This window comes from Solanum lycopersicum, chromosome 6, assembly GCF_036512215.1.
Source record: "Solanum lycopersicum chromosome 6, SLM_r2.1".
In the NCBI taxonomy this organism is placed as follows: domain Eukaryota; kingdom Viridiplantae; phylum Streptophyta; class Magnoliopsida; order Solanales; family Solanaceae; genus Solanum; species Solanum lycopersicum.
This window is the reverse complement of record NC_090805.1, coordinates 2,988,731-3,112,944: the sequence shown is the minus strand read 5'-3', so window position 1 is coordinate 3,112,944 and position 124,214 is coordinate 2,988,731. Positions and strand designations below refer to the sequence as shown.

The following is a 124,214-nucleotide window of genomic DNA, read 5'->3' as shown; positions in this document are numbered from 1 at the left end:
GATACACGTGCAACGCACGTGTGCTGAAACTAGTAAATAAAAATATAAGCAATGCATTTTGTCTTTTTTCTATTAGAACCAATAATGTAAATTTTAATATAATTTACTGGACAAGATAGCAGCTAGCTGTCACTATTTATCTTCAATACATCTTAAGTTATCAATTAGTTAATTATGTCTCAATTCTAATTAATTATAAATAGTTGTGCGTATCCTATTATAACTTTTTTCTTTTATTCAGACTTGCTATTTGATGTGTCTTGATTTAAAGCTAAAATACGATGTTTGGTTCTAACTAATAGTGTCTAGTATTATAATACATCAAAATGTTCGAGTTAATTTTTGCGTATCTTAATTAATTTTATGTAATACTTGCTACCTTTTATAACTGATATTGGATAACTTTGTTTATCAGACTTAGACAAGTGAAGAAAAAATCACTATTAATTATTGTTAGCTTTTGTTAAAATTTAAATTTGAAACTTCATAATTTTTAACTTACTTTACTGATTTTTCTTATTACGCGCTGAATATAAATATAATTTAATTATAGAGTATCAGAAACAACAAATAATATAATTGTCGAATATTTTAGATATTATAATTTAGATTATTTTGGACAAGTTGCGCACGTCATGGTTCAACTATCTATTTTTTTTATTCATATGTTAAATGTTTTTCCAAGTTGTGTTCGATGTATACTTGTGTTCAACGAATCTGTTTTCATCATTAATTCCACTTGTCACTCTCTTATTTACACAAAAAAAACTCACGCCACCAAAGAAAATGAAAGATATACTATCCTCTCAAATCCATTTTAATTTTCGTGCTTATTAGAAATAACTGGTTCAAAATAATTATCATTTTAGAAAGTTAAAATATATTAATTATTAGTTTTCATTTTTATCCTTAATTAATATGGAGAGAAACTAATATGGTAGAAAAGATTTAGATAAAAGTTAATACAATACCTTTTTGGTGAAAAAAATATGATAAATAAATTAAATAGAGAAAATAGTTATGTGATGACACGTCAATTTAGGTCTCCTCTTATTTAACACTTCTCCATAGAAAAGTTATATGAAAATTCTTATCAATATCACAGAGGAAAACAAGTGGTGTTTTCCTGTTTTGACGTAATATCGAAAATTGTAATGAAGTAATAAATATTTATTTTATTTTTTTAATAAAAGTCACAGATTTAAATTTGCTAATAAAGTCGTCTTTGATCAAGAGTGTTCTACTTCACTTAGCGTGACTAACCCAAACTAATTGGATCTGAAGCAGCTTGTAATCATGTTTAATTAGAAATTTCGAGTTTTTGGTTATTTCCGCTGTAAGCTAATATTAAAGTAATTGAATACAGATCCATTGTTTCAACTAATTTAATTTATACACAAGAAGATGATTAGGCAAAAGATTAATTAATTAATAGCCAAGAGTAATCATTATTGAGTGCTATTGATTTCTGGCCGTTCATTCTGACATTGGATTAGTTTATAAGGATTTATAATATAGGCATTAACGACGTAAAATTTTGTTTTACACTATCAATATAATTTAAACTTTATAGAAAGTTACGTGTCTTTGCGTATTGCTAATTTAACATATACTTTTTTAATTATAAGGGAATATAATGGAATAAAAGTGGACTACTTCATATTGTTAACATATAAAAGCTAAACTCATTTAATATAGTGATCTATTCGATTCATCATGTTTAACAAAATATGGATATTTTTTTTTTGTTTATTATCAGACAATCACTTATTCACACATTAAAAAAGTCTTTTTTCTCCCGATTATTTTTAAGGTGTTTTAGTATTAGATTCAATAGAATCTGAACGATCATTTTTATCAAATAATGAAGGGATTTATGTATTATTTTTTATAACACGTCTGTCCAAATTCAAGAAAGTGATAGGTGCATCCATAATTTATGTAATTGGACTATTTCAACTAATTTATGCATAAGAATAATTCAATGTTGTGACATGTCCTTGTTACCATCTGTTATAATCTAGATGTGACATAATTTTCAATAAAAATGAATTGGAAAATCGAGGTAGATGCACGTAGGACGAAACAATGTTACGTGACATACTATTCATCTTAACTTTTTTTTTTAAAAAAAAATTAATCGAAAAGTGAAAACCTAATATGTAATAGATGTCCAACGTATTCAACTAAATTCAATATTTTCCTTATGCGGAAAACAAACATAATATATGAGAAATTACAGTATTTTCACTATAAACTTCAACATTCAATTCCTGAATTCGTCTCTACTCATCGAAATGTGATTCTTGATCCTCTAATTATTTTTTTTAGAATTAATCGAAAAGTGAAAATCTAATATGTAATGCATGTTCAACGTATTCAGTTGAATTCAAACATTTTTCTTATGCAGAAAACAAACATAATATGTGAAAAATTACAATATTTTCACTATTGAACTCCAATATTTCAATCCTGAATTCATCTACTCATCAAAATGTAATTCTTGATCTTCTAATTGTTTTTTTTTAGAATTAATCAAAAAGTGAAAATCTAATATGTAATACATGTCCAACGTATTCAACTGAATTCAACATTTTCCTTATGCGAAAAACAAACATAATATGTGAGAAATTACAATATTTCTACTATTGAACTTCAATATCCAAATCCTAATTCGTCTCTACTCATCGAAACGTGATTCTTGATCCTCTAATTTGTTCTTTTTTTTTTTTCAATTTTGTCTAGGTTTGTACTTCAACAACATGTTTCTAAGTTCAGCAGCATCAATTTCCTTAGCATGAGTTTCTGGTCTGTAATAACCAGTAACAGGATCTGGTACCCATGAAGTCTTGTTTGATTCCATCACATTGCTTCTAACACTCCCACTACCTCTTACACTACCAGAAACACCACCCTGTGCTGCCGTGGCCGCGTATCCACGCCTATATTATTAGAGACAAATTCAAAATTTAAATAAAATAACGTAAACACTAACGACAATGATATAAATTATCCCAAAAGTATATAATAAAAGGTAAAATTAACATATTTTGAAAAGAAAAAGGAAAAACAGAACCAACAATCATACAACTCTGTTTTTTATTTCTTTACTCGCTAACAATTTAACTTTAAAATATTAATTTTATTTTAAATTAAAAGATTTACAGCTACACAAATTTCTATTGTTCATTTTATTTTAACTCAGATAAACCCGTTTTTAAACTCGGAAATTGGGAAAAAAAGAATGATATTTTTGTTTACCTCTGGATAGCTACAGAAACAGAGTCTACAACAAAAGCAGAGATATTTTTGCAGTTGGATAAATAACGAGCCATTGTAATTGATATTGCTGAGAATAGAAGAAGATCAATCAATCAAAATTGAATTGAAGTTGCAGCGGAAGAAATCGAAATTTTAATTACTTCCGCAGCAACAAATTTGAAATTTTTTTTAAAATCTGAAGGAAAATGTTAGATATGTAAAAAATAGTGTGAGGAAGAGAGGTATTTATAGAGAAAATTTGGAAGAAGAAGAAGTCAAATTTAGCAGTTATTATTGGACTTTGTGGAATGGAGACGCGTTAATGACGGCTTCTAAGAAGGTGAAAAGGTCTTTCGTTGCCACTAAGGGCCATCTTAATCGGAATCGGATACAGAATTTAAATTTTATGATTCGTTTTGTATATTGATATGGATAATAATGTCAAACTAAAAATCAGGATTTACTTTATAATTTGAGGTGAGATATTAGGTAATGTTAAAGATTATTTTATCTCATAATTTATATTAAAATTAGTGTCTCGCGTAGAAAATGAGATAAAATAAAGAAAAATAGTCAGAATTATCTCTCAACCTTGTTTTATTGGTTGATTTTATTCTGTCCGTTAAAAGCAAGTTATTTTTATTACTACCGTCAATAAACTTAACAAATATACCCCTCCTTAGATGGAAAATTTCAAATCAATTCAAACTATCCTATTTTACTTGAATTGAAACGGGTAAGTATCGGTTTCTAAGAAGGATGAAAGGTCTTTCTTCCAAATATTTTAAGAAAAATGATAAATATACTCTAAACTATCGTGTATTGTGTTATGTAGGACTCACGTGTTTATTTATTTAAAAGTGGGATAATTAAAGTGTCTCTTTGAGCATTATGAAAGTTGGAGGTCAAAGTTAAAATTTGAAGCCAAATTTAGAGTCCAATATACGTATTATGCCTTTTATTAAATATTGAATCGATGAATAAAATTGTATCATGTATCCTACTTAGTCTTACATATTCTAATTTTTAAATAACAGAGAAATTAATATTTTAAAAATGCGACAAAAAATATTTACATATTATTTATAATAATTCGAATGTATATTTATTTTTTCGGAGTATTTTATAGTTATGTAAATATACATCTAACATAGTGCCGGCGTTTGCTTACTTTTCAAAATTCTCGAAGCAAATTGCAACTTGTCTACTTCTTAGTCAATACTTTTCTCATTTCTTTTGACTAATAATCTAATATATTTTTCGTATCGAAAAGGTAAATTACTCTCTAAAGGTGATTCAATAAAGAGATTTAAATTTAAAAAATTTGATTATTTCACGATAAAATCTTTGAGATGCATCATTATAAAAAAAAATAACAGTTAATTAATATTTTCTTAATCAAACACATCATGTACGTATAATTAGTTTCAATACTATTAGCTAAATAATAACTGTTTATTTATATAATTTTTACACTTCATAACTTACTATCAGCTATCCACAACCAATTAATGAACCAGGATTCTACATTTTATTTTAATTAAGGGAAAAAAAGGGTTGCAATTAATTAAATTATTTGACCCTTTGCTGTGCAAACAGCCAACACATTAAGTTAAATGTTCCTTTCTTGTTTCAAAAGTTTAATTAATCTCAAATTAAGATTAGTCAAATTAGACATTATCATTTTTTCCTTATAATATAATTTTTTGATACATGGTGGGTAGTTGACCCAAAAAAGTAAACTGAATTCCTAAACTTATTACAAGTTTTTATCCGGCATCTATCTGATATGTATATTAGGATTTGATTAAATTTAAATTGCATTAAAAATTGTCTCGCATTGGAAGACAAAACACTTTCCAACAAACATTTTGATTAAGAATAAATGAGTACTTATCACTTGATCACAAATAGTAATTCTGTCTCAGTTTATGTGTTCGCTTTCGAAACTGTCTTTTTTGTCCTTGAGCGAATCAGCTCTTAGTAGGGCTGAGCATAAACACCGGAAAACCAAAACACCGTACCGAACCGAATTTTTTTGGTATTTCGGTTTTGGTTTTTCGTTTTCGATTCGGTGTAGGTTTTTGTATTTTTCGGTATTTCGATTCGATTTTTGGTATGTAATTTTGTGTTAATCGGTATTTCGGTTTACCGAAATATATTATATTATAATATATATTTATATTATATTAATTATTAATGTTAAATAATAAATATTATAATTTAAATAAAAAATTAAAAAGTAAAAGACACTTTTTGATGTAACTATTTTTAGCCCATTAAGCTGGAAAATCAAACAAAAAAATTTGTAAATTTTTAAAAGCCCAACTAAGCAGGTCCATTAAAAAAATCGAAATAAAAAAATTGAACCGAAATAATAAAAATCGAATCGAACCGAAAGGGATTGAAATTCATTGGACTGGACATGTCTTCTCCACGATCTCAGGGAAATGAAAATAAATTCTCAAAGATCCATAAACAAATCCGTTTTGTCGAGCCCTGCTTTGGTCTCTGGTTTGATGGTTGTACGTGCTAAAAATCCGGTACATTCCGTTTTGTTTCTCATCCCAGTCTTTCGCAACACTTCAGGTTTACTTCTTTTGTTAGGTCTCGACTTCTTCGCTATGATCTTCCCAGTAGTTTATATAGACGGCTGGACGCCCGGTTCTAGACAAAGGGGGGTTACCACCACATCCTTTCCCGATAGACTTGAGGTTCTTCATAGGCAGGCGGGGTAGAAAATCTTCTCTCACTCTCAAAAAGAGAGAGACCTGAGATTACAGAGGAAGGTATTCGGTTCAAAAATTTTTTGGTTCGGTGTTCGGTACACATTGTACAAGAACCAAAAATCAAAAAAACCGAAAAAAACTGAAACCGAACCGAATTACCGAATGCCCACCCCTAGCTCTTAGGACAAAGTTCGGAATCGTAGAAGGAAGACAAGGCTCTATCCCTTGCATGGCCAGTGAAGAAGGCATCTCGGAAGAGGAAAGTAAATTGAACTGAAACGAATAGTGGCGTTGCAATTCCTAATTAATATATTATAACGAGCTATTACATAAACTATCAAATATTTTAAATTATAAAAAACAGCTGGAGAACTTAACAAAGAGGTATAAGCCTTCTGGCCATATATAATGTTCATAGACATTATAGTTGATGATATTAATAAAACTTTTTTATAATGGTAAGGTCAGATGACTTAATTTTCACAATTTAATTAGAAGTATAGAGTACATTAGTGGCAAGATACCAATGATTAAAGTTAATTACTAAAGAAGTTTTTTAAGAAAAAATATATTCCTAAACTAATAATGCAAAGGTTATATATAATAATACAAGAATTGTTTATGCAGAAATTAATCATCAAAGAATTTGTATTTTTATTTTGATCTTAAATTCGATGTTCGATATTTATTTTAAAGTTTGACTAAATCCAAATTTATGCTAAAAAAATAAATATTCGATTATTTAATAAAGGCAATTTTTATTTACATCCATCATTACAATATAACACTAACAAGTACTATGGATCCCAAGCAAGTTGAAGTTGATCCATATAAAACTTTATTGTCCACATCGCCTTTATTTAAGCCCGTCTCGACCCAATATACGTCGATCAATACAATAAATTTAAAAAATTTACACTTTACCAAAATTCATAATTGAGTGCATGCATGCATGCATACAACTTGCAAGAGTGTAAGGCTACATTACATCGATCATTACAATACAACAATAACTACTATAGAAATCGACCATATAAATCTTCAATGTTGATATCGCTCCATTTAAGCCCATCTCAGTCCAATATCCATAAATCAATATAATACAACAATAACAACTACTATCAATCCCAAGCAAATCAGAATCGACCATAGATTGTTGTTTAAACCCATCTCAGACCAATATCCATCGATAGATACGATGAGTAAAAAAATTACCCCTTTCTAGGAATGATTTGGACTAAGATTGTTATATAATACCAGAAACTCTGAGAGAAGATAGCACAACAAATATAAGCCATAACAACATGAAGAATATGCAAGTTACCCATGCCCAAACTCTTGGCCCGCCAAGCTCAGCACCGATAGTGAGTCGTCTAAACACCAAAACACCGATGCAGGCTACAGAAGTAGAGAAGAAAACAAGCAGAGAGAAACTTAGTCCTTCTGCATTTTCTATTCGCAATGGCTCGTTGTATGCAATGTAGTTGTACAATGTATCGATTAGCCATGGTACGCCAATGCCTATATAGATGTTCACCGAATTGCTACAAGGACAAAAACACTAAGTCAGACACCAGGATATCTTGCTCCAAGGAATGACAATGTCAAATTCACATTTCCTAAAGAGGTTAACAAATTAAGTTAATAAAAACATGCACCTTATGTGAATTTTTACTAGCTAGGCATTGGCTAACTGCTGTATTAAGGGGTTGTTTGGTTCATCTACATACTGCAAATAAGGGAAAAAATAAAATTGATGAACTTCTATACCACCTAAATTGCTATTCCGTGAGACTTGGAGAAGGGGACAATGAAAATTGGAAAACGACGAAAGCAATTTGCCAATCTCTATGGACCTGGCATGACTTCTATCAATGTATAATAATATGTAATAGGTTAAGGGCATTGTTGACTGATAAAGAAACCTGCAGGTAATGTTAGCAATGGCAGAGTCAGCTGTAAGTTGTCGTTCTGCAGCAATTTTGCTGGCCACGAGATCAGGCCATGAGGTTCCACTTGCCAAAGCTGTGAATGCAATGACGTAAGGATTTATTCCTGCAGGTACATTGTGTACAATGTATACTCTTAGGTCGAGCAAGAACATTTATGATCATTGAAAAAACACTTGATAGTCTGAAGGGTGAAAACCTGTAACACAGCTTATCAAATCTGTGATTTTTGTCACTACATAAGCAATTCCACTGATGAATATCAAAGAACATATGAAAGCAATCCACCCATGGGCAATCTGATACGGTGGCACAAACGCAAAAAGAAGCTTCCACGGTAGAAGAAGCAACTGCCAGAAAATTCTTGCTACACGTAGGTATGTATTATTCAATTTTCTGGATTCTGTACTCTCCAACTGAAAAGATTAACAAAAAAACCCCATTAATCCATCAAGTAAAAGGTGTGGAACGGGATAGGATTGTTACTGTAACTCGTAAGAGTAACGGTCTGAATTAGAGTCAAATTATTTTGAATAAACTATCAAATGAACAACATTATAGTAGTGCTAACTGTTGAGCTTTATATATCCACCCCATTTTCATGTCTACTTAAGTTCATGAACATTGGGTAGTAACTGAACACAGCATCACTGGAAAGTCAATTTAAGTCGGTGTTGTCAAAGACAAGCTTTAGCTCTGAAGTGAGGTGCAAAACGCCTCACTTAATGTGCACTTTAGTGTTGTCATCAAGACTCTAATTAAGACATACTTTTTCTTGCCAACGAGTGTTTCCTATGGAGGAGACAGTATACAATTGATATTTTCTTTATCATAATAATTTTTTTCAATTCTTTTGTCGATACATTTGTTATTCATGCTTATTATCATTAGCCTTGGATTATATATATATATATATATATATATATATATATATATATATTGTACCTTTTAGCTTCATTAAAGCCCACACATTATTTGCATTTTGTGCTCAAAGCCGCAACGGACCTTAGAGCTTTTTTGCGCTTTTCGCTTTTGATATCACTGGGCATTAGTTAAGAAACTGGTTTAACTAGGATAAACACATAGCACAGTAGAATGGAGTAATTATCCGCTCCACATTTAGCAAAGGAGTCACAGGAGCTATAGCAAGTGAGAAGTGTTTATACTATGAAACATACACATGACAGTTTGTATCAAAATAATATCTCAGCCACTGAGATAAAATAAAGAACACGGTATAAGAAAACAGTACCATGAGAGCATCCACAAATTGATGCTTCCAAATTGAGAGGATATCAGATTCTTCAGGAATGATATAGCAATTATTCGGCGTGGACGATTCAGTGACATCTTCTCCTGCTAAGTTTTGATAAAAGTGACCTGTTGTTACAAAAGAATTGTCAGACCAAAGTTACTTGCAGAGAGAAGATAAAATCCTTCTTCTCAATGGTTCAAATTGATAACCATCAATAATTCTATCTCTACTTGTATTATGCAACTACATTGAATTGTCATTATTTATTACTCTCCCATGTACCAGCAATGAAATTTTATCTTGTTCATTTTAATTGCTTATCTGTCTGTCTGCACTCTGCCCTTCACTTGAAACTTTTCCAAGAAATCTCTTTACAGGGGCACCTTTTTTTATCTAGTAAATATCTTTAGAATCATAAACTGGTCGTAAACATGGGATATGTATACTAAAAGGAGAATAATCTACAAAGAGAAATGATTCTCTATAAACTCTAACCAGTCATCTATACAACAAGGAACTTCTTGTGTGCATCAAAGAAAATAAGGGAATAGAGACTACTCCTCAACTGAGAGAAACTCGACTCTACTCCTTCAAAAGCTCTCCTATTTCTCTCTCAAAACTTCCAACACTAAAGCAAGTGGAATCACGTTCCAAGCCCTTCGTCTTCTCCTCCTTCTCCCACTCTTCCAAACAAACAACAAGTCCTTCACAGTTTTTGGCATTACTCATGGAGTGTCAAACCACCTAAACATATCCCACCATAACCTCATAGTAACCCACATTATAGAATAAGATGATCCACGTCCTCCACCCACCTCCTTGCACATGTAACACCGACACTTATAACGTTCCCCCCTTTTAACTAGTGCACCTTATAATTCTACTACACTTATATTGCAAATCCTTAAGAGAAGCAAACTCAACACTAATACTAATTATAATAACCCCTCCATTCAAACACTTCTCAAATTTTGAAAGTCCCAAAATCTGATGCATTTGTGCAAATAATAATATCCTATACAACAATGAATTTTCAAGAACTAAAATACATTTAACGATTCAAATAACTGTCATATAATGCTCTTCTAATCAACTAACTTCTCAAATCACTTACTATTTTCATTTACTCTGACTAATATTAACATATTTCAAATTAGCTCTCAAAACGTTGTACCTAGTGAAATTGTATCACATAAACTGGGAAGACCTAGATATCCCCCGTAAAACAAAGCATCACTTTCTTGAAATTACCTGTCCCCTCTCCTGAATGAATGGAGAATATATCAACAATTCCGGTATTTTCTTCTTCACCAACTTGAGATACTTCCGAGTGTGGCTCATGAACCTTGTCAAGAGGCCTGTATTTAACAACCTCAGCAGGCACCCACTCCTCTGGCCTCTCAGCTCTTTCTCTAAATGGTAGAAAGTATACAACGCACAAATTAGATCATCTTCCCATATGAGAAAATTATAAAGAAAATGGACCTTAGGCCTAACTCAATCCTAAAAGCTAGATCAAGAGGTGAGAATTGCCCAAGACCATAACGAGACCTTCCCATCCCTTAAAACCAATGTGGGAAACTCAATACCCCTTCGCACGCCCAGGCCTGACAACTGGAGTGTGGACAACATAATATAGGGCCCAACATCGGTAAACAAGAATTTGGGATGGGCATAGCTCTGATTCTAGAATTAGAAAAATAGATCAGGGGCCTAACTCAACCCCAAATGATAGCTAAAGAAGAGAGGATACAAAGAGATCTTCCAACCCTTAATAGCGATGTGGGAAACTCAACAGAAATAAAAAAAAAATCTGAAACAAACTTCAACTAGAGAATGGAGACACTGCAAATTTATGATAATAAACATAAGACATACAAAGGAAGGGACAAATAGGGCCAACGTTTGTCCTGTGCATAGGCATGTATCAGCAATAGCCCAAATTGCAACACTGTTAAGATAGACTCCCACAAAGTTACAACATTTGGAGTCCACACCTACACAAGGTAAATAATAGTCAGGAATATGATATCGTTAACTGAATACTTGTTTTGCTATGAAGAAGTGAACGAGGACTAAGACATTTACATTTTACTCATCACATCATGCACATTTCATCAATAAGGTACATCTGATAGCTCAAATTAAAACACTGGTAAATAGACTCCCATAAAGATACAAAACCTCTTGTACTCCACACCTACAAAGTCAATTATGTTCATAAACAAGATGTTAATAACAGAGTGTTTGTTTTATTGTCAAGAAGTGAAAGAGGCCTAAGACACATTTATTTCATTACTAGACAATTCACATTTCACCAATGAGGAAAAATTGCAATATATAATCATCAGTTTTTTTTTTAGAAAGATATTTTATCATCAGTTTCCTAGTCTTGATATAGAAGAAAATGGGTTTCAAGGTCATACAATTTTATTATTCATGATTAACTAGTGAATTAATATCCACAAGTTCGCCAAAATATCTTGTATGGTCCTCCCTTCCATACATGAGGAAAAGGTCTTTAGAATGTCTTATATATTAATCAACATGCATAGTACGGTTCCAAAGTGGCATTAGTGATTAGATTCAAAGAAAAAATGAAACAAAAGACATCAAAGAAAGTTCTATGTTATGCTTGTTAGCGAGCTTTCACAAGTAGAAACTACGATGATAATCTTTCTCTAATTTTCAAAGAACTCAATGATTATGTCATACCATATGATATAACTAGAGAAAAAAGGCCAGTATATAGGTTTCCAGAAGCATTAAGTATTGATAAGTAGCAGCTTCATGGTTTAGGTTCATCCAATAGTTTGGTAATATAATAATCCTTAAATTAAGTTAATCAATCACACCTTGCTACCAGGATGGTTAGTCAGGACTGCATATCATTTATGTTTCCAAAGCAGTGAAAGAAGATGAACAAACTAGAAGTGGGTTGTGAGCAACATGAGGTCTCAAAGGTGGCCCAGACACCACGGTTATTAAAAAAAAGGACAGCAAACTAGAAGACTTCTTTCAGAGAAAGATTAACATAGAAAACCCCTTGTGCTAGCCTCTACCTAAGAGTCAAAACCAAAACTACTCATCAAAAAGAAAGAGTCAGCCAAATAGATGAATTTAATGAAGCATATGTACATGGAAAAAAATGTGAGCAGATAACCTCTAAAATTATATACAGCCAGATGTAGGCCCAAAAGGACCAAAAGAGCTCAACAAGCCAGACTCCAATATCTGATATCTTCTTCAATTCTCCAGCTTTAGGAACCACCACGCAAACAGCATGTATTGGAAATAGATCGAAAGCAGCAGATCCAACGAGTGTTCCCGGACCTAAACCTGGACAAGTCAAATTGTAGCAAGGGTGTATTAGCAAGACAACGGATGTCCATGATTCAGAAAATTTTCTGGTATCTAGTAGAAATGATACATTATACATAAATGTTCTAACAGGTACGAGCAAATTTTTCCAATAGAAATTAGATTTTCACATTCTATCTTCTTAAAAGAGAAAAGAAAAGGGAAAAGATAACTCATGGAACTATATATAATACTGGCCATAATATAAAGTATATCAACATGTAAATTTTTTTTATATAAATATTAACCAATCAACTATTGATTTCATAGTCATTATCTCAGCATCTCTTAAGGTTCCAGTAACTCATTGTCATTCGCAGGCTGCAGACATTAATATTTGGTGTTTTCTATTTTAATGGTCAAAATGGAATATATTTTTACTCCATGACTTCAGAGACTAACATCATGGGGTGAAGAACATATTAACAGGTAACCACTAATATAAGCACAAGAAAATTATTAAAAGAGAAAGGTCTAATCTACTCTGTAAAAATCAATATCCATACTGAACTCAATCATATTGAGAGTTACTCAAGATAAAATCATTAGAAGGTCAACTATTTCATTGTCAAGTCTTAAGGTTCCTTAACAGAGGGCGGGAGAGTGTAGGGACATCATTGGTGAGGAATACTTCCTGACATCTTGTAGTTGTGGCTTGTCATTTATTCGCCTCCTTCACTCAACAATGTCCAAGATGAGATCACCACAAGCACAATAAGTGGGGACAAATATCTCTCAGAGTGCATCTTTCCCAGACATCACAAGACAGTCTAAAAACACACACATCAATGGCTCACTTTAGTATTCATTACAACTAGAAAAGTTTGGCTAGCTACATTTAAAAAATAGGAGAAGAGGAAACTGAAAGTTTGATGTCATGCTTTTTTAAAGGAGCATATAATTATATGGCAAACCTCAACAAAGGAAAAATTGTAACACAAACAAAAATTATGAAGAAGAGAGGAATCTGAAAATTTGATGCCACGCTTTCTTACGTCGTATTATGAATAAGAAGAAAAATTATAACACCAACTAAGTCAAGATTCTGAATGCAGAGAAGAAAATCCTCAACAGACCTCCAGCATATAATTTTCCAATATTTCGTATTGCATCAATTGTAGCTAGCGAGATCTGTGGAAAACTAGTCCCAAATGCCAGTAGAGTGATGTCTGCAATTGTGTAATTCCACACCTTTTCATTTTTGACAGCTTTTGTGTTTGTGAGAGGATCTATCGTCTCTACAGTCCGACTATGCTTGACAACACTCTCCATGGACCGGAAAAACCGAGCAGTTATAGCTGACAATCCAATAAAGCAATAGGCAAGACCCAAAAAATACAAGAAAGTTCGAAAGCCTCCACCAAGAGCAGTTTCTAGATGGAAAAGTAAATAAGCATCACATTTTTCATGTCTAAGGATATTTGAATGTCCATTGGTGCTGTGAGTGGTATAGTTTCCAAGCGAGGTCATCTTGATAAATATTTTTCTCTTCGCAGTTCAAGCCCCAGAAAGATTATTCTTTCGGACGGATGCGGACCTGCCATTTGTGCAACAGTTGTTGATAATTAAAGTCTAATGACAATCTTAATACAGTTCTCATTACATCAAGCAACAATAGTAGCACTCTGAAGAATACATAGCACCATATATATACAAAAAGATCCCCAAGAGTTTCTTTTGTACTTCAGGCCACAAAAACCCGTGTACTAAGTCAGTGCGCAAGGGGACAGATGTAGCACAAACATGTGCATCATGAAGTTTTAATACTATAAAATAAAGCATGTCCAATTACATAAGAAAGCCATTATATCACTCGGATTGATTTCTAAGTTAATTGTACAAGAGCAATCATTTTGGCACCAACAGAGACAAGCATGAATTTTCCTTCCTCAACATATCATTAATCAATTCAAGTGTATGATGAAATTGTGGTATAAGGTTTGCTTATATCCTACCCTCACCATACCCCACATGTGGGATTACACTGGGTATGTTACTATTGATGACATTAGACATCGTGAAAGAGAGTAGTGCAGATAGAAATTAAAATATAGAAGGGTTTTAACAAATTACACCAGTTGCTTTCTGAGAAGAAGCTCCCAAGCTTAGATCTCAGGATAACACAACGATTTGATTAAAGGACCACATGGCTTAACTTAACCCAAAGAATGAAGAGGCATAAGGTAGACCAGGACACGACTTACATTCTTAAATATAAGATATCAAAAGTGGCTTATGCCGGTGCTGACCTAAGATACCCACCAATATAAAAGGCAAATACCAGTGTTGACTTTCTCATCAAGGGTTGTTGGGCCTAGGACTAACAGTACATGAGGCTCAGCATCAAATCATTGGAGTGATGAGCAAAACAATCAACTTGTGAAAGATGAATGCCATAATTCAGTCAATTACTCTGAGTTCTTGTTCAATTACAACTATGATGTAGCCAAAAACAGCTAAGTTCCACGCATAGGAACACAATGAAAATGAGTGCTTGACCAATTGACTCTACCATTCATTCTAACATCAAGGTTCACGTGTCTTGTACATTTGAAGTAGAGATCTGTAAACCTCCAAGAATGATGCCAGCACAATATCACCCAATTTAACATTTCCTGAAATGGCATTGGCAACCATATTTGTCTTATTGACAGCACATAAGTTGCTCCCAGACAACATCTCAATTCTAGTGCACCTCAAGTGTCTACTCCCTAAAACTCTCCCCTATAGGTTAGAAGCTCCGCTCATGATCATATCAGTACCTCACTTTCCTAGTTTAGACTTAAATTCAGGGTATTGCCAGCAACTTATTTTCCTTCCTTAACAATTACTCCTAAGATACTAGTTGTGTAGAATAATAGTTTGAGAATAGAGTATCTCCATAAATCTTTCTGTAATCAGTTCTCTCAATCATGTTGTTTGTAGGAACTATTGGAACCCAAGTGACACTGACATGGCGTTTAATAGAGCATTCTCCAACAAAAGGAGTTAGACATGATCCAAAGTAATAGAAAAGAAAACTATGACATTAATCAGCACATTTATCATTTTTCCCTAATCTTGCCTTTACTTTATTATTTTTTGGCTTTTGGAAGATTTTGTTCTATTTCTATGATGCAAATGCTCGTAATAACGTCAAGTCCACTAGTTTCTAAGAACAGAAATGCTGCCATGCATTATCCTTCCCAATTCTGGAGAAAACTTGCTGGTGATCAAACACAAAGAAATTAAACAATCTGAATTCACAACTAAACTGAACTTTTTTTCAGGGCACCAGAACTCTCTGGTACATCATTTTTCCTTCATGTGGTCCTAATTATGTGAAAGGTTCATGACAACCCAAAGACTTCCAATTCCATTCATACACTAATCTAGGCAGTGATGGGGCCAGGATTTTCAGTAAAGGGAGTTAGAATATAAAGAAGTTACTGCACAAAGAATTCAAGGAGATACAAAACTTAAAAAAGTGCTACAAGAACTATGGTTAACTTTGTTCAATAATCACTGCAATTATTGTCTCGACTATCTACAACACAAATGCCAATCTTCTATAAATTTCGCGTAACGAATAAAAATAGTGTCTTTACAGAGTACAAGAATAAAAGAAAGTTATGATAACCCAAAATGGAAATTCATTAATATAGACTACAAGAGAGCATGGTCAGATAATACAAAAAGAAAAAAGCTTCTTTAAGGTCCCTGTACATCAGAAAATGCAATCCTCTAGAATTAGGAAAACTTAAGCTATTAGCCATGGGCCCATAACTTACTTCAATGATTAATAGACACCTAAATAACTCACTTATATGGACTGCAAGTCTTTAAGAGCATGGTCACCAAATACAGAAAAAGAAAGTATTTTCTCCAAGTATCAGAAAATCCAGTTCTCAAGAATTGGGAACACTTAAACTATTAGCCATGGGCCCATAGCTTCAATGATTAATGGACATCTAAGGATAATGTTTCCGATAGACCTTCAGCTCAGTAAACCAATGATTAATAGACATGGAAACACAATTTTAGGTGAAAAAGAAAGTGAACAAAACTAGGTCTACTCTACACCCCGAATATCCAAAATTCAATTACAAAGCACCCATCCATCAGCTTCAATAACCATTCAAAAATTAACTTCCAAAATATAGCTTTAAAGGAAGGAAATTTTGTACTCAGTCATCAACCACAATACACAATTGAAAAGTTTGACTTTCAATACATAGCTTAAAAGGGATCAAATTTTCTTACTCATGCTTGTAAATGAAAGAAATGCACATAAAACACTGTGCCACAGATTCCAAGATTGTTGGAGCACAAGAAAAAATGAGAATAAATCCAAGATTTGCAAATGGGTCGATGGGGAACTTACAATATAGGCATATACAACTATCAATATCCATTTTGCTCCATATTGTACCGTTTAGTGATTGAAAAAAAAGGGGATAAAAATGGGGTCTTGAACTGATTTGTGAGATAGTAGTTTACAGAAATGTGGTGAGTATATACAAGAAGAAGACGTGCATGGAGTGAGCACCACCGGACTATTGCTTGTAATTGAGATCGAATAGGGATTGCTATTTCCAAAAACAATACTATATAATATAAGATCATATGATACACGAGTGTCCATTTTGGGCTAAAATATGACCCACATCATTTAATTATAATTTTTGGTGATAATATATACTCAGAATTGTTTGTCATGTTAAGCTTGTCAAAAGTCAATTTGACTAATTTTCAAAAATTACATTAATTTAATATTTTAAACAAAAAAAAATAAAAATTAGAGATTCTAAAACTATATGAAAAGTACAAGTTACAACTTTTTGCATATTAATATGATGAAAAAATTCATTTTAAAATATTAATCAAAGTTTTTATAGTTTGACTCTAAAAATAGAAATAGACAAATAAATGAAGGGAGTTATTTATGTACATTAATGTTAGATAGATCTTGATTATTACTTCCTCTATTTTAAAGCAATTCTAGAACTGTCTTTAAAGATTTCTCTATTTTTGTTCATATACATTACTAATAATTTTTTATTTTATAAGAATTTCATTTAAAATTTATTTTTTTATATTATATTTGAAATAGTGTTTTCGTTATATTATTATTATTGTAGTAAAATATAGCTCACTCTTGAATTTTAAGAGATCCAAAATTGTGCATTGATTCATTTATTTTTTTAATGATTAAGGTCCCAAAGAAAATGTGTACATTGTGTTTTTTCTATGTAATTTCTTAAGTTTGGAATGTATGTACATTGTGTTTTACATAATTTCTAGTTTGGAAGGTTATGTACATTGTGTTTTTTATATGTAATTTCTTACGTTTGGAAGGTATGTGCATTGTGTTTGTATCTTCGTTATTATTTATTTATTAATTACTACCATCTACCAAGGTTCAAACACTACTATTTGATAGATTTTAAAAATCAAATATATATGAAATTTTAAAATACAACCGTTTTATGATATTTTTTATGATATAAAGAATCATTTATGTTCTCTTTTTAAAAAAAAATTAAAAGAATTAACAATAATAAGTATATATTTTGAATTTCTTTTTTCATTTGTTTTCTTATGATTAAGATCCGTTTCTTACTATCAATAAAATAAAAATATCTATGAACATTTTCTTACTAGTTATTAAGGTTAATAGTTGGAAATAATAGTCAAGTTTAATTTTGAATTCCCAAAGAGTTAACCATGGTACCAGCAATGGTTTAGAAATTAGGCAAAACATGTTATGTTTAATATACCAAAAGAAATAGAACACAACAAAAGATAATCACAGTATTACTAATACACAATATTCAACGCTACTCTTACACACTATCAAACGACCCCTTAAATAGTACAATATACTAACTTGTCTAATCCCCAACCAAAACATACCATGGTGAACATCAGGGGTACCATGACAATAAGACATGAACAATTAACATCATTTGTTCATATTTACAGCAGCAGATTCTGTATTCAAACCCAAAAAGGTTCTGCTCATGAATTACACGATTGTATCACTGGCAAAATCTTGGAACCGGCTATCAATCACACTCATCAACATCAGCAAACCTCAAGGGATCACCATTCGACAATCTTGTTTCCTCCGCCGACATCTATGGTGCACCTTCTGCAACGAGTTCTCTCCAACTTTCTCCATCCTAGAGAGTGCTGTTAGTACAAGAGACCAAAGAAACAAGTTAAGCAATAAAGTAAACACAATAGGTGGGCTTTCTACTCAATTAGCAGCCATGAGTGCATACACAAGCACCAAGTAAAGTAGTACTACTGATCAACTACCAAGCTCAATCTAACTGCCTTAGAATCATGCAGCCCTCCACTTCTATTGAGATCTCAACAAAAACAGTCTGCTTATAGAAACATCTTAACCACCTGCCACTAGTAAAGAACACAGCATACATGTTAACATGGTTATACCAATGGTAGATCCAGAATTTTTCAGTAAGAAATCCTAAATATAAAAAAGTGAACACACAAAGAAGCCCCATGAAGTTTTTAGGAGTATTTTAATCCATCTATGCAGTGTAACTTTTGGAGAAGGGGTGTCAGTTGACTCCCCAGTTAAACAAGGCTAGATCTACCCTGGTTATACTAAATCAAAGGGAAAAAGGGGTTGGAGCGACATTATCTGTTTCCTATCTTCCAGAAAAACTGGAACTTCCTTAGAAAGGGAGGATTGCAAACAATGGGGTAAAAAAGTAAGGATGAGAAACCGATTTTGATTACGTAAGAATTGAATCATGAAGATGGAATGAAGGCCTGGATCTCAGCAGAGGACCACCGAGACCAATTAGAATTTCCACATTATATATCTATCTCTAACCTTTGAAAAGTCGAAGGAATTGAAAGGCATTAACTTTACTTGCTAACTCCAACGAATGACAAAATACCTCCTTACGCTTCCCTATCATTTGTATCCCCTTTCCACCCCTACTCAAAAGTCAATATAGGTTAATGAGTCATTGATATCAGCTATAACTATATAAGAGCCACCATTAGTATAGCACAAGCAGTTAATTGTGTCATAAGGCAAGTGATTATACACGGTAGTTTAAGCACTGATTTGGAACAAATTTGTTAACAGGACTTCAGTGAAAAACAAAGCAGATAATAGTCTTAATCCTGCTTGTAAACAAACAGAAATAAGACCACTGGTACCACTCATCAGAAAAGTAAGAATCGGAAGAGCAGACTGTCTGTAGACTATATTAAGCAACATATAAGTTAGAAGTCACACTATTACAGTATTATTAAAGTATTTACCTTTTTTGTTTGATGAAGTAGTTAGTAAACGTTCCATTGAAAAAAATTATTTACCTTATCAAAAGGAAAGGAGTTAGAAGTCACAGACAACTACCAACTGCAAGTAAAGCAACCGTGGACTTTAAGACATACACAAGTAGAATATATACAGTTCACCCAGACTTCACTTGAAATCTTAAACATGTCCACGCTCACTGTAAAGCTCCAACTGGGATATAATTGAAACTTGACAACTTCACGGCATACTTCTAGCTCAACTTCTAAAACCAAGTTTAATCCTCCGTTCCAATCATTGGATTAGTGCCATGTACATTTACAAGTTCTGTAATTTCATTTATCATGTTTCTATCAGCCATTAGAAACCCATCATTTGCATATCCCAACCAAAGTTTAATAACTTCCACACAGACCGCCCCCCCCCCCCCCTCGGGTCTCTCTCATATTTGTTTCAAATGCTGAAGCATTAATAAAACAATATATCAACCACCAAATGCATAAATGAATTAACATCAATAGTTCTGGCACAACTTTGCTTAATTACTTCTTTCCATTCCAACTTGCAGTACTGTATTTGTGTTCTATAGACAGGGAATAACTTCTCCGTGAGTGTCATAATATATATATTCTCTGTTAGCAGAATCATAATATAAAGATTCTCCACAGAAAAAACATATGTATCACAAACATGAAAATGGTTATGAATCAAAAAAAATAACTTCCTGAACAATATTTCTTATAGGAGTTCATCAAGCAGCCATACATCCTTAAAAGAAGCTATTAACATGTTTCTTTCCGAGACTACAAGGCATTGGCATTGTCTAGTCTAACTCTTCGGACAGGAGGAAACTGACTTTTCTGATAGAACATATCAAACAGTAACTCTTAAAACTATGGCATTCCATATAGAGTCCATTTTTACTGACAGAGATCAGAACGTCAATCTTTGTCTCAACAGGTAAATACTTCGAGCAAATCTAAGTAGTACGATACAACAATCAAGACAACCGTCCCAAATGAAGCTAAATGGATATAATGATTCATTAACCTACAACCAACTAGTTCCGGCTTATTGCATAATTCAGGACGCACCCTAGGGTGTGGTTCAGCAATCAATCAATGAAGCAGGAGGAGAACCATGAGATCTCAGCAGGCAAAAAGCTTAAGTTACACGCTAACTGTATTGGTGGGAGCTACCATGTATCCATAGGAATAGTCAAGGTTAGCACAAGCTGATTCTGACACTACAAATATTTAAATGAAAGGGCTTTATGCAGATTGCACGGTATACCTCCAAATTCATCGCCCCAGAAGGAAAGCCGTTGATCATCTTCTTCTTCATCAAACTCATCACCATATCCAAACTCTGCATCACCACGATACCCCGGTTCACTCCCATACCCTGACTCATTACCCAACCCCTCAAAATTCCCACTTTGCACAGACAAACCATTTAAATTATTCTCTCTTTCACCAACCCCACCACCTTCCTTCTCCTTCCTTAAACTCTTTGTAACCTCACTAACATCCAAAGTCCAATGCATATCCCCATTCACGAACAATTCCCCACTTGAATCAGTCCCCGCAGCAACAGGAAAATCCGAACAAGTCCCATAAGCTGCTGAAGCTCCAACCGAGCAACACCGTCTTCTAGTTCCACTCCGATCACTACTCCTCCCGGAAACCGAACGAGACCCACGTCTCCGCCTCTTACCAGCTATCAACCTAAGATTCTCCCGTTTATGAACCGATAAAGGCTTATCCTCCTCAAATAAACTTAACTTTGACATATCAAGAGCTTCAATTGGAATCGAAGTTGTTCGATCCGCTCTACATTGACGCTTCGTATGCAGCCCACCATGGGTCGACGGGGAGTAAGTTTTTGGCGAATCTAAATCTAGGGTTTTAGAATTCGGAGACGGAAACTGAAAGGGTTTCCAAGAATGGAGATGATACGTACACGATTCAATGGCGTGACGTGAATCTAGAGTCTTAGGCGACATTGAAACTTCATGAAAACACCCTACAATGGAGTTCAAATCTGCTCAAATTCACCTCAATTCATCTATAAACAGCTTAAATTATCAATGAAGAACAAGATCTGGATCTTTGAAATCAATGGCGATTAAGCAAAATTGTCGACAAGTATCTATGGATATTTGGGGTACTATTCTCAAAATCAAAAAAGATCGCCACTACACTACTTTTTGATTTTCAGCCACTAATTTTATACAGTGGTTGAGAGAAAAGACACATGGCAATATAATATTAGCTTCGATCAGGAAAAAATTATTTCAAAATCATATAATTTATTTTATTATTATTATATCTTATACTTCATCGCACGTGACTTTTTATTATTTTAGATAATGCATATTGTAATTTCTGGATACAATTCTATTTTCAGCCGATTTAAAAATAAATATTATTATATGTTTAATATTTTCTTCATTTTAATTTATTTGGTCTAATGTGACCAAATACATTAATTAAGAAATTTAAAAAGACTTTTAATATTTGGATCTTAAATTAAAAAAATATATTAAGTAATTAAAATGTTAGTTAGTTATAAGTATGTTAGGTAGAAAGTTAAAATTAAAGAATTTCGAAAAAGAGAAAAAAGTATTTCTTTTCAAAATGATTAAAAAGGACAATAAATCAAATAAATTTAAATAAATAGAGTAATAATGTTAATCTTTTAATGAGATCATTTATACTTGCACAAACATTTATAACTTTAGTTTATTTCCGTTTATTGTTGAAAAGACATTATTATTTCTTCCGTTTAATATTATTTGTCTAATATTTTTAAATCTATTTGTTCTTTATTTATTATTTTATCATATCGAAAAAAGAGATAAATATTTATTTTGTCTTATACTTAACACTAATTGAGCTGAGAAAGAAAAGCATAAAACGAATTCAACGAATACGATTTATGTGTAAGTTTCAGTTTCTTTTTTTTATGTTGAAATTACGTTATTACCCCTTTCGTTTAATTTTATTAGTCTACTATTTTTAAAAATATATTTATTACTTTTATCATATCCAAAAAATAATTTACTTATTATTTTATACTCAACATTAACCGTGTTGAGAAGAAAGACATAAAATGCATTGAAAGAATAAAATTTATGTGTAAGTTTCAGTCTCTTATTTCCATTTATTGCTAAAATTACGTTAGTATTCCTTTTGTTTAATTTTGTTTATCCTACATTTTTAATATATATTTATTACTTTTAGCTTATCGAGAAAAATATATATATTTTTTATTTTATACTCAACATTAGTCGAGCTGAGAAAAAAACCCATAAGTGATAAGACGCATTCAACGAATGCAATTTACGTATAAGTTCCAGTCTCTTCCCGTTTATTGTTAAAATCACGTTATTACCCCATACGTTTAATTCTATTTGTCTACTATTTTATAAATATATTTATTTTTTTATTGATAAATTTTATCATATCGAGAAAAAAAGATGAGAATTACAGTAAAATCTCTATAAAGTAATATAAATTAATAATCTCTAAAATAATACTTTTCTCCGGTCCCGACTTGGGCCACTGAAAAAATTCATCAATTTCGATATAATAATAAGATAATATATTTGTTTGTTTGTTGTTTGAGTTGAATGTTAGATGTTACAATCTTAGCCTTCTAAGAGTAATCTCATTTTAGGATGAATTTATGTAAATATATGGTCCCAATAATATCATAAATTAATAATTCTTTAATAGTACAAATATATCTAAAATAATTTAGTGAAATATGATTCTATTGTGTTTTGTCTTTTTTCTTAAAATTTAAATCTAGTTGAAGCTTATCGCTAATTTTCTTATTAAAATCATCTAGCAAAATATGAATTTAATATATTCAAAACTAATCTTCATTAAGTCTCAAACCATTTTTTAAATTAACAAATATTAATTTATCGATTAAATAATATCTCTACAAAATGATAAAATTTTATGGTCCCACCGAATGCGATTTATGTGTAAGTTTCAGTCTCTTCTCATTCTTGATTGAAATTACATTATTACACCTTTAGTTTAACTTTATTTGTTTATTATTTTCTAAATATATTGATTGTTTTTATCATATCGAGAAAAGATAATTATTTTTTTGATTTTATATTTAATATTAATTGAGCTAAGAAAGAAGGGAATAAAACACATTCAACGAACGCGATTTATGTGTAAGTTTCAGTCTCTTCCCATTTATTGTTGAAATTACTTTATTTTTGTTTACTATTTTCTAAACATATTCATTTCTTTTGTTGATTACTTTTATCATATATAGAAAAAATAATTTTTATTTTATTTTATACACAACATTAATTGAGCTGAGAAAAAAGCACAAAATGCATTCAAGGAATGCGACTTATGTGTAAGTTTCAATTTCTTCCCATTTATTATTGAAATTACGGTATTAGCCCTTGTGTTTAACTTTATTTGTTTACTATTTTCTCTATGTAATTATTTCTTTTATTGATTATTTTTATCATATCGAGAAAAGATAAATTTTTTTTATACTTCAACATTCATTAAGCTGAAAAAGAAAGGCATAAAATACATTCAGGGAATGTGATTTATGTGTAAGTTTCAGTTTCTTCTCATTTATTGTTGAAATTACGTTATAACCACTTTCGTTTAATTTTATTCATCCTTTATTTGTAAAATATATTGATTACTTTTATCATATCGAGAAAAGATAATTATTTTTATACTCAATATTCATTGAGTTAAAAAAAGGCATAAAAAGCATTCAAGGAATGCGATTTATATGTAAGTTTCAGTCTCTTCTCATTTATTATCAAAATTACGTTATTACCACTTTCGTTTAATTTATTTATCCTATATTTGTAAAATATAATTATTTCTTTTATTGATTGCTTTTAATCATATCGAGAAAAATAATTATTTTTATTTTATACTCAAGATTAATTGAGAAAAGATAATTCTTTTCTAAATATATTTATTTCTTTTTATTGATAATTGTATCATATCAAGAAAAAAATATAATATTTTTTCATTTTATACTCAATTTTAATTGTGCAGAGAAAGTGTCACCACCGGATTTTGGAATCCGAATGCAAGCGGCGTCGTTAACCTCTCAAAGGTTGCAGACAAGCCTCTTCTTAGCTTTCATCACAATCATATAGTTAAATTTGCGGAAAATTTAAAACTTTTAAAACATAGTTAAGTATACATAGACTTCATATGATTACTATATAGAATAATATTTTAATGAGCTCAAACTAAACAACCATCTACAATCGATTAAGCAATTCAATGAAGAAATCAATATATTGTAATAGCTTGCCAAACGACCTTAATACAAAGCATTGAATAAAAGTCTGAAATGAAATGCTAGGGACAACATCCACTAGCTATGTCTAAAGTACTAAGCTAGAAAGATAGGTGTAGCATCCTCGAACTCTAGAGGACCTATCAAAATCTGGAGATCACTAATCCAAACTGCGCTTCAATGAGTCTTCAATCTGCTCTCTGACCTGCGCCTGTAAAATAGTAATAGTATAGGGTTAGTACACACTTGTACTAAGTATGGGTGTATGCACATATACACGTAAGGACTATGCATGATCAAGGAAAGCTCTTCCTATAACAACATGTCATTTCTTGAAGGTGAAGTCACTAGACTTTCTAAATTCGTTATTTGTGACATATGGTATGAATATGACATATTTTAATGCATTCAAAACACACAACTCATTTTCTATATGAACTTAAGACCTTAGAAGTATGAACATAATTTTAGAACAACTCGAACGAAAATTTTGAAATTTGCTCCTCCAAATTTGAGAGCTCCTTCCCCAACACTTACTTTATTTTTCAGTCTTTTTCTTCTTGTTGTTGTGTAGTTCAAAGATATCTTTAATCTTATATTTTACTTACAAATGCAATGATTCATTTTAGTCCCATACCTACAAAGAATCGAGTAAGTAATCCAAAAGACTAGGGAAATGATTTGGCTACCCTTACTACAAGTTATTCTTTCCATTCTTGTTAAATTGGGCATGAAATCTTTATAAGCCAATCTTTATTGGCTAGGCCACTTATTTCATCATTTTCATATTATGGAGATTATGGGGCATTGATTAGCCATTATGTTTTACTCCCCTTTATTGGCATAATATAAGAAGTGATTATAAGCCAATTTTTTTTATTTGGCTATGCCCATTATCTGGTCATTTGCATAACGTGAAGATATTAAAGCATATATCTTGATTTGGCACAAGCTAATAACTTGTTAAAACTTCTATATTTTCTTATCAATCACAGATGATTTGACATACTTAAGCTCTTGCTTTCTTAGTTCACTTTGAACTTACATTACTTCTTTTTTTTTTCTTACTTTCTTAAACAAATCTTTAGCATTAAGCTCATGCGAGCTAACATGAAATCCAGTGTCTGCCCCACACTGAAAGGGGGTGGTTCACTGATCAAAGTGAACCTAGATCATGTGAGCTAAGCATGAAATTCAGTGTCTGCTCCACTCCGAAAAGGGGTGGTTCACCGGCTAAAGTGAAACCAAGTCCAGTGTCTTCCCCACAACGATAAGAGGTGGTTCACGGCTAAAGTGAATCGAATACTTTCTTTGAGCATTTAACTGGCATAGATCATGTGAGCTAAACATAAAATTCAGTGTATGTCACACATCGAAAAGGAGTGGTTTCACCGGCCAAAGTGAAACCGCATCATACTTAGCTCTCTTAGGTGGAATCCACTGACTAGTTCCTGTGCTGGCAAAATAGTTCGAAGACTAGGAGACATATAGAGGCTGCTTATCCACCTTGGTGGTAGCCTCATCTCATGAGGCTTACATGTGATGGCACAAGCTCATTGCTAGTCTATCGGTACTTTGCTCAACTTTTTTTTCTTTACAACTTTTAGAGTTGACTCAAACATTATGGAAGCTTGCTTCTAGTTATGAGGTTCACTTAACTCTTTGGATAACCGGTCATCCCTTTCTTTATTTGATGAAATGCGAATTTAACCTAACATTATCATCTTGATGTTAATGATACTTGTCTCACGATTATTAACACCCTCTTATTTGAATATCTTTAACATGATTGTCTAGGTGTGAGTGAGACTTGTCTCACTTCTTTGAACACCTCATTCTGGTCTTTTTTATAATTCTTAAACTTTTAATTGTGTCATTACTCACCTTATCTTTTTCAATGACATTTTATAGCTTTATACCACTCTTTATGAACGTTATAAACTTGTTCAATGTACTTACTTATATTCATAGTTCATTTGAAAAGGGTATGTTGGGACTTGTACCAATGATTGGCATACCCTTGGTTATGAATTCAAAGTTACATTGATCATGCTTAATTTTGGTATAACTTAGTCATTAGCCAATTTTGTATCATATTTTGGAATTACATTGTAAGCCAATTTATTGGCGTAGACTAATTTTTCACATATTATTATAATCTAGAATATTGTTAGCCAATATATTGACATAAGCCAAACTTTCACTAGACAATGGTCATGAGAATATCATTAGCCAATTTTTTTTTATGAAATAACATAGTAAGCCAATTCTATTCAACTTTTTGGACAACATATTGCTAGCCAATTTGTTGGCATAAATCAAACTATGATATTATCACTAGCCAAGTCAATTAACTTCATGAATATACTATAGTGATTTCATCATTTTAAGCAAGTCGACATTTAACAGTGAAGTAAACTTCATGAATGATTAATACAACTTCATCTTCTCGAACACAATTAGGCATTACAACATTCTTTAACTCATGTAACTAATACCCTAATCATACGAATCAAATTTATAGGCCTCATTAGACATTAACAGATCAAGAACCCCACATATAATGATCAATTAACACCACATACCAACAACATGTTTGGAGATTACATCTGCATACTATTAGAATAAAAAACAAGGATAACTAGGGAGGTTGACGTTCAATAATATCATTGGGAACAACACTAGTTTCGATATTCTTGAATTCATAAAACGTTTGAGAAGCCTCTTGGAGAAAGAATCCAAGAGAGAAAAACCATACCTTATGTAGAATTGAATCTACGAAATTCACCTTGCACAAAAACCTTGAAGAATACCTTGAAATCGCCTAAGAGAACTTTTTTGTTTTTCTATGTTTTGCTCACTGTTTTTCTCACGATTGAGTATTGTTTTGAGTCGTGAATTTTTTAGTGTTTTAACATGAGTCTAACTCTTAGGAACTGATCTTGACTAATTCAACTTATGCTAATTAAGTTAATTAAATAAATTAATTATTTGATTACTAAAATGCCCCTCCTAAGTTAACTAAAAATAGGAAAGCATTTAACTTAGTCAAATATGAAAATTTTTTCCGAAGAGTTTCGGCCTTGCTTGTGAATTTTCCTTAATTAATTAATTCCTCAATTTAATTATTAGGGGACCTGGGGTAATTACTAAAGTACCCCTAAATCATTGGGACCATAACTAACCCTCTTGGACCATCCTAGGTTAGGTACTAGGATGTTTTTTGAACTAGTTACTAGGTTAGTGTCACCCAATTAAGTCTTAGGTTGTCGGGTGCACTAGATAGTTTATTTTTGTTTGTCCTATGTTAGTTAGCTAGTTAGGTCAGTTAGTTAGAGTCTAGAGTTGGTTAGAGAGTTAGGTCCCACATGGGTGGACCCTTGCGCACGCCTGCCCCTAACTATCCTAATCGAATTCGGTTAGGTGGTCCCCTCCCCCCTTGGCCGGTTTTCACATGTGCTTGCACATGTGTTGCTTGCACTTTCCTAACTAACTATTTTTTATGGTTCATTTGAAATGTTTACTTATTGTCCCAAGGATCCTTACTATGTCCTTGGGCACTGCTTAATCTACATGCCCATTTTAATTGGTCATGTGCTATGGTGCCTAGGCTTGACACATGGATGTCTCACACTTATTTTGTGAACAATGAAAATGAAGATTTTTAGCTTAGTGTCTTTATTGTAGGTATACTTCTTGGACAGGATTGTTAATACATAGAAAATTGGCTAACACCCTTTAAGTCAATATTTTCTAATATGTCCATTATTACTCAATATTGGGCATTAGATGCCTATGTACTCCCAATACCTATTCTTAAAACTTAATAGGCTCTTCACTAGATGAGTACATTTTCTGGAATGTTACAGAAAGAAGGGCATAAAACGCATTCAATGAATGCGATTTATGTGTAAGTTTCAATCTCTTTTCATTTATCGTTGAAATTACATTATTACCCTTACGTTTAACTTTATTTGTTTATTATTTTCTAGATATATTTATCTCTTTTATTGATTACTTTTATAATATCGAGAACAAAAATTATTATTATTTTTATTTTATATTCAACACTAATTGAGCTAAGAAAGAAAGACATAAAACATATTCAACGAATGCGATTTTATGTGTAAGTTTCAATCTCTTCACATTTATTATTGAAATTACGTTATTACCCCTTACATTTAACTTTATTTTTTTACTATTTTCTAAATATATTTATTTGTTTTATTGATTACTTTTATCATATATAGAAAATATTTATACTCAATATTTATTGAGCTGAGAAATAAAGGCATAAAATGTATTCAACTAATACGATTTATGTATATGCTTCGGTCTCTTTCCATTTATTGTTTGTTATTATTCATTCTGTTTAATTTTATCTATAATTTTTTAAAATATATTTCTTTCTTTTTTTTGTTACTTTTATCATATTGAGAAAATATATTTCTTTTTTCATTTTATACTTAACATTTATTGAGTTGAGAAAGAAAGACATAAAATGCATTTAACGAATACGATTTATGTGTAAGTTTTAGTTTCTTCCTATTTATTGCTGAAATAATGTCATTACACATTCGGTTTAATTCTATTTGTCTACTATTTATAAAAATATATCTATTTCTTTTTTTTTTATTACTTTAACATATCGAGAAAAAGGTAATTGTTTTTTATTTTATTTTATACTCAACATTAATTGTTCGAGAAAGAAAGGTAGAAAACATATTCAAGGAATGCGATTTATGTGTAAGTTTCAGTGTCTTCTCATTTTATTGTTGAAAATACGACATTACCCCTTCCGTTTAATTCTATTAGTTTGTTAATTTTTTAATATATTTATTACTTTTATCATATCGAGAAAAAATAATTATTTTTTTATTTTATACTCAACATTAATGGAGCTCAGAAAGAAAGACATAAAATGCATTCAAGAAATGAGATATATGTGTAAGTTTTAGTGTCTTCCCATTTATTGTTGAAATTATGATATTAACTCTTCTATTTTATTTTATTTGTCCTATATTTCTGAAAGTATATTTATTTATTTTTTATTACTTTTATCATATCGAGAAAAATATAATTATTTTTATTTTATACTCAACATTAATTGAGTTGAGAAAGAAAGATATAAAACGCATTCAACGAATGCGATTTATGTGTAACTTTAATTCTGTTTGTGTTTATTGTTGAAATTATATTATTACCCCTTTAGTTCAATTCTTTTACTTAACTATTTTTTAAATATATTGATTTATTTTATTTATTACTTTTCATATCTAAAAAAAAAATTCTTTTTTATTTTATACTCAACATTACTTGAGTTGAGAAAGAAATACATGCCTTACATATAGTACCTTTTTATTCATATTGACGTCCATATTTCGGGGATGCTACTTTTTTGTTCTGTGTGAGCAGTTTCGAGCATAAATTCTTATCGATCCATCCGTCACGATTGCTTTTGTTGTATAGTTTGGATATAGTTAAGGTCTTGTCTTGGTAATGCTTATGTCACTCATAGAGGCAATTGTAGATACAATATTTGAAGTTTCTTTTGTAGTTTCTAATCTTTAATCCATAGGTTAGGTATGTGTGTGGGGGAGTGGTGTATATGTCTTCGGTTGCGGCCTCGTCGACTATCTAATACTTCTTTATTTTTGTCTTGTCTATGGTTTATTGATATATAAGTCATGACCTTAATAGTCTATATTTCACATTTTAGATGTTATGGTGCCACAATTTTTTTTCATGAGTTTAGTTAGCTAGTATGTCTTAATCCGGAGGGCTAATTCGATCTAATATGGTATCGGCGCCAGTCACACTTCCCTAATTGGAGCATGACAAATTTTTTGCCTTGATGAGAATGTCAATCCTAAAGGGTATATTTTCTATTTCATCTTACTTTAACATGTACTTTAGATATTCTTTATGTGTGTATATAGAAACTAGTATTTGATTAAGCAATTTGAATTAAACTTGGCTTGATTTGATATTCTAACAAGTTCGCTTGATCGCAATTGGGCTAGATTTGACGCCCAAGTCCGAATGAAGAACCCCTACCCCTTGTAATTTTAAGAATCTCGATCAACAAATCGAGAGTTTTATTTAGTTGACGTTTGATTGTAGATTATAGATCTTGTTTTGAAACTCGGTCTTCAAATATATGTTTGGACAAAGATTTTGAATTTTTTTTTTCAAAAATATTCAAGCTTCAAAAACTTATGCAAACCCTTTTATTTAATTTTTGAAACTTCTGGGCTCACGAAAATTTTAAGTAAAATGTATGTTCGAACACAATATGTTTAAAAGGCTAAACCCATCGGTAGCCCCCGAAGTTGGCATCAATTTTAACTTAGATACCTCAACTAGACTTTGTTCATTTTAGACATCTCATGTTGAGTCCTACCGTGTCATTTTTGACACTTTTTGCTGACTTGACATACTGTGTGTGTTGCACCCATTTTGAGCGCGTGAGGGTTTTTTTTGAATTCTTTTCCTTCTTCTTCTTCTTCTTCTTCACTTTTTATCCCTACCACTTATTCCACCTTCACCCATGAAAATTCATGATAAAAACCCTTAAAATATGAAAAAATAAAATTAAAAAAACTATCACACTAAATTTTAAAAACGTTTATAAGAAAAAAAATTTAAAATCATCACACTAAATTTGAAAACACTCTTTAGAACAAGGCACTTTTTTTTTCAAATAAGTTAGAAAAATGTCATATATATTTTTCAAAATCAATTTAAAAAAAAACTAAAATCTAATGATTTTGAAAAAAATAAATAAATTGGAAAAATCAAGAAAATGATTGTAGAGTTGGGGAGACAAAAGCGACGTAAGGCAAATGGGGTAGGAGTGGGGGTTATATAAGGTGGGGTGGGATGGTCGAAAATAGGTAATTTTATTTATTTATTGTTACTGAATAATTAGTTGTTTTTTAATAATTTATTTTAAAATTATTATTTTTACATTCAAATGTCACATGTCAGTTTTTAATTAGTCATCATGCCATGTCACCCGCAAGTGTGTTACACACACTTTGTAATTTTAACTAATTGACAAAAAGGTTTCAAATGACGTAGCGAACCCCTACTTGAGGTGTTTAAAATGAACAAAGACTACTGAGGAGCTGCCTGTAAGAACCCCAAATTTAAGGAGCTGCCTGTAAGACCCCCAAAATGAGATAGGGTGTCTATAGCCTAACATGTTTGTCTTAAGGTTATAAGGTCCTAAAATGAATTATAATATGGTTTTCAGGCAGTGTGTAAAGCTTGAGGTGGTTTGGAAGTCAAACGTCAAAGGACGATCAAGACATTCGACGATTAGTCACCTATGTGTCTCATGTGTCTATGCGTGTTTATATATATTGTGTTTCATGAGCTTATGAAAGTCTTAAAATGAGTTATTATGATGTTTATTTACATTATATGGAGTTTCGTGAAGTTTGGAGGTCAAACGTCCTAGACGTTCGAAAGTTAGCCCTTAAGACACTCAATGTGTGTCTAGATGGGGCCTATCCTTTTTGAACCAGTAACGTGTATTTATTTTGGGTGAAACTAATGTGGGAGGTCTACAACTTTTTAAGGTTTGTATTTACGTTGAGATTGTCCGGGTACGACTTCTAGAGGGCTCCGTAAAAGGGCCCACAAAGACCCAAGGCCGTCGAGGCACTGCCTTGGGAGTATAAATCGATGAGCCAAATGACGCCCAATTGGTTGACCAACGGACTGTTGGTGAGGTCTCATCGGTGGACACTTATCCAGGTCAAGTATCAACCCAAAAACAGGCCAAGGTTCAATCGACGAAAGCCAAAGTACGGCCAGTCGATGGTGGTCCAAAAATGGTGGCCTGCAATTGTTGCCTCCGTACTGTTTTATTTAAGAGGTGAATGGGAAATTCACCCCACGTCCTAACCTGACTCTAGTTGACTTATTTACCTATTTTTTGGTGTATATAAGTAATCTAAAACATGACCAACCCATTCCCAATCCCATTCACTCAAATTGAGCTTTCCCTCCAAAACTAAATCTCTCTAGAAACTTCCATTGTTGTTGAAACTTGTACATGGTTTCTTCTATGCTTAAAGTACATTTTTAGTGTCATATTTTTATATGAATTGTTGATAAACAAGTTATATCGATCAATGATGATCAAAGGATGAGAAATCGGTAAGAATGTTTATCTCCTCTACTTTTCTATATTAATGTAGTTGATGAAGCCTTGTATGGCATTGTGTGGTATGGTTCACTTATGGTGGCGGTGTTTACTTTATTGTCATTATATATATGTTGACCATGGCCTTGAAGGTAAATTGATTATTATATGAAGGAGTGGTTATGATGATCACCTTATGTGTAACTTGTGTCTAGCCTTCTTCTCTAGTTGTGAATCTAGGTGATGTTGCTATTGTGATGAGCATGTAAATGTCTATGTTAAGGTTATATGTACTTGCTGCCTATAATGAGGTCTTATAATGTTATATGTGATGTAAAGCTAAGATAGGTACATAAAGACTAAAGCTTACTGTAAGAATGTTGCAAGTCTTATATAAACGAGTCTTATGTTATGCTAACCATTCGATGATGTTGTGTGATGTATCATTCACTAGGATGATTTTATAGATGTACTAGCATAGTCAAGGGTATGAGACTTTGACTATGCATTGCACATGTGCACCTAGATGGGATAGTTCCTAGGTTGGTCTTCTAAAGACATGCATAGGATTGTGTGAACATGATATGAATATGACTTATATGCTATAATGTTAAGTATATGATTTTATAAAGTATGAATGTACATAGTGTTTTGGAGTGTTGATATGAAAGGATTGCTCATATAGGTACACATATAAACTTATGCATTGATATATGAACATGTGTGACATTATGTGTTATGTGAAAGGTTTGCTCACATATATGTATACACACACATGAATGATGATCTAGTCAATAGAGGAGCCTTGAAAGGTGTACTCAAGTGTATCCTAAACTAGATAATGCTAATACATATGGTATGTCCATGTGAAAGGATCATCTCACATGATTTAGGTTGATGAACTTTCATCTATGACCTGTGAGCTAAGCATATGAGGGGATGAATCTCCTAAGCCTATATTTTATAAAGTAATGTAATAATGACTTTTCAATAAAGGAAACTTAGCTTAGCACCGAGTGAACTTGAATATGACTGTGTGTCCCTTCTCAATGAGGGAAGAACCTCACCATAAACCTCATGGGGTGGATAGCCTCATGACCCAAAAGGGTGTTAGAGTGATGTTTCCATAAGTGAATAACCATAATGCCCCATCTTGGCATAAAGAGGGTTTTCACATGTACCTCCAAGTTCCATAACTATGCTTGCCACATAGGGTCTACTAATGTGATATCACTTAGTATGCTAGATGTGTTAATGTTCTACCTTGGCTAGGTAAGAACACCTTCCATTGGTGTAAGGCTCTACAACACCAAATTCCATGTTTAGCACCCATGGTCTTAGTGTAGGTTAAGGCTATAGTTTCCCTAAAGTAAAATGGATAATGGAAGTAAAAGAATAGTTACCTAACTAGGAGGACTTAAGGGAGGTTACTTAGGATAGGTGGAAGTAATGAACCTATCTAGACATTGCATAAGTAGCTTTTTAGGAAGTCCTAGAAAGGTGACCTAAAGTGTATGATTATGAGTATGTCTTTATGAATGGCATGGTAGTATTTGTCTATTTTTCATGAGATGTGCATGGGTATGAGTCTATGTGATATGGTATTATTTTATATGCATTATGTGAGTCTTAATGAATATATGATGAAGATTATTGATATGAACGGAGTTGTCCTTATGTGTTATGTTGAGGTATGAATTGAATGCTAAGGTTTGTGGTCTCATGAAGGGTTTACTAAGAATGTATGGGGTTATGGGGTTTTATATGTTCATTGCACTAGTATACAAAGATTGGGGTCATGAACAAGGTTTAACAATGATGTTTGTAAAGTGAAGTCAATATCTGTGTAAATTGGTGTAGCTTACTGTAATGTCCTAAGGTCTTGACTTAAATATGTCTTTGATGTGCTATACTCCAATGATGATATGTGATGACTTATGTAGATTGTATGTATGCTTTCTTTGTGACCTTAAGGTAATGCATTGCACCAAGTATCACTAGAGGGTTACTTGGAAGATTAATGAATAAAAGAGAAGACTTCACCATTAAGGGAAATTAGCTCACTATAATGTGACTTGAAAATTTCATAAATTCTATATGTGATCTTATATGATGTTTGGCCTTTGAATATGTCTATATGAAGTATGTGAATGATATAAATGTCATTGTTTAAAGGTTTTATAAAGATTTACTCAAAAATGCATGAAGTATGATTTCAAGAAAATGTCCCCTTTAAATGCATGTTTTTGCATGGCTGTCATACTTAGTGCATTCTTGTACTAATCTCATTCTTCTCTACTTTTTACACAAAGTGTAGGTTATAGATGCATTAAAGGATGTCTATGTTTGAGGAGCTTGATAGATGGTTCCCTAGCTCAAGGAAAGGGGTCCTAAAGTTCCAAGGATTCCCTATTCATGTATTACTGTAAAATGTTTAAATATTGTATACTTGTGTTATAAGGGCCGTGTCCCTAATTATTCTAATGTTGTTGAGTCTAAGATGGCAAAAAGACTTAGGGTCTAAATATGTATTATGACTTATAATATATATATATATATATATATATATATATATATATATATATATATATATATATATATATATATATATATATATATATATATATATAAAGTGATGTTTCAAGCATATGATGTGCTATGAGAACTTTTAAATTTTCCGCTAAATTTACTATGACAATGCAATGAATGATAACTATGGGCTTGTATAAGACCTCCGAGAGGTCAAGTACGTCATGTTACTTCTAGGGGGTGCTGCCCGGATGTGACACTGTTGATGGGTTCAGTCTTTTTAAAATTAAATAGTTGAACTTATGAGCTCTTATATTGATCCAATAATTGTGTAGAAAATGGCCCAACGAGCCGAAGAAAAGTAACAAAACAACAATTGGCCCAATCCAAATCGAAACCCCTTTCTATCTTAAATATTTCACTAGCCTCTAGGATTTCTAAGTTGAGCTTCCCTTTTTCCTCATCAATGTCACCGCTCTCCTTTTTCTTCTTCAATGTCGTCATTCCCCATTATTTCTTCAATGTCACCTTCGGGAGTTGTAACTAACTCCATCTTCCTCCTTCTGATGCTATGGATCATCAAGGTTTTCCTCCTCTTCATTTTGCCATCATTTTTCTCAGCTCGCACATTAGACCTCCATTTGTATCTTTTCTTTCCTTTGTTTCTTATTACTTCTGACTTTTATTTCCTCTTTTTCATATATTTGTTTCGATGGATGAAATGGATACCAAGGTGGTTTCGGTAGAAGTATCTCGTCATACGTTTGAGCTTGGAGCTCGCTGTAAGTGGTTTTTTCCTTTGTTTCTCTTATGCTTTCCCATTATTTCCTTAACTACCGTTCAAACACAATTATATGTTTCATAAACTCAAGTTTTCAAAAATTTATTTTGAAATTTATGGTCAAACGAGAGCATCGACTAGTAATAAAGCTTGGTAAGAACTCAAGTCAAAATTATCTTAACTTTGACTCAATATTACAACAAGTTTGGTTGTACTCGACATGGTTGGGCTCGGTCGCTCTCATTGACGTCCAAGCCTATGTATGTGTACACCAAGAGACTAATAAATAAGGAAAATCAGGAACCTCACTCCCTCTCCCAAACCCTACCCTAACGCTACTCTCACCCATCTTGATTCCATATATCGTAAATTTTAGAATTTACGTCAGTATCTCTTCGATTTTATTTAGAGATTAGTGACAAAAACATTGTTTGACTCGATTCAAGTTTAGCTCGACTTGATTGATATTATAACAAATTTAGTTGAACTCGACTCGATTGGGCTAGACTCCCTCAACTTACGCGTATATAAATACTCTCTCCGTCTCATTTTATGTAACATAATTTCTTTTTTGGTCAGTCCCAAAAAGAATGTCACATTTCCTTATATGATAAGTACTTAAAGGTACAATTTCTCTTTTACCCTTGTTGGTCCGCTTAAATACTCTAATACATTTATAAGAAGAGAGAAAAGTGAATTTACTTTTTAAAGTCCGTTCCGAGTCAAAAGATGTCACATAAAATAGGATGAAGAAAGTAATAAAAATGAGAACTCCACAACTAGGTGACTTCCCAGTATCTCAACAAAAAATCTTTGACTTTATTCATACTACTCGCCCATAAATGGAAAGCTAAAAATGTGGTCCCCACAACTAGGAAGCTTCCAAGAATGTCAAACCAACAACCCCACGAAAACAAGTAATGCAATGCACAAAAAAGTCTTCTCTTTCCCCGTGCTTTCTTCCTACACGTGAAATTGACGGAGTCCCCATTTTTCTCATTCGCCATTAACGCTTCAGTCCAAACTTCACCTTCCCCAGCTCCCATTTTTCTACAATCTCTTCATATATAGTTACTTGCTTGACCCATTTATTTTTTTTTTTGGTGATTTTTGAGAAATTTTTTTATAAATCTTTCTGTTCCCAAAATTACCTGTTCAACCTAGAATCAATCTTATTTGTTTGATCGGAAAATCAATTATGAGAGGAAAATGGGAAGTAGTACGAATTTGGGTGTTGTATTTACTGCTTCTATCTGAGTTCTTTCAGGGATGTTTTTCTGCTTTTAACCTGCCTCGTCCACCATGGAAGAAACAGTCAAATTTTGGTTCCTCTGTTGTTTTTCCACTTTTTGGGAATGTGTATCCAAAAGGGTATTTTCCTTTTCCTCTACTCCTTTTTCTCAATTATCTATACCTTGTTATTGTATGCTCTGTGCTACTTTGCTATTAGCTGTCGTGTTTTTCTTTTAAGTATTGTTTTGTTTTGCTTGAGCCGAGCTTCATTCGGAAACAGGTTTGCATACACTCTATCCTCCTGGGACCCAACTTTATGGGATTTTTTGTTGTATCTCTGTAGTATCTGCTTAAATTGCTTATGGGTGTCAATGAATCTTCTGCAAAAAAAAAATGCTGATTAAACAGTTTACAAATTCTTAAAGGATTTTTTTAATTCTGTCTGTAGCAATAAGGACATGATTTTTGTTGGAGGTAGAGTTAGTATTTGATCTCCATGGGTTCAACCTTAGAGATTTTTTAGCTTTGAACTTTTATACGTAAATTTATGTTTCGTGTCGAAGTTAAATAGCTGCATTTGCGACTGATGCTTGTAAAGATTATATAAGTAGTTTTATCTATATTTTTTCTCAACTTCTGTGTATTGATTTGTTTATTTGTGATCTGTTACTTTTCTTCAGTAGATCGAATATTGGAAGGGCTCTTTTGGCGTATTCTTTAATTTGATAATTATCTTGCAAATTTTTCAGCATTTTTGCGTGAAAATTTCGTGTACATTTCCCATATACTTGAATAGTTTGGTGTGGTTCTCCATTGAAGTATCCTATGATTTCCTAGTTTATGTACTTGAGACTTTAATCTGACCTGAAGGTTAGAACGAATTGTAAATCTCTTTCAAATGAATCTATTTGATTTATCTTTTAGACAGGAAGAACTTGCAATGGTATTTCAATTTCAATTGGAACATGGGTTTGATTCACACTCCGTGACTGAAGAAAGATGTATAACAGAGTCTTTGTCTAAAGAAATGAATTGAGAAAGGACAGATGTATCCGGGTTTTTGATATTGAGTAGATGAGAAGTCAGTCTTTTATAAGTGTGTCTGGAAATTATGACTTATTGGTCTTATAATAATGATGGTTCAACTAGGGGGTTTCTCCGTGCAAATATTTTCTCAGGGGTCTGTGCAATTGAGGTCCTCACTGATCCTTTTCTCATTCTATACAAGCAAAGAGGCTCATTAGCAAATTTTTCTTCTCTTTACTACTGATACATGTAAAGAGAAGAAAAACTTGCACGTGGGCCTCTTTACTGGTATAAAATGAGAAAAGGAGCAGTCGGGACCCCTGTTGCACACTTCATTCAGTAAATATTTGCACAAGGACGCGTCCCTTGTGGAACCATAATCACCATAGACCAATATATCATTCTTTCCAGAGACATCCCTAGAAGACCGACTTCTCATCTTTTCAACAAAGATAAAGGAAGAACTTGCATTGTTATTTCAATTTGAACATAGGCTTGATTCACCATCCATGATCGGAGAAAGATTTATCGTCTGAAAAACTGGAGTCTTTGTCTAAAGAAATGCGTTGAGAAAGGACAGATGTATCTGGGTTTTGCTGGGATGCAATGGGCTTGCTTACACAAAACATTACTCTATTCAATCTAACTTACATCAGCTAGAAATTTTATACGAGTTTTGGTATTGGGCATTAGTTCTTGGTTCACCATGAGAAGATTTGTTGCAAGTTTCTAGAATTTGGATTTCCTTAAAGTTGTGTTTGAAATTCGTAAAACTTGCATATTACTTGTTTCCTGTTCTCTGTCTCTTAAACTCGTATGCGCAATTCACATTCAGGTATTATCAGGTGACACTCAATGTAGGCCAACCCCCCAAACCTTACTTTCTTGACATTGACACAGGGAGTGATCTCACTTGGCTCCAATGTGACGCACCTTGTGTCAAATGTATTCCAGTGAGTACATCTTTTTATTCCTTCTGCAGCCTAGCTCTTTCAAGTTACACGGAAGATTATTAATATGAATTCAAATCCAAAATCATATGTAAGTTGTCAGAAATATATTTCCTAATTTCTGCATATATGTATGACATTACAGGCACCTCACAGTCCGTACAAACCGAATAAAAATGTTATCAAGCATAAGGATCCCATTTGTGCATCCCTTCACTCACCTGCAAACCATCCCCGTTACAGTCCTGACGATCAATGTGACTATGAGGTTGAGTATGCGGATCATTGTTCATCCTTGGGAGTGCTGGTCAGAGACGCATTTCCAGTAAAATTCACCAACGGTAGCTCCATTGCTCCTCCTCTGGTGTTCGGGTAAGAAGCTGATAAACACTCCTTAAAACTTAACCTTTAAAATTGTCAACCAACAAAGAGAATGTTACTTCTCCACTTTCACTGCTAAAAAGATTGGAATCACAACGGAGAAATCTGTTGCTATTTCTATTTAGCAACGAGTTAGGGACGGATTATCAAAAAAAAATTGCTAGCTACGAGCAGTTTAGTGATGAAGTTTGTTGCTAATTCTAGTTTTTTTTTTGTAGTGTTTATTCTGTTACTGAAATTGTGGTGCTTGTGATTCATGAGTTTGATTTCCCTTCTGTAGTTGTGGGTATGATCAAGAAGTCCCAGCCTCTGAGCATGCACCTTATACGGATGGAATTCTTGGCCTAGGGAATGGAAAATCAAGCATAGTATCACAGTTGAGTAGCTTGGGTTTTATCCGGAATGTAGTAGGTCACTGTTTAAGCGGGCAAGGTGGAGGTTTTCTTTTCCTTGGAGATGATGTTGTCCCGTCTTCTGGGATTGTTTGGTCACCTATCGTCCGTGAATCTTCAGAGTACGTTTTATCTGTAGTTGGCGCTTTTGTATATGAAAATTTGCACTTAGCATGCAAGATGTGAATAAACTTTCTGGATTACTATCGTTTCAGGAAACATTATTCTTTGGGACCGGCAGATCTCCTTTTTGGTGGGCAGGCAACTGGGATGAAGAGTCTACCGATAATTTTAGACAGTGGAAGTACCTTTACCTACTTCAATTCCGAAGCTTACAAAACTCTGTTGTCTTCGGTAAGATCAGAAAAAAACTACATCATATATGCTTATCATCTTTTTGGCTTAGGACTTACAATATTTCTGATTTCAGATTAAGAAAAACATAGATGCAAAGCAGCTGACTGATGCAGTGAACGACAAAAGTTTGCCCGTCTGCTGGAAAGGCTCCAAACCTTTCAAATCCCTTAAAGATGCTACGAGGTACTTCAAGCCATTGACACTTAGTTTCACAAAAGCTAAGAATATTCAGCTTCAACTGACACCCGAAGCTTATCTTATTCATACTGTAAGTGCTCTTGAAATCACTCCGTGAATCTTATAATGCAGCTTAAAAGTATAGCACATCATGATACTGATATTTGTATCCTCTCAGAATAAGGGCAATGTATGCTTAGGGATACTGAACGGTTCGGAGGTTGGATTAGGAGCTGTTAATATCATCGGAGGTATGACAAAACGAGGCACCTTTCGTTTTGTGCTGTTCAAAATTTTTGAGGTTGTTTTCTCCCAAGAAAATATACAACAAAAGAACACACACAACCAACATTTATCCGAGGAGAAGCACATCAGTATCGAAATTGTTGTCCACATTTTAACCTTCTTTCCACATTTTCTCTGGGTTTGCTTATGCAGATATTTCTATGTTAGACAAAATGGTGATTTACGACAACGAAAAACAGCAGATTGGATGGGTTCCCGCAAACTGCAACAAGCTTCCATCGTTGTCCTGGTAGGTCGTCCGAACATACGTTTATCTTGCTTGTTCATATTACTGCTGCTACGGATTTCACTCGACACCATCTTTGTTCTTGTGTTAACAGAATATATCAATGATTACAGTGAAAATTTTGGTGACATACCATAGGAAGAAGCAAGCAGAAAGTATGTCAGTATTGTAAGCATACCAATGTTTGCTATATTACAGCATATTTTAGTTTGATTTGTAATACAGAAAATTCACTGTAATCACCCATATATATATATATATAACAGCCTTATATGTATATTCAGTCCATCCCCAAATTTGTCTTCTTCTATATTTACTAGCAGGTGATTACCCGTGCCAGCGAGCCCAATTTCCTGAAAACAAATTCTTTTTTATTTTATTTTGATACAATTATCAGAAAGTAGTTTGATACATGTTAACTTTAGACCAGATGATCATCGTTATGCTGATTACGGAACGCTATGAACATGAAATTTTAAGAAAATATTTTTGCTTGAATGCTATATGCTTTGAACATCTTTACAACACAACGGTGCAAAAATAAATAAAACGTTGTGTCGTACTGATGATCAATGTTTTTTCAACAATGAATATGTCGCTAACACTCCTTTGTTTTAACATCTGCCCAAAAAAAAGAAGTAAAACATAAGTAGCAATTTAGATATAGAAAGTCAAAAGTAAAATAGAAAAACAAATAAGAGATCATGAAACAGTTACCAATTAGAATATGATTTTGAAATATAAAATAAAGTTAAAAGTATTTCATTTGAAGTTTAACTCGCCTTATTTTGTGGTAGAGATTTTCCAGTTTCTTTTAAGAGTCTCTCCTCTTACGTCCTTGGCATTCAGTGATCCGATTGGAGCATAAAGTTGTTACGAGAAAAGTTGAAACATCATCACAACATATGAGAGAATGTGTTACAGCATCTATACCTCTTTCTTGTAAGAATAATAGCTCCACTAGATGAAATCTGAGCTCTCAACAAATATTCTTCCATGACGATGAAAAAAATAATATATTTATAATTTGTCCTTTTTCAATAAATTGATGTGTATTACTCTTTTCTCTATTTTTCATTCAAGATATTCTTTATACAATATACAGACACACAAGGAACACATTTATGACAAATATAAGTAAAACAAAAGCATTTATGTTGAGTCATAATGTGAAGCCATTTCAATAGACATTTAGGTAAGAAAACTTCAATATGTTCATTTGTCTGTTTATCATAAAATAACGTGTTTGTTGTGAAAAAAACACCACCACAAAGCTAGATAGAAAGAACAGAGGTACTCACCCCTTGATCCATATCCGTGTTCGCAAGATATTCCTTAATCTCATCCTTCATCATTTTGTAAGTAGCTAGCTTTGTGGTCCATATTCCTAATGTTTCCTCCCCTTCATCCTTCATCAATATAAGCAATCTTAAGGAAGCATTGATCTTTGCCATTTTTGACGTCAACCTTTCTCTTCTCGGCATTTTTAAATGAGGAGACAGTTGCTTCACTTCGAAACTTGCACCACATTTGACACCCTTAAATATCACTAATCTTGATACTTCAGCCAAGCGAAGCACATAAAAGGTGAAAGAGAAATGATTTTATCTTTAATGAAGAGAAACCTTATCCCAGTGCTCAATTTTTTGCAAACTCAAAGTCAACTTATCACAAACTATCAATGAAAAGGATAAAAAAAATGGACATCACATATTGATATGACATCAATAACTTTTTTTTCAACTCTTTAGATTCCTCCAGGATATTTACAAATAGGAGGAGGTTCCTTTAGAATCTTCTCTTGTCAATGACGCAAAACAAATGTGAATGAGCAGGGAGCCAAAATCGAGTATCTAGTTATAGCACCTTTGAATCGAGAAGCTCTCAATTGACAATAGTCATATTACCTTTGAATGTTTCAATTGTCGGATCCATCTCTCAAATGTGAGTTAATTAAACTATTAAAACTCCAATTTTAAACCTTAAGATAAAATCTCAGTACCCTTACCTCATGCAATGAAGAATGTTGAATGCCTTGAATCGGACCCACTACAAACAGAAAGGACGGGGGTCTCGCTGTTTATTGGTGAACCACGTAAATCTGTTGTCTTGTTTTTCGCATTTATATTTTCTCGTATTATCTCAAATTCCGCACAACAAAGAAGAATGACGGAAGTAAAAGAGAATGAGGCAATGTGAACTATAAGAGATCCTGAAATTGAAAATTAAAAAAACCAAACTCAGTTAAATGTAGATGAACACTATGAAATATGACCAGGAATTAAAAAGTGTGGCACGTTTGTAAAATATGTTTGCTAATTACAAAAATGAGAACTATCTAACGTTCAGAAAAATTGCATCAGTTAATCTACCACATAAATATTAACCTTAACTTTTATCATATGAAGTGTAGTTATTCAATTACTATACATTGAGACATGCTATGAGATGAAAAAAGTGATTTTTCATCAAAATGATGGTCAGTATATGTTAACTATCTAAACAGTTATTCAATTTTTGTAGGAAACAAATTTTTACATTGTGTTTTGATAGATATCAATATGCATTAACACAATTCTAAGAGCCCATAAGGATTGTCTTAAACAAAAGTAATGACTTTTACGTCAAAAAACAAAAAGCAGAGGTACCTCTGGTTTCAGACTTATAAGTCATTTTGAACTTATTATAAGTCATTTGTACCTAGTCAAACACTTCCCAACATATTTTAAATCATTTTTCATACTTGTCAAACACTTCATAACTTATTTTAAGCTATTTTTTATTTTTCAAACACTCTCAAAAGTTAAAACCAAACACCCTCTAAATAATGTATATATGAACATGGAATATTAATGTGAGTTACTAAATCATATACAATGTGCTAAATTGTTGTTCACCAAGAAATTCTTTGTTGTTAAATTAAAACTATCTATTAATTCAAATAAATTTCTCGGTTTGCAAGTTAATTTTCATCATTCGAAATTATTTTTTTGATTTGATGTTTAAAACACCGAATATACACATTACGGATTTCATTTTCATCATATATTTATAATTTTTAAATTTTTCAGATTTTGTAGATTCTAGAAATTCATATATATGTTTATTTTGTTTGATGTTGAATACATTTTTTAATATGATGTTGAATACATTTATATCATTATACAAAATATAATATAAAAAACTAGAATGAATACAAATAATAAATCTATTAGGATGAATACAACTTAGAAAAGGCAACATAATTTTGAAGAGAAAAATAAAATACACAATAAAAATATAAAATGGATAAAACTATGTTTCTTAAATAAATAGAGATTCATTTGATATCTATTGGAATGAATACGAATTAATAAAGAAATACAAGTTTAATTATACAAAATTCAACATGAAAACTAGGATGAATACAAATGCAAATGACATACTTATTGGAATGAATATGATTTAAGAAAGGATATAAAATTCTGGTAAATAAAATAAATGCATTGTGAGAAAAGTATGTCAACTAACATATAAAAGTATAACATAAAAACTAAAATGAATACAAATACAAATGACATACATATTGGAATGGATACGATTAAGGATACAAAATTCTTGTAAAAAAATTTTAAATTTTAAAATATCAAATTTCTTAATAGATAAAACTCTAAGGTATTATCATAAAGTTTCATAACAATAACTAGTTTTGAAAGATAAACACAAATAATGAAGGCATAACACATAAATATGCCCTTTAACTTGGCTTCAAATCACATTTATGCCCTTCAACTTTGGGTGTGCACAAGTAGACACTTAAACTTGTAGAAAGTTGAACAAATAGACACTCATGTCCTACATGTCATTTTTCATCCTACGTGGTGTCTTACATGTATTTTGCCATGTAGGACTCATGTGTTTATTTATTTAAAAGTTAGATAGTTAAAGTGTCTGTTTGTGCATTATAAAAGTTAGAGGTCAAAGTTAAAATTTCAAATCAAGTTTAGGGTCCAATATATGTATTATTTTAGGAAAAGGGAGAGACCACCTGTTTTAGGTTTCATAATCTTTTGTACGGAAAGTAATAAAGATTTTAACCAACTAAATTTAATTGAAATATTCCATCCCCCCATCCCCCACCCCCACTCACAAATTGATTTCTCTAGTTTGTTATTTCTTAATTATATTATGTTAAATTAAATAAAGAAAAAATACATAATAAAATCAACCCATAACAAACTAAAATTTTGTCATTTTTTATAGGGAAAATGCATAAGTACCCCCTCAACCTACTAAAATCTCATAGACACACTTATACTATACTAAGGTCCTATTACCCCCTGAACTTATTTTATAAATAATTTTCTACCCCTTTTCGGCCTACGTGACACTAGTTTGAAAAAAATGTCAGCACACTTTGCGCCCACAAGATATTGCCACGTAGGGCAAAAAGGGATAGAAAATTATTCATAAAATAAGTTCAGGCGGATAATAGGACCTTAGTATAGTATAAGTGTGTCTTTGCTAAGAGCTTTTGGGAATTGAAAAACGCAGGAATCGACTTATTTTTCGTTAATGGGGCTTTGAGGGACGTCTTCTCTTTCCCTTATCAAGCAAGTCACACCTAATCGCCCTTGATGCCATCTTGATAACTGGACTGAATGTCTAATTTCGGGCATAGGTTGAAGGGGTACTTATGCATTATCCTTTTTTAATAAATATTAAAAGTATTACTAAGGGATCCTATTAAATATCAAAATATTGTAAGTTCGGAGCCTAAAAAACAAAAATAATTGATAAAAGTTACAAAAGGGCATATCAATTTCTTCTAACCAAAAGGGCAAAATCGCTACTGAAGTAGCAATTTTGTTTGACGCCGTTAACAGATTAAAATCGCCATCCTAGAAGCGATTTTTTCCAAAAAAAAAATTCAAAAACCGCAGCCTTAGCAGCGTTTTAGCGGGATACCAAATTTTCTTTTACATAGAAATTGCTGGCCCTGGCAGCAATTTACGTTAACTTTTTTTATTTTCAAAATCGCTGCTGTTGCAGCGTTTTTATAATTTTATTGAAATTTTTAACTTTTTTATTTTGGATAACGCTGCCTGATTTTATTGAAAAATCCTTTTTTAAAAGAATAAAATTACTACTTTGGCAACAATTTTGATGGAAAAAACTTTTCTTTTATTTTTTCCCTTGAAATTTCTACAAACTACACAACATTCAAATGCTAATTTTTTATTTTTTTAAAGAAAATTGGCTGCAATTTTGGTGGAAACTTTTTTTTAAAAAAAAAATTGCTGCCAATTGGTTGATTTTTTTTTTTTATAAATATTGCTGCAAATTTTTTTTTAAAAAAATAATCGTATTAAAGTTGTTTTTATGCTCACTGACACTTAAGGTAATTCCTTCAACCAATTGCTGCCAAGGTAGCTTCTTTTAATAATTAAAAAATGAATAACGTTGTAATAACAAAATTGTTGCCATGCCAGCGATTTATATATAAAAAACAAATTTGACTGTCTCGCAAAAATGCTGTAGGGGCAGCGATTATCTGAATTTTTTTAAGATAAAATCGCTGTCGTGGCAGCGATTTTGATCTGTTAACTTTAACGGCGTCAAAATAAAATCACTACTTCAATAGCGATTTTACCTTTTAGTTTAAAAAAAATTCACGTATCCTTTTGAAATTTTTGTCAAATTCTTTTTGCTCTTTAGGCTTCAGATTAAAAATATTATTGTTTTGAAAAGTTTCCCTTTTTTGGATTGGGTTGCTTGGAGTTGGAAAATGGTTTTGGGATGGGAGGGCTGCTGAAAATCTAAGGATTAAAAAAGTGGGTTGCTGGTTCTGCACAACAGAAGGGCTCAATGTGGTTTTGTTCCAAATGGGTTACAAAAGTTTAAGTTATTATATAATTAAACTAATTAGTGAAAATTTAAACAAAACAAAATCTTTTGGAGATGATTTTTAAATATCTATAAAATATGATAATTAAACATGTAATTATGTAAAACATATACATTAGCTATAAAATTGTAAAAGTTACAACTTATTTAATATAACTTGCAAGCTATTTTTTCGAAATTTACAAAACTAATTATTTTAAATTGTTTAAAATCTAAGAAGCTCGAGGATTAATCTTTACCTAGGAGGGTCAAAATTGGGTGTCAACAGATACTACTCCCAAAATAATTAATATAAATTTGTGCTCAATTAACCTATTGCAGAGAATGGACTTCTTAAATTACTTAAAATACTTTTCAAAACATGAGACGTGATTACATTCTTAAAACATGTCCTACAGAACTTCTTATCTAAGGTAAATGTCCTCGGTAAATTAAAGTTGCATTAAATCTTATTTTATTATGTCACGATCCAACCAACCGAGACGTACGGACACCTACTCTAACGCGTAAGTAGGAGAACCCTTAATTCCCCCAAATAGTTAAGACATACAAAAGATTAAGAAAACTGGAAATAAAACGACACTCATGAAATTAAAAGAACAAAAAGGGTTTTTGTTACCAACATTTCGAGGTAAGACTTGTAAAGTATTTAACTCTCAGGGATCTAGTCTAAAAATGTACATAAACTTCTAAGATTACAAGATATAAACATGATAACTACTGACACAATTCCCACCACATGGAAGAAAAAATAGAAGTTGTTAAGAATTATCTTCGTCTTCACCTATGAAACATCACTGACCCTGCAATCACACTATGCCAAAATGGCATAGCAAGAGTAGTATTAGTACCACACTTACTAGTAGGCATCATCGGTCAACTTGATACCCGCCGCATAATATAAGAAAATTGACTAGTAGAAAACATGCAAAAAGACCATTCATTCCTCTACTTTCATATCTGTATGCCCTAACCACTTCTAATTACTTTAACATATACTATACACTAGCCTCTAACCCCTTACTCGCTCCATTTTTGATCATGGCTTAAACATTCTTTCTCTTAGGGATACTTCAGATGTAACCACTACTAACCCGCCTAACTACTCTCAACATACCGTTAGTTCTTCCACATCACTACTCAACCCTTGATGTTGCAGTTTTCTCTTTCTATCGGAAAACGAACTTCGCTTCTAACAAAACATCAAGAGGGAATGCTATTGACCCCATTGTACATACTATCAAGTCTCTTTATCCTTTCAAATATAAATCCCTTTCAAATAATAATCCCCTTCACAGGCATAATCCATCTACCTAACAATTGCAACACAACCACCTCCCCACTTCCTACTTTTACGGGCATAGAAAACCCCTCTAAAGTGAAAAATGATCACTCAAAACCCTCAATCTATGCTTACCATATCATATTTCGTTCGGAGCCTAACCAGTCACAAGTCATTCAATAAGGAGATATATACCCAAATAAACACAACACATTAATACAATTATACAAAATTACAGTGCAATCATCAGAAGCAATATACAATTCCACATTCTCAATAACAAGTAGATATGACCTCTTATGAAGCTCATACCCAAACTGTTAGTGTGTCGAAACGTGGCACTCAATCCCAGTTAATAAGTCAAAATGTAACAATTGATTCAGTATATGTATCGAAATGTGACACTAGATCCCAATTAGTGTGCTGGAATATGACATCAAATCTAATATATTTGTCGGAATGTGACACTCGATTCAATTAGTGTGCCAGAATGTGATACCCGATCCAATCAACATAACCCAAATCACAATCACATTCATAAGGAACAATTCCCATTATCATACAATCAATATGTTCATGGCATGTAATTATTTATACTTAGTCTTTTCATTATCATTCGAGTCGTGTTCTCTAATTCCATTCATGTACACAAACATGGAACCAACAATAACAAGCATACACAATCCAAAACTAGAGTCCAACATCCTCCAAACTTATTCCCAAGCAAGGCTTCCTTTTATGATTTCCATTTTATTCAACAATTGATAGTAGATAAACAATCATCCTTTTTTTCTGTGCGGCAAGTCCTACTCATAAATTATAAACAAACTGTGTAGTGACCATGGATTTAAGGCTACTCAATTAAATAAACCTGGTCTACCTGGGTGTCAACGTGTTGCACGGGATTATGGCTAAGAAATTTGGTTATCAGATCTCGTGATGGTGGAGTTGACCGGAAATATGCAAACTATAGACTTCTTTACGCTAGAAATCTCCTCCTCCTTCACAGGCATAGTCCATCTACCTAACAATTGCAACACAACCACCTCCCAACACTCTCTAAAGTAATACACAGTAATATTTGTAATTGATTTCAAATTAAAATTACAATATTAATTTTATTATTATAATTATTATTGTTAAAATGGTTATATCATTATATTTTTAAGTAATTCTTCAATAAAATTATTTTTTAAAACATTTTAGTTTCGGTTCTAAAATGATTCTTCCATTGTATTTTAAGTATTAGATAGATATTTTGTAAAACTTGTATTTGTTGATTATGATTATTTTTTAAAAAGCTGCCAACATGGGACAAATTCAATTTTTATTTTGAGTTTCATATCTTTTAAAATTAGTTTCTTTTATTTGTACATAATCTAATTTATTATGTTTTTTTTAATCAATTTTTAGTGCTCGTCTTTGTGTGGGAATGTAATGGTTATTGGGGAGGTTTTGAATATATCTATATATATTTCCATTTTATTTAAATAAGGAATGTATTATTTTATTTTTATTTAGTTTTAAAATCAATCTTCCAAATATTTTATTAATATCGTGTTAGTTTTTAATAATCCATTAACAAAAAATACAACAACAACAATAACAATATGAATTTCAAATTGTAAGTATTAAAGATAAAATTTATAATTTAATTTGAATGATATGTTTTAAAATTAAAAGTTGTAATATAATTATCATGTTTTTTTTTTGTTGCAAAAGTTAATGTTTAAATCAAAATTAGAATTTAAATATCCAATTTGAAAACTTTCCATTACATTCTCACTTATGTATAATAATATTTCATTTATTCTATGATCTCTCAACACTGTCGTTCCTAAATATTTGCATGTGACTTTGCTTAAAGAAGCAATTCAATTTCTTAAATGGATTGGTATCCACACAAGTTTCAATTCAATTTTTTTTCTAGATTTAGAGTGATAAGAAGTGCTTCATATTAAAACTCACAAGCAACAGAACATAATTTCAACGTAAAATCAAATCAATCAATATCCAAATTTATTTAAAAAGAAATTTCAAAATTCCCGAAATTCTACAAAGAGAAGTAATAACATTTAACCTAATCTGTGACTTTTTTACAACAGAAATTATGTCTATAAAATAAAGAAGAGTAAAATGTAGATTTAGAGTGACGACAAGTGCTTCACATCAAAACTCACAAACAACAATATTTCAACTGTAGAAGAGCATTGAATTGAAGATAAGTGAATGAAGACAAATTACAGCCATTAAAAAGCAAGTAAAAATGGTATGCATTGTATTTATTTTGCTACAAACTAATTTGTGAAAGTAGATGTAGTGACAAGTATCTCTTTATCTTGTAATATAATCAATTGATATTTCTTGTTTCCCTTCCTGGTGGTTTAAGGATGGCCTTTATCTACCACTTGGACTTTACAAATTCATTTTTCTGTGTTCTCGTCGGTTTTATTGATATTCAATCATTTTGTCATACCTGGTAATTGACCAACATCATTAACGGAAGAAGAATGGTATGAAATAGAAAAATATATGAGGTTAAATACTAGAATGTTGTCTACCCATGAAAAGTGTAAGATAGTTTCAAGAAAAAAAATTCAATAATTTTATCATAAACAATGTTATATGTAGATTTGTCGTCATCGTTATCAGCTATTGGTGGCCTTATCAATATCTTAAGACAATTAGAACTCTTGACTCTTGATAAAGCGACATACAATTGCCATGAGAAAAGATAGGTTCACGTAAATAAATGCCAATAAAATCTAAAATTTGGCCTTGTGCTTTATTAATTATTATTGTAAAACACAACCGTATTGGAAATTGTATCCTTTGAAAAGGAAGAGGTAATTTTTCATCTTCTGATGTTAGTAATGGTATCCTGGGAATGAATACATGTTTATTTTTAAAATCACCATTAAATATTATGGCGCTGATAATGTGTGATCTGAAATCATTACATATTAAGCGTGTACCATTGCATAAACCTTCACAGGGATTTAGATTTCTTAGTAACATAATTGGACAATTTTTTAAACGTTAATTTGTAAGGTAGTAAACCAACGGAATTCAAAGTATGCAGTAAGTCTTCATATTCATTTTGATCTTTTGGATCTATGGTCTCATCGGTAGCTAGATATGTTTTTTCAGTAGTTAGAAATTGAGTGATTAACATGTCATTTATTTCGTCAACAAAATCACTTTTTGTTGTTAGAATAGCACGAGAAGTGATAAAAGAAATATTTGAGTAAGAGGTGTGCGAATTCGGATAAGTAACTTTAAATAAAAGATTCAATGAATCTTTTTCATTCTCGAATGGTATGATTAAAAAATGAGGAATTTCAATTTTGCCTTTATCATTTTTTTTTGGGTTCCATTACCAATTCTCATTCGGTATTCACAAAAGGTTGGATCTGTTTTTGCACGTATATTTTCTAGCAAATGTAATTTTTCAAGTTGATTCCAAATTTGAGAGCATAACAGACTTAGATGAATAAAGTCTTCTCTCTTTCCACTACGAACAACAGGAAGAGTTTGCCTGAAATCATCACTAAAAAGCAATAACTTTACCTCTTTTTTTCCATTGAAATTTCATCCCATACTATAAGTTTTGCATCACGAATTAAAGAAGTCATAGAACTTTATTTACTGATGTTACAACTAAACTTTCCTTCGATATTGATTGGAATTTTAAAACGGGAATGATCAGTGAGACCTAAGGCTGGAAAACAGATCGATTTTTGGCCGGTCCGGTCCGGTTCCAATCCAGTTCCCGTACCGGTCCATCCGGTACCGGTAAGGAACCAGTCTTTTAGTATACAGGACCGGTTCCCGGACCGGTTCCTGGTTTTTTATCCGGTTGAACCGGTTCGGTAAGAACCGGTTTCGGTCCGGTCCGATCCGATAAGAACCGTTTTAGTCGGTTTTTTAATTTTTTGTTTTTAAGGTTACCATTTTATATGACCGTTGGGCCCTTTTAGCCGTTGGGCTGGGGCCCAAAACGGTCAAATATGAACCCCCACCCCCTTCTAACCCATTTACACTATAAATATACCATTTTTTTCAATTTTAAATCACAAATTCAATACTTATACAATCTTATACAATCTCTCAAAGTCTCAATTTTAAATCTCTCATAAGTTATTAATTATTGTATTGTGATATTGAGTTGGAGTTTGAATTTCGGAAGATACAATAGGCATCTATCAAATCCGACTTTGGTTATACGTCTACTTTTACGTAGACGTTTGGTACATTCGTTCCAACTATTAATGTTAATTGTTATTTGTTTATTAATTTAGTTGTTTTATCTCTTTTATTATATTATTTTGCTTGTTTTTCTCATAATATTTAATTGTTTTAAATTTTAACATGAATTCGAAAAGAAATAGTGGTAAAAAACCAATGTCGGAATTAAAAAATAAAAAGGGAGGAGTAAGTAGCTCTTGTTCTAAAAATTTGTCACCTAGATATTTAGTTAATACTAATGATTATACTTGTGTTAATGAAACTTTTTTTACGTCACCAAGACCTATTGAATTTAATTCTGAAAATGAAGTAGATCATGAGTCTTTGAATAGACATTATACTAATTTTGAAGAAGAATTAGAAGAAGAAGTAGAAATAAACGAGGAAGATGAAGAGACCCCTACCCCGACTAGTCCGGTAACCGAAGTCCCCTCTTTACCTACTTTTTCAAATGTCGCTGTCGTACGTGTTAAAAGATCATTAGTATGGAAATTTTTGATACAAAATGAGGAGAAAACTATTTTTAAGTGCACTAAATGTAAATTGATAATGAAACATGTAACTACGGGTACACAAGGGGGAACGGGACGACTAAGAACACATTTACGAAAGTGTAATAAAGAATTTACTCGCCTAGATGATATAGAAAGAGATAATAGAAATGGAACACCCATACCTGAAAGTTCTATAGATGTTGGAGGTTCTAATATGGTTCAAGGTGTATTAAATATGTTTAACCCGGCTAGTCGAAGCACACACTGCACGTGTAGTAAAGAAAAAGATCGTAGAGAATTAGCTAAAATGGTTGTTGTTTGTGGTTTACCTTTTTCATTTCCTTCTCATCCTGGTTTTGTTCATTATATTCGAGAATTATATAACCCAGATTATGAAGGTATTCCAAGAAATACAATTAAAAGTGATCTTTTTAAATATCAAAAAGAATATTCTCATTTTCTTTGTTGTTTATTTGCTTATTATGATGGTAGAGTATCTATTACTTCTGATATGGGACGTAGTCCTAATGGTAACGATTATTTAACACTTACTGTCCATTGGATTGACCATGAATGGAACATGCAAAAACGAATATTAGCGTATAAATATGTTGAAGAAACTAAAACCGGTTCTTATATAGCATCAAAAGTAGGCTCTATTTTACAATATTATGGAATATGTGATAAAATAATGAGTGTCACTTTAGATAATGCTTCTAATAATTTAAGAGCCGGTGATTATTTAAAAATTAGACTTTGTCCAATTGATAATGATTGTTTTCATATTAAGTGTGCCGCACATGTTTATAATTTAATACTAAAAGATGGTATTTCTCAATTTGGAGTTTCTTGTGAAAAAATTAGACTTGCTTGTAATTGGATTTTTAAAGCTAAAGTAAAAGCTAGAATTACTGAATTTAAAATTCGTTGTAATGAATGTGGACTTTCATATAGAAAAATTCCAAAGAAATATGCACTAGATGGAATTCTTTATTTGAAATGCTTCAAGTTGCTTATTTTTATCAAGAACCGCTACAATTAGTTTTTAATACTCATAATGCGGATCTGAGTTTAAGAATTGACTTTGAATATTGGCAAAATACAAAAGAAATGATTGATTTTTTAAAAGTTTTTTAGAAAGCAACAAATGAATGTTCTGGTCAATATTATCCTACTATTTCTTCTGTTTTAGTAAATATTTGTGCTATTTCAATTGAATTTTGCTAAATATAAAGGAAAAGAACATTTTAAAGATTCAATTGCTTTTATGATTGAAAAATTCAAAAAATTATTTTTCCCTATTCCTCAAATCTATTTAACTGCTACTACTTTCAACCCAAATTATAAATTAAGAGGTGTTGAAAGAATGGTTGAAAAGATTTATAAAAATTTAGAAATTAAAGATGATGAAACTCTTAGTGTTGAACAATGTAAAAGTAGCATTTATACAAAAGTTAAAGATTTATATAATGCATATAAAGTTATGGAAAAAATATTCCAATAGTTGAACCTTCATCTTCTAAGCCTAAAAGTGATGATACGGATGATATGATGGATGAATATCTTGATCTTGAAAGTGATGAAACTAATAATGATTTTGATTTATATTTCAACCAGGCACGGGAAAAGATTAGGCGTGAAGAAGGAGAACTTCAACCTTGAATATTTAATTGGTGGAATAATCGTGAAAATCAATTTCCGACCCTTTCTAGAATTGTTCGAGATGTGCTAGCGATTCAAGCATCATCTGTCGCTTTGGAGCAAGCCTTTAGTGCAGCGAGATTTATGATTGGAGATCATCGATATTCATTAGCAAAGGACTGTTTGGAAATATCGGTATTGTTTCGAGATTGGGTCAATGACGGAAGAAGAAACACCGGACTACCACTATCAAGTAGCCATATAGAAGACCAAATAGATGAAATATTTGGTGAGAATAGTGATGATGGCATGAAAGCAAAAATACAAATGCCAATTCCAAAAAATCTTTCTTTTCAAATGATACAAAATTTACAAGAAGAATTTAAAAAAAAATGCATTGTTAGTATAATAATTACTATTCAATTCCTCCTAAATTATGTACTCTTATTCTCTTTCTAATATTTGTATGTATAATTTATTTATTTGAATAAACATACGGCTATTCGCCTTGATTTTCTTTTATAATAGTCTCTTCTATTTAATTCATGTCATTTTATAAATTTAATTTTTAATTATTTTAATAAAAGTTTATATTAAAACTTTAAATTCAATATAAACTTTAAAGTTTAAATTTAATTTCAAACTTTAAATTCAATATAAAGTTTTAAAAACTTTAAATTCAATTTCAAACTTAAGTTCAATATAAAACTTTAAATTCAATTTGAAACTTTAAATTCAATATAAACTTTAAAGTATAAATTTAATTTCAAACTTATATAAACTTTAAAGTTTTCAATTAAAGTTTTAATATAAATATATAATATTATATAATAATTAAAATAATTAAAATTAAAAAAAATACCGGATGAACCGGTAAGACCCGGTTCCAATCCGGCCCAAACCGGTTACTAACGGACCGGGCGGAACAGGGTGATTTTTTCGATAAATCCGGTCCGGTAAAATCCGGTACCGATAAGAAAATCCGGTAAGAAAAATCCGATACCGGTTTGGTTACCGATAAAACCGGTCTTGTTGACCCGGTCCTGTCCGTTTGCCAGCCTTAGTGAGACCACCTGGAAGCAGCGATGCTGCAACACCTGAACTTGCAGTTACCAAATCTATAAATCCTCTATATCTAACTGTTGCTAATAGAGTACGATATAAAAAGCTTTTACCAGTTCCTCCAGGGTCATCTATAAAGAATGCATCTGATTTATTTGAAAATATTCTTTCCAAAATTATATCATAACCTTTTTTTTGGCATTGTTTAATTTATTTTGCAGAAGCAGATCATCTTCACTCAGGTAAGATTTCTTTCAATGTAAACATCTGTAGCTTCTTTTGATAGCGCAGGTGTTTTAATTATTTCATGAATTAGTTTAAATTCATTAATATCACGACCAACTGAATGAAGAATATCATTAATATGCTTTAAAACCCTATAACGAATTTCCGTTGTTGTCACGACCCAAATCGGGCCGCGACTAGCACCCACACTTATCTTACTATGTGAGCGAACCAACCAATCTAAACCCCAACATTTTAAACATAATGAACAAAATACAATGCGGAAGACTTAAACTCATTAATGAAAATCAATTCAATAAACTTCTAAAAAAAAAACTCAACAACTATTATTCCCCAAAATCTGGAAGTCATCATCACAAGAACATCTATCCTCAAATTACTAAAGCTAAGAGTATCTAAGAAACTAAACATAAATAATAGCTAGTCTATGCCAGAACTTCAAGGCATCAAGACATGAAGAGGAAGATCCAGTCCAAGCTAGAAGTTTTAGCTCACCCTGAAATCTGGTGTGACAAAGACTGGCTAGAGTTGCGGTTGAGTTGAAGATGACGATACGTTTGCTGCACTCCACAATGAACAAAAAGAAAACATACAAGTAGGGGTCAGTACAAAACACAGGTACTGAGTAGATATCATCGGCCAACTCAAAATAGAAAACAGTATATATCAGATAACATCATAAAATCAACTACAATACTCAACATGTGGCATTTACAATTACCATAACCCTTGGTCGCAACACCAAGCTCATCAAGTCCTCACGCCTCCCCATCATACTCATTTGGGAATTAGGTTCATTAAATTGAGTATATTAACATATTTCAAGATTCATTCTCTTTACTAATCCTGGTGTCGGAACGTGACACCCGATCCATATATACTATCCTGGTACCAGAACGTGACACCCGATCCATATTCTATCCTGGTGTCGGAACGTGACACTCCGATCCTTATATACTATCCTGGTACCGGAACGTGGCACCCGATCCATATTTTATCCTGGTGTCGGAACGTGACACCCGATCCATATATACTATCCTGGTACCGGAACGTGGCACCCGATCCATATTCTATCCTGGTGTCGGAACGTGACACTCTGATCCTTATATACTATCCTGGTACCGGAACGTGGCACCCGATCCATATTCTATCCTGGTGTCGGAACGTGACACTTCGATCCTCATATACTATCCTGGTACCGGAACGTGGCACCCGATCCCCTAATCTCACTACTTTCGTTCATCAAGCTTTCTTTTATACTAAGGCATCATCATTAACAAAGTAGATTAGGGTTTCTTTTTCAAGAATTAGGATTCAATAGCTTCATCATGCTTATTTTCTCACAATTATATAATCACAACATGCAAACACATAATTAAGCATATAGAAGGGTTTACAACACTACCCAATACATATCATTCGCTATTAAGAGTTTACTACGAATAGTATAAAAACCATAACCTACCTCCACCGAAGATTAGTGATCAAGCAAGCAAGTTCCCAAAGCTTTGTTCTTCTTCCCGTTTCTCCTCTTTCTCGTTCGATCCCCTCTCTCTCTCTCTCTCTCTTTCTGTTCTTTTCTTTTTCTTATTCAAACCCTCTTTCTTTTACCCTAATTAGCATATAATTAAGTATAAAAGATGGTGAATTAACCCATTAATTAATTCAAGGTTATCTCTTTTAACCCTCAAGTAGTTAAATTATTAACATTAACTCACTAAATTTATAATTATAGCAGGAATAGTCCAAAACGTCCCTTAAAACATTTAAAGAAATCCGACCCCGCCTAGGATTACGCAGCCTGTGACGGGCCGTCGTGCCTGTGACGGGCCGTCGTGCCTGCGACGGTCCGTCCTGCTGCTCCGTCACAGAGTTCAGAGTTTCCATTCCATTAAAGGGTCTGTGACGGTCCGTCGTTCCCACGACGGTCCGTCCTGCCATTCCATTACGAAGTTCAGAAAGTCGATTTTAGTACCCAATTTTTAGAATTCTAAGTATTTTGGAACGAGACACCCTCGACGGTCCGTCGTGCCCATGACGGTCCGTCGTGGGTTCCGTCGTCTCAGCCAGTTTTTCCAGAAATAAAATTTGCTGCTCAAAACGACTAAACAGGTCGTTACAATAGATACAAATTTACCCATCGTTCGTCCCCGAACGATCGTAAGAAGAAAAACAAGGGCGAAAAAGAGTACCTGAATCTATAAACAGGTGTGGGTATTTTTCTTGCATATCTACCTCCTTCTCCCAAGTGGCTTCTTCGACTGGTCGATTCTTCCATTGAACTTCGATGGATGCAATCTCCCTTGACCTCAACTTGCAAACTTCTCTATCTAAAATAGCCACAGGCTCCTCCTCATAAGACAAATTTTCATCAAGCAGCACTGAATCCCAACGAATGATGTAGTTTCCATCTCCATGTTATCTTTTTAACATAGACACATGAAATACCGGATGTACTCCGGACAGCCCTGGAGGCAAGGCTAATTCATAAGCCACCTCCCCTACCCGCTTAAGTACTTCAAATGGTCCAATATACCTTGGGCTTAGCTTACCTTTTTTTCCAAACCGCATCACCCCTTTCATGGGCGAAACCTTTAGCAAGACTTGCTCACCCTCCATGAACTCCAAGTCTCTAACCTTTCGATCTGCATATTCCTTTTGCCTGCTTTGAGCCGCTAAGAGCTTTTCTTGAATAGATTTCACCTTTTCTAATGAATCCCTCAAAAGGTCAGTACCCCAAGGTCTAACCTCAAATGCCTCAAACCAACCAATGGGAGACCTACATCTTCTCCCATACAATGCTTCGAATGGAGCCATATCAACACTTGAGTGATAGCTATTATTGTATGAAAACTCCGCTAAGGGTAAGAAGTTATCCCAATGGCCTCCAAATTCTATCACACATGCACGAAGCATATCCTCCAACACTTGAATTGTTCACTCAGACTGACCATCGGTCTGAGGATGAAATGCAGTACTAAGGTCCAACCTAGTACCTAATTCAGCATGCAATGTTCTCCAAAACTTAGAAGTAAACTGCGTACCTCTATCTGATATGATGGAGAGTGGAACTCCATGCAATCGAACGATTTCTGAGATATAGATTTTGGCTAACTTCTCTGCATTGTAGGTCACCTTGACTGGAATGAAGTGAGCAGACTTAGTTAACCTATCAACGATTACCCAAATAGAGTCAAACTTCCCCAATGTCTTTGGGAGACCAACCACGAAGTCCATTGCAATTCTCTCCCACTTCCATTCAGGAATGGGCATTCTTTGAAGTGTACCTCCAGGCCTCTGGTGTTCATACTTTACTTGCTGACAATTTGGACTTTGGCAACAAAATCAACAATGTCACGCTTCATTCTACTCCACCAAAAGTGTTGCTTTAGGTCACGGTACATCTTGGTTGCACCAGGATGTATAGAATATCCAGAACTATGAGCCTCTGTAAGAATAGTGTGGATCAAATCATCAACACGGGGCACACATACCCTTCCCTTAATTCTCAAAACACCTTCCTCATCCATTATTGCTTCTTTAGCCTCTCCTCGCAACACTTTATCTCGGATCCGGATCAATTTCTCATCATTAAACTGCTTTCCCTTAATCTTGTCAAGAAAAGAAGATCTTGCCTCCACACAAGCCAACAATCCTCCCTTCTCATTCACTTCTAACCTCATAAAGTCGTTATCCAGAGTCTGGACCTCTCTAGCCAATGGGCGTCTAGAAACTTGTAAGTGAGCTAGACTTCCCATGCTCCCTGCCTTTCTACTTAAGGCGTCTGCCACAACATTAGCCTTTCCTGGATGATACAAGATAGCGATATCGTAGTCCTTCAGTAGTTCCATCCATCTCCTCTGTCTCAAATTCAAGTCTTTTTGAGTAAAGACACACTGTAGGCTACGATGATCCGTGTATACTTCACACTTAACCCCATATAGATAGTGTCTCCATTGCTTTAATGCAAACACTACCGCAGCCAACTCCAAATCATGAGTCGGATAATTACATTCGTGCACCTTTAATTGCCTCGAAGCATAAGCAATTACATTCTTTTCTTGCATTAGTACTGCACCCAAACCCGAATAGGATACATCACAATAGACAATGAAATTCTTACCTTCTAATGGCAAGGTGAGGATTGGTGCGGTAGTCAACAAAGTCTTAAGCTTCTGAAAGCTTTCTTCACACTCGTCCGACCATACAAATGGAACATTCTGCTTAGTCAAGTTCGTCAATTGGGAAGCAATGGAAGAGAATCCCTTGACAAATCGACGGTAATAGCTAGCTAAACCAACAAAGCTCCTTATTTCTGACACATTAGTAGGTCTTACCCAATTCTTCACCGTCTCAATCTTAGAAGGATCCACCATCACCCCATCCTTATAAACCACATGCCCCAAGAAGGATATTGCATCTAGCCAAAACTCACACTTGGAGAATTTGGCATAAAGCTTTTTCTCCCTCAACATTTCCAATACAATTCTCAAGTGCTCCTCATGTTCCTTCTTGCTCTTTGAGTATACCAGTATGTCATCAATGAATACAATGACAAAGAGATCCAGATATGGCTTGAAAATCCCGTTCATCAAGCTCATGAAAGCAGCAGGGGCATTCGTAAGCCCAAAAGACATTACTAAGAACTCATAATGCCCATACCTGGTCCGAAAAGCAGTTTTGGGCACATCTGCTGCTCGTATTTTCAATTGATGATAACCAGATCTCAAGTCGATTTTTGAGAAGGTACAAGCACCTTGTAACCGATCGAACAAATCATCAATGCGAGGAAGAGGATACTTATTCTTAACCGTTACCTTATTTAGTTGTCTGTAATCTATGCACATCCTAAAACTCCCATCCTTCTTCTTCACAAATAACACTGGAGCACCCCAAGGGGATGCACTTGGTCTAATGAAACCTTTACTTAACAACTCTTGAAGTTGGGCCTTTAACTCTCTTAACTCCGCGGGAGCCATTCTATAAGGGGGTATAGAAATGGGGCGAGTACCCGGTTCAAGATCGATGCAGAAGTCAATATCTCTATCCGGTGGCATACCAGGAAGGTCTGCAGGAAACACATCTAAAAACTCACGGACTACCGAAACCGACTCAATTGAAGGTACTTGGGTAGTGTCATCCCTGAGGTGTGCCAAGAAAGCTAAACACCCTTTACTAACCATTCTCTTAGCACGAAGAAAGGAGATGATACGAACCGGATTGGAAGTGTAGTCACCCTCCCACACTAACGGATCTGTCCCAGGCTTGGCTAACGTCACAATTTTAGCATTACAATCCAATATCGCAAAATTCGGAGAAAGCCAAGTCATACCCAGAATTACATCAAAATCAACCATTTCTAAGATAAACAAGTCTACATAAGTATTGCTCTCCATAAAAGTCACAGGACAAGACCTATACACCTTCTCAACTATCACAGACTCACCCACCGGAGTAGAAACATGAATAGGCATGTCAAGCAATTCACAATTTAATTTAAGACCAGTAGCAAATGAGGAAGATATATATGAAAATGTGGATCCAGCGTCAAATAATACAAAATCCATGCAATCACAAACCAAAAGATTACCTGTGATGACAACATCTGATGTCTCCGCTTCTGACCGCCCAGGGAAAGCGTAACAATGGGCCATATCACCTGTCTGCACGTTGCCTCTACCAGGCTGCGCTGCAGTAGTTCCCATTTGTCCGTCACCCCGACCGTTTTGGTGACCACCATTACCTCGGCCACCACGCCCTCCAGAATGACGGCCTCTTCCATGACCACCTCTACCTCTGACTATTTGAGGTCTGTAACTCTGTTTTGGACAATACCTCTTAATGTGTCCAGTCTCCCCACATCCATAACACTCTCTGGATTCAAGCATAGATCTCTGTGAAAATGACGAAGTCTGGGGATAACCTCCAAACTCAAAGAAGTGTAGACCAGTCTGCGGTGGACCCCCAACTACAGTCTGTAGTGAAGACTGAATTGGTCGGACTGAGTAACCTCCTGAACCCTGTCCTCTAGAGTAAGAACCATTAAACTCACCTCCATTTCGAAACCTTTTTGATTTCGATGCCATGGTGAAGTCATCTGGCTTCACTCCTTCCACCTCTATCACGAAGTCTACCACTTCTTGAAAGAATTTTGCCGTAGCCGCTATCTGTAAGGCTGAAATCTGCAATTCTGACCTCAACCCCTTCACAAAACGGCGAATCCGCTCTTGTGGACTGAAACACAGTTGGGTGGCATACCTGGAGAGTGCACGAAACTTAGCCTCATAGGCAGAAACCGACATCCTGCCTTGCTCTAGGCTCAAGAACTCATCTCTTTTCCTATCCCTCAAAGTCCGGGGGATATACTTCTGCATAAACAAGCTAGAGAATGATGCCCAAGTCATAGGTGGTGCCTCTGTTGGTTGACACTCAACATGTGACCGCCACCACATTTTGGCGTTCCCTTGAAACTGATAAGTCACAAACTCAACACCAAGCCATTCTACTATACCCATCTTGTGTAGTAGCTCATGACAGTCAACCAGAAAATCATAGGCATCCTCAGATTCAGCACCCTTGAAGACTGGAGGTTTTAATTTCAAGAACTTACTGAAAAGTTCATGTTGATCATTTGTCATTATAGGCCCTGTAGTCAGGCGAGGAAACGTGCCTATTTCTAATGGAATATCCATGCGGGGAGCCGCAGCAGTTGCCTGTTGTACTTCCAGACCCTGAGGTGCTAGTGCAGAAAACACTGAAGGTGTTTGACCTTGATCAGATAACCCACTAAGATAAGCAAGCACCTGATTTATCATCTCTGGGGTAGGTTGGGGTGGTAATTCCTCATTCTGTACTTGTTCGTTTTCCCCATCCTCCCCTTCTCTTACTACTTCCTCTGTCGGTGGAGGAGTCACCGCCCTAGTATCAGATGGGCTAGGTGTTTGTCCTCTTCCTCTAGAGGACGTCCTCCCACGACCTCTACCACGGCCTCTTGCCGCTACTCTTCCTCGAGCTACAGCCCCAGTGGCTGGCTCAGACGCTCCTTGTCTTGCCGGTGTTGGTGTTGGTGCAGTCGTTGCTCTAGTTCTAACCATCTGCGAAATAGAGTGAAGATGGTCAGATACCAATTTGTATCACCTAGATACCAATTGGACCCAAGTAATAGCACGAAAGAAAGAAAGAAAGAATGGAATTTTCCTAAAGTCTTATAGTCTCTCAAAGAAAAGTAAAGGCGTCCCCCTACCGTTTCTTAAGACTCTACTAGACTCGTTCTTGTGTGATGAGACCAACGAACCTAATGCTCTGATACCAAGTTTGTCACGACCCAAATCGGGCCGCGACTGGCACCCACACTTATCCTACTATGTGAGCGAACCAACCAATCTAAACCCCAACATTTTAAGCATAATGAACAAAATACAATGCGGAAGACTTAAACTCATTAATGAAAATCAATTCAATAAACTTCTAAAAAAAAACTCAACAACTATTATTCCCCAAAATCTGGAAGTCATCATCACAAGAACATCTATCCTCAAATTACTAAAGCTAAAAGTATCTAAGAAACTAAACATAAATAATAGCTAGTCTATGCCAGAACTTCAAGGCATCAAGACATGAAGAGGAAGATCCAGTCCAAGCTAGAAGCTTTAGCTCACCCTGAAATCTGGTGTGACGAAGACTGGCTAGAGTTGCGGTTGAGTTGAAGATGACGGTACGTTTGCTGCACTCCACAATGAACAAAAAGAAAACATACAAGTAGGGGTCAGTACAAAACACAGGTACTGAGTAGATATCATCGGCCAACTCAAAATAGAAAACAGTATATATCAGATAACACCATAAAATCAACTACAATACTCAACATGCGGCATTTACAATTACCATAACCCTTGGTCGCAACACCAAGCTCATCAAGTTCTCACGCCTCCCCATCATACTCATTTGGGAATTAGGTTCATTAAATTGAGTATATTAACATATTTCAAGATTCATTCTCTTTACTAATCCTGGTGTCGGAACGTGACACCCGATCCATATATACTATCCTGGTACCGAAACGTGGCACCCGATCCATATTCTATCCTGGTGTCGGAATGTGACACTCCGATCCTCATATACTATCCTGGTACGGGAACGTGACACCCGATCCATATTCTATCCTGGTGTCGGAACGTGACACCCGATCCATATATACTATCCTGGTACCGGAACGTGGCACCCGATCCATATTCTATCCTGGTGTCGAAACGTGACACTCCGATCCTCATATACTATCCTGGTACCGGAACGTGGCACCCGATCCATATCTATCCTGGTGTCGGAACGTGACACTCCGATCCTCATATACTATCCTGGTACCGGAACGTGGCACCCGATCCCCTAATCTCACTACTTTCGTTCATCAAACTTTCTTTTATACTAAGGCATCATCATTAACAAAGTAGATTAGGGTTTCTTTTTCAAGATTTAGGATTCAATAGCTTCATCATGCTTATTTTATCACAATTATATAATCACAACATGCAAACACATAATTAAGCATATAGAAGGGTTTACAACACTACCCAATACATATCATTCGCTATTAAGAGTTTACTACGAATAGTATAAAAACCATAACCTACCTCCACCAAAGATTAGTGATCAAGCAAGCAAGTTCCCAAAGCTTTGTTCTTCTTCCCGTTTCTCCTCTTTCTCGTTCGATCCCCTCTCTCTCTCTCTTTCTGTTCTTTTCTTTTTCTTATTCAAACCCTCTTTCTATTACCCTAATTAGCATATAATTAAGTATAAAAGATGGTGAATTAACCCATTAATTAATTCAAGGTTATCTCTTTTAACCCTCAAGTAGTTAAATTATTAACATTAACCCACTAAATTTATAATTATAGCAGGAATAGTCCAAAACGTCCCTTAAAACATTTAAAGAAATCCGACCCCGCCTGGGATTACGCAGCCTGTGACGGGCCGTCGTGCCTGCGACGGTCCGTCCTGCTGCTCCGTCACAGAGTTCAGAGTCTTCATTCCATTAAAGGGTCTGTGACGGTACGTCGTGCCCACGACGGTCCGTCCTGTGATTCCGTTACGAAGTTTAGAGAGTCGATTTCAGTACCCAATTTTCAGAATTCTAAGTATTTTGGAACGAGACACCCTCGACGGTCCGTCGTGCCCATGACTGTCCGTCGTGGGTTCCGTCGTCTCAGCCAGTTTTTCCAAAAATAAAATCTGCTGCTCAAAACGACTAAACAGGTCGTTACAGTTGTACTAATGTTTGGAATTCTCACAAAATCCTCTGATAAGGATATTTCAAATTTTTACCATAATTCTTTTGGATTACTTGGGCTACAATATATCAGTAACATAGCAAACAAATGTCTAAGACTTGCTGGCATTTGATAATCTACTGCCTCAGACATACATTACGTTAAATTATTATCTGAAAGTAATAATCCTCTTTTTTCAGCTTCTTCTCTAAATGTTGTACGGAATTTTTCATTAACCGTTAGCAAGTCTTGATATGATTTTGGTCCTTTTATGTTCATTAGAAGTAATCTAAGGTGGTATCTTTTTTCTTCAGTAGGATGGCAAGTGTCGTTACGTCCAATAGCATTTCCACGCTTACGAATTGTCCATATTTTATCCATTTTTGACCATACAAATATTCGGGGAATTTTCGATATAATAAGTTTAAACTTTTAGTTGTGTCATTCACTGTGTTCATACAAAAAAATTCAGTTAACATTATTTTTTGAATCATTGGATTATTTATAATTTATTAATATTATCAATACTTTTGAATGAAACAAGTTGTTATCCATCAAGATATAGTTCAAGATGGTATGCATTAGGAGACATTTCATTGATATTAAAAGCAAATATACGTCATGTTGCTTCAGGTGCAGAAACCCATCTAGCTGATTGATATTCTTTTATCTATCAACTTCTATATTTCTATCGTTAGTATGAATCTGGAATGTGATTTTATCATTTTCTTTGCATATGTACTTATAAATGTATTGAACTACTTTAATATCTGAACAAATCTCAATTTTTATATGGAAATTATATTTGGATAATAAAAAGGAATTATAAGGGTTAACCCACGAATTATTAAGAAGATATTTTCTAATCTTTACATAGTTTCCTGTGGTGCGTCTTCTATAAATAGGATATGAACTTTTTCCTTTTATCGTTTCATGAGCAAGCACTTTTAGATACTTAAATTTACAATATCCTTTTTTCATACAAGGAATTGTTGGATTTAGTTCATCGCAAAGTGCATGAATCATGTGTTGTGTAACGAGTAAATATAAGTGAGGATTTACAGTAGGATTTGGTAATTCTGCAGAAACAAATCGATCATAGGCTTCAGGCGTAAGTATTTTGAATCTTTCATCAAGTATAATTAGAAAATGAGCATGAGGAAGTCCTCGTTTATGAAATTCTACTGTGTACATATATGTCACGACTTTACCGAATATGTGTTTCTTTAACAAATTATTTTTTAGTTCCTTTAACTTTTCACGAAATACTCGACAAATCAAATCGGGTCTATTTTGTGCTTCATCACTTGCTAGAAGATTTTCCTTGATCTCTGGCCAAGAGGGGTTACATGTGATGATTAAAAATATATCAGGTCTTTCAAAATGCTGAACCAATGCAATTGCATCCATGTACCGTCTACTCATATCGCTTGGCCCTCCTGTAAAGCTAAGTGGGAAAAACTTGTTTTTACCTACTTGTGAAGCATCTCTTTCACCTCGTCATAGAACATCTAGCCATCCTTCTAATACATCTATTCTATATAAATCCGGATTGAAAGAAGTAAAATCTAATTATTGAGTTTCAATTTTCATCCATTGGTCAATAGTGTATTGTTGAAACAATCTTCCTGAATGTAGTATCATATTTTCATCATCTCGCATTTGAAGCTGCTAACAATAATATTCACGAGAGGAGACACTATTTCTTTTACATTTTCCTTTTTGTATAACTTCAGCTTCTATATCAAGAAATCCATCAATTGTAGTCATATTTGTTATGCTTGACTATTGTTCATTTTCACAATATTTTTGTCTGGAAGAAGAAGCACCTAAAGGATCAACTTTCTGAATACCACAATCCCATCTTTTTTGACCGTATGGAAATAATAATGAATAATGTAATGGATCATAACAACCGTAATAATACTTTACAAATTGACTCATATTGCTATTTGTATATACACGAATATGAGGGGGTGAGTGTATAATTTTGAGCATCTTGCTCTACCCATATTCCAGTAACTTCTGATGCAGTTGGTAAGTTGTATACTCTTTGATCTAAAGCAGCATCGGATTTTAGAGCAATGTCGAAGTTAGATAATTGTGGAATATTTATTAGTGATTTTAGGAATATGGAATATGGATTAGTATTTAATATTTTCATCGGCTTTTGTATAGTACCTTCATTCAGTTTGCTTGAACATTCCAATCGATTCCTCAATTCATTTTCACTATCAAAGAAATATAATTGTAAATTTCTTCCTTTTTCAGTAGCTGATACTAAGTCATCTATAAAGTGATACATTTTTTCTTGAACTCGAAATGTGGATATACCTTTTTTTTTTGCTAGTTCTTTGTCATAACTAACTCCTAGAGATGTGATTGCAAAAAATGTCATTGTAAGTTTTTATATAAGTTCGAAACTGTTCAGATTCATTAGTATTTCCTAAATATAGATTTCTTAAAGTTGTTGGTTCTTGATGCGAAATAAGCCGCACAACACCAATGCCACAATAAAATGATGGTGGATCATACTCAAATTTGTTTACAGTGCAGAATTTACATCGGAAAACATCTTTTAAGATAGCATAATTTGTTATCAGGTGGATGATTTCCATGCAATTAACTTCTCTTGAACTACATCCTGCATAATGTAGTTAATTCTTAAAACTAATTTGAGTGGATAAAGATTATTTTAGATTATAGAATATCTAGTTATCTTACCAGTATTAAGAGCTTGCTCATGTGTAGATAATGTGGTGGTGCTGGAGCTAGCACCGATGGAGGCATTATTATCGATGGCGGAGTTTGCCTAGCTAGATAGGCATCTTTCTTATTGGATTGTGTTAGTTTATATAATTCACACCGTCTACCTTTTTTATCAGCGTGAACTTTTTCAGAATTCAGATCATGTCTATTATCTTTGTCTGACATTTGTAGAACTCTTATCTATCCTGAATATAAGATATAAATTATATATTTACTATCTTTTCTCACTCATGCACAAAATACTTCAAAATAATTATAACAAATCAAATTATTCATTGCAGAATTCAATAAAAATGAAGAAAATTAATACAAAATACAAATTTATCTGCAAACAGAATGAATATCATTAAAGTAAGATGCTTAATCTTAATGGCTAAAAGCAAAGCAATTTTGGAAACAGTGACATTCATTTGAAGGTTAAACAAAGTAAAACAAACAGCATAAACAAGAATGTCATTCCTCATAGAAATGATCTTATAGGCTAACCACTACTATACCCCTATCTAAAAGATTTTTCTTTGTACAAAAGTGTAGACATGTAACTATAGAAGTTGGTACTCAACATTCTAGCTGTATGGCATAGCTATATATATCAACTACTTATTTCATAACCTTAATAACATACAATCAAAAAATTCTACGCACACACATATCGAGTTAGATTAAACAAATGAATAACTATTAAAACATAAGACACACACATTACCAAAAATCCAATACTTCATTACCATAGTTATCATGGTGCCAGTAGTAAAAAGAAGACTCCGTTGGCTCGAACCATTTGAGAAGTTCAGTTTCGACTTTGAAAATATAAAATTTTATTACTATATTCATCAGTCGACTACTCTACGATTGTAAAAATATTAAGGCCTAGGAGAGAGCTAAGCTTTACAAAACTTTAAAGAGGTAACTCACACTAGGTAAACCTGGTGCGACGAGCTCGACCCAGAAGGCAAACCCCTTACTTTCGTTGAATGTGAAAATTATTATTTATTTATTTATATTATTATTATTATTAATAAATTAGGGGTAGAGGTGTGGGGGGGGGGGGGGGGACATCCATAAAAAGAGGGAATTTGCTTATTTATTTTTGCAGAAATTATACAGTGTGTTTTCATCTATTTTTCCCCACTTTAAAAATATGATTATTTATCATCCCTACTTTAATAGAATCGATCTTAATTGCAGTCGGTTTCAAAATTAGCTATAAATTGCAATATTCTTTAAAAAAAACTGTTACGTCGATAATGTTACCAAAAAATTGTAGAAATATTTTTTAAAATTTGTATGATTATAAAATTTTGCTTAACCTATAATAGTCCTATGTAGTTGATATATAAATGCAGGATGGCGTGATAACTATCTCTTTTCCCTAAATAATATGTAATAGACATTCACTATAATATAAATAATATATAATACGGTTTAAATTTAAGCGTTAAAATTTTTCAATCTTGATCATAAATATAAAAATGAAATTTTAAGTTAGAAAAAAATGTATATATTTGAAAATTAAAATATATAAAATACTATAAATCAAAATAGATAATAGTTTCAGTTACTTAAAAAACATATGAATAAAAATTGTGGTAAGAAAATAATCATCCGACTCTCAACATTCAACTACTGTTACATATATATGGACGAAAGAATATATAATAATTTTTACACATTCTTTTAGTCACAAGTGTGAATGTTTTTTAAAAAAAATTGATGAACAGATTGAATCAATTATTAAATTTCTTTTAGTAAAATCTATTTACTGAATAATTAAGATACATAATTAATCTAATCGAATCAATTCAAAAGAGAAATCAAAATTATAAAGCAATCTAGAAAGTCTAATTTTAATTATACAAAATAAACTAACCGAAAAGTTAACACCATGAAAACTGTACTATAAATGTATTAAAAGTATTCAAGTGAAAAAAGATAATAAATATCTTTTTATTATAATATATTACGTAAGTTTCCCTTTTATAAAACAAACAATCAATTCCTACCATTTAACACCCCTAGTTTTAATAAGGGAAAATTGTATATAATAGCAAACTAATAACCTAAAATAAATGGAGTAGCTAGGATTTAATTTAATTGTGCTTCGTAGCAAACGTTTACAAAAAATTGTCAGACGCCTCTCTCCCAAATATCTCACTCGCCACTCTCCTCCAATCTCTCGCTCGCTTCCTCACTTTTTATACAAACACAAGTTTATAAAATTGTATAAAGCAGAGAAAATTGTATAAATACATATATTTTGTTCCCCTCTTCCAGATCTCGCTCGCCACTCTCCCAAATCTCACTCGCCACCCTCGCCTTTCTCACTTATACAAACAGAAGTGAAATGTATAAATGGTATTTCTGTTTGTATAAAGCCTGAGAAAATTATATATACACATGCAAGTACATATATTTTCGTCCTATACACTTATAATTATACAATAAAAATACTCCTTTCATCCCCAAACCACCATTTCTTTTTAGTATATATATATATATATATGTATATCACTCGTTCTAAATTAGTCTGACCAAGTCCTCTCTCATTTTTTTACAAACTTCAAACTTTTATTTGTTGATTTTTGAGCCATTTGTTATCTTTAATCATGATAGGGAAATGGGTACCATCTTGGGTTTTATCAGTGTGGTACATCATGCTTCTATGTAGATACTTTCATAATTGTTCTGCCTTTACTCTACCAATGAAGGAACAATCCTATTTTGGTACTATGGTTTTTCTCCTTGATGGGAATGTCTATCCTAAAGGGTATATTTTCAATTCTATGTTGTGTTTTTTCATACACATTATATGTGTACATAAAAACTAGTAATAAAATATTTAAATTCAACTACTTGACGTTCAGGTGGTACTCAATGTAGGCCAACCCCCTAGACCTTATTTTCTTGACGTAGACACGGGGAGTGATCTCACTTGGCTCCAATGTGATATACCTGGAGCCAAAAATCTTCCGGTGACTACTTCTCTGTTTCCAGTTAAACCAAATATTATTAATATGAATTTAAATCGATAATATTTATATATGACATTGCAGGCTCCTCACCATCCTTACAAACCGAATAACAATCTTGTCAATCGTAATGATCCGATATGTGCATCCATTCAAGGAACCACTCCTACCGATCAATGTGACTATGAGATTGAGTATGCAGATCATTGTTCATCCTATGGAGTTCTGGTCAGAGACGCATTGCAAGTAAAATACACTAATGGTACCTCCATTGCTCCTCCTCTGGTGTTTGGGTAAGAAACTTGTTAGCTACGATCAGTTTTAGTTTCTTTTGCAGTGTTTATTCATGAGATTGATTTCCCTTACGTAGTTGTGGATATGATCAAAAAGTGTCACAATCTGGGCGTCCACCACCTTATACAGATGGAATCATCGGTCTAGGAAATGGAAAATCAAGCATACTATCACAGATGAGGTTTAATCCGGAATGTAGTAGGTCATTGTTTAAGTGGGCAAGGAGGAGGTTTTCTAATCCTTGGAAATGACATTGTTCCGTCTTCTGGGATTGTTTGGTTACCTATCGTAGAGTATGTAATTGGTGCTTCTGTGTATCGAAATCTTCTCTGTCTTTGCATGGAAGATTGTGAATAAACTTGATTACTATGATTTTCAGGAAAGAGTATTCTTTGGGGCCAGCAGATGTACTTTCCAATGGGCAGGCAACTGGAATAAAGGATATAGCAATAATCCTAGATAGTGGAACTACCTTTACCTACTTCAATTCCGAAGCTTACAAGACTCTCTTGTCTTTGGTAAGATCAGCCAAAACCTTCATCCTATATGTTTATGAGTTGACTTGTGATATTTTTACTGATTTCAGATTAAGGAAAACATAGACACAAAGCAACTGACTGATTGATGCAGAGGACGACAAAAGTTTGCCCGTCTGCTGGAAAGGATCAAAACCTTTCAAATCTCTTACAGATGCTACGATCTACTTCAAGCCATTGACACTTAGTTTCACAAAAGATACGAATATTCAGCTTCAACTAACACCTGAGGCTTATCTTATTCTTACTGTAAGTGCCTTTTGAATTACTCAAGTGAATCTTTTAGATCACGATACTGATTTTTGTATCCTCTCAGGATAAGGGCAATGTATGCTTAGGGATATTGAATGGTTTTGAGGCTGGATTAGGAGATGTTAATATGATTGGAGGTATGACAGAACAAGGCATTGCGTTTTTTTTTTTTTTAATACCTCGTCTAGATATTGAAAAATAATGTCTTCGTTTTCTCTGGATTAACCTATGCAGATATTTCTATGTTAGACAAACTGGTGATTTACGACAATGAAAAACAGCAGATTGGATGGGCACCAGCAAACTGCAACAAGCTTCCATCGTTGTCCTGGTAGGTCGTCCAGACATGCTGTTTCATATCACCGCTGCTACTGGAGCTCACACGATATCATTAACATTTTTGTTCTTGTATTGACAGAATATATCAATCATAGGAAGAAGCAGGCAGATAGTGTGTCAGTGTCATAAGCATACCAATGTTTGTAATACAGAAAATTCACTGTAATCACCCATAGAATTATAGATTTATATAATAGCAGCCTAGTATGTGATTACTATTCTAAAAGCAGGAAGACTCAAAGTCAAAGTAAAGAATTAGCAAAAAAAAATGCTCTTGTAACTTAAGCACATGATAAAAGGGTGAAAATCAACTGAACTCATACTTTCTAGCTTAGACCTGAATATATCTGTATAAAAACCACTGAAAGTGTTCAAAATATTGAATTATGAATCCATAACTCAAATATTGAATTGCAGTCGAATGAATAGAATTCTTCTATCCTTAACTAGAAGCCTTATGAGTAGTGATTGAGCCCCCAAAAGAATACTAGTAAAGAGCATTTTACCCTTCAAAATGAACCCTCCTTATGCACCACAAAATCAAACCAGTCTGGCCATTTGACCGTATGGTTATATAAACGACCAAAAAAAAAAACTATAAAACTAAAATCAAGCTCACTATTAATCATCATAACCAAGAAAACACATAGGAGGGGCACAAAAGTGATCAAGACGAGAAGTATCTGCAGTTTCAGCATTTTTGGATATCAAAAGGAACTCTATCCCCCCCTTGTGAGATAAATATGTACATGAAAACCCCTCTATAGTTGATAATTTAAGAGTATGAGAAAACCTTTTCTCACGCTGTTGTTACTGAAATGATTTCACAAGTTAAAACCCCTACTTCTACGTGAATTTCCATAACATTAACTCTCCGAGCTGCAATCATTCTGGAGCTGATCTTATATCTACACAACCTTATTCACATTTTGATTAAGGAGTGTTGCAAAATCACCAGGCTGGACGACTACAGGAGGATGCAGTGAGAAAACATACGAGACAGGCCTCGACTGCACCATTGGCTTTCTGGCTCTAACCTCATCGAATAATTCTCCAAGGTTCTGTTCATCAAATAGAAATGATTCATTGAGAAAAAAGCAGCACTCCCTCGCCAGCTTTTCCACCTGAAGCAAGAGTGTCAAACATTCAGTTTCAGCTAAAGTAAAGGAGGCAGAGGGGGTATAATCTGAATGAATGAAGCATTTCTATCAGCATAGATGCGATTGGGACGAGGATGAATAGGAGGAGAGAACTATTTGCAGCATGAAAAGAAATACGGAAGGGGACTAAGGTCTTATAAGGAAACTATATTACAAAACTTCCCAAGATTTATCAACGTTCAAAATAACTCAAGAACCTCAGCCAATAGAAAAGAACAGAGAAACATTTTTAGTTTTTTTCCAAATGAGATTTTCAGGCATCCTCTTCGAATTGTGCATTGATGTATGCAACTTAAATAGCACTCATATTCCTGGTGGGAGTGCGTCCCCCTTAAAGGGGCCTACCCAGCATGAATCTTAATTAGCAAGCTTGGATCCCGGATACCAAATGGTTTAACATAAAAAAAAAAAAAAAATTGAGACAAAGCAGCTCCATATACAATGCATATTTTCATGTCAATTGTCAACTTCCGAAAAGCTCAATTACTATTAACTAATTGATATAGATTTTGAATTTATGTTTCCAGGTTCCTTTCCTGCCCCATTACACCCAAAAATAGCACTTCAGACAGAACTGTCAGAAAGATAGGAAAAGTTAAAAAAGATTCAGGGAGAAACTTCTCGAGGAATCTCAGGAAGTTGCTCAAAATTACCAAAAATATGCAAATAACTTCCAAACTTGTCTCTTGTCAATTAAATTTTTAAGTAGAAAGCACAAATCCAGCATCTATTGGAGATCAGATTACCAGAGCCAGTATGAGTAAATTACCTGTAGGTGTGAGAAACGTATGTTATTCATGGTGATAATTACTGTAGCTTCATATAAGGCATCTCCAAGTATCCGGATGGCAAAATACTCAAAAAAGGTCTGCACCATGCTCCTATCCCCTTCTTTATGTTCTGCTTCAAATTTTGGGAACCATAGGACACATTTAACTTCATCCCATGGAACTGAACTCCCTGCAGTTTTGGATAATATCGTGTTGTATGGATGTGAATGGCCCCAGAGAATTCTGACTCCAGTTGGTAACTGATCAAGTGTGGATTCATCTCGAAGGGATGTTGTGGAAATTATCGAAGACGGAGCATAAAAACGTGCAAGATGCGATGAAAAATATAAATCATTGTCATCCAGTATGAGGATGCACCCATGATAGGGTACAGGAAACCACTGCAGAAGTGACCACATATTAGCTGCAGCATTTTCCGGCAGGCATAGACTTGACAGAACACCAGAATAAGCAGATGGAACTGAATCGTGAGAAAACATACATGAATCTCCATTCCGACATCCCTATAGATGTGTAAATTTAGAATATGTCAGATAGGAGTATCAATACTCTTGAAAAAATTTGGTATGAAGAAAATATAAAGAAGCCAAAGATATGCATTAGGGCCATCTAATATATGATAAATTTTTGGACAAGGTAAATAGCACCAAAAAAAAAATATTTTCCTCTTCTATCGATGCTTATTTTCAACTCCCCGAAGCATTTCATTGATTCTATAAAGATGGAACACAACTAAATGTTCATCTTCTCCATTCTTTCTCCTCCTCCCTTCAACTAATGCAAGCTCTTCTGCCTCCTCATTCTGTTATACACCTTCTCCTATCTCTTTCCAAATCCAAACCACCACCACTTCCCTCCTTCATCAAACTCACCCCCCCCCCCCCCCCCACGAGCAATTACATACAGAATGTGCATATACATGCACTTGCAGATCATGAAATGTTATTCTACAAACAAATAATTAGATCACTTAGTCAAAATGGTAGTATGGCATATATTTCAAAAGCAGGTAAGCCGTACATGTGAAGATTCCCAAGGTCAAATATGTAAGATATATCATAATTGCCATGATATTGTTCTATCGCAGTGGGTGCTTTAGAAGTTCGGCCCAGTTTTTTGGGTGTCCTGGGGGAGTGTGATTGAACTTTCTAATCCAAGAAGGCCCTATCTAATGAGTAAGCTGGAGTCTCCAACCATGTGCAAGTTGCTCAACTGACTGATGCACCAAGGAAGAAATAAAGAAAGTTGACAAATTAGACTCTAATTTGATTAAAATCAGTTTACAGGATACGCAAACTGCGGTCACAAGCTTCCTGGAAGAACACGTTAACTGATTTGCATTTTTTGAATAAAAAAAAGTTTATAAAGTAGACATTAGGACGAAAGCTGGAAATTTTCCAATATAAAAGATACAGGCTAGTGAAACACTGAGTATCCCTCTTTTGGTAAAAAAGCTAAGACTCAAGGTCAAGAATAAATTTGGCTTTTGGACAATATCTGAATTGCACTCAGAAAAAAGAGTATAAGCTTATGCAAGTAAGTACATTAAAAAGGAATTCAGAAGTCACTTAACCTCTCATCATCAGACTAGACATTCTCTTCCTCACCTTCCCTTTTTTTTTCAATACAAATCTTTCTTCCTTACCTCACTGTTCACATCATGAACTAAAATCAGGAAATATAGAATACTATAATTTTATGAGGATCACTACAGGTGCTCATAGAATTAAGGGAAACTGGTCAAATATGCCCCTAAATTATTCGAAAAGGTCTAGATATACCAGTGATATGAAAGGCGAGCGCCTCATATCGACATAATACATAAATGTGCCCTTTAGCTTGGCTTCGAATCACATTTATGCCCTTCAACTTTAAGTTTGCACAAGTAGATGCTTAAACCTGTAAAAAGTTAAACAAATAGACACACATGTCCTACATGTCATTTTTTGTCTTACGTGGTGTTCTACATGTATTGTGTCATGTAGGACTCATGTGTTTATTTATTTAAAAGTTGGATAGTTAAAGTGCATGTTTGTGCATTATGAAAGTTGGAGGTCAAAGTTAAAATTTGAAGTCAAGTTTAGGGTCAAATATATGTATTATGCCAATTATATCCCATTTAGCCAGTGTGTTAAATTTGTCTACAAAAAGATAAATTCACTCAACTTAAAAAAGGTAAGATTTAGCCTACTGGGCTAGCACAGACAGAAATTAAAGAGTGGCATCAAGAGAGACCATATCACAGCAAGTATGACAACATTTCGAGCCATATTTCAAGACATCTTTTTGAAAATATCACAAGTCAAAATAATCTCATTGATCACGAACACGGTGTCAATATACTATGTGAGTTCAGGGATATCTTTATTACACCAAATGAAGCAAAAATAAACTATTTACCCTCCAGAATGCACTCTCAACCCCTTCAAATATTCTTCTATTCCTCTAACTCCAGATCAACCCAAAAATACTAAGAGGAGCAACCTTCCTTAACTCCTTTTCCCTATCATTCATTTCCTCATTTTTCAATAGCCAATACTTTCTAATGCCACAAAATAGCAGCCTGCTCAAAAAATGGTTGTGGAGATTTGCTGAGGACAGAACAGCCTTGTGGGAGAACGTAATACAGCAGAAATATGGACAAAATGGTCAGTGGTGCACTGAAGAATCCACCGACACTTATGGAGCTGAACTATGGCGGGCCATCAGGTTCCTCTGCAATAACCTTGGGAAGGACATTACTTTCCCAATGGGCAATGGCTTAAAAATCTTTTTCTGGAAGAAGAACTGGGATGGTCAGGGCACTTAGCAAGAGGCTTTCCCCACCCTCCTTCAACATCAGCACCAACCAAAATAGCACAATAGCAGATACCTGGACAATTCAGAGATGGAACCTAATTTTCAGGAGGTTTTTGAAATGATTGGGAGGTTGAGAGAGTGGCTGCTCTACTCGGTAGAATAGGAACTTTCACAGGCATCACCAACGACCTTGATATTATCAGATGGAGTCACAGGACAGATGCAAAATTTTCAGCCAGCGGAATTTACAGGAGGGCCCTTTCAGAGCTGACAGTAAGAGAAAGAGTTCCCTGGAAAGCTATTTGGAGAAGCATGACACCTGATAAGGTGAAATGTTTCTCCTGGTCGGTAGTAAGAGGGCATGTCTTACGCATGAAGCTTTACAGAAAAGGAATATCACTTAGCTTCCATATGCCCTCTTTGTATGGAAGCTGTTGAAACAAACAAAGACACCTTTTGCTCCAATGCAAGGTAACCTCTCGGGTCTGGTCCTTATTCATCACCTTGGCTGGGGAAAGCTAGACATTGCCACAGCACAAAGCTGATCTATTAAGTTGCTGGATCAGAAGGGGAGTGAGCAAAAGCCAACAGAGATGGACTTGCATATGGTGGACTACATGGAAGGAGAGCGAAAAAGAATCTTCAAAGGCAGACCAAACTCCATTCACAAGATCAAAGAAAATGCATTCCTACTTTATGTTTTTGGTGTAAAGAGCAATGTATAGTATATGAAATACAGATGGTGGATAAAGAGAATCCTCAAAGGCAGATCAAACTCCATTTAGAATATCAAAGGAAAATGCATTTCTACGTTATGTTTTTGGTGTAAACTGTAAAGAGCAATGTATAGTAGATGAAATACAGATGGTGGATTTCCTAGACTTGTTGTAATTAGTTCTCTATGTAATCACACTTTTGGAGGTGGCCAGCATACCTTAATGTTGATGCATACATGTCACCAGTTTTTTTTTACAAAAAAACATTGTTATTAGCAAAAACTTGAATAAGCCAAAAAACAACTGATACCTGTAAAGAGAAGAAAAACCTGCACTCCGGCCTCTTCGCTGTTGAAGAATGAGAGAAGGAGCAGTGCGGACCCCTGTTGCACGTTCCTTTCAGAAAAAACTTGCATAAGGATGCCTCCCTTGTGGAATGCCAATTACCATCGACCATTAAATCATTCTTTCCAGAGACAGCCGAAGAGCACTGGCTCCTCATCTATTCAACATCGAAAAGGAAGATGATACCAAAATCTTGACATCAAATAAAATAGCAAAGGAAAAACAGAATACAGTACCTCTTTGACAACACTAGCCAAATTTTGAGCCACGTTATGTGCAAAAGATTCATTGTGCCCCAAAAATGGAACAGATATGCATTTCCTTGTTTCACTACCTTGTTCACGGAGCTTATAATTCATATCTAAGGCATCAGCATCTAAATACTGCTCACAGTCGAGATGGCACTTGTGCTGATATTCATTTGTATTATAACAAGATGGTATGCCACTTGATGTAGCAAGAAATTGGGGTCGATATCGATGCAAAGAGTCCAGAACTTCATCATCTGCAGCAGCACAGGCTTAGTACAAAAAACCAAAGGATCTAAACTGGTAAAATTCAGGATGACATACATGACTCAGCAACTTGGTTCAGTGACGATTGCAAGAGATTATGGAATAAGCACCACTCTTCTTCAATATTAGGAAGCACTATTTCTCTGTCTTTTCTATCATCCAACTTGAAGAGTTGTCTTAAATGTTCAAGGCGGTGTTTGTCCTTCAATTGGAGATATATGTAAGAAGAAACCTCACGTCCCAGCAAAATAAAGCAAACGAACCAGGGGAGAAGAGGGAGGGGAGGGGAGAGAATATCCTGTAGTCATGTGGTTTTACCTTGAAGGCACGCTGCCAGAACTGAAACGCACATGCATTTGCCATACAGATTACCTCTTTTCTACCCGATAAACCAGTGGTCCTAGAATCTCCACTGAGAAAGTCGTCAATGTACTTCATGAACTGGAAAATCAAATTTATTGATCAAAGGATCTTCAATTAATCTAAACACATCAATGAAATTGGCATTCTCAAATTCAAGCATATAGGGATAGTACCAAATTTTCTTGGCCAAAAGGACGAAGAATGGGCTGTGGCTCCATATCCATCAAAATACCAAGAACAATGCCTTCTCGTAACATTCCTATGGCTCCAAACTTGATTATTAATATAGAAGCATCAAATGAAAGAGAAAAACTGGCAAGCAATCTTCCATAAAAAGTAGGTTCATAACGGCTCCTTGGAGATACTTTTTGTAGTGCATGGTTGTCAACAAGCAAACTCAATGCATCCTCAACCACTTCAGGTTCTGGAGGGTCTAAAGCCTTCCGTAGCAGAACTAAACCAAAGATCCATAAGTCAAATTTTAATATCCCACATTATAAACAGCAATAGACCAAAAAAAGGATAAGAGAATTAGACAACAAACTTACACAAATTGATGATAATAACACTCAACTCAAGACCATGCTAATTTGGATGAATGGAATTTGTTCAGCCCATTTATAAATAGATTAGTCATGCTCTGTGCCTAAACTATAGTAACAACTAAGCAGGTCGATTCGACTTCTCGGTCCAACCAGCTCACCCTGTAGAGGGTGCTGTGGATAAGATAATAGAGTAGATTGGACAAGTTTTTTGAAATACTTGCAGCAAATTTATCTCATGCCATTATTCTCATTTTTTTGGTTGTAGGCATGGGAGGAAAGTCTTCACACTTCAGAAACAAATTATAAATACAAAAGACTCTACATGGATTCAGTCCTTACCATATTAGGCTTTTCAATTCTCAGTTGATAACATGTACTAACTTGTTAATGAATACTTTGGATTTTGCATTGTGACCTTGATAACCAACATATATCTTAGACCTTCAAGACTGCCAGTTCTCACAGAAAAGCAAATTACAGCTCAAGCAACACTACGATCTGAGCTCACACACTGAGAACCATAGAAGATTTTACAGGACCAACCAGAATCATTCTCCTAAGCTGATAGTGAATTGCAGTAGCTACAGTTAACAAGCATATGGAGATCAGCAAGCACTTTTTTGAAAATGCTAACCATCACTTTGGATATAAACTGTCATGGTGAAAGAATACATAACAACCAAGCAGTAATATGATGAAATAGCTAATTAGCTATCTGAAATTTCACTTCTAGAGTTATGTATGTTCTACAAAATGATGCACATATGTCCAATGTAACAGGTTGACATGTAAGGTTAGTTCGCTTCATGAAAGTTAGAACACATCCAATATCGGTCACATGCTCCTCCAAATTTGGGATGTGATATTTAAGTTTCGATATTTGTTGACAAACAATCTTGTTATCTGGTCTTATCCAACCGTTACCTCATGAACTCGCTTTTGAGGTTCAGTTAAGCATAATATCCATTTTCTTCACATGTATTACTCCACAACCACTCTTAACACCCTGTTCTCAACAAAACCTCTTTAACATGCATGTTTCAGAATGATAGAATCAGGAAGCATAGAGAAGTCGGCAAAACATTTTCCATAATAATTCTCATAGCACTCGTAACAGTAAAGCAAATTCTTAGTAGCGCAAGACTAACGACATAGAAAGAAAATAGGAAGAGGAGAACAAATAAGACAATCATACATCTCTTCCATCCCTAAGCATGCTTTGTTCATTTCCTTGAATTACAGAGAAATTTCGCAACAAAACTCAAGTTCAAGCAGTAAGCAATTTCGTAAAGATAATCATGTAAAAGGAAAGGGAAAGAAAAGAAACTCTGATGCTCAGAATCCAGAAAAAAGAGCACAGAATTTTAGCTGATTACCTTTGGGGTCATTGATGGCTTTAGATTTAGCACAGCAAAGGAGAAGTACTTGCTGCCTTAATGATAATCTCAGTATTGCAGGAGGCTCATAATCCTTTAATTGACTGTAAAATGATCTTTTTACCAATCGATATACATGGCCGTCACAAGTCCGTCCAGTTCTCCCTCTCCTTTGATCTGCCTGCATCTCAAAATATTAGAATCAATAATCGCATGAAGAGAGATTGGGATTGGCAAACATGGGCTCACTTAGTACCTGAGATTTGGAAACCCACACAAGCTCTGCAGAATCTTTTTTCCTATTATTATCCCAGAAAACTTGTAAAGAACGGCAAGAATCAATGACATAGCCCACCATAGGTATCGTAACAGAAGATTCTGCAATATTTGTCGCCAAAATAACCTGGCGAAAAGTTTAAGTTCCAGATAGAGGCATCAGTATTTTTTAGGCATCAACATTGTAGGGACGAAATGAAGTAACCATATCTGTTTTACAGAATATTGACAGCATCTAGTTGCAGAAATAAAATTAGGAAACGGGGTACAGGGAAACGTTAAGAGATGTTATAAAATTGTTCTGTCCTGCAAGAACTCAGCAGGCCAGGGGCTGTGCAGCTGTGGGGGGTTATAAGTACTTTAGTTGTTCCCTTTTGTTGATGGTGGTGTATGGGCCACCTTGCATGCACCTCGACTAATTCTATCGGGTACATGCTACCTCCCAAGTCCCACTAACACAGGTACCGGGTAAATCTGTCCACCAAGGTTTGGGGTCTTGTGCAAATGAGAATCACCTAGTGGTTTTGTCTCTACTCAGATTTTAATAACCCGAGACCTCATGGTTTTCCCTACTTTATTGATCAACTATGTCACTCCCTTGGGTGCAGTATTCTGCCTGCTTTAAGGACTATCTCCACAAACTTTTGAGATGCTGATGGATGTTGAAAAAAGAGAGTTAGGAAAGCATACCTTCCGATGCGACTTGCAGATTTTCATGGCATTGAGAGCTTGTTCAGTGTCGATACTACGATGTAGAATATGAACCTTAAATGTTCCATAGAAACGCTTCAATAAGCGCCACTGCTGCTCAAGTGCATAGTATGTTGGAAGGAAGACCAAAATTCCCTTTTCAATATCCATTTCGTTTTTATGAATGTATATAATTAAATTGAGTATGAGCTGATACATTTCAGGCTCGATATCAGCAGCAACTGCCCATGGACTTGGACCAGAACAGCATTTCAGAGCCGTCTCCTCTGATTCCATATTAAGGAGTTCAGCTACCTGTTAGGAAAATAATAACTACCTGTTAGGAAAATAATACTCACTGCAGATTCCGATTTATGTAAGATGGAATACATTAGTTATTATAGGAAGCAAATATTGCATATCCTCTAAATAAATCGCTTGCTGCTCTTTTTGATGAAGTTAGGATGTTCATAATTATTCCCTTTCTGATAAATATAAAATATTCCGTTTGCAGACAAAGCAGAAATGTTACCCTGTATAAAAAATTTTGCACCATCAAAACATATCATGCTGTGACCAGAAATTGCATAACTCAATGAGTTTTCTCAGCAACATGCGTCATAGTAGTCAAATAGGAAAAGGGAAATTGATTAAGTGAAAGACCACAGTAAATGTACGTCCTATTTTCGATGTTAAACAGTTTGTAAGGTGAATAAAGGGTTAGTTTTTTATTACTGTGTTAGAAGTTCTGATGTTTAGTAGTTAGAAACTAGACTAGTTTGATAACATTAAGTTGAACTTGAAATAACTACCTTCTTCAAAATTTATTTGACCCACTTTCCTTTTTTATATGCTAAGAATTATTTGACCCCTTTCCCCAACCTGCAATCCATCCCATAAAAATTCAATGTAACTTACAATATTAGTGTTCTATGTTAATATCAAGTCTTCATGTGACATCATCATAGCATAGAACTCATATTCACACATTTCATTTGTTATTTTAAACAAAGAGAAGGCATTTACTTGAGCGGAAAAGTTAGAAGTACCAAATCATGCTATCTTGGATCTATTCTCTCTAAATTAGGGTAATCTAACTATTTCAAACTTGTGCATTCTCCCCCCTTAAATAGACAATTTTGTTATTTTGATGTTAATACCATAGAGTGTAAATGATAGGTTATTTATGCATTCACAATTTCAGTATATATTATGTGATGGAACATATGTAAACCTAGCTTTAGAATGGAATGTGGTGCCACTTGCATTGATGTGTGTTGTCAGGAGTGAGGAGTAGAAGAGCTATTGAAGGTGTAGTACAGTCGAGTCCCCCCCCCCCCCTCTCCGTTAAGGAGTAACCTTCGTTCCCTTATTTTCTTATGGTGCACAGGAAGTCCGTTGTTGTATAGACGAATGGTGGAGCTTGTAGAGAATCGGTTGATTTTTTAGAATTTTTTTTTTTTTTGATGAAGTATCATTGATTGTTTAGATTCTTTACTTTTTAGTATACCACTAGTATACGTTTTTTTTATGACCTTCTTTAAGATATGAAATATGCTTTACTTGATCAACAATTTTAAAAAAATAGAAAAAAATAGTAATGCATCAAATAGTCAAAGAGAGCCATCTATTTTAAGATGAAGAAAACATAATCCGAATCATCCAGCCAATGGTGTCATTTAACAATATGGTGAATTGTCAAATTCAAAATATTCACTTCTAGTGAGCCATAGTTACCCACATGAAAACATCTACAATTTTTTAAATAATAATGTATCTACCTATTTAAGGCCTAGATGGTGTAAATTATCCTAAGGATTTTAGATTTGTAATAAGAACGCAGTAGTTATTTAAAAATCACTAGTATGTCGCATCTTTTATATCATTTTATTTAATGCTGACCAAGGGTGGAATAAAATGGAAGGATAGGGTTGATATAGTGTGTTGCTGGGGTAAAGGCTTAGGCAGTTGTTATTGCACTTGCAATAAATCAGAACACAATAAATCAAGAATCTCAAGAAATAACCATTGAAAACGATGACCTTCCATCAAAATTTAATTTAGAAATGAAAGATTTTTATTCCCTATATTGGTCTACATGAAAGCAAAACAAGCAAAAGGTTATCGTGTTCCAGAATGACTTCCTTGGAGCAAACTTCAAGCTTATGTATAGAAGCACAACTCGGAAAGCAATAACAATAGTGGAATTCAATGCAACTGCTTCATTTCTAGCAGACATAGTGGCAGCCAATTACAAAGCCCAATAAGGCAATAACTAAGAAAAAATAGGGGAGAACGGATAAAATAATAGAACACGAGAACTGAAAGTTGTAATTGAATGTTAACAGAAAATTTTCAACAAATAGAACTATATGAACAATAACAGATTCATGTATCCACCCAAGGAGTAGGACAAAGACAAGTCAGGCTGACTCAGCACACTTCAAAACTACCATTACGACCAGAAAACCATGAATTTAAACATGAAAAAACAAACTTAATCTGGAGAGAGGAGAATATCAAAATTACAGATTTTCCACTAACAGCGATTGATGGAGTATGCTTTAAAGACCATAGATGCATGACAACTTTTCAATATAAGGAACAAGTTGCTGAATGAATTTTCCTTTTTTTTGGACAAGTAAATGAAATAGATTATCTTCTCTGAAGTAGATGAATCATACCTGCTCAATATATGAAACTTTTCGCTGATATGTGGTGTCTTGTCCAGAACTAGGGATTGCCAACAGCTCCACTCTTTCACCCCTAGCGAGATCCCTAAAGTATTCACGGTATCTTGCTATATCAGCAGTAGCAGACATTAAGACCACCCTGTAGAGTTGAACCAAATAGACAGCACACAATCAGTTTATCACCTATGAGATTATGATGCACGCACAATTAAACATAAAATACAGAAGAAGAAGAAAAGAACAAGAAAGAATGTTACCTAAGATCAGTTTTTTTAAGCAAATACTGCTTGACACAAACAAGAAGGAGATCTGACTCTACAGATCTTTCATGCACTTCGTCAAGAATGATAACTTTGTATTTTAGTGCATTCAAGCCCTTCTCTAGCATTTCTTCCAGCATAACTCCAGCAGTTTTGAACACAATCTTAGATCTGTGACATAACGTTGACTTGATAAGTTAAAGTAATGAAGATACATCACAGTGAAAGAAACAATAATAAGTAGTTGAATAAAGTTGTTGAATGTGATTGGAATACAAACACGTTCATATATTCATTATAGACATTCATTAATACTGTTTCACAAAAGAGCGGGAACATTACCAAGGAAAAGGTAAAGATTGGTATATTTCCTTTTAACCACAACATCTCAGTTCAAACATCAGAATAACTCCATGTTGTTCCATGCAAACTGCATCTTGATAAATCAATGCTTAAGGTGCCAAAATGGCTTCCCGTATAACAGCCACTGATGAGAAGAGCGATTACTGAAAGTTTTTCTCCTATTCGGTTAAGATTTGTTTCAAATTAGTATTGAGTCTGGGATATCTAAGCTGGAAGTCTCATTATGAAGCTGCTCTTAGCTTCTTATATATATACATAGTAGAAATATGTTTTAAATTAGTTTACTGTATGTTATAAATTACTAATTCTGATTTTAGACGAATTTAATTTCCCGTTTCATCATTAGTTCCAAGTACAGATGTACTAATGTCAACATAGTGCTTCTATTATAGTTGTTTCTAGAGCTTAGGTTCTTTAGATTCAATTATTTTGAAATTAAACTGTGGTTAAAGCTCTGTAATGGAGAAAGATAAGCATGCATCTCTAGTTTTCATTTTTGAGAATGGCTATACAGACTCACTAACAATATATCAATAGGAGGCTATGTTCTCTAACTTAAACTATATAAATGTGACAATTTAGTGCATCGAGATGCATAAATTTCACATGAAACTACATTAACACATAATAAGACAAGACAGGGAATCTTTCGGTAACTGTACTACTTGCCAGTCGCTGGAATGGGCTTTTAAATCTTTCAGTTAACTGTACTACTTGCCAGTTGCAGGGGATTCCTTTTATTAGTTGCTTAAGACATTCAGAGCTGGTACACTAATTGGAGATCAAGAATATTAAATGATGTCAAAGAAATAGGAAGATAGAAATAGCCTTATACTAGCAGTTATTTCAATTTCTCTAGAGGCCTCAGTAGCACTAATTTAAAGATACCCTCTAATTAGTAGTTTAAATCATAGGGAACTGTGTTGGAGATTGATGATTAAATGATGTCGACTGAAATGAGCTTTACACTGGCGGTGTATTCCGATTTCTCTTGAAGGTCCACTGACAACCACAAAACACCATTTATTTTCGACATTTCATCAAATTGATGAATTTCAAAATATTGAGTTCAGAAATAACCTTATAATCTTTCTCTGTATCTTACACATTAGCTAAGAATTTAGAGAAAGAAAATAAAGGGAAACATTTGTCTTTCTACTTCTTATTCTATTACTTCAGAGGATAAAAAAAAAAAAAAAGACAAATAAAACAAAAAATAAAATAAATAAAATACCAGAAAGGGTAGTGACCATAATTAAGCATGAGCTAATGAGAAAGTCGTTCTTGTATTTTGTAAATTCACTAAAATTCATTTGACAAGGCCATATAGAAATCGTCAATGCATTAGATGATATCCAGCATCGGCAATTTTCTCCAGCCAAAATTGAGCATCTCTCAGTTTGTTTCAACATGTTTGGGAACTTTTTCTATCTATCAACATAACATAGTCAATGAACGCAAAAGATTCATTTAGGGGACATGACTCATGGGGCCTAAGGTGTAGGCATCATGTTATGCTTACCTAACAGCCAACGTTCTTAGGAGTCTTTTCTAGTCTATTTAGGGATTTGCATGTCAGTAGTAAATTTAGAGAACTTCTAGTGTCGGTGAATCGCAGATTATTGGATTTCTTTATGAAGTACTAATTTTTTTACAATTGAATAGGGGGGTGGGGAAAGCCCCCATAAAAAACAGTACATCAAATAGGGCAAAATTGTGAGATTTTATATATCAACCTCAAGCTTGAGATAATGAGTAGCTGTTGGAACACACCCTAAGACTTAACTTTAAAAAGTCTGCATCTGTGTTTAAACTAAAGGATCTTCGTCAAATAAAATGTTTCCTCATAAGTGAGCCCTTGGCAAGAGTAAAGACTATGTTACTCAACTATCCAAACATGCTGTCCATGCAGGTGCACCAAAAGGTAGGTTTTATATTGTGTAAAATTTTGCTTTTGCTGTCTGATATATAGCTTCTGTTATAGGATGTAACGCACTCAAACTTCAGATCCGGAGAAGAATAGCGACCAACTCAAACATTATGAGTGAAAATTTGAAACTCAAGGAAGGCATGGATGAAGAGTTCATCTCAGAGAAAACAAACAAAACCTACCTTTCTGAATAAACTCTTGAGTGTCCTATATGGTAACCAACTTCTCCACCAACTTCACATTTGCGAGCCTTCGCGACCATTCTAGTAACTGCAACCACCGCAAATCTCCTTGGCTGTGTACAAACTATGGGTTCCATGTTTTCTTCCAGTAGAAACTGAGGGACTTGCGAGCTTTTTCCTTAATTACCAAGCAACAAGTTACCAATAGAATGAGTATACTGATAAATTCTAAAACACTAACATTTTAACAAAAATTTACTAAGCTAGTATATACACCCAAGTTCAAACAATGGCATGGTAGAATTTACCATGGAAGAACCTAATAACCATTAATGACATCTGAATACTCATTTAAGTTAGTTCCCAACTAACTTGGTGCCCCAATGTTCAAAGCAGGACTTGGATTAGATACACAGGTAACATGTGTCTTAACAAGGATTAAAGACTAAAATATTGATATAACAAGCATGTATTGATAGATTATACAGAAAATTCCTTAAATAGAAAACTAGAAGGAGCGATCGATGAGAAAGATAAAGGTCATGAAAGAAACCAGTGATGAGGACATTGCAGGTCTCTTTCCTACGTAGGTCATGAATACTTCATCTAGTCTAGAGCACATAAAGAGAATACATAGTTAAGAAGGCACAAAATCCGGGAAATTTCAACGGAATGTATCATAGACATCGATGCAGTCAGCTAGATGAAAGTAAGTAGTATCACCTGAAATCACCAGCTTGACTGATTTGACGGTGTACCTAATATCTCCGACCAGTACAGATACCAAGTAACTTTTGTTGGAAATCTTTTTTCCAACAACTTTGACCACTAAGGCTTAGACATATCGAAAGAAATCATCTATCTTTTTTACCCCACTGAGTTTTGAACTTGAAACCTCATAATTCTCGACCTACTTCACTGACCACTAAATCATACCTTGGTCTTGATCAGACAACTTAAAGGAAGAGTGACAAAGTCAAGCCCTTGTGGTAATTCTGCAGGGATAAACACTTGCATTTCTAACAAGAATTTCGTGTTAGATGAATCCACAATATAAAGCAATGACTTCACACTCAAGGGCTTGACCTAGTGTTCTACGAAGTGGACAAATCCTTAAAGGCTAAGTTTCAAACACCAACAAAAAAAAAAAAAAACTAGGTAAACTCTTCTCATCTATCTAGACTAGACTACTGGTGAGAGGTAGCACGTATCATAACCTAGGTGTACACAAGCTGGCCCGATCACCAAGTTATTAAAAAAAACTATAAAATACCAAGACTCATATACATGTCATTCTACTCCCATGACACTTAAAAATGCCTCTTTATTTCTCTCTCTCTCCATACTCCAATGATTCAGTATATATTTTAACGTATGCCATTAGATCATTGAAATTTGAAAAGTAACCACTAGGACTACAATTTCAAGTACTGTAAGTTCGTTCGAGAAAATGAAACATCTCTTATGACATATACTCCATTAAAATTTAAAAAAAAAATCAAATCCCTGCAAAAACAAAACACTCCACATGTTGCTAGTGGGGTAGGTATTCCGCTGAAATTAATACACGTGCGCATTTATCAAAAAAAAATCAAAACCTTCAATGTACATATATCCAGTCCGATTCCAATTCTCATAGATAAAGCAGCTCTAAATACATTCCATATATATTCAAAGTCCAAAAAAAGTATATACATGTGCAGCAACTAATAATATAGAGATTGAGCAAGGGGAGAATTAGTACCGCAACCAGTTTCCCCGATGATTAGAGTGACTCGATTTTCCTGAATTTTCTGGATGATTTTGCTCTTCAAAGCGGCAACTGGTAAAACAGGAAACTCCAAGGATGATGCTGAAGTCGGAGAAGACGGCAGTGATATCTCCGGCAGTGATGATGATGAAGACGGAAAAAACGCCATTGGCCGGAGAAATCAAAGCCCTAGAATAAGCTTAGAAAACGAGTTAAGCGACTAGAACGATGAAAAAAAATGTGAATTCTTCTGCTTTTGTTTTGCTTGATGAATGGGAACTGCTCCCGCCTATGGTATTTATAGTGTAGCGTGATCTCACGCGCTAGAGAATACGTGAATTGTGTGTGTGCGCTCACAGAATATTACAGTCAAATGGTCTTTTTAAAAATTCAAATTTATTTCAACTTAGTATTTGTTTCTTTTCCTAAATAGGATATTGCTTGTCCTAAATGCAAATCTGTCTTCTTTTTTTTTTTTTGGTTAATTTTGGATCTAAATATCATGATAATAAAATAATATGCCATTTCATTAAGAGAAAATTGTTATAAAAAATTTTAACGTATGAAAATTGAAAAAAAAAATTATAATTGACAATCTAAAGTCTTTTAATGGCTTTTTCATACGGTACATTGTATTTTTCATCATTTTTTATTTATTTATAGGATAATAAAATTATATAATTTTAATGATTTAGACTAAAATAAGTATATAAGAGAAAAATACGATAAATAACAATATATTATATATTATATACGAATTTCAAGCTAGTTAGACTATATTGTAATGAATGTTTTTCGCGTATATCATATTTTAAAAGAGGAATGATAAGGTAGTAAAGTGTGAATTCATCATATGCGAGTTTAATTATCTTTTATTCGCTTATTAACAAATAAATCATTAGTTTTAGAGAAAAGGGATATAATCCATCATATGAGACTTTAACTTTAAATTGCATTCATGTAATTGATATTCCGTTTATTTCGCCACATCTCAATCAACTCTATATCAATGATGCCAAAGGTTCATTTGTCGCTTATTCTGGTATCATAAAATGAAATGCATTTGTCCGCGATGCAGCTTGTCAAAGGTTTTAAGAAATGTGAGTTAACTTTTTTTGTTGCTCTAACTGAAATCATTAAAAATTCTATTGAGACAATTACTTAACTACCGTATATTAACATGTCCTTATCGAAAATAATTATTTATACAGAAAAATATCTTTTTAATCATATTATAATAGACAATAAAAATAATTGATTATAATTAGAAATAATATAAATTTCTAATCAAAATAACTTAAAAATTAAAATAAACTTAAATTGTTCACACACATTAACATCAAATATACATCCACTTGAATGAAAATACCGTTAATATGAAATAAATTAATAAAATACAATATTATAAAAGGAGATTATAATAATGAAGAAAATCAAGTTGAAGTTAACAAATATAAATATAATTAGCTGAAAAATAACTTACATACCTAAATAAAATATAAGAAGCAAAATCAAAACTTTATTTGCACTCCATACTAGGAAAATATTTTAATATTTTTACATAAGTTCACTAAAATTATTACCACTTTTAAATGAGTGTTGTTTTAAAGTTTCACACTAATATGAAATAAATTAATGAAATACTTTATATAATTAGCTGAAAAAATAAATTACATACCTAAATTTTTTTGAAAAAAAAAATTATAAGAATCAAAAACAAAATCATTATTTAAACCCAAAAAAAAAATCTAATGCTTAACCATAACAGGAAAATATTTTAATGTTCTTACATAATTTCATAAAAAATTGTTACTAGATTTAAATGATTGTTGTTTTAAAAGAGTTAATATATATAGCAAAAAAATAATCTCCTTAAATTAAGATTTCTTAGTGGGAATTTTGAGGTAAAATTGGTGATTTGGAAAATTCAAGATTGAAATTATCTAATCTAATTGTATAAAAAATATTGTATTAGTGAGTTAAAAAAATATCATTATATTCTTGTATCAATTAATGTAGTAAAAAGCATATTTATGAAGGTTAAGGGGTGTCACGTGACACAGCTTCATCAAAAGAAGAAAAATTATATATTAATGGGCAACTTTCACATATAGCAAATAAAAAATTCATATTTGTATGCTATAGCAAACTTTGCATAATTACGCTACATAGCAAACATAAAACTGTATAATTTGCTATACATATACAATTGTATAATTCGCTGGCCTAAATTGTATAATTCTCTGGCATAAATTGTATAATTCGCTGGCCTATTTCGCTGCAATTGTATAATTTGTTTTGCATACAGTTGAATCGAATTAAAATGTATGTATATTGCATAATTATAAGTGTATAACAAGAAGATATATGTTTTTCTCGCTTTATACAAAAACAGAAACACAATATATACACTTCTGTTGTATAAAGCTAGAGAAAATTGTATTTCACTGCAATTGTATAATTCGCAATTGTATAATTTGTTGGCCTTTTTCTCTGCAATATTTGAAGTAAAATGTTTGTAAATTGTATAATTAAGTGTATAACACGAAGATATACATTTTTGCATGTGTATATACAATTTTCTCTCGCTTTATACAAAACAGAAACAGAATTATACACTTTTGTGTATAAAGCGAGAGAGGCGAGCGAGAATGGAGAGTGGCGAGCGAGATTCTTGGGAGAGAGACGCTGACAAATTTTAGCTAATGTTTGCTATGGAGCACAATTAAATCAAACCCTAGCTATTTCATTTAATTTAAGTTATTAGTTTGCTATTATATACAATGTTTTCTATATTAATTAATTAAAAAGAATATCATTATATTCTTGTATCAATCAATGTAGTAAAAAGCGTATCTAAAAAAATTAAGGGGTGTCACGTGACACTGCTTCATCAAAAAAAAATAAAAAATAAAAAAAATAAAAAAATAAATATATATATATATATATAATAGTAAATAAAGTGACAATCTTTTACATTGAGAAGTGCGCTCAACTTAATTGTTCTTTTTTCGTCCTATTTCCACAATCAGAATCACGTATTTGAACCTGAAAGTCGTCAATTTTCGTACATTTAACTTTGCTATCCATTCACCCTTCTCTCATGGGCTTATATAAAAAATATATATAATATTATTAGGGTAACTTTCACATATAGCAGATAAAAAATTCATATTTATATGCTATAGTAAAGTTTACATAATTGCTTCATAACAAACATAAAATTGTATAATTCGCTATACATATACAATTGTATAATTCGCTGACCTAAATTGTATAATTTGCTAGCCTATTTTGCTGCAATTGTATAATTCGTTATCTTATTTCACTGCAATTGTATAATGCACAATTGTACAATTCGGTGCCTATTTCGTTGCAATATTTGTATAAAATTTGCTTTGCATACAATTGAATCGAAGTGAAATGTATGTATATTGCATAATTATAAGTGTATAGGAAGAAGATATATGTTTTTCTCTCGCTTTATACAAAAACAGAAACACAATATATACTTCTGTTGTATAAAGCGAGAGAAAATTGTATTTTACTGCAATTGTATAATTCGCAATTGTATGATTCGTTGGCCTTTTCGCTGCAATATTTGTATAAAATTTGCATTTGTCTGCAATTGAATTGAAGTAAAATGTTTGTAAATTGTATAATTAAGTGTATAGCACAAAGATATATATTTTTGCATGTGTATATACAATTTTCTCTCGCTTTATACAAAACAGAAACACAATTTATACACTTCTGTGTATAAAGCGAGAGAGGTGAGCAGAGGGAGAGTGGCGAGCGAGAATGGGAGAGTGGCGAGCGAGATTTTTGGTAGAGAGGCGACTGGCAAACTTTGACTAACGTTTGCTATGGAGCACAATTAAATCAAACCGTAGCTACTCCATTTATTTTAAGTTATTAATTTGCTATTATATACAATTATCCCATGTTATTATTTAAAAAAGATTATTTTGTATGTATTTTTAAGAAATAAAAAAATATTTTCAGAAAATTATTTCACATCATTTTATTTATTATTTTTTGTTTTTAACTAGTTCTTTACAAAAAAAAATTACGTACGTCACTGAATATAGTATTGAGCATATATTTATTCATGCATCATATGTACATGTATATGCATTGTATTCATGTATCAATGCACTATTATATATTATGTATTTAATATATTTTCAAACGATATACATTCATCACATTGTTTTTGATTTATCATATATCATGAGACAAATATAATTTTTTGATACATTAATATTAAGTGAAACATACAATTCATATAAGCTAGTAACAAATGAATAATAACTATATAAATTAATACAAGTGAAACTAATAAATATAAGTGAAACTAGAGTGAATTAATACAAGCATGAATGAATATAATCTCATGTAATCTTTTTGTATTTTTGTATACACCTATATATATGTCTCTTGAAGCGTGTACTTGATTGATTTATTGCGCTTGTCTTTTTTAAAAAAAAAGTTCAAAAATTATGTCGAACACCTTAAGTGTCACGACCCAAAGCGGGTCGCGAGTGGCACCCACACTTATCCCCCTATGTGAGCGAACCAACCAATCTAAACCCCAACATTTCAACCATAATTAACATAATATAATGCGGAAGACTTAAACTCATTAATGAAAATCGATTAAATAACTTCTAAAAACGCATTACTTATTATTCCCAAAATCTGGAAGTCATCATCACAAGAACATCTATCCTCAAATCACTAATTCTAAGAGTATCTAGAAAGCTAGAATAAATAGAAAGCTAGTCCTTGCCGGAACTTCAAGGCATCAAGACATGAAGAAGAAGATCCAGTCCAAGCTAGAAGCGTTAGCTCACCCTGAAATCCGGTGTAATGAAGACTGGCTAGAGTTGCGATTGAGTTGAAGGCGACAGTACGTTTACTGTACTCCACAAATAACAAAGAAAGAAACATACAAGTAGGGGTCAGTACAAAACACAGGTACTGAGTAGATATCATCGGCCAACTCAAAATAGAAAACAGTATATATCAGATAATATCATAAAATAAACTACAATACTCAACATGCGGCATTTACAATTACCATAACCCTTAGTCACAACACCAAGCACATCAATGAGGACTCACGCCTCCCCATCTTACTTATTTGGGAATTAGGTTCATTAAATTGAGTATATTAACATATTTCAAGATTCATTCGCTTTACTAATCCTGGTGCCGAAACGTGACACTCCGATCCTCATATACTATCCTGGTACCGGAACGTGGCACCCGATCCATATACTATCCTGGTGCCGAAACGTGACACTCCGATCCTCATATACTATCTTGGTACCGGAATGTGGCATCCGATCCATATACTATCCTGGTGTCGGAACGTGACTCTGATCCTCATATACTATCCTGGTACCGGAACGTGGCACCCGATCCATATACTATCCTGGTGTCGAAACGTGACACTCCGATCCTCATATACTATCCTAGTACCGGAACGTGGCACCCGATCCCCTAATCTCACTACTTTCATTCATCAAACCTTCTTTTATACCAGGGCATCATCATTAACAAAGTAGATTAGGGTTTCTTCAAGATTTAGGATTCAATAGCTCCATCATGCTTATTTTATCACAATTATATAATCACATTCATGCAAGCATACAATTAAGCATATGGAAGGGTTTACAACACTACCCAATACATATCATTCGCTATTAAAAGTTTACTATGAATAGCATAAAAACCATAACCTATCTCACACCGAAGATTAGTGATCAAGCAAACAAATTCCCCAAAGCTTTGTTTTCCTCTTCGTTTCTCCTCTCTCTCGATCGTTCTTCTCCCTCTCTTTGTTCTTTCTATTTTTCTTATTCAACCCTCTTTCTTTTGCCCTAATTAGCATATAATTAAGTATAAAAGATGATGAATTAACCCTTTAATTAATTCAAGGTTATCTCCTTTAACCCTCAAGTAGTTAAATTATTAACATTAACCCACTAAATTTATAATTATAGCAGGAATAGTCCAAAATGTCCCTTAAAACACTTAAAGAAATCCGACTCAGCCTAGGATCACGCAGCCTGTGACGGGCCGTCGTGCCTGCGACGGTCTGTCTTGCTGCTTCCGTCACAGAGTTCAGAGACTAGATTTTTACCAAGGGTCTGTGACGGTCCGTCCTGCCACTTCGTCGTGAAGTTCAGAGAGTCGATTTCAGTATCCAAATTTTAGAATTCTAAGTGTTTTGGAACGAGACCCCCACGACGGTCTGTCGTGCCCATGCCGGTTCATCGTGGGATCCGTCGACTTAGCCAGTTTTTCCAGAAATAAAATCTGCTGCTCAAAACGACTAAACAGGTCGTTACAATAGATACCAATTTACCCATCGTTCGTCTCCGAACGATCACAAGAAGGAAAACAAGGGCGAAAATGAGTACCTGAATCTGTAAACAGGTGTGGGTATCTTTCTCGCATATCAGTCTCCTTCTCCCAAGTGGACTCTTCAACTGGTCGATTCTTCCATTGAACTTTGATAGATGCAATCTCCATTGATCTCAACTTGCGAATTTCTCTATTTAGAATGGCAACAGGCTTCTCCTCATAAGTCAAATTCTCATCAAGAAGAACCGAATCCCAACGAATGATGTAGTTTTCACCCCATGGTATCTTTTCAACATAGACACATGAAATACCGGATGCACTCCTGACAGTCCTGGGGGCAAGACTAATTCATAAGCCACCTCCCCTACTCGCTTAAGTACTTTAAATGGTCCAATATACCTTGGGCTTAGCTTACCTCTTTTTCCAAACCGCATCACCCCTTTCATGGGCGAAACCTTCAGCAAGACTTGCTCACCCTCCATGAACTCCAAGTCTCTAACCTTTCGATCTGCATATTCCTTTTGCCTGCTTTGAGCCGCTAAGAGCTTTTCTTGAATAGATTTCACCTTCTCTAATGAATCCCTCAAAAGATCAATACCCCAAGGTCTAACCTCAAATGCATCAAACCAACCAATGGGAGACCTACATCTCCTCCCATACAATGCTTCGAAAGGAGCCATATCAATACTTGAGTGATAGCTATTATTGTATGAAAACTCCGCTAAGGGTAAGAATTTATCGCAATGACCCCCAAATTCTATCACACATGCACGAAGCATATCTTCCAACACCTGAATTGTTCGTTCCGACTGACCATCGGTCTGAGGGTGAAATGCAGTACTAAGGTCCAACCTAGTACCTAATCAGCATGCAATGTTCTCCAAAACTTAGAAGTAAATTGCGTACCTCTATCTAATATGATGGAAAGTGGAACTCCATGCAATCGAACAATTTCTGAGATGTAAATTTTGGCTAACTTCTCTGCATTATAAGTCACCTTGATCGGAATGAAATGAGCAGACTTAGTTAATCTGTCCACAATTACCCAAATAGAGTCAAACTTCCCCAATGTCTTTGGAAGACCAACCACGATTGTCTTTGGAGATGGATGAAACTACTGAAGGATTATGATGTTACCATCTTGTATCACCCAGGAAAGGCTAATGTTGTGGCAGACGCCTTAAGTAGAAAAGCAGGGAGCATGGGAAGTCTAGCTCACTTATAAGTTTCTAGACGCCCATTGGCTAGAGAGGTTCAGACTCTGGCTAACGACCTTATGAGGTTAGAAGTAAATAAGAAGGGAGGATTTTTGGCCAATGTGGAGGCGAGATTTTCTTTTCTTGAAAAGATCAAGGGGAAACAGTTTGATGATGAGAAACTAAGCCAAATTCGGGATATGGTGTTGTGAGGAGAGGCTAAAGAAGCAATAATGGATGAGGAAGGTGTTTTGAGAATTAAGGGAAGGGTATGTGTGCCCCGTGTTAATGATTTGGTTCACACTATTCTTACAGAGGCTCATAGTTCCTGATATTCTATACATCCTGGTGCAACCAAGATGTATCGTGACCTAAAGCAACACTTTTGGTGGAGTAGGATGAAGCGCGACATTGTTGATTTTGTTGCCAAATGTCCAAATTGTCAATAAGTAAAGTATGAACACCAGAGGCCCGGAGGAATTGCAATGGGCTTCGTGGTTGGTCTTCCAACGACATTGGGGAAGTTTGACTCTATTTGGGTAATTGTGGACAGATTAACTAAGTCTGCTCATTTCATTCCGATCAAGGTGACTTATAATGCAGAGAAGTTAGCCAAAATTTACATCTCAGAAATTGTTCGATTGCATGGAGTTCCACTTTCCATCATATTAGATAGAGGTATGCAATTTACTTCTAAGTTTTGGAGAACATTGCATGCTGAATTAGGTACTAGGTTGGACCTTAGTACTGCATTTCACCCTCAGACCGATGGTCAGTCGGAACGAACAATTCAGGTGTTGGAAGATATGCTTCGTGCATGTGTGATAGAATTTGGGGGTCATTGCGATAAATTCTTACCCTTAGCGGAGTTTTCATACAATAATAGCTATCACTCAAGTATTGATATGGCTCCTTTCGAAGCATTGTATGGGAGGAGATGTAGGTCTCCCATTGGTTGGTTTGATGCATTTGAGGTTAGACCTTGGGGTACTGATCTTTTGAGGGATTCATTAGAGAAGGTGAAATCTATTCAAGAAAAGCTCTTAGCGGCTCAAAGCAGGCAAAAGGAATATGCAGATCGAAAGGTTAGAGACTTGGAGTTCATGGAGGGTGAGCAAGTCTTGCTGAAGGTTTCGCCCATGAAAGGGGTGATGCGGTTTGGAAAAAGAGGTAAGCTAAGCCCAAGGTATATTGGACCATTTAAAGTACTTAAGCGAGTAGGGGAGGTGGCTTATGAATTAGTCTTGCCCCCAGGACTGTCAGGAGTGCATCCGGTATTTCATGTGTCTATGTTGAAAAGATACCATGGGGTGAAAACTACATCATTCGTTGGGATTCGGTTCTTCTTGATGAGAATTTGACTTATGAGGAGAAGCCTGTTGCCATTCTAAATAGAGAAATTCGCAAGTTGAGATCAATGGAGATTGCATCTATCAAAGTTCAATGGAAGAATCGACCAGTTGAATAGTCCACTTGGGAGAAGGAGGCTGATATGCGAGAAAGATACCCACACCTGTTTACAGATTCAGGTACTCATTTTCGCCCTTGTATCCTTCTTATGATCGTTCGGGGACGAACGATGGGTAAATTGGTATCTATTGTAACGACCTGTTTAGTCGTTTTGAGCAGCAGATTTTATTTCTGGAAAAACAGGCTGAGACGACGGAACCTACGACGGACCGTCATGAGTACGACGGACCGTCGAGGGGTCTCGTTTCAAAACACTTAGAAATTTTGAAATTGGGTACTGAAAATCGACTCTCTGAACTTCGTAACGGAATGGCAGGACGGACCGTCACGGGCGTGACGGACCGTCACAGACTCTTTGGTGGAAATTGAGTCTCTGAACCTTGCGATGACCTGCAGGACGGGCCGTCACAGGTTGCGTAATCCCAGTCTGGGTCGGATTTCTGTTAAGTAATTTAAGGGGTGTTTTGGACTATTCCAGCTTTATTTATAAAGTTAGTGGGTTTATGTTAATAAGTCTAATTACTTGGGTGTTAAAAGAGGTAACCTTGAGTAAATTAGTGGGTTATTATTGCCATCTTTTATTCTTAATTATATGCTAATTAGGGTAAAAGAAGGAGGGTTTGAATAAGAAAAAGAAAAGAACAGAAAGAGAGAGAAGGAGAATCGATAGAGAGAGATGAACGAAGAGGAAAAACACAAGGCTTTGGGAAATTCTTGCTTGATCACTAGTCTTCGGTGGAGGTAGGTTATGGTTTCTCTTACGATATTCGTAGTAAACTCTTAATACCGAATGATATGTATTGATAATATTGTAAACCCTGCTATGTGCTTACTTGTATGCTTGCATGAATGTAATTATATAATTGTGATTATATAAGCATGATGAAGTTATTGAAACCCAAATCTTGAAAAATCCTAATCTCTTTGTTAATAATGAGGCCTTGGTATAAAAGAAGGCGTGATGAACTAAAACTATGAGATTGATGATGTCTTGGTAAGAAAGAAGGCTTGATGAATTGATAGAAGGAGATTAGGGGATCGGGTGCCACGTTCCGGTACCAGGATAGTATATGAGGATCGGAGTGTCACGTTCCGACACCAGGATAGAATATGGATCGGGTGCCACGTTTCGGTACCAAGATAGAATATGAGGATCGGAGTGTCACGTTCCGACACTAGGATAGAATATGGATCGGGTGCCACATTTCGGTACCAGGATAGTATATGAGGATCGGAGTGTCACGTTCCGACACCAGGATAGAATATGGATCGGGTGCCACGTTCCGGTACCAGGATAGTATATGAGGATCGGAGTGTCACGTTCCGACACCAGAATAGAATATGGATCGGGTGCCACGTTCGGTACCAGGATAGTATATGAGGATCGGGTGCCACGTTCCGGTACCAGGATAGTATATGAGGAGCGGAGTGTCACGTACCGACACGAGAGGAATAAAGATAATGAATCTTGAAAGATGTTAATATACTCAATCTAATGAACCTAAATCCCAAATGAGTATGATGAGGAGGCGTGAGTCCTCATTGATGAGCTTGGTGTTGTAACCAAGGGTTATGGTAATTGTAAATGCTACATGTTGAGTATCATAGTTGATTTTATGATATTACTTGGTATATACTGTTTTCTATTTTGAGTTGGCCGATGATACCTACTCAGTACTTGTGTTTGTACCGACCCCCTACTTTTATGTTTTCTTTTTTGTTATTTGTGGAGTGCAGCAAACGTGTCATCGTCTTCAACTCAACCGCAACTCTAGCCAGTCTCCATTATTTCGGATATCAGGGTGAGCTAATGCTTCTAGCTTGGACTGGATCTTCCTCTTCATGTCTTGATGCCTTGAAGTTCCGGCATGGACTAGCTTTTACTTGTTTTAGCTTTTTAGAATACTCTTAGTTTAGTACTTTGATCATAGATGTTCTTGTGATGATGACTTCCAGATTTTGGGGATAATAATAGTTATTGATTTTATTAATGAGTTTAAGTCTTCCGCATTACTTTCTGTTGATATTATATTGAAATGTTAAGGTTTAGATTGGTTGGTTCACTCACACAGGAGGGTAAGTGTGGGTGCCAGTCGCAGCCCGATTTGGGTCGTGACAAATACATAATATGATCAAACAACATTCATACGCAGAACACACATTGATTCATACCTGTTGTTGTGCATCTGTTGTTGGTTGACCTATTGACAATCTAATCTCTTCAATTATCAGCTTAGTTGAGTTATCAACGTAAGTCTTGATTTCAACCATGTGCTTGTCAACCTTATCAATGTATAAAAATATGTTAAAATAATAAAATAAAATATAGAATAGTTTTATTAGTTAATTAAAACGTGATTTGAACTAACATTAACTTTGTGATTTTTCAACTCCGCGTAACTGTTCATTAAACAGTAATAAATTTTGATATGTATAATGTAATATCTAAAAACTATTATAAGCACAAATTTTTATTTATACCATTGCAATTTCAGCTTTCAACTCTACATAATTTTTTTAAAAATCAACGCCATGTTTTTCTGAGGTTTCTCGCTCTTCAGAATCTTGGTGACTGGAAGACTTGATTCAAAATGGTTTCATCCGTGACATATAACTCTTTTTGAGTAAAAATCATATTTTTGAATTTATGTTGCAGAAATGAAAAATATGAGAATGTGTAATAATTTATAATTACTTTAATAACATTCAATAAAGAGATTACTTGATTGATGTATTTTTAATATCATTTTTTTTAAATCATCAAAATAAATAACGTCACTTGTTGTCTCTAGTTCAGGATACGCGGTGTGCGATCTGAAGCATGGATAGCAATTGTGTTGTCAAATGGATGACAAAACTTATAAAACCATACCTGCAAGGCTATATGAAACTGATTGAACTTGAATGACGAAGGATTTTTTTGCAACTTACGACTGCACGCTTTAAGTGTTAATTTAAAACCTCATTCCCTAATAAAAATATGACACACTGGCCAGACTTAACTAAATCGAAATATAATTTGGGAATGGTTGTTTTTGAAGGGTCTGAAGCAGTCAAAAATGACAAAATGAAGTACAGAATTCTGAATTTTAAAAGGTCGTCCTCTTCTCAAAAGTTTTTCAATTTAAACTTGTGGTAAAAATCTGACTTGGGACTTTGTCCATATCCTCGAATTTTTCTTATATAAGTTTATTTGAAATAGACTGATCAGAAACATAATCAGAAATTGATCCGAATTTCAGATTGGTTACATCAACAAATTCTTTTAATCCAAAGTGTAACTCTGTACCATTTATGTTGATAACGAACATTTCATCCCTGTCATTTTCAGTTTCAAGAAGAAAAATATGGCGCAAAAATTGACATTGAATTTTATGTTATGTAAATAATAAAAAACCCAAATGGTATTTCTTTTAGAAATTGTTGTAACCTATATTGACCGAGGAAGGTCAATAGATCAGCGAACACATTCATGTTCATGAAGACAAATGTGTTTGTACCTTCTTCTCCTATAAAATTTGTAAAACTAAATTAAGACATTTAACAGAATAATTAATTTCATAGTAACAGCATTGATACACTACCATATTAATGGACACCAACTCAATTCATACACAAATCATACAAATAATACACCAGTTCATAGATAATTCATATAATATTAATACATATTAGAATTTTTTTAAAAACTAATTTATGACTTTCAAACTACAAAATAAAACTCATACAGGACAAATACATCAATTCATACATAAAAATCAAACATAAAATATAAAGTGGTAATACATATTGTAATAGTTAAAATTATATTAATATATAACTCATACAATATTCATATATAAAAACAATTGTCAACTAAAATAAAGAATAAACTCATATACAATACTAAATATCAATTCATACATAACTCATACAAATTTCATATAGTATACATTGTCAAATAAAATAAAAAATTAAACTCACTTACATATAACATTTTAATCAAAATTTAAAATAATCGTTTTACTAACCTTGACAACCTTTTTGGGTTTCTTTGCAGTTTGTATCTCTGACTCCTTTTTTAGTGACGTTCTTGTTGTTCGACCAATTTCAACACTTTTTGATTTTTTAATTTTCAATTCGTCAACAAAGTCAGAATCAGATTCTGACGATGTTCGAATTTCTTTTCCGTTCCTTTTCTTCCCTCTTTCCTTTGCCTCTTTTTATTTTTTAATTTTTTTCAATCTTCGATTTAACAGAACTAGCAGTCTTTTTTCCAGTTGATTTTAGCGGTTGAGTTTGGATCAAAATATTGAATGAAGGAACAGGAAAGTTATTAGATGATGACTTCTCAGCCAATTTTCTACTTACACTACATGTTTCACTAACTTTTCTCGACATTTTATACAAACTTAACTAAAAGTAATTTATGAATTTTCTAAAAATTTGTATGTTTAAGATATGGGTTTGGGGATGAAATCGATCTGTGAGGCGTGATGGGATGGGGATGAATCAGGCGTGATAGAAAAGATGATGAATGAGAACGATATGGGGATTGATGGTGAAGATGATGAGCGAGGACGATTTGGGGAAGATAGTGATTTAGGCGTGTTGGGGAAGTTTGAATGTTGTTCGTGTATAGGTTATGGTGGGGGTGGATAGTTATTGGGAAACGGTAAAGTAGGGATTTAATTAAAATCAAATCCCTAATATTTAGGTTTTGTTTTAAAAGGTAACACTATATAATGTGAACTTCAATAAATAATATTTTATTATTTATTTTAAAAAATGTAAAAGGTAACTGTAATTTGTAAAAATTCAAAGAGTCTTATTTAAAAAAGGTACCTGAAAAACTAAAAATAAATATTTAAACATATTAATTAATATTTAAATAATTATTTATAATTTTTTTAATTAAGTATATTTTTAATTGATATGCTATAACTCGATAATAATATGCTATAAGTAATTTATTTTTAAAAAGTATGTTTATAACTTGATATATATCGTCTTAAATGTGTATGGAGTGTTATTTTTATATCCATCAAATAGTGACTCAACCTATAAACCACATGAATTAGAATTAAGGGTGGTGAAATCAAATCTAACCTGCCTAATTTATTAAAGTTTGAGCGGGTTATTGAACCACTTTTTAAAAATAAATTTGATATGTTATATATAGGGGACATCATATTTGTACTCCAAAAAGTGAAACGATGTACAAGTTTATGCCCTGTTACTATTATACCTTTTTATAATCCTGCGCAAACCTTCATCGTAGTGATTTTCTGGGGGTTTCAATAATCATTTATGGAGAACCACAATCCAAATTCCATGGACCTTCGAGCATTCTCTAATCGCAATTCGAATTTCAACCCAAAAACTCCATCTTAGACTAATTTAATCTCGGGTTTCAATTCATACTATTCCTCCCCTTCTTGTTCAATCTACAATGATTGTTTCATTCCTAATAGTTAACTACTAGTTATTCATTTGATACCCTTAGAATTTTTAATATACTTTGATGGTATCAACAAAAAAGAGGTTATTCAATTTAACTAGTTAAATTGATACTTCCCCTTGTTGTTTAGTCTACACTGACCATTTCATCTTTAGCAAAACACTACAAGGTACTCCTTTTGATACCATCAAAACTTATATACTCTAAAGATGTTAAGGAGGAAGAAGCAATGATTCGATTAAAACTACTAAATTACTCTTTAATATAATCAGAGTAAATAAATACTCTACTGGTATCAAAATGAAAACTAGCTAAATTGGTATTTGATACGATAAAAAAAAACATTTTTCACCGAAAACACTACTAATGGTTACTTGATACCATAAATTGTATTGAGGAGGAAAAGATAGCAATTCATTTGAAACTAACTAAATTGATGATTATAATACTATCAAACTATATATATATACTTTGATGATATCAAAGCAAAAAAAATACAAGCCTACTAGTTATTGCTTGACACCACAAGAGTATATATATATATATACCATAATGGTATCTAGAGTAATTGTATATTTATACGTCGAAGGGATATGAGCGTAAATAGTTTGGACCACGAGTCCATTAAAGATAATAATTTGTACCGAGTTCAATTTAGATGAATAGTTTCATACTTTCATTAATTGGTTCAATTTATGTAGCTTTCCCTTACATATAACTATAATAAAGAAAGAAATAATTTTGCTAATTATTAGAATATAGTAAAAGAACGAAGAACAATTAAAAATTAGTAAAAATTGAATTGGATTGGATCTTGACCAATTCTATAACAATTACACAATAGCCAACCCATTTTGATCCAAACAAATTTGGGTTGAATTGGATCTTTACTAGTTTATTATTTTAATTCATTATTCCCACAAGTTAACAAATTCAATAATGTAAAATTTCTAACCACTAACGATAAAAGAAGCCTTGCTCAATTAGTGATACATGAAATATTCAAGAGTGTAACCTAGTGATTATTGAATTGTGTTGTGCATCATTATATCTCACGTTCATTTACCATCATAGACAAGGTATAAGATAACTCAGGTGAGACAAAATCAAGTCCATTTACTAACACCGTGGGATCTCCACTTCCTAGTGTGAAGTGATACATATCCCGTGAAATCAATATATGTTAGTATGATATAATACATGTTATTCGTGAGAGGCAATATATATCATGTTAGATATAGCGTAAAATAAATCGAGGCGAGAAAAAAAAAAAACCCCAAATATAATATTTTTTCCCCAAATTAGTACACTCTTAGAAGGACGTGTCCAAATAGGATAGAAGAAGATATTTATACGCTTCATAGCATTCGCAACCCTTTGTTCTTTAAAACCCTAACCTTCAAAATTCTCCTTCTCTAAGCGCTCTGTGTTTTCATCCTTCATCAATCTTCTAGTAAAGGTACGTTCCTTCGGTCTTTGTTAATGGAGGTCCGTTTAATCGGCATCTATCAAACGAAATAGCTAACAAGATCTGTTTTTTAATTTTAGTTTCTTCCGTTTTGCTCATTTTACCCAGCGAAAAATGTATTTCAATTCACTTAAAACGTTGTTCAGAGGCGGATCTAGCATAGAATCAGTCTACATACAGGAAAAATAGCAATAAAGTATCTATACATAATTTGTGTATGTAATTGTGTATCCATTATTAGTGTGTTCTGTATGCAGGAAATGTTTTTTTTCGTCTTGGAAAATAACCGGGTTTCTTACTTAGTTGTGTTCGGTAGGCAAGCGAAAAATATTAGTACAATTATTTGTATGTAATCTAGACAAATACTCTTGAGTTGGGTGGTGGGGATGGTGGCTAAGAGTGTGGTGGTGAAGATGAGGTTGGTTGGAGGGTGGGGAGAACACAATCAATGTGGAATTTTATTTGTTGAACCTGTTTTCACTACTTCCATTGAGGAAGTCAAATTTTTTTATTTTGAAGCAACTTAATTTCCTAGAGAAGATGTTTTCCATAAATTTTACCAACCATGAGAAAACTTGGAAACATTTTTCTGGAAAATGGTTTCATTCGTATCTAACACACCCTATATGTATGTTTGTTACTTTGTTTATGTATTTGTGTGCGAATCAAGTTGATTGCTCAAGTTGTGTTTTTGTGACTTAAGTTCTTCATGAATTTTATCCATTTTTGTTTCTCAGGTGGGTTTTGATTGTATTTTTTTGTTGAATTATTTTTAGGAACAATGAGTCGTTCAAGTAGGACGATTTATGTTGGTAATCTTCCTGGTGATATTCGTGAGCGAGAAGTGGAGGATCTGTTCTACAAGGTACTTGTATAACACTTAGCTTCATACTTTAGTTGGATGTCATTTACTATGCTCATAAACTTAAATGTGTGTGGCGTATAATTGTAGTATGGCCCGATAGCACATATTGATCTGAAAATTCCACCAAGACCCCCAGGTTATGCTTTTGTTGAGGTAAGTTTTGACTGCATTGGCTAAAATGAATTTCATTGGATATTTCCTTCTCAATTGTTAACCTATTTTGACATTGTTTTGTTGGAACTAAACACAGTTTGAAGAGGCACGCGATGCTGAGGATGCTATTCGTGGGCGCGATGGCTATGAATTTGATGGGCATCGTTTGAGGGTTAGTAAAATCTTAACAGCATATAGGATACACACACATGAATCAATTGTATCCTCTGTTTACTCTGAGAAGTATGATTGACTTGCATTTTTGAATCAGGGTTTCCAATTCTTGTATTAATTGCATTTCGTTGACCCTAGCATTTCACCTAAACCATTATGTTTCTTTATTAAATGCTTGTCCCAAATTAGTTGGGATCAGTTTTATAAATTGTCTGTAACCATCCTACTTTATCCAGGCGTATTTTTCTTTTCAAGCTTAGTTTGTCTTTCAAGGCAAATTAACATGTCTAATACATATAAGACACCTAAATGCTAAATAGTTTTCTTTTTGAGGTGCTTAAGATCTAAGCCTACTGAAACTGTTACATGTATGCAGGTTGAGCTTGCACATGGTGGGCGTGGTAACTCATCGTCAGATCGTTATAATAGTGGCAATAATAGTGGCCATAATGGTGGTCGTAATAATCACAAATTTGGAGCGCCCAAACGTACCGAGTATCGAGGCACGTATGTTATTAATGTGCACATAATTTTCTTTATTGCATTTCATGCCTTCTTGATCTAATTCACTTACTCATTTTCAGTTTTAGTTACCGGATTGCCCCATTCAGCATCCTGGCAGGATCTCAAGGTGAGTGGTGTCTGTGTGGTAAATTATAAGGACCGTGGCTAAAAGTGATCTTCCTTTTCTGGTATCTTCTAGCTTCTGAATATTGGTATTCTATGTTTCTTATGTAGGATCATATGCGTCGAGCTGGGGATGTTTGTTTCTCACAAGTTTTCCGTGAGGGGAGTGGTAAGATAATTTGCAACAGATACTAGTTTTATGCTCCTCTTAATTGTCCCTTTGTTTTGTTTGTATAAGGGTTTGTTTTTACTATGCCAAAGGAACTTGCCTATATCAGGACCTATATTGGTAAATTTGGTAAATTAAGAGTCAAGTCTCTATAACTACCCTTTCTCTTTTTTTCCTTTTCCGTCTTTCTGTTGGGTTTTCTTCTTTGAGAAGTGGTTGGAGAAGGATGGATATTTGATCCTTTTTTTTGAGAATAGCAATATATTTTCTGTGGATAACTTGAATTTCAATTGTTTTTATGGCTCTTTAACTTACTACCTTGAGCTGACTATCTTTCATAATGCAACTAGAAAGGCTTTCTCAAAGTAGAATCATTTCTTAAATCTTGTGTTGAATGTGACTGTGGTTCATCATTGGGTCTGCAAGTGTCTTTCCCAACCATATAACAGCTAATATTATCTTTCAGACCCAATCAAAACCAAATCTTGTTCTATGGCCCGTGAATAGATGATATTTTTGGGCTATTGTTGAGAACAAAATTGCTGTACGCTGCAGTAACGTGCATTAGTTATATATTTGATGACTTCTGGCTTAGTTTATAGTTTATAGTTTATACTATAATGTTTAGCCAACTTGGCTGGATAAAGTGACTGCGTCACTCAGTTTGGATGGGATAATGGGTGCTATTACCAATCTTGGTAAAATGGTCAGGTTTGATATATTATATATCCTTTGACTGAAGTTTGTCATTGTACATCATCATTCAAAACATAGTTCCATCCGTTTTAGTCAGAAAACTATTTTTCTCTTCTGGTGCCATAGTAATATAATAGAACAAGAAAGAATTACAGAAAGTTAAAAAGTATTAACATAAAAAAAAAGTAGATGAAAAATTTGTTGGGGTAACGCATAAAGTAAAAAAAATAGCAGGGAAAAATAAAATGGAGCAGAAAAAGAGAAAGGAGGGAAGTCTAAAAGAAATCCTTGGTTTGGGGTTGAGGAAAGACGGTAATGTTTCAACCCAGGTGTTGTAGAAGAGTAGATTAATTATTTTTTGGGGCATTTGTTGGAGAGGTAAGTGGGAGCTCTGTTGGACGATGAGGAGAAGATAGCAGGAAATAAGTGAGCTTATTTTTTCATCTTCCATGTTGAATAACATCCTGTGCTTACCTGTGTATTCCTCACTCTTTGAATAAATGTTGATGTGTGTCTGGATGTAATGCCTGGATTATGTCCCGCCTGGTGATAGTGGTCCTCCATAACAAGATAGTACTGCTATCTGGCTTATTGCATGTTACCAACCTTGAACAAGCCAAGATAATGAAGAGGCTAATCTAATAAGTGGGCTTAACAATGGATACACCAAGAATAGGAGTGGGTCTGGCTCTAATATCATACCATGTTAAGTGGAAAATTTGGGCCCAACTCAACTCCAAAAGGTACCTTAGTGCCAGATCATGCAATAAGATCTCTTTTTCCCTCTTTCCTTCATGTTTCAGATCATGCTAACTCAACTCCAAAAGGTAGCTTAGTGCAAGATCATGCAATAAGATCTCTTTTTACCTCTTTCCTTTAATGTTTCAGATTATGCAATAAGATAACTTTCCTTCTTTCCTTTAATTGTTTCAGTTAGCTTGCTATTAGGTTTTACATAGAAAATTGTCATCATTTTTGTCAGGACAAATATACTAGAGCCTTTATAATTAAGACAGTTAATAGACAGATGGCAAAGATGGTTCGACTCTAAAATAGGAATTTAATAGTTGATTTTACCCTATATAAATGGAATTGAAAATAGTGATTGCCACTCAAAATCTAGGGTCAGCTGAGATTTATTGGATATTTCAATTTTGTGGTTGTGACTAAAATGGCCCGAATGTATGGCTGAGCAGTTTAAAGACCTGTGGAAATAATGTGCTTCAGATTTTTTTTATTCTGTAATCAAATGTGGTGCTGCCTTATCTTTGAAATAATTTCTTGTGCTTCTACTCAATTTTTGTTGTGGCAAGCACCCTACTCTTGCTATGACTTGTGAATTTACTCTCCTTAAGTGATTCTTTTGTGGTGGATGGTGCGCTAACAATCAGTTTTGCTCTTCAGGGACCACTGGGATTGTGGATTATACCAACTATGACGACATGAAATATGCTGTAAGCTATCTCCTGTTTCTTATTCTGTATAATTATCCTCAATTTTTGTTCAAGATATTTGAAATATGTTTATGCTCGACTAACGAGTGTAATTAATTTTCCTTGTATGTAGATAAAAAAACTTGATGAATCTGAGTTTCGGAATGCTTTTTCTCGTTCAACAATTCGGGTATGATGTGATTATAACTCAAATGATATGATTGCAGGATGCTTAGTGCCTTTTCTTTTGTTAGCCTATACCATTGTCTTATGCTTCATAAAAATATTGCTTTGTCTTATGTAGGTGAAGGAACATGATTCTAGAAGCCGCAGCCGCAGCCGTTCTTACTCGAGAGGAAAGAGTGGTAGCCGTAGCCGCAGTCGAAGTTACAGTCGCAGCCGGAGCAGAAGGTATGTATTATGTAGTTTGCACGTTTTATAGCTTGTTACTTCACCTTTGAATGCTACTATGTATCTCATTGCTGCTCTTTCCTAGCAGCAAATCTCCTAAAGCTAAGTCGTCAAAGCGTACAAGATCTCGTTCTAGATCTGTCTCTTCTCAGCCCCGTTCTGGGTTAAAAGGACGCTCTTTGTCAAGGTAATCTTTCTTACTGGTCATATCTACCCATTTTGTTGTTGGGGCAGGTTATGTAAAAGTAGCATATAGTACAAGGTTAATGTATATTTTTATGCAAGTCCTTGTACTGGTCTTTTTTTGAGTCAAAAGTCCTTGTGTCTATCAGTTTATCTTAATCATTTTAATCTTTTCTTTGTGAAAGCCACCTGGGAATTAACTGTTGCATCTTGCACCTCATTTATTTAGTGGGAAATCAGCTGAGCACTTTGTTTCCAACCCTTAATCTTGACTAGACTTTGTATAGTTGTGGACATGAGATGGCTTTGAAGCAAAAAGTTGTTTTGCAGTGTGACCAATTTAACATTTTCACACAAGTTGGTTGTAAATTTCACAAATTCAAATTGCAAATTGCATCTGCAAAATGATTTCAATTGTTCCTCCTTTTTGATTTTTCGAGAAGCATTATATTGGTTGTACATTATTTATGATTGATGTGGTAAGTCTTGGCCCGACAACGGCCTTCTTTCCCATATATAGAGTAACAGATCATGTGTACTGCGTATGAACATTAAGGTTCTGATCCCTCATTCAGTTTGGATCAATATCGTCCTTCCAAAATTGTAAGTGAACCTTTTGGAAATTTGTCAAGATTCTAGATCAACGTGCAATGGCTCAGTGGGTAACTAAGCTGTCATTAGCTAATATGGTGCTCGTATTGTAGTTTTAATAGGCTTTATATTATGGTGAGGTACAATTCTGCATCTTTTTTGGTGGCATAGAGATAGCCAATGTTAATTTCATTCTGCTTCAGGGTGTCTCCGTCCAAAAAAACCCAGTCTGCTTCAGGGTGATAGATCTTTTTGAACCTAAGCAATGTCAAACCATTTGATAAACCAGACAAGCTAGGGAACATCACAAGTGCAGAGTCCTGTACATCAGGATTGTTCTTCTTCTTCTAATTATGCTGTGTCTAACTGTAATTGCGGCTATCAAATATGTGGTCAACTGGTCATTCAGTTATGAAAAGATGTCTAGATACTGCATTTCAGAATCCATTAGGAACAAAATAGTTGTTGGGTGTTGGATGTAGAAGTTGGTTCTTCCTATGCTTCTTGTGACTTTTGCATTTTGGAAATGTCGGGAAAATATTCTGTGTTGTCAAGGTATCATTTATTATTTCCTTTGTAAATATGAGAAATCACATTGTTGGTTTTTCTAGATGTTGGATTTATACGAGGATCTTGGAATGCATATTAGGATCTTGAGTGGATATGGTCTTGCCTACAACAAATGTTGTTGTGGAGGTATGCTGTTTTCTAGATGGCAGCTTCGGAATCTTTTATGGTGTCTCTCCTCTAATGAGCATCATGAAATGTCCATCGATGCTAAGATTGGGAACAAGAAGATCATGGATTTTGATGGTCAAGCTGGAGTGGCATACTAGAACTTCACTTTGAATTTGGGATCGCCATCTGGCAAGCTAATAAGACACTAATTGGTTCTTTCACTTCCTGTTAATTGGTCTTTAAACAACACAAACTTAAATTATTGACTAGAACTCTTCCTTAACTAGGTAACTTGCATGGCTTCATACTTGTCATTGTTTTCTCTTTGGGATGGTGAAATGGTAACGGGTTTCTGCATGTCTACTTTGATTATGGCCACTCCGACGTGGAAGTGGCATCAAGGCAGTCGGATGAAAGTTGTTAAGCGGAAGGTTGGATATTAAATTGAGTTGTTTCTGGACATTTTGCAGATCTCCATCAAGATCCAGATCCCCAGTACCATCTGTAAGTCAAATGACTCTTCTAAGATAAAAATGAAAGCTTGGAATTATTGTATCTGGCGGTAGAACTATTTTGTCTTATTACATTTGTATTAAGTTATTTGAATTACATTCTTTTTTACTTCGAATCCTCTCTTTGTTTGTTGGCATTTTATATTTGGCTGGATTGGTCTCAGCGCCCAAAACGTGTGAGCAAAAGCCCAAAACCTCGCGACTCCAGGAGAAGCCAGAGCTTGAGTAAAAGCCCAAAACCTCGTGATTCCAGGAGAAGCGAGAGTCCAAGCAAGAGCCCCAAACTGCGTGATTCCAGGAGAAGCAAGAGCATGAGTAAAAGCCCCGAACCACGCAATTCCAGGAGGAGCCCCAGCAGGAGCAAAAGCCCCAAACCACGCAATTCCAGGAGAAGCCCTAGCAGGAGCCGCAGCCGGAGTCGCAGTGGGAGTTTGTCGAGGTCTTCTTGCTCATCTGTTTTTTTTTTTGTAGATTAATGAACAGTCATCCAGTTGCTTGAGGCATAACATATCATTGCTATTTTGTTGACTATTGATTACAATTTTACAGGTGAGAGCTATATTGTGGATTAAGCTGTTGCTGCAGGTGCGGAGATAGAGAGTGTGCTGCTGTGCCTGAATAGAGCAGCTGAGCTGTTGGTGTCATCTTTTCCGATAACTAGTCCTGATGAATGGCTTCTGAATTTTTTGGTCCATGACCAAAATAGAACTCAACTGTGAACCTTTGACTTGGGGAAGACTGCAGTATTCTAGTATTTTAAGCAACTTTGCAGCATGTATGATGGCAAAAATTGAAAATTATGTCTTGGATATTTGCAGATTTTGTTATTTGTTTCCTGCAGGTGAAATGCTACTTATGTAATGACATTGTCTGCACTCTTGTGACTTTGTAAGTTCTTTTCCTGATGTGTGTCTGTTTTCCTGATGAATTAGGGTCGTAGGGAGGTTGGTGTTTTATGCAACCTTAAGCCCTGGTTTGCCGGTGCCATAGGGCAGTCACCTTTTATCTTTGTGATTGAAGGATGTTTATTACCCTTCTGTGAGTTATAACCCTTTCTTATCCCACTTTGAGAAATAGAATTGACTAGTTCACAGAGTTATATCCATTCCTTGCCTCGAGTAACAACTCAACGCAACAATCTTGAACGACTTAGTTGAAAATAATGATCAAATCGAATTCATTAAAAAAAATACAACTGTTTCTGAAAGAAGTGGATCCCAATGAGTAAGAAGCTCACTAAATGTATATCAAGTTTCTATACTACTAATAATTCTCGTGGACAACCTGATATATTTATGAGGAGGATAACTTGGAGCTCCATACACTGCATTTAGTCTTTTATTTTATACATGAAGATTGTGATTAACACTACACAAGACCCTAAAGTATTTGTTTTGTTACACAACCACCACAGCCTTGTAATATATAGATACTGAGTGCAGAAATCAAATAAATACACAAACAAATGAGTTTCTTTTCTTTTCCTTTCCTCCTGGAGTTGAAGAAACAGATCACATATTTGTAATCTTATTCACTAGGACAACACAACAAATCAAATGCCAAGTAGAAACAATTTAAGCTTTAGTCTTTGGCTTCTTCACAATCATCACACTGCAGTGGGCATGATGAGCACAGTAGTCACTTACACTACCCAAAACAGTCCTGCACAATCAATAATGTGTTTAGCACAAAAACAAGTTCTTGTTCTAAGCATTGAAGGTGTAAATAAATTTATATGCAATCAGACCACCTATAAAGTCAACAACAACGACACCAACATGCCCAATGAGATCTCACAAGTCGGACTTTAGGAGGGTAGAAAAGAGGCTAAGAGTAAGAGTAAAGCGTAAGTCCACTCGGAAGCTCGAACAACTTCCCTTCATTTTCTTCGCCGGAGCGGCACAACACATAACTGGAAGTCAGAGGGCCCATACTACCTGCCTAACCCTTCGTTTCGAGGGACTATAGATCGGGAAGCACCTTCTAAATCACCCCATTCATCCAAAAGAGAAGGGAAGGGGCCTAATATATAGACGTTAACCCCACATTGTGCAAGGTATAGGGATTGTTTTTTGATACACTCAGCTAAAAAGATCTTTCGAAAACAAGTTTGAAAAATATAAGACAGAAGAAGCATTGATGAAAATGCCAAGGAAAAGAAAAAATAGTAAGACAAATAATATTAGTAGTAGCAATGATAAGGAGAAGAGGGAGCAAAATGGGTACTCCAACTAGAGCCACACTCTTTCAAGAGAAATTGCTCGACTATTCACTAACTTTCTACCCTAATTCTCGACCTTCATGCTCTTCTATCTAATCTAAGGTCAGATCATCTATAAGGCCATCGTCCAAAAACCAACATAGTAAATGTTAATCCTGATAAAAATTGAAACCAACATGTTATAGTAGGAAAGATCAACAACACTAGAATTACCATCGAGAATTGCTCGTTAATTAGAAATATAAACAAGCTATTTATACTGTGAACGTATATAAATTAAATTTACCTCTTTATAACTCCATAACCATGACAACCAACAACTAAAACAGAGGCATGAAGTTTCTCTACAGCTTCACAAAGGACATGCCTAGCATCACCTTCCACTATCTCAACTACAACATCATTCACCTACAAAATAGTACAAAAATATCAAATCACTACGTAAAAATGATTTTTTTAAACCTTTTTTTTTTAAAAAAATCATTGTTTTAATAATGATAATAATAATAAATTACAGATTTTTCTTTGCATATCTCCTTAGCTTTTTCCACAACCCTTGCAGCAATTTTCTTTAAATTAGACTCTATGGCTGAAAAAGCTTCCACACTCCCTACACAATTCATTAAAAAAAAAAAGTAAAATCGAAACATCATATATGTGTATATATATATATATATAATTTGAAATTTTTCGAGCTAATAAGTGATTTCAATTCGTGAACGCATTTAGTTCACTTTTTCTTACCTATATATATATAATATATATAATTTAAAATTTTTCGAGCTAATAAGTGATTTCAATTCGTTAACGTATTTAGTTCACTTTTTCTTACCTAGAGTGATTTGTTAATACAAGTTTTCTATATATTATAACTAAAATTGAATTATGTGACTTATCTCATATTAAACTATTAGGGGAACATGCTTTTATTTATTTAATTGTTTCTTCACAACCCTTATGAGTTACCTAATTATTTTTTCATAGAACAAGCATATAGAAATTCCCTTTTAATATTTTTGATAAATAAATTATTTTTAAATTAATACTTTTTACTCTCCACACATCTCATCTTTCATAATAATTTATATATAAATATTTTTAAATTAACACTTTTTACTTATGTATCAAATAGAAGAAAATAAATAAAAAAACCATATATTTTTCTGAAAAAAACTTTCAAAGAGGACATTTTCCACCATGCCAAATTCAACAAATTTAATCATGAGATGCTTAAGAGTATTTTTCAATAGGTATCATTAAAAATTTCAAAAAATTCACTAACGTCTAGTTAAATATTGTCATATAAAATAAAACGAAAAAAATAGTAAGACATACCAGGACCAACAGCAAGACCAATGACAGAAGCAGGAGTAGGTTTAGCATGAAGAATAACAAGTTTAAAAGGAGAATTAGAATTATAATTTGTAAAAAAATGATCCAAAGTCCATTCTAATGCATAAAAACTATGTTGATTATCTTCTAATCCAACTACCATCACAGATTTTTCCTCTCCCATTTTTTGCTAATCAATAATTTGAATTCAATTTTTTTGTGTGTGAAATGAAATAAAATATTTGATGAAAAAAGCAAAGTAGAAGTAGAGAATTTGAACACGAAATATAAAGGGATTATTATGGATTTGTTTTATTCTTATGTGATAGAATCCAATTCAATGAGTTGGTTAGATAGAGAATTGAATTCTCTAGAATGTGATTCTAGAAAAAGACGAAAATAGAATCTAGCCTGAAGCTAAAATATATAAAGAAGTAAATACGTTAAAAAATTAAAAGTCAAATATATTATAACTTTGGTAAATTTTTAATTCAGTATAATGAAGCTATGATAAATTATTTTTATTAGACATTAATTCAAAATTTTAAAAAATATATAATCACACATTTTAAATTATACATATCAATTTTGATTAAAATCAAAATGACATGTTTAAAACATCTTATGTTAAAATAAATATGCACACAAATGCAAGAGCGAACCCAACTTCAGGTTAGGAGGTTCAGATAAATCTCCTTCAATTAAAAATAATTGCAATATAACTTTAAAAAATAGTTTTGGACAATGTGTAGAAGGTACGGGTAGCAGAGTGAAAATATCGTAATGCATGAAAATTCTACTAATTATATCTAATATCAAATTCTACTTTAGTTAATCATGCAAATAATATTTAAAATTGTATATAGAAAGAAAATGAATCATTCGTATTCTCGAAGTTGAGGTATATGAAAATTAATTTTTTTTTATCCTTTTTGTTTGATGATTGAGATATATATCACCTTCTATGTCAAAAATAAATTATTACTCATTTTCAATTATTTTTAATAGTGATCATTGTTGAGTAATTACTTATTATTTAAATGAATAATCTGATAGGTAAGTCTTTTTTCCTTCCAATAAGCTAGATGAGATTCACTTTTTTTTTTCATTATTAAACATATAGGTATGAAGATGACTTGCTAAATTCACAATAAGGATCACACAAATAGAATCTTAAATAATACATAGAAACAAATTGAACCCTTTATATTCTCAGAACTAAAATATATAAGAAATTTTTTTTTGTTTCTTTTTATTCTGATAAAAGACATCATCATTTCATGTTGAAGATAAATTTGAATTCTTCTAAAGAATAAGTATCGATTCTAGTATTTTGAAACTAGCGATATGGATGAAAGAAATCTATATTATCCATTTCTTTGTGAGAGTATCATTTTATTTGAAAATCAGCATGTGGTCATAAATTTTTAAATATAATATGTTATATTTGAAAGTTGAAAATATCCGTAATTATAGATTATTAATTTTCACTTTTTAGTTTCTTTTAAAAACAACCCCCATTGAAATTATATTTCATATATTTTTTTAAAAAATAGTTCAAATTATAAATACTTGTTACTAAATGTATGAAAAAAAATACAATTGAATTTTACTTCGGAAAAAGTTATTGCAACATTTTTACCAAACAGCGCATCTGGTGTAGTGGTATCATAGTACCCTCCCACGGTACTGACCGGGGTTCGATTCCCCGGATGCGCATTTTTATTTCTAGTTTTATTTACGGTGTGTTTGGTATTGGATAATAAGAAAATTTAAATCTTTTTTTTTTTGAGAAAAATAACTTATAAATTGAATGGAAAAATAAGTTTCACAAATGACGTTTTATATTTTATTGCATCCTCTCTGCTTTCATCTTCGCCCCACCCCGTAACCCTACCATATCAACCCCCTCCCCTCCCCCAATAATAGCAATTACATATCTAATGTATTCTCGTAAATGAGGCTATGTAAAGGATATAATAATATACATAAATGGTACTGTTTAATTTACTTTTTATGAAATGGAAAAAATTGTTCCATTAAACAATTACAGCAAATCAGTTTAAACTCATAAGTAGAGTTTTAAAAGAGTAAACTGTACACAATTTTATTTCTATCTTTACACGGTAAAGAGGTTATTTTCAATTGAATTCATCGTTATAGAGTGAATTTACTTTTGTATTGTGTCAATTTTTGATACTTAGTTATGTAACACAACCTCCCTACATTATAAAATTTGCGTATACTCTAAACTAACTTGGCTTGGACAAGCCAAAATAAGGTGACTAAATAGTTACAAAATGAATACTGAAATAACCTAATGACAATAATTGTTATGATTCACTCATAAAAATTTAATAAAAAAAAACATCTTACGATATAACAAACACTCTAATCATAGAGATGATAAGTAAAAAGAGTTGCACCAAAAAGCAAACAAATTATAAAATAAGGTTACCATGGCCTATATTTTATTAAACCTACTAGTAATACATAAACCATACTTTTGCTCCTCAGCCTACGAGCTATTAGCAGCCGTTTTCAGCTATTGTTCTTAAATCTTACTATTTAGTCAACTCAAGTGACTTAGCCCAAGCTGGCCTAGCCAAGATATTAGCAACCCAAGCACCAACATGAGGCCTAGCATTGAACAAGCTCTTCACTTTCGTCCCCATCAAGTAGTGCAAAGCCGGGGCGTGGTTCAAATCAGCTAGGGTAAAACTATCACCACCCAAATATTTCGAATCCTTGAGTCTAGATTCATAAACGTCAAGAAGTTTGCTAAGTTTTTCTTCGTTCTCCGCCACGATTGCATCATCAGTCACCATGTCCAACAATGGCTTGATGACAATCTCATAGCATAGTTTTGAAACAACAGGTTCAAATCTTTGGGCTTCAACTTCAATCCATACATACATGATTGCCATTTTCTTTGGGTCATTTGGTAAGAGTTGGTTCCCCTTGTCAGCATATGTGTGAGCTATGTATTGTGTAATAGCTCTTGACTCTGCATTCACAATAATTCACAAAAATCAAACGTCTATCGAAAACATCCTCTCTACCACACGAAGGTAGAGCATAAGGTATGCATACATACTACCTTCCCCAGATCGCACTTATAGAATTATACTGAATATGTGACATAGTATACAAGTTGTGTATTCATTCGAACTAGTATCTAATTTTACTTTAGATCTTGAAACCAAAGATAGAGTATTTCTCCTTAAATAGGTCATACGTTAATACAGTGTAGTTTTGAGAAACGATTTTCTTGAGGTATATATACAATTTAGACACCATTTGAGGAACTATACTAATTACAGGATATGTTGTTCGCACAAATTTAAATTAGTCGAATTTGTTCGAGACAAACATAGTATAAACTTAATAGTTCAACTAAATCAAAAGGTGATCCTAGTATACATGCTATGTGTTCATTCGAATTAGTAACTTTTATTTAGATTTTGTAAATCGAATAAATTGTAGTATAATAAAGAACTCGAGTTTATAAATTTTAAATCCCGAGTATTTTTAACACGAGAACATATATAGATATATATGTAAAATCACAAATATTAGATTATGAATGTGCAAAAAAAGTTTAACTTACCAAAAAGCTTGAGATCTCCATCTTCAAAAGCAGGAACTTGACCAAATGGCTGAATTAACAATCAAAAGACAATTATATATAAGTAGATTACCCTTTAATTTAAAATTTGATTAATTAGCAGGAATAAGAATATCAACATATAATTTCATTTAAATAGAAAATCTATCGAAAACAACATCTCTACACCAAATTAAAGGTAGATACCCTTCCATCCCACTCCTGAAATTACACTAAAAATATGTTGTTATTGTTTATCTAAAGTCCCAATCAATACTAATTCACCCAATTAATATAAAAAACAAATCCATCGGTTACCAATTCATTTGAATCTAATGTTTTCGATACAAGATATACATGGTGTATAATTTTTTCTGATGAAGAGGAACTATTCAAGATATATATATATATATATATATATATATATATATATATATATATATATATATATAAATAAATCGATCTATTTGAACCAACAACTATTTTAGTCAAAAAAGAAAGATGAAAAAAACAATGTCATGATAAGACAAAATATTTCACTGGATAATGTTATTATCGTTCGTATTTCCTTACATTCAGGGAAATGAATGGTTCCTTCTTTTGATCACCATTTTGCAAATCAACATGAACAAGTTCAAAATCAAGATTTTTCTCTTTGAGCATAGCTACAACTCTCACAACAGCAGGTGACAACATAGGGCCATGAACTTTGATTGCCATTATTATTGCTACTAAAAAATGAAATTTGTATGACAAAAATGTTGAATGATGAGTTTAAAGCATGTGTTGGGTGTAGTGTATATATATAAAAAACAAATAGACCAATAATTAATGTTATTTGCACTTTATTTTTTAGGAGTAAAAGTCAAGAAATAGTATTAATTATGAAAAGAATATTACGTATGGGCCTACATCACATAATGATGTCATAAACTATGTCCAAATATTATTATTATAATAATAATAATAATAATAATAATAATAATAATAATAATAATAATAATAAGTTGAATTAGGCCCACCTACGTGGTGCCATCTCAAATCAGAATTTCCTTTTTAAACTATTTATTTCCAAAACTACCCCTCTCTTTTATGAAAAGTTGTGAATTTTATGAAAAGTTACAATTTTTATGAAAAGTTGCGACTTTAATGAAAAATTGTTACTTTATGAAATGTTGTGACTTTTATGAAAGTTTGCGACATTTTCTAAAGGTTGCAACTTTTCCAAATAGTTGTGATATTTCTGATTTCTCATAAGGTACAATAAATATTTGTTCGCCTTTAACTCTTGAAGTTGAGCCTTTAACTCTCTTAACTCTGCGGGAGCCATTCTATAAGGGGGTATAGAAATGGGGCGAGTACTCGGTTCAAGATCGATGCAAAAGTCAATATCCCTATCCGGTGGCATACCAGGAAGGTCTGCGGGAAAAACATCTAGAAACTCACGGACTATCGAAACCGACTCAATTGAAGGTACTTGGGTAATATCATCCCTGAGGTGTGCCAAGAAAGCTAAACAACCCTTACTAACCATTCTCTTAGCACGAAGAAAGGAGACAATACGAACCGGGTTGGAAGTGTAGTCACCCTCCCACACTAACGGATCTGTCCCAGGCTTGGCTAACGTCACAGTTTTAGCATTACAATCCAAGATTGCAAAATTTGGAGAAAGCCAAGTCATACCCAGAATTACATCGAAGTCAACCATTTCTAAGATAACCAAGTCTACATGAGTATTGCTCCCCACAAAAGTCACCAGACAAGACCTATACACCTTTTCAACTATCACAGACTCACCCACCGGAGTAGAAACACGAATAGGCATGTCAAGCAATTCACAATGTAATTTAAGACCATTAGCAAATGAGGAAGATACATAAGAAAATGTGGATCCAGGATCAAACAATACAGAAGCCACGCAATCACAAACCAAAAGATTACCTGTGATAACAACATCAGATGTCTCCGCTTCAGACCGCCCAGGGAAAGCGTAACAATGGGCCCTATCACCTGTCTGTTCGTTGCCTCTACCAGGTTGCGCTGCAGTAGTTCCCATTTGTCCGTCACCCCGGCCGTTTTGGTGACCACCATTACCTCGGTCACCACGCCCTCCAGAATGACGGCCTCTTCCATGACCACCTCTACCTCTGACTATTTGAGGTCTGTAACTCTGTTTTGGACAATACCTCTTAATTTGTCCAGTCTCCCCACATCCATAACATTCTCTGGATTCAAGCATAGGTCTCTCAGAGAAGTGTTGACCGGTCTGAGGTGGACCCAACTACAGTCTGTAGTGAAGACTGAATTGGTCGGACTGAGTAACCTCCTGAATCCTGTTCTCTAGAGTAAGAACCATTAAACTCACCTCCCCTTCGAAACCTTTTTGATGTCGATGCCATGGTGAAGTCATCTGGCTTCACTCCTTCCACCTCTATCACGAAGTCTACCACTTCTTGAAAGGATTTTGCCGTAGCCGCTACCTGTAAGGCTGAAATCCGCAATTCTGACCTCAATCCCTTCACAAAACGGCGAATCCGCTCTTGTGGACTGAAACAAAGTTGGGTGGCATACCTGGATAATGCACGAAACTTAGCCTCATATGCAGTAACCGACATCCTACCTTGCTCTAGGCTCAAGAACTCATCTCTTTTCCTATCCCTCAAAGTCCGGGGGATATACTTCTCCATAAACAAGCTAGAGAATGATGCCCAAGTCATAGGTGGTGCCTCTGTTGGTTGACACTCAACATGTGACCGCCACCACATTTTGGCGTTCCCTTGAAACTGATAAGTCACAAACTCAACACCAAACCGTTCTACTATACCCATCTTGTGTAGTAGCTCATGACAGTCAACCAGAAAATCATAGGCATCCTCAGATTCAGCACCCTTGAAGACTGGAGGTTTCAATTTCAAGAACTTACTGAAAAGTTCATGCTGATCATTTGTCATTATAGGCCCTGTAGTCAGACGAGGAAACGTGCCTATTTCCAATGAGGCATCCATGCGGGGAGCCACAGTAGCTGCATGTTGTACCTCCGAAACCTGAGGTGCTGGTGCAGAAAACACTGGAGGTGTCTGGCCCTGATCAGATAACCCGTTAAGATAAGCAAGAACCTGATTGATCATCTCTGGGGTAGGTTGGGGTGGCAATCCCTCATTCTGTACTTGTTCATTCTCCCCTTCCTTACCCTCTCTTACCACTTCCTCAGTCGGTGGAGGAGTCACCGCCCTAGTATCAGATGGGCTAGGTGCTTGTCCTCTTCCTCTAGAGGACGTCCTCCCACGACCTCTTCCACGACCTCTTGCCACCACTCCTCTTCGAGCTACAGCCCCAGTGGCTGGCTCAGACGCTTCTTGTCTTGCCGGTGTTTAGTGTTGGCGCATTCGTTGCTCTAGTTCGAACCATCTACGAAGTAGAGCGAAGATGGTCAGATACCAATTTGTATCACCTAGATACCAATTGGACCCAAGTAATAGCACGAAAAAAAGAAAGAATGGAATTTTCCTAAAGTCTTATAGCCTCTCAAAGAAAAGTAAAGGCGTCCCCCTACCGTTCCTTAAGACTCTACTAGACTCGTTCTTGTGTGATGAGACCAACGAACCTAATGCTTTGATACCAAGTTTGTCACGACCCAAAACGAGCCGCGAGTGGCACCCACACTTATCCTACTATGTGAGCGAACCAACCCATCTAAACCCCAACATTTCAAACATAAGAAACAAAATAAAATGCGGAAGACTTAAAACTCAATAATATAAAAAATAAATAACTTCTTAAACTCAAAAGTTATCACTATCCCCAAAATCTGGAAGTCATCATCACAAGAACATCTATCCTCAAATCACTAATTCTAAGAGTATCTAGAAAGCTAGAATAAATAAAAAGCTAGTCTATGCCGGAACTTCAAGGCATCAAGACATGAAGAAGGAGATCCAGTCCAAGCTAGAAGCGTTAGCTCACCCTGAAATCTGGTGTAATGGAGTCTGGCTAGAGTTGCGGTTGAGTTGAAGACGACGGTGCGTTTGCTGTACTCCACAATTAACAAAGAAAGAAACATACAAGTAGGGGTCAGTACAAACACAAGTACTGAGTAGATATCATCGGCCAACTCAAAATAGAAAACAACATATATCAGATAATATTATAAAATCAACTACAACTCAACATGCGGCATTTACAATTACCATAACCCTTGGTCACAACACCAAGCACATCAATGAGGACTCACGCCTCTCCATCATACTCATTTGGGAATTAGGTTCATTAAATTGAGTATATTAACATATTTCAAGATTCATTCTCTTTACTAATCCTGGTGCCGAAATGTGACACCCGATCCATATTCTATCCTGGTATCGGAACGTGACACTCCGATCCTCATATACTATTCTGGTACCGGAACGTGGCACCCGATCCATATTCTATCCTGGTGTCGAAACGTGACACTCCGATCCTCATATACTATCCTGATACCGGAACGTGGCACCCGATCCATATACTATCCTGGTGTCGGAACGTGACACTCCGATCCTCATATACTATCCTGGTATCGGAACGTGGCACCCGATCCCCTATACTATCCTGGTGTCGGAACGTGACACTCCGATCCTCATATACTATCCTGGTACCGGAACGTGGCACCCGATCCCCTAATCTCACTACTTTCGTTCATCAAGCCTTCTTTTATACCAAGACATCATCATTAACAAAGTAGATTAGGGTTTTTCAAGATTTAGGATTCAATAGCTTCATCATGCTTACTTTATCACAATCATATAATCACATTCATGCAAGCATACAATTAAGCATATAGAAGGGTTTACAACACTACCCAATACATATCATTCGCTATTAAGAGTTTACTACGAATAGCATAAAAACCATAACCTACCTCCACCGAAGAATTGTGATCAAGC

At 34.0% G+C, this 124,214-nt stretch overlaps 9 protein-coding genes and 1 non-coding gene across 18 annotated transcripts; 4 read left to right on the top strand and 6 right to left on the bottom strand.

Annotated features, from left to right (window-relative positions):
- Nucleotides 1-2,576: 2,576 nt before the first annotated feature.
- On the bottom strand, nt 2,577-3,577 carry LOC101259340 (protein SENESCENCE-ASSOCIATED GENE 21, mitochondrial). Its single transcript, XM_004240499.5, has 2 exons — nt 3,262-3,577; nt 2,577-2,942 (listed from the first exon to the last, which is right to left on the bottom strand). Exons 1-2 carry the CDS (start codon nt 3,333-3,335, stop codon nt 2,732-2,734), a joined length of 285 nt encoding a protein of 94 aa, XP_004240547.1. The 5' UTR covers nt 3,336-3,577; the 3' UTR covers nt 2,577-2,731.
- A 3,234-nt stretch (nt 3,578-6,811) lies between these two features.
- MHX (magnesium/proton exchanger-like) lies at nt 6,812-17,493 on the bottom strand. Of its 4 annotated transcripts, XR_011221498.1 has the most exons (10): nt 16,918-17,203; nt 13,631-14,091; nt 12,358-12,533; nt 11,073-11,191; nt 10,446-10,606; nt 9,192-9,319; nt 8,139-8,355; nt 7,916-8,045; nt 7,649-7,719; nt 6,812-7,534 (listed from the first exon to the last, which is right to left on the bottom strand). XR_011221498.1 is itself a non-coding variant. In XM_010323388.4 (9 exons), exons 2-9 carry the CDS (start codon nt 14,022-14,024, stop codon nt 7,237-7,239), a joined length of 1,623 nt encoding a protein of 540 aa, XP_010321690.1. In that variant the 5' UTR covers nt 14,025-14,091; nt 16,918-17,493; the 3' UTR covers nt 6,812-7,236. The 4 variants fall into 4 exon arrangements, 3 of the variants coding, with proteins under 3 accessions (XP_010321690.1, XP_010321691.1, NP_001275917.1); XM_010323388.4 differs by lacking the exon at nt 7,649-7,719 and having other exon boundaries at nt 16,918-17,493; XM_010323389.4 differs by lacking the exon at nt 7,649-7,719 and having other exon boundaries at nt 16,797-17,114.
- A 791-nt stretch (nt 17,494-18,284) lies between these two features.
- LOC101258757 (uncharacterized) lies at nt 18,285-22,138 on the bottom strand. 2 transcript variants are annotated; one of them, XR_002028001.3, is made up of 3 exons: nt 21,130-22,112; nt 18,821-18,956; nt 18,285-18,728 (listed from the first exon to the last, which is right to left on the bottom strand). XR_002028001.3 is itself a non-coding variant. In XM_004240497.5 (2 exons), the coding sequence occupies exons 1-2, from the start codon at nt 21,839-21,841 to the stop codon at nt 18,631-18,633; spliced, it is 810 nt and encodes a 269-aa protein (XP_004240545.1). In that variant the 5' UTR covers nt 21,842-22,138; the 3' UTR covers nt 18,285-18,630. The 2 variants fall into 2 exon arrangements, 1 of the variants encoding a protein (XP_004240545.1); XM_004240497.5 differs by lacking the exon at nt 18,821-18,956 and having other exon boundaries at nt 21,130-22,138.
- Nucleotides 22,139-37,480: 15,342 nt separating this feature from the next.
- On the top strand, nt 37,481-41,936 carry LOC101258267 (aspartic proteinase Asp1). Its single transcript, XM_004240496.5, has 9 exons — nt 37,481-37,982; nt 39,706-39,823; nt 39,966-40,192; nt 40,482-40,715; nt 40,809-40,947; nt 41,024-41,218; nt 41,306-41,378; nt 41,566-41,662; nt 41,754-41,936. Coding segments are annotated over exons 1-9 (1,257 nt in total). The 5' UTR covers nt 37,481-37,809; the 3' UTR covers nt 41,755-41,936.
- A 29,118-nt stretch (nt 41,937-71,054) lies between these two features.
- On the top strand, nt 71,055-73,166 carry LOC101244191 (aspartyl protease APCB1-like). 3 transcript variants are annotated; one of them, XR_011221904.1, is made up of 9 exons: nt 71,068-71,317; nt 71,415-71,522; nt 71,604-71,812; nt 71,890-72,106; nt 72,193-72,331; nt 72,400-72,598; nt 72,666-72,738; nt 72,836-72,932; nt 73,020-73,166. XR_011221904.1 is itself a non-coding variant. In XM_069299767.1 (7 exons), exons 2-4 carry the CDS (start codon nt 71,592-71,594, stop codon nt 72,436-72,438), a joined length of 399 nt encoding a protein of 132 aa, XP_069155868.1. In that variant the 5' UTR covers nt 71,055-71,317; nt 71,415-71,591; the 3' UTR covers nt 72,439-72,598; nt 72,666-72,738; nt 72,836-72,932; nt 73,020-73,166. The 3 variants fall into 3 exon arrangements, 1 of the variants encoding a protein (XP_069155868.1); XR_011221903.1 differs by having other exon boundaries at nt 71,067-71,317; nt 71,415-71,812; XM_069299767.1 differs by lacking the exon at nt 71,890-72,106 and having other exon boundaries at nt 71,055-71,317; nt 71,415-71,812.
- A 372-nt stretch (nt 73,167-73,538) lies between these two features.
- Nucleotides 73,539-90,072, bottom strand: LOC101257970 (DExH-box ATP-dependent RNA helicase DExH8). 3 transcript variants are annotated; one of them, XM_004240494.5, is made up of 14 exons: nt 89,689-90,072; nt 87,945-88,122; nt 85,467-85,640; nt 85,201-85,348; nt 82,517-82,831; nt 81,807-81,953; nt 81,551-81,731; nt 79,803-80,083; nt 79,585-79,707; nt 79,324-79,468; nt 78,988-79,256; nt 78,717-78,908; nt 74,870-75,394; nt 73,539-74,064 (listed from the first exon to the last, which is right to left on the bottom strand). In XM_004240494.5, exons 1-14 carry the CDS (start codon nt 89,861-89,863, stop codon nt 73,849-73,851), a joined length of 3,069 nt encoding a protein of 1,022 aa, XP_004240542.1. In that variant the 5' UTR covers nt 89,864-90,072; the 3' UTR covers nt 73,539-73,848. The 3 variants fall into 3 exon arrangements, with proteins under 3 accessions (XP_004240542.1, XP_069155867.1, XP_019070070.1); XM_069299766.1 differs by lacking the exon at nt 87,945-88,122 and having other exon boundaries at nt 89,689-90,071; XM_019214525.3 differs by lacking the exons at nt 87,945-88,122; nt 89,689-90,072 and adding an exon at nt 87,067-87,200.
- A 15,411-nt stretch (nt 90,073-105,483) lies between these two features.
- LOC101257670 (serine/arginine-rich-splicing factor SR34) lies at nt 105,484-113,040 on the top strand. Its single transcript, XM_010323549.4, has 14 exons — nt 105,484-105,634; nt 106,420-106,508; nt 106,596-106,661; nt 106,759-106,833; nt 107,212-107,338; nt 107,420-107,466; nt 107,574-107,631; nt 109,732-109,781; nt 109,894-109,950; nt 110,065-110,171; nt 110,260-110,358; nt 112,094-112,127; nt 112,300-112,574; nt 112,685-113,040. The coding sequence occupies exons 2-14, from the start codon at nt 106,425-106,427 to the stop codon at nt 112,686-112,688; spliced, it is 1,083 nt and encodes a 360-aa protein (XP_010321851.1). The 5' UTR covers nt 105,484-105,634; nt 106,420-106,424; the 3' UTR covers nt 112,689-113,040.
- Nucleotides 113,041-113,523: 483 nt separating this feature from the next.
- LOC101256975 (universal stress protein PHOS34) lies at nt 113,524-116,089 on the bottom strand. The gene is made up of 4 exons (XM_004240491.5): nt 115,692-116,089; nt 114,872-114,966; nt 114,643-114,764; nt 113,524-113,797 (listed from the first exon to the last, which is right to left on the bottom strand). The coding sequence occupies exons 1-4, from the start codon at nt 115,870-115,872 to the stop codon at nt 113,710-113,712; spliced, it is 486 nt and encodes a 161-aa protein (XP_004240539.1). The 5' UTR covers nt 115,873-116,089; the 3' UTR covers nt 113,524-113,709.
- A 1,247-nt stretch (nt 116,090-117,336) lies between these two features.
- Nucleotides 117,337-117,407, top strand: TRNAG-CCC (transfer RNA glycine (anticodon CCC)). The gene has a single exon. It is a non-coding gene; the product is annotated as a tRNA-Gly (tRNA).
- A 602-nt stretch (nt 117,408-118,009) lies between these two features.
- LOC101256677 (glutathione S-transferase-like) lies at nt 118,010-120,082 on the bottom strand. Its single transcript, XM_004240489.5, has 3 exons — nt 119,869-120,082; nt 119,299-119,347; nt 118,010-118,695 (listed from the first exon to the last, which is right to left on the bottom strand). The coding sequence occupies exons 1-3, from the start codon at nt 120,013-120,015 to the stop codon at nt 118,253-118,255; spliced, it is 639 nt and encodes a 212-aa protein (XP_004240537.1). The 5' UTR covers nt 120,016-120,082; the 3' UTR covers nt 118,010-118,252.
- Between the last annotated feature and the right edge of the window lie 4,132 nt (nt 120,083-124,214).

Bases quoted from the DNA above. Each gene is read 5' to 3' on its own strand.
- LOC101256677 (XM_004240489.5), bottom strand. From the start codon at position 120,015: ATGGCAATCAAAGTTCATGGCCCTATGTTGTCACCTGCTGTTGTGAGA. The intron at 119,348-119,868 runs GTAAGGAAATAC...TTGTTAATTCAG, and splicing joins AACCATTCATTTCCCTGAAT to CCATTTGGTCAAGTTCCTGC. The intron at 118,696-119,298 runs GTAAGTTAAACT...TTGTGAATGCAG, and splicing joins TGGAGATCTCAAGCTTTTTG to AGTCAAGAGCTATTACACAA.
- LOC101244191 (XM_069299767.1), top strand. From the start codon at position 71,592: ATGACATTGCAGGCTCCTCACCATCCTTACAAACCGAATAACAATCTT. The intron at 71,813-72,192 runs GTAAGAAACTTG...TATGATTTTCAG, and splicing joins GCTCCTCCTCTGGTGTTTGG to GAAAGAGTATTCTTTGGGGC. The intron at 72,332-72,399 runs GTAAGATCAGCC...TACTGATTTCAG, and splicing joins ACAAGACTCTCTTGTCTTTG to ATTAAGGAAAACATAGACAC.
- LOC101256975 (XM_004240491.5), bottom strand. From the start codon at position 115,872: ATGGGAGAGGAAAAATCTGTGATGGTAGTTGGATTAGAAGATAATCAA. The intron at 114,967-115,691 runs GTATGTCTTACT...TGAATTGTGTAG, and splicing joins TGGTCTTGCTGTTGGTCCTG to GGAGTGTGGAAGCTTTTTCA. The intron at 114,765-114,871 runs GTAATTTATTAT...ACTATTTTGTAG, and splicing joins AGATATGCAAAGAAAAATCT to GTGAATGATGTTGTAGTTGA.
- MHX (XM_010323388.4), bottom strand. From the start codon at position 14,024: ATGACCTCGCTTGGAAACTATACCACTCACAGCACCAATGGACATTCA. The intron at 10,607-11,072 runs GTATGTCTTATG...TCTACCATTTAG, and splicing joins CCCTATTTGTCCCTTCCTTT to AGAAAGAGCTGAGAGGCCAG. The intron at 8,046-8,138 runs GTTTTCACCCTT...ATGTACCTGCAG, and splicing joins TTTGATAAGCTGTGTTACAG to GAATAAATCCTTACGTCATT.
- LOC101257670 (XM_010323549.4), top strand. From the start codon at position 106,425: ATGAGTCGTTCAAGTAGGACGATTTATGTTGGTAATCTTCCTGGTGAT. The intron at 109,951-110,064 runs GTATGATGTGAT...TGTCTTATGTAG, and splicing joins TTTCTCGTTCAACAATTCGG to GTGAAGGAACATGATTCTAG. The intron at 110,359-112,093 runs GTAATCTTTCTT...GACATTTTGCAG, and splicing joins AAAGGACGCTCTTTGTCAAG to ATCTCCATCAAGATCCAGAT.
- LOC101258267 (XM_004240496.5), top strand. From the start codon at position 37,810: ATGAGAGGAAAATGGGAAGTAGTACGAATTTGGGTGTTGTATTTACTG. The intron at 40,948-41,023 runs GTAAGATCAGAA...TTCTGATTTCAG, and splicing joins ACAAAACTCTGTTGTCTTCG to ATTAAGAAAAACATAGATGC. The intron at 41,219-41,305 runs GTAAGTGCTCTT...GTATCCTCTCAG, and splicing joins AAGCTTATCTTATTCATACT to AATAAGGGCAATGTATGCTT.
- LOC101257970 (XM_004240494.5), bottom strand. From the start codon at position 89,863: ATGGCGTTTTTTCCGTCTTCATCATCATCACTGCCGGAGATATCACTG. The intron at 88,123-89,688 runs GTACTAATTCTC...TTGGTAATTAAG, and splicing joins CATCGGGGAAACTGGTTGCG to GAAAAAGCTCGCAAGTCCCT. The intron at 80,084-81,550 runs GTAATCAGCTAA...TCTTTGGTTTAG, and splicing joins AGCCATCAATGACCCCAAAG to TTCTGCTACGGAAGGCTTTA.
- LOC101258757 (XM_004240497.5), bottom strand. From the start codon at position 21,841: ATGTCGCCTAAGACTCTAGATTCACGTCACGCCATTGAATCGTGTACG. The intron at 18,729-21,129 runs GTATACCGTGCA...TTGTACTAACAG, and splicing joins CTGGGGCGATGAATTTGGAG to CACTCTCTAGGATGGAGAAA.
- LOC101259340 (XM_004240499.5), bottom strand. From the start codon at position 3,335: ATGGCTCGTTATTTATCCAACTGCAAAAATATCTCTGCTTTTGTTGTA. The intron at 2,943-3,261 runs GTAAACAAAAAT...CTAATAATATAG, and splicing joins GTTTCTGTAGCTATCCAGAG to GCGTGGATACGCGGCCACGG.